Source organism: Orcinus orca, chromosome 11 (genome assembly GCF_937001465.1).
Source record: "Orcinus orca chromosome 11, mOrcOrc1.1, whole genome shotgun sequence".
Taxonomy (NCBI): Eukaryota; Metazoa; Chordata; class Mammalia; order Artiodactyla; family Delphinidae; genus Orcinus; species Orcinus orca.
In genome coordinates, this window is record NC_064569.1 from 99,224,916 (window position 1) to 99,347,311 (window position 122,396).

The window sequence follows — 122,396 nt, forward strand, 5'->3', positions numbered from 1 at the left end:
ATGGGCTATTGGATATAATACATTGCAGCAGCTCTGGAATCAGGAGTTGAGTCAGGAAAGATCATCTGGGATTGGAGCATGCCAGGAATCACAAGTGGGGGGTTAGGGGACAATCCCAGAGTTCATCAGAACTTTTACATTGTCTTTTACATTTCCTCTGCCCAGGACAGTTTTCCTCTCTATTCTCCTCACTAAATCCTTCTCCTCATGCTAGACTTGGCTACAGAGTCACCCCCCTAGGGAAGTCTCCCCAGTCATCCTGACCAGGTTAGGACCACTTGTTAAACACATCTATAAGTACATTCTACAACTGCAGTAATTACAAACTTGTTTGTATACTTTCTTCTTTCATGTCTATCTCCCTCACTACACTGGAAGGGAAATGAGAGCAAGGTTGAGCAGTATGTTGTTGCCACATGCCTGGCACACAGAGAAGCTCCATAAATATTTGTTTAATGAATGAACGTTGCCCACTTTGCCTCCAGGATATTTTCCTAATTTGCTGTCTCACCAGCAGCACGTAAGATTGTTCATTCCCTGAACTCTCACTGGTACTTACAATCTTTTATAAGTACGTTCATCTTTTTATAAGCTTTTTCAATCTAATAGCTGAAAATTTTATCTTAGATTAATTTGCAGCCTTTGAAATTAAATCTTTTTCACAGATGTATTGGAAATTTGAACTTTCTCTTCTGTAAGTTTTCTTTCCATATCTTTGCAGATAATTTGTCTTGTTGATTTGCAAGGGGATTTTTTTATATTGAGTTAGAACTATTTTGCCTGGTACATATTTTTTCTGTTGGTTTTTGTCTTTCAACTCTGTTTATACTTTTTTCCTCACATGGGAATTTTTATTTTTATTTATTTATTTATTTAGGCTGTGTAGCATGTGGGATCTTAGTCCCCTGACCAGAGATTGAACCCATGCCTCCTGCAGTGGAAGCACAGAGTCTTAACCACTGGACCACCACCAGGGAAGTCCTGGGAATTTTTATTTTTATATAGCAAAAATCTCCATTATTTCCTTTTTGGCACCTGGTGTGGGTGGCATTGTTTAGGAAGATTTTTATCCACCTCAAAATTATATAAATAAATATATTTCCTCCCGGTATATTTATGGTTTCACTGTTTTACCTTAAGATTCTTACTCCAGCTTAAGTTTATTTTGGTGCAAACAGAGAGACATGGGTCTACTGTCAGGTCATTTTTTTCCAGAATGCTGCCAATTGCTCCATTCCATTTTTTGGGGGGGGTATACTTAGAGAAACTTGTATCCCCTACCTTCATCTCCTTCTAGATTTTCTGTTCTTTTTATTGATCCACCCAGCCCAGTGACAGTCCTATACGTTTTTGAAAATGTTTGCTTTATAATACATTTTACAGATATAAAATTCCACTTGAGGGCTTCCCTGGTGGCGCAGTGGTTGAGTCCACCTGCCGATGCAGGGGACACGGGTTTGTGCCCCGGTCCGGGAAGATCCCATATGCCACAGAGCGGCGGGCCCATGAGCCATGGCCGCTGAGCCTGCGCGTCTGGAGCCTGTTGCTCCACAACAGGAGAGGCCACAGCAGTGAGAGGCTGGCGTACCGCAAAAAAAAAAAAAAAAAAAAAAATTCCACTTGATTTTTTTTTTGTGTGTGCTTTATTTATTCTGCTAATATTTGTTGAATTCCTATTTTGAGTCCGACATTGTTCTAGGTAGTGGAAATACAGCAACGACCAACACAGAGAAGAATTCTGTTTTCATGGAACTTTCATTCTGTTCAGACACCCTTTGCTCATCCCTTCAAAATCTGGTGAACAGTAAGTGGCAGGTACTTTCAATGCCAGAAGGTGGGAGATAAACTTAGACATATGGTGCTGTGTCCCCAGTATTGAGAACACTTTGGTCCAGGAACCAAGGGGAATACACTGGCCCAAGAAGCAGAACTGGCTCCTTTGCCACCCCCACAGCCTTAGGCTTTGTCAGGTGTGAGGTTCTGGTTCCCACAGGGGGATTCTTCCACCAGGGGACAAACTAAAGATTCCACAGATCTTGAGGCCTCAACTATCTATTGGTCATTTTGGCTTCTCATGTCAGCATATATCCTAACAGGCAAAATATTATTCACCTAGCAGGAGGAGGTAGGCTTGGGGGGTGGGCAGGAGTATTTCTCAGAACCAGAGAATTCACTGGAAGCAATGCCTCTTGTTGCTTCCAAGATGGTGACAACAATGAGTTGTCAATGGCAGCCACGACAGGCCAGCAAGGGTGATGCCACGAAGGGCTTGAGTCCCTCAGTGATGAAGGTCTAGGGCCCCTTCAGCAGCCAGGCAACTAGACCAGTTGAGCTGCTCATCTGGAATTTGTGATGCAAGATGGAGATGATGGGGAACAATCATGGCCTCAGACCAGCTGCAGTGGTGGAGACTGCATCTTGCCCCACGAATAATCTTGGTTTTAAAAGTTATAGAGCAGTGGCTGGTCATCGACTTGAAGGGAACTCTGTGTATCACTTCTAGGCCTTCTGGCTAAGATCAAATGAAGGGAACTCTGTGACAGGATAGACTTTATCAAAGGCCCAAGCAGATATGAGTGATGCAAGGGGTGGACCGTATTGATCTGTGGTGTTCCACTTCAGGGTCCTCTCAACCTCACCTCTTACTCTGGCCATGACCCCTGCGGTCCATTTCAGGGTGGCTTTGGCCAGCTTTGGACGGGTCCAACCAGACAGTACCTTCTTACCTTGGGCCCATGCTGGACATCTTGCTTCCTGCTCTAGTGCTTGTCTGAGAATGTGACTTAGGACACCTGGGAGAACCCACTCTGCACTCACACTCACACAACCCAGAGAGCTGGGAAGTCAACGTTCACGGAGCCATCCTGGACCAACAGTGAGCAGGAGCTGGTGGATAAATGCTTCTGCCTTTTATCCCCTGGGTAGACGGATCTGAGGGGTATCTCATGAGTACCCCAGAAGTTCCTGTAGGATCAAGTACCAGCCCCCGGTAGCAGCGATGAGGCTGATAAGCGTCCTTTCTTGGTTACCCCTAGGATCTCATTCTCAACTGAGCTGTCGGCAGGCAAGCCTTTACCTCAGGCTCTGCTTTCAAGGAAACCAGGTTAAGGCACATGCCATCGCAGAGAGACAGATCACGAACAAGTAAACTCACACATTTGAATAAATATAGGTAGTATGAAGAAATGACAGCCTGGTGAGATGGAGTTGTGACTAGATCCGTGCTGTCTGATACAGTAGCCTCTAGCCACGGGTGACTATTTACATTTGAATTAATTTAAATGAAATAAAATTGAAAATTCAACTCCTCGGTAGCACTAGCCACAGTACAAGAACTCAACAGTCACCTGTGGCGAGAGACTACTGTGTTGGGCAGTTCAGATATAGAACATTTCGACCATCACAGGAAGTTCTATTGGACACCGTTTCTCTGGATTATTTGCGCGATACCTGCTGCTTTGCTCCAGACTGTAGGTGTGGAAATGACAGAGTCAATATCTGCCCAGTTTTGCCCTCTATTTCCAGCAACTAGCACAGGGACGGGCACGGAAATAGAAATACAGCTGAGAGAGGGAGGGAGGGAGGGAGGGGGGTGGATGACCGGCTTAGCAGTGGACACAAAGGGTGATTCCCCGCCAGCCGTTTGGGACCAAAGCCTTCCTTTGCCACCTCCCTCGTGGCCATCATGCCACTCAATGAAGCTGCCAGCTTCAGTGTCCCCTAAGGCCCGAACCCCTTCTCCCGACAGGCTGGAGCAGAAGAACCCTGCCCAGAAGGCTCTGCCTGGACACCAACGATAGGTGTGGGACACTCAGACCCCTTCCTTCCAGCTCCCAGTTTATTCCACATGGAGCAGATTGGGACCTCATACCTGGGGACCAGAAGGTGGGGGAGAAAGGACAAAACTGACAGGGTACCGCGTCTGGGTGTAGGGTTGGGGGGGGGGGCGATGAGGGGGTGAGGCCGAGCATCAGATAAATGCCGGCATTTATTGAGTTCTCACCATGTGCCAGGCACCAAGCTAGGTTTGCTATCCAATTTCACAGAGGAGGAAACTGAGGCCCGGGGAGGCGAAGCAGCCTGGCTGGGGGCACAGGACCAGTGAGTAGCAAGCCAGGCTCAAGTCTATGCAGGCCAGCCCCAGTGCTATCTTCCGTGCCTCTAGGCCCACCCAGGACAAGAGCAGGCCGGCGCTGGGGGACCCGAGCCGAGTGTCCATGTTTCCTTCCTCTTCTCCAGGTTCCAAGAAGCTATGAGACCTTGCCATCACCCTCGGGTCAGCCAGCCACCAGCCCTGAGCCCCTCTGCCAGTGACCCAGCCCCAGGGTGGTGGCAGCCCTGGCGGAGCGGGTACTGCCCCAGCCGGAGGCCTGGGGGGCTGATTTCACACAGGACCACCGCCCGTGATGTCAGTACTGCTAAGGCTTCCTTGTTAACTGCCCCGGGGTACATAAGCCAGCTCCTCTCTCTGCAAGGGATCTGGGGGGGGACCCACCACGTCCCAGGTGCTCGCTAGGAGCCAGGATGGAAAATATGACTCTCCTCTTCCCCCAGCGTGGGATCGCTTTTCCACTGCTAATTTCCGAGGAATCCGGTGAAGTAGTGGAAAGACCTAGAAGGCGGGAGACTGGTTCTCTCCCCGGCCCTGTCTGGGCTTCAGACAAGCACCGCCCAGGGCCTCAGTCTCCCCTTCGGTGGGTCAGGAACCAGGGGCCGTGATACTCAGGGCCCTGCCCCGTTTGGACTCGTCAAGATGCCCTGGTGTCGGTGAGGCCCAAGAATTTCAAGGGCAGCAGCCGGTGGACTGCTAGCCGGGGCTAGCAGCCTTTCTGGGTTTTGTTTGTTTTCAAATGTGTCTTTGGGAGTGAAGAACAGTCAACCGTGACTTACCAGTCTTACGTGGCTCTCCCACCGCCCCCCCACCGGCCCCGCCGCCCCACCGCCACTGCCCTCTGGACGTCTCAGTTTTATCCCTGGAGCAGCCAGATTTTCAGCCAACTGAGGACACAGAGGATGTGCCTATTGCCCCCGGGGCTTACCGAACGCCAGGCTCATTTTCATCCTTGCCCACCTGGGAGGTTTGTACCATTATTATCTCCATTTTGCAGCCATGCTAACCTCCCTGCCAGAATCAGACCAACCGTTTGCCATCACTTCCTCCAGGAAGCCTTCCCTGACTTCCAAGGCCTGCCCAGGCACCCTGCCGGGCACCCCCCAGCCAAGTGGACCGTGCCACCCAGTGTGTGTCCCACCATGTTGAGACTTGCTCTCCCCTCCCAGCTGTGCTTGTGCTAAGAGCAGCAGCCCTGGCCCCTGGCACCATGCCCTGTGATGTTGCTGCCCTGCTTGGCAGAGGAATAAGGTGAGGACTTGGTGCGTGCTTTCAGGGCCAGAGTCCAACTGCCGGGCTCCTGTGCACGCAGCCGCCCCCTAGCACCCCAAATCTTTTGCTCTGAGGGCAAGGGTGGCACCACCTGCGACTCCTTGGGAGCGTGAGGTTTTCACCCGCCTCACCCCTCCCCCATCCCATTCTCCTGCCCTGACACCTCCATTTGCCAGACCCACTCCTAGATTTTATTTATTTATTTATTTTTGAATGTCATTTGTTTATTTATTTTTGGCTGCGTTGGGTCTTCGTTGCTGCACGTGGGCTTTATCTAGTTGCGGCGAGTGGGGGCTACTCTTCGTTGCGGTGCACGGGCTCTAGGCGCGCGGGCTTCAGTAGTTGTGGCACGCAGGCTCAGTAGTTGTGGCACGCGAGCTTAGTTGCTCTGCGGCACGTGGGATCTTCCCGGACCAGGGCTCGAACCCGTGTCCCCTGCGTTGGCAGGTGGATTCTTAACCACTGCACCGCCAGGGAAGTCCTAGATTTTATTTTAATTTTGGTGTTTCTAGTCCCGCTGGCCACCCATGAGGCAGAGTGTATAAATGCAAAGAAGTAGAAAATTTTGCCTGAGGAAGGGATTTTCCTAGAGTGCATTCATCATGTCCTTTGCCTTTTAGAATGCTACCTCCTCCTGGAATGTTCCTTGTGCCAGAAGTGCTCCCTCTGTGCCCTATGAGCTCCGCCTCCCAAAGCGCTCCCCACTCTCTTCTACTGATGAGAAGCGACTCATCCTCCTTAAGACTTAGCTCAGACAGCCCCCTCCCAAGAGCCTTCCTAGACACCCCCCCACCCATTGACTCCTGCGTTCTCCCACTCCAGCATGCCCACCAACCACCAAGCGTCCTCCTTCACCACCCTCACCGTCTGCTTCCTTATCCACCCCTTCCCACCCCTCCTACCCCTAGCCAGGCTTTGAGCCCCTCAAGGACAGGGGCAGGGTTTCAGGCCTTTTGGGGGTCTGCTTAGCATCCAGCCCAAAGAGGCCTCAGTGTACAAGTCAGCTGCTAGGAACCAATAATGCCCACATGTTCCAGAGCCCTGTCTGTGAAGCATGCGGCCCTGTGCTCTATTCCCACCCTTTAAAAAGCGATCCTATTCCCGTATCTCACAAAGCAGGAACGATCCTTAGAGATTCTCTCTACAACCCCCTTATTTATCACTTGGGGAAGCTGAGGCCAAGAGAGAAAATGTCTTGACAAGGTCACCTCGTCTGAGCCTCTCACTCCTGCCGTGGACCCTCTCCGCCGCAGAACTGGGCTCCCTGGCGCCTCGGTGGGTGGAAACGGACCCGTGCACGCTGCCTGCACACACACGGGCCTCCCTCACACCTCCCTCCTGCAACCCACAGGCTCGGCCCTCACACCCACTGCCTCTGTGAGATGGGCAAGCAGCCCGAGTCCCAGGAGAGCAAGGTACCAGTCAATAGTCAGCTCCAGGGCTGCAACATCTGACTCTGGGCTGGGCCTCTGTCTCCTACTGAGAATGTGTCCAGTTCAAAGTGCTAGAATCACCTGGTCATGCACCTGTGCCTAAAAGCCAGCTTAAGCTTCCCACGTGGTATGTGTGCTTTCTAAGGTACCCACTTAGTCACATAATAAGGACAATATCCAGGCCAGTGAGGAGAGATGCTGTAGGACCCACACTCTGGCCCGGTACAACCCTTCTGGGTTCAATTTAGCAACTTGTAATTTAGTGACTCATGGAGAGTTCCCCCGAGTCTGTCCTCTCTGAAGGGCTCCTTACGCAGTGGTACGACCCTGTTGACACCCACCCAGGGGACAGGGACTGCAGCTCAGCCACGGAGAACAATACTGTTCACCCTTTAAAAGGGACATCGGTGAAGGGTGTGGACGACAAAGGGAAATGCCCAGTGACAAAGGCAAGAGGCTGAATTGTAAGAGTTCACCCTCCACGGGAAGAAGGAATATGCCCCGAGGAGAGGGAATGGGCCAGGAACCCACCCCGGGGAGGACCAGGTCCTTCTGGGCGAGGCGATTATTGGGGCCACCTTTACTTTGTTACCGATCATTTAGAGGATTTAAAAAATAAAACCAGTCAGAGAAAGACAGGAAGGGCGGGAGGGAGGGAGGGAGAGACAGCCACCTAAAAGAACCTAAGATCTCTGGGATGTAGCCACCGAGGTCAGGGGGCGCGGAGGGCGCGGGGCCGGGCCTCCTTCCGGGCCGGGGTCGCCTCCCCCGCCCGCCCGCCCTCGGGCCCGCGCCTCCCCGCCGCGCCGGTGGATCCGCATTGGCATTCCGCGCCGAGCCGCCGGGTGCGTGCCCGCGCCGTTCCCAGCCCGCGGCTCCGCGCGGGGACAGTGGCGCATTGTTCGCCGGTTCACCCCGGGCGGCGCAGCGCCCTCGGGGCTTGGCGCGGCCCCGCCGCGATTTGCATGCGCTCCAGTCACAAAGGTTCAAGGTCAGGAGCGCAGGGCGGCCGAGCCCCGCCCGGCCCAGGCGCTATTCTTCGCCCAGGCGGCGGGAATTCCTCGCCGCCCGCACCCGGGCCGCCCCTACGCGTGAATGGCCGAGGGCCGCCGCCGTCTGAGGCGCTTTGTGTCTCGGCCCGGCCAGCTGGGCCCGCGAGGGACGTGCCAGCTTGGCCGGCGGAGCCCCCGCGCCAGCGCCCCTCGCCCATGCTAATCAGCCTGGCAGCGCGACCGGGCGGGCGGCCCGGTGGGAGCCCCCCACGTTCCCTGCCGGGAGCCCCCAGTCTCCCCCTGCTGCCCGGAGGCCCTCAAGTCCCACGCCAGGGGTCCCCCGCTCCTCACTCCTCTGCCGGGGGCCCTTCATCCCACTCCACCTCCACCCCTCCTACCAGGAGACCCTCCCCTCCAGCCGCCAGGAGGACCCCCGCCCCTATGGGAAACGCAGGGCCACATCTGGGGGAGTGGCTGGCCAGGGAGCAGAGCGAGGCCTAGGACGCTGCCCCTGTTCTGCCAGGACTCTGGTGCTGCCCGGAGCATCTTCTCTGGGCCTCAGTTTCACCGGAACAGTTGGGCAGGTTGCCCTGGATGGTCTCCAGGGGCCCATCTGGACCCGGCCATGTCTTCCAGCAGGCTGCTGGGGATGGGGTGGTGAGACAACGCTCCCGCAGGGTCTGGCCTCTTCTGCAGCCCTCCAGCCTGGCAGCCTGGTGGCCCACGACAGTCGCTCCTCCTCAAAGTCTGAGACGTTTTGAGGACTGACAGTGTGGCTGTGTGGGAGATGCCCTCGTGAGCGTCATTGTCACAGTTTGGCATCATGACCATCACTCCCCATCAAGGCCCTGGTCACCCGGTGTTCTAACTGTCTCCCCTAGTTTCTTGTGGGCAGAAACTGCTCCATCCCCAGCGCCCAGGCTGTATTTATTGACTTCATAACCGGATGGATGAATGCCAGCCAGCATGGGTTACACTGTGCAGTGGTCGAGGGGGCGAGCCATGGCGTTTAGCGTTTTTAGAACTTGGAAAGGGGCACAGAGACTTTCTTGCGAGGTGGGAGCAGGCCTCTCTTAGGGGAGCCCCACCATCCCCCAGGAGTGTCCCCACCTCTGAGCCTCCAGGGAGGCTTGGGAGTTGTCTCTCTGCAGGAGGCTGCGAGCTGGCACACACTGCCCCACCGGGGTGCCTGTCAGGAGGTCTAGAGGCCGCTGCTGCAGAGCAAGGGGCCCTCAGCTTTCTGCAGCGTCTGTCCTCATGGCACTAGCGGAGGCCTGCAGGTCGGGAGACATCATGTTCTGTATGCATTTCCATGGCATCAGCAGCCCGGGGGGAGCTGAGCCTCGTAGCCAGTCCGCCCCAGCCAGGCCCAGGCCCAGGCCCAGGAAGGAGGGACTGGGTGGGGTGCTGGCATGGGGCACCAGAGAGGGGACTCCCGGCCCCAGTCAGGCCCTCAGGTGGTGGAGAGTCTGGCCTTTCGAGTCGGATAGATCTAGGTTCAAGTCCCTTCCCCAGCATTCACTCACTGCGCGCGCCGGGTGGGCCCCTCCTTCTCTCTATGCCTATGAAATGGGCGTGGTTATATTTTCCTCACTGCTCTGAGCATTCCTCGGGACCCTGTTGTTGGACTCTCCAGCTTCCCTAACCCCGTCTCTGCTCAGCCGATCCCACTTGTGGCTATTTTCAACCAGGATGTGATACTTCCCAGAGGCATGGAAGTTCCTCTCTAGCCTCCTGCCCGCCCCCCCCTTCTCCATCTACCCCTTGCCAACTGGCTCAGCCAGTAAGGTTTGGTTCAGTTACCACTTCCTCCAGAAAGCTGCCCCTGACCTTTGCTTTCCTCCTTCCCTCTTCCCGTCTCCCGCCATCCTAGACTTTCCATGCCACATTAAGGAATCTGGCTCCCAACCTGAAGGAATAGGGAGCCACTGAGGGCTTTAAACACAGAGCGGCAACCCTCCCCGGTGGCCTCAACAGGGAGCATGCAGAAAGGGGTTCTCAGACATCTGGAACTCACAGACCAGTCAGATTTCAAAGGAAATATTGCAGCTCTACTGCAGATTGCCAAATTTCTATTTTTCCATGTTGAGACCTTTAGAAAAATAACTAATTATAATTCCCTTTTCTGAAAGGATATGTTTGAACAACAACAAAAAAAATAGGAAGTCAGGGCTTCCCTGGTGGCGCAGTGGTTGAGAGTCCGCCTGCTGATGCAGGGGACACGGGTTCGTGCCCCAGTCCAGGAGGATCCCACATGCCGCGGAGCGGCTGGGCCCGTGAGCCATGGCCGCTGGGCCTGTGCGTCCGGGGCCTGTGCTCCGCAACGGGAGAGGCCACAACAGTGAGAGGCCTGCGTACCACCAAAAAAAAAAAAAAAATAGGAAGTCAATCTCAAGATATAAAGTCCATCTCTTCATGCTGATCAAACGTGTTATTATGAATAACTTGTCACGTCATCCTCATACTTGACATTTCACCGGAACACTACCTGCAGCCCTGGTCATGGCTGGGCCCTCACCGAGGTGGGTCCTCCTTGTGGCATTTTCTCTTCTCCGGACCACTGCTTTCCTGGCCCCGTTGGACCGGGTGGGTCTCCTGATGGTCCCCTGACTCTGCTGGGTTCCTCTAACCTGGCAGCCCTCAGAAATCCACCCAGTGTACTGGGTCAGTCAGGGCGGAGAGCTGAACCATGAAGAGGGTCCCCAGGGGTGGCCTGCAGAAGGCCTGCTACAGGCCAGGGGAGCTCCACTTGAGGGGGAGGGGAGGGCAGGGCCACTTCAAGCGAAGTAGAGGCACTGAATCTTGTGGAACGTTCTAGAAGGGGAGTCATCCTCACTTCCAGGGGCAGGCTGCACAGTGGATCTTTTGCTGATTGTAGGGTGGTCACCAACAGTAATTACCATTGAAATCCTGCCCCCGGGCTTCCCTGGTGGCACAGTGGTTAAGAATACACCTGCCAATGCAGGGGACACAGGTTCGAGCCCGGGTCCAGGAAGATCCCACATGCCGTGGAGCAACTAAGCCCATGTGCCACAACTACTGAGCCTGCCCTCTAGAGCCCGTGTGCCACAACTACTGAAGCCTGTGCGCCTAGAGCCCATGCTCCGCAACAAGAGAAGCCACCGCAATGAGAAGCCCGCGCACAGCAAAGAAGAGTAGCCCCCGCTCACCGCAACTAGAGAGAGCCCGCGTGCAGCAATGAGGACCCAACACAGCCAAAAATAAATAAATAAGTTTATTTTAAAAAATAAAGAAAGTAAGAAAGAAATCCTGCACCCAGTCTCAGAGCTGGGAGGCCTGGGGTGGTCACTGAGGGCTGAGGCCCAGAGAGGGACAACACTTGCCCCAAGGTCGCACAGCAGGGTTACACTGGAAAAACCATTGCTCTCTTAGGTGATGTGAACTTGTAATCTTCTTTCCAGTTTTCCTTTTCCCTTTTACCCCTCTGTCGAGAACAAATATCAAGCTTTCGTTTTTCCAGAGGGTGTGTGTTTGAAACTAGATGGTCTGAATTCATTTCTGACCAGCGGTGCTCAGCGTATGAGCGCTCGGCTGCTTGCTTTTACCTGCTGTGGTGTCCTGGACTCGCTGCCCGAAACAGGATGTAACTTGATAGCTGGGACAGGCCCTGGGCTGGGCGCTGAGGGCAGGGAAGACTCACGTCCTTGTTCTCTGAATACTCACAGCCTCGTGGGTCTCCAAGGCAGGGATGCAGAGCTTGTTACCAAAGGCCAGAAGACCCACGCACTGCTGGAGTGGCGTGTCCTAGCCCGGGATCCACCCCAGAAGGCTTCCTGGAGGGGGTGGTAACTGGGTTGAGCCTCGTCCGCAGTGCGTGCTCAAGAACCAATAACGTTAGCTGCTACTGTTATTCATGGTAGGAGGAGGGGAGGAGGGGCTGGGAAGGCAACGTGGGTGGGAAGAACATCCCTTTCAGAGGGAGCAGCTTGAGAGAAGAGGCAGGCAGTTCTCTCTGGCGGGAGAAGGGGGGAGGCGGTGTTGGGGAAAGGGTGGGAGGTGAGGTGGGAGAGAGAAGCAGGGGACCACCTGCTTAAGAAGGGGGGACAGGAGCTGTGTGTTTGAGGAGCCACTCTGGCAGCTGCACTGCCAGGCAGTGGCAGTGAAGCGGTGACTGTCCAGATGAGGGAAGGTTGTGGCCCTGGCAGGTGGCCCTGGGGAGGGGAGGATGGGCCGATGACAGGGCCTCGGAGGAAGGATGGCCAGGACCTGTATCTCTGGTGTCCCTGGTGGCCTTGCTCGTAACTGGGAGGGACAGATGTGGAGGGCATGCCCCAGGCCAGCCCTGGGTCTTGGGCTGAGCCCCGGCACGACTGGGCTGACAGCAGTGACCACCCAAGGGCTGTACGAGATACCCTGTGCTGCCGTGATGGGGGGCCTGATGGAGGGAGGCTGCAGGGCTGGGGGTCCGGTTTCCTGGTGGTGAGCACTTAGTACAGGAGTCCTGCTTCATACCAGGGATGTGTGTCCAGGACTGCCGGCCCTGCAGTGGAGGATGCCACCTTCCAAGCCACAGTGAAGAGCCAGGTGAGCCTGGTGGGGAGTTGGAGCCCCTTCCACACCTCACACCTGGGTCCAGGTGGTCCCGACAGTGTCAGCAAACCAGCAGTGAAAAGTACTTAGTGGCCTCGAGGGGCCAGTAGGAGTCTAACCTTGCAGGTGCCATGGGTTCAGGGCCGCTGCCCCAGCAGAGCTCAGAGCCCAGTTCCCCAGAGCCTGACTCCTGGGGATTGTTCAGCAAAAGCAAGAGACAGGGGTTCACAGTGATTCCCCACTCCTGGAGCTGTGATATTCCTGCTGTGACAGACCCCCGGCCAGGTAGAACTAAGATATCTCTACGTAAAAAACACGCCCACAAACACTCATGTGCTCCTGGTGCTAGAATAACCTGTTCATCCTTCCTGGAGGGCCAACTGGCAATATATTCAAGAGGCTTTAAAAAGCAAATCCTCTGTGAAGTGACAATTCTTCTCCTAGGAGTACCTAAATTATTAGAATTTAGAACTTTGTGGATAAACAACAAGGTCCTACTGTATAACACAGAGAACTATGTTAAATATCCTATGATAAATCATAATGGAAAAGAATATTAAAAAGGAATGTAGATAGATAGCTGAATCACCTTGCTCTACGGCAGTAATTAACACAACATTAAATCAACTATACTTCAATTTTTAAAAAAATAAAGTAAAAAAAAGAAAACACAGCTTAGGCTCAAAAAAAAAAAAAGGAATTTAGAACTTGGGAATTATTAAAGATGTGCAGGGAAGACGTTCATCACAGCACATTTGTAAATTACCTAGACAGCCAAACAGTGAACTGGGTACAGAAGTTATATACAGGGAACGTCTGCACAACGGAATATTCTGCAAACATTAAGAAGTGGGCTATAGAAACATATTTAAAGACAAAGTGAATTGTTCATTGTGTATTAGCGGAAGAGCAGATTATAAAACATGATCTATCGCCACCGTGATTTTAGGTATGTATTATGAATAGAGAAGAAAGACTGGTTAAATATACGCTCGAATGTCAACTGTGGTTCCTCGGAGGTGGGAGTCTATGTATTTGTTATTTCTCATGGGTGCTTTTCTGTGTTTGTTGATGACAATAAATGTTTATTATATTTACAATCAAGACAAAGAGACTTGTGTGTATGTGTGTGTACGTGTGTGTGTGTGTGTGTGTGTTTCAATGGTCCAGAAAGAAAACACCCAGTTCAGATAAAGATCCACAGTGACTCACTACTTTCCCAAAGCAGGTTTCTCTCTCCCAGCTTGGAAATTATTTCAGAAAATGCTGGATGTGTAAGGCTGGGCTTGGCCCCTGCTCCCCTAGGACAGAGCTCCCCAGAAGGGCTGCCCTGACCACCTGGGCAGGGTCACCCACCAGGAGCTTGTGTCATGTGCAGGTCTTGTCCCACCCAGACATCTTAGAACCAGAATCTGGGAGAGATCGTCTTCCCCCCAAGAAGTGTCTTTTGTGTGTGTGTGTAGTAAAATATACATAAAATATTTACCATTTCAGTGTCTTTAAGTATTCACATCTGTTGTGCAACCATCACTACTGTCCATCTCCAGAACTCGTCATCACAAACAGAAACTCTCTACCTATTAAATAATAACTCCCCATTCTTCTCTCCCCCGCAGCCCCTGGTAACCACAGTTCTACTTTCTGTCTCTAGGAATTTGACTGCTCTAGGTGCCTCGTATAGTGGGATCATACAGTATTTATACTTTTGTGTCTGGCTTATTTAACTTAGGCTATGTTCTCAAGCTTCATCCATGTTGCAGCATGTGTCAGAAGTTCATTCCTTTTTAAGGCTGAATAATATTCCATTGTATGTACAGACAACATTTTGTTTATCCATTCATTCGTTGGTGGACATTTGGGCTGTTTCCACCTTTTGTCTATTGTGAATAATGCTACTATGAACATGGATGTGTACTATCTGCTAGAGTCCCTGCTTTCACTTCTTTGGGATATATACCTAGGAGTGGAATTGTTGGGTCATATGGCAATTCTATGTTTAATTTTTTGAGGAACTGCCATACGGTTTTCCACAGCAGCTGCACCATTTCACATTCCCACTAGCAATGCACAAGGGTCCCATTTTCTTTACATCCTCGCCAATGCCTGTTATTATTATAATAATAGCTATCTTAATATGTGTGAGGTGGTATTTCATTGTGGTTTTGATTTGCATTTCCCTAATGATTAGTGATGTTGAGCATCTTTTCATGTGTTTATTGACCATTTGTGTATCACCTTTGCAGAAATGTCTATTTAACTCCTTTGCCTGCTTTTTAATCAGGTTTGTTATTGTTGAGTTGTAGGAGCTCTTTATATATTTTAGATATGGGTGATCATTTTTTGCATATACAGTATTCTTGGGTCATATTACTTGTTAAAACATTAGTTTATTATTTTTTTAATTTGGAAAACACGTAAAGAAAAAAGAGGGATACAAGAAGCGGTAGTGATTATATTCTTTGACTCAGCAATTCCACATCTAGGGATTTCTCATCAGGAATTTTTGTGAACATGCACAAAGATTTAGCTACAAGGATGTTCATCATAAAAGAAGGAGGAGGCAAGGATTAATGTCTAATCATGGTATATAGGTTAAATAAAACATGGGTCAGCCTACACAGTGCTCTGAGATTACAAGTAACATTGGAGATGAACACTCCATGATGTGGGGACATTTATAATTAGCTATGCATGAAAGGAGAAAGTTGCAAAACAATATTTACAGTGAGATCCCAATTTTGTTTCAAGCATATGTGTAATTCTGTAAAGAGGCAGGAAAAATGCCAGTATGTTAATAGTGGTGATCTCGTGCGGTGGAATCTCAAGTTATTTTTATTTTCTTCTTTGTATTTTTTCAATTTTCCAAATTTCTGCAATAAACGTGTGGCTTTACAGTTAAAAAAAAAAAGTCAGTTATTTTTAAGGCATCCGCAAGTGCATGTACAGTGTTACCCCGATTATGTGAAAATCTATATATTTACAAGAAAAAAAAAAGGACTCGAGACCAGAGTCCCACGCGGAACCCTCAGCCGCCCTGGTAGGCGCTGTGAGATTCTGAGATTTCTCATTTTTATTTGTATTTTTATTTGTATTCTCCTAGCTTTTCCAAATTCCCTACTGTCTGGTTGTTCTGTTAGCTGCTTAGGGAAGGGGGAAAAAAGGGAAAATTGTTAATCTTTTAAAAATGAAATTCTAAAGTAGATGAAAATCTGAATTAGATGAAACTTAGCTCAAATATCTCGGACACGCGACCAAAAGCCGAGCCAGAGACAGTAAGCGGGACGCGTAAACTGAGCCACAAGCGCCGCAGCAGAAAGGAGGCCCCGCCCGGGCCCCGCCCCCGGCCGCACGACGCCCCGCCCACGCCTCGGCCGCCTGACTGCGACGTTAAGTCCGCACCGCCGGCAGCCCCCGGTGTTCGGCGACCCCCGCGCAGAAGCCACGCCCCCAGCAGCGTGAAGACCACGCCCCCAGATCCCGCCCCGCCCCCTCGGCCGCGCCGCAGTGTTGGTTCATAACGCCAGCGGGCTGCGCCCTAGCCCGGGCTTCCGGAGTCCGCGCAGAGACCCCGCCCCCGGGGACGTAAGGCCACGCCCCTCCCGCCACGCTGCGTCCGCGCCGCCCGTTGCGCATGTTCTGGCTTCCGGAGCGGGACGGAAGGGCGGGTGGCCGGCAAGGCCAAGGCCGCCAGGCCCCGCCGTGGAAGGGCGCGGTTCCGCGAGGAGACCCCGCGCGCACTTCCTTCTGTCCACCTCTTTCCTGCCCCCGCCTGTCCCCAGGTGCGCGGGTCGCGGAGGCCGCAGTGGATGCCGCACAGCCGGGGGCAGAGATCAAAGCCGGGGGTGGGGGGGTGGGGGGCCGACGGGGCCCCTGGGACGCGCGCAGCGGGTGGATCAAAGCGCGCCGGCCCCGACTGGCCCTTCCGAGCGGCTGCCCGGGACGCAGCGCGATTAGGCACGACACAGACTACGGTGTCTGCAGTGAGCAGGCCAGGCCCAGCAAGGCTACTCACTCCTGCCCCCTCAGGGCTCTGCTCCGCGTCAGGGGTCGTAGCGCCCTGCCTCATGCTGGCCGTGACTCGGGCCTAAGCCGTGTCAGCCGAGGCTGAGTTTGCAGTGCCACTGCAAAGGTGGAAGGCCCAGCGGACATCATAGCAGCTGCCAGTTACTGAAAACCAGTGCCAGGCAGGCCTGGGCCCTGTGCCTTTGTAGCATCTCATTACTCCTCAGAGCAGTTCCATTAAGTGCTAGTAAGCAGTCACCTTTCACAGATGAGGGGCTGAGATCAGAGAGGAGGCTTGTCTAAGGCCTCTCAGCAGAGGGGGCACAGCCTGCATTGGGGCCCAGATCCCCATTTGTGGAACTCAGATTTCCAAGCTTTGTGCTAACCTGACTCCGGTGATAGTTTCCTCACAGTGGGCACAGCTGGCCGCCAGCTCGTTAGCTCACTGCTGCCTCATCCCCAACAGGAAGACCCTCCACCCAGAGCTAAGCCCCTCTACCCACGCTGAAGGTGCCTGGCACCCATGAGCTTCGCCCCAGGAGCCCGGAGATTGCGTCCAAGTTAACACCCACCTGTTACACGGGGTCTCTCTGCCTCAGGTATCGGGAAGGACACGCTCTGTCCAGCAGCTGAGAAGAGGGTGTGAAAAATCAGGTGGTTCCAGGATGGTCGGTTTGTTGGACCAGGTCAGCCATGCCAGTGGCGCAAGTTCAGGAAGCGTGAGTGAGGGCACCCCAGGATATTCACACACACGTACAGACTCGGTGTTGAAGAAACCAAACCCCCAGCTACACCAAGGCTGCCTGCTTCTCCCATCTCCACCCACCGGGTTCCTGGGAGACACCGAGGGGCATTTTGTTTTCCACGTGGCCTCCTGGGTTGGTATACGAAGGCCACGTGATGCTGGACATTGGCAGCAGATAGGACATGAGGCCCCAGCCCGGGCCAGCTCAAAGCCCAGCACAGCGCGCCTGCAGCAATCCAGATTTTCCAGCCTCCAAATGTACCTCAGAGAGGAAGCTGCACATTTGATTTTTTTTTTTTTTTGGCTCCATATTAAAGAACAAAGCATGGGAACTGGACAGGCCCCTCTGTAAACAGAAAACACATGTTTTCTGAGAGAATGGTCTCTTCCTTTCCTGGTTTCTTCTCCCGTGGACAAAGGCCTTCTTAGGCCTCCTTGCTTCAAGAGCAGGGAGGCCTCAGACCCAGGGCTGACAGGAGGTGATTATTTTTTGCCCCAACTCAGGGCACAACACCCACATTCTTAAAAGGGGTGTTAATGGATCCACTCAGCAATGGGGTCGGCCTAGGGCGTGGTCCCAGGAAGGAAGCCCCTCAGGAACCTGAACAGGATTTGGGTGGGAGGAGGAGGAGACTGGACCGTTTGTATCTTCCAAGCACTTGAGAATCATCTTGGGTTCTGCTCGGGTTCTTCAGATGAACATGCGTTTCTTGGGGCCTACTAGCCACACACAGGGGCAGAGACCTCTCTAACTCAGAAGAGAGGCTGGGGCCTGATGTCTGCAAAGAGTAGGCACACTGAGACTGAGTACGGACTGCTCTGTGACCTCAAAGAAGTTTCTTAACCTCTCTGAGCCTTAGTTTTCTCATCTGTAAAATAGGGATAATATTTGGTTGTTGAGGATTCAGTAAGATAATGAGTATAGCCCTGTCAGACACAAAACCAATTAATAAGTGAAAGAAGTCAAACTATGTCTCAGTTTTGGTGGTGAGCTCTTTCCACAACCCCCAGAGTGGCCTGAGAACCCTCTGCAAATACCCAGGATTCCCGTACTTCACAGAGCACCTCCACGTCCTCCGGGCACTGGATGAGCACCGGGGCTCAGCTACCCCCAGACTAGCTGCGACCCCTCTTTGGAAGCCGTCATCTCAGGAGCGGATCATTCTTTCGAGCCACCCCAGCAGCCTGATCTTTGTCCTCAGGGGAGATTTGATTTGGGGAAATAACCAGATGTCCTTTGGGCCAAGTTGGCTGAGAAGATGTACGGAAGCCAAGCCAGGGCCCCCTGTCCAGTGCCAGAATGTGCCACGACTGCAAAGTCAGGAGACCTGTGGCTCCCGGCTCCGAAGGCAGTTTGGAAGGAGAATCTGGACCCATCGTCTGGACTGGCCGCCGCTGGTGTTGGTGGGTGTGAGAGTGCCAACGTGCGGTTGTATGAAAATGGAGATAGTCACACACAGCCAGGCTCGGTGGACAAACCAAACCAAAGCCCGACTAATTAACACGAGGCTGCCTTTCATCTCTCAGCTCACAATTTGATTTTCATGGAAATCTTTGTGGGAAAATTCCAAGCGTTTCTGACACAGGCAAATGCGTGAGAGTGAGGCAGGAAGTGGTCCTGGAAGAGTACAGGGCTCAGAGATTGGGGTTTCCTCCCAGCTCTGTACTTAAGCAGCTCCATGGCCTCTGGCTGATCATTTCATCTCTCCAGTCCTCAGTTTTCCGATCTGAACAATGGGGATAGTGATGCCTATCCTTAATATGAGAAGTAAAGGGGGGGGAAATGGATATGAATGTGCCTAAAAGTCCTGACCTTGTGTAGCAAGGGCCTTAAAAACATGGACACCATTTGACCTAACACTCCTGCTTCTGGGAATTTATCTTCAGGAAAGCAGCATAGCCACACATGTAACAGTCACTATAAAGATGTTCCAGTGGCACTTTTTTTTTTTTTTTTTTTTTTTTCTGCACTGCTCGGCTTGAGGGATCTTAGTTCCCCGACCAGGGATCTAACCCATGCCCCCTGCAGTGGAAGCTCGGAGTCCTAATCACTGGACCACCAGGGAATTCCCCCAGCAGCATTATTTATAGTAGCAAAAGCTTTAAAGAAACTACATGTCCAATAATAGTGGCAAAAATTATAGGATGGACTACTGCACAGCTCTCGGGAGTGCTCCAGGCAAGAAATACACAGGCCACGCCCACATGATGGGTACTTAACCTGTGCCAGTGACATTGTTAAAAAAAAAAAATTAGCATTCACAAGGTCTATTCACAATAGCCAAAACATCAGAAACAACTCCATTGTCCACCCACAGCCAAACAGGTAAACAAGCTGTGATAGGCGTACAACGGGATAATATAAAACAATAAACAGGAGTGAGCTGTTGATGGACATACTGATAGACATAGATGAATGTCACTTATGCTGCGCGAGTCCACACTCTGTGATCCCGTTTATGTTAAATAAAGGTAAAACATCTATAGTGGTAGGATTCAGCAGATTGCCTGCCAGGGGACATTTTGTGGTGATGGTATTTTCTTTCTTGATTGTACTGGTGGTCCCAGGGCTGAATACATTTGTCAAAACTCATTGAACAGTAAAGTGAAAGGGATCTCATTGCATGGAAATTATACCTCAATAAAGTTGATTTTTAAAATTAATGGTATTTAGATTTTATTTTTCAAATCCTAGAAAGAATGAAATTTAATGACATAAAATGCTCAAAACATATTAAACAAAAAGATTCAGAAATAACCTATAGTGTGATCACACACACAGAGTACATATACATATATGGTTTGGAAATATACCAGAATGACTTTCAACAAAATGTACCTGGTAATTATCTTATGGGTAATTTTTGTTTTCTTTTTTGTGCTTTTTCTATATTTCCAAATTTTCTATAACAAACACTTTCCTTTTTATAAACAAATTGAATCAAAACGAACAGATTTCCTTTCCTCTCTTCCAGCTGAAGCAGGCCAGGGACGCGGGACTGGGCTCTGGGACAGAACGACGATGCCCGGGTCCAGCGAAAGGGAACTGCCTAGAAGGCGGTAGCGGATGATGGGCGTGTGAGGGTGGGGCTCCCTGCCCCGGTCCTTTGGCCCAGTTTCTGTGCTGGGTTATTGTTGAGGGCTGCCATGCCCACTGGGCACCACGGATGCAGGGAGAAGTGTGGTCCCTGGGCTTACTTGGGTGGCTGGGAAGCCAGAGTCTCCTGTTTGGAGTGACAGGATCCTGTAGCTCCAAGGTCCCCTCCTGGACATGCCAGTCTCCCCCGCTGGCGAGGGTGGGCGGGCGTTCTGGTCTCTGCCCCCGTGCCACTTTCCCTGCTGCACAAGGCCCTCCTCGGTGAGACCTGCAGGGACTGATAGGGGCAAGGGGGTGGCACGCCCGGTGCCAGTGACTGAGCTGCAGCACGTCTCCTGTCCCTGCGGCCCTGGAAAGTTGGGGCTGTTGTTTATCACTACCTCTCCCTCCAAACTGGGGGAAACTGAGTGGAGAAATGACTTGCCCAGAGTCACCTGGCCGGCAGCCCCGGGCAGCTCAGACTTGACCTCACGCCTGGATTCTCACTGCCTTCAAACTTCAGTTCCCAGGAGCTTCTGGGCCCCAAATAGCTCATTAATGCAGCATGGGTTTGGGGGTCAGGGGCTGTGTTTTTCCTGTGCCTGTCGTCTGCTCCGGGTTATTGTACAATTTATAATCTACCGCTCACTCGGTGGACCCGTCAGCTGGGCTTAGCGGTTAAACATGAGTTTCTCTGAGAACAGGGCTCTGCCTGTGTTTAGAGCTGCCGGGACCCCCCCTCCCATCAGGCCCCTTCCCTCCAACCAGCTGGCCTCACGAAGGTGCCGAGGAGGAGACCTGATTGATTGGGTTTCTTTCCCCTCCCTGACTGAGCAGATTCTACAACAGACTGGAAATTAAAAATAAGAACCCGAAACTGTTAAAAAAATATTTTTTTAACTAAGTCACAAATGGGAAGGATGAGGCAGCAGCAGGTTAAGGACATTTTGTGATGTAGAGTTGTTATCAGCCGGCGCTTTTGTAACTGTAAATGTCACAATTTATGGTCCTTGGGAGCAGGTGGCGGCGGAGACTGGGTTTATACCTGCGTGTGAAGCTGCCCTGAGCTGTGGTCAGCCTGGATTTAGTTCACAATGTAGGGCCATTAGTTCTGCTCGGATTCTCCTGCGGGGCCTCACCAGGGTCCCCATTTAAAAATGTCCATGGGGTAAAAGAAAAAGTTTTTTAAATGAAATGTATTTGTATGTCTCTTTATATAAAGAAATAAACGGTAATGTGAGTGGCCAAAGGTGGCTTTGGATTAAGAGGGGCATGCTTACTTTCTCTTTCTCTCTCTCTAAGTCTCTCTCTCTCTCTCTCTCTCTCTCTCTCTCTCTCTATATATATATATATATATATATATATCTCCAAACTTTCTATAACATTGTGTAGTCTGTATTGCTTTTATAACGAGAAGGGACAAAATACACTCTTATTAAAAGTAGTCAAAATTCACCTAAGCCTTCATGTCAAATAATATAACATGACAATCCACAGTATTTTTATTAAGTATCTGATATTCTGCCTAATTCTCCCACAATCCTGGCTCCTTAGACCACCCCACAGGTGGGAGTGTCACCCCGTGCACACTCGAGCTGAGACCCTGAGTTGGTACACAGGGCCCACGTGGCAGAGCTGGGGGCTGAACGTGGATAATTCCAACTCTCAGAGCTGTACTATTACTATAACAACTTCCTGCCCCTTCAAGGTGAACATGTTTCCTAAATACATTGATCTTTTATTCAAATATTTTATCTTGTTTAGATAGACTCTGAAATTATTTCTGTAAACAGACTTTAGTAAAAGAAATATAAAAATCGTGTTTTGTTTTGTTTCGTTTTTAAATTTATGACCCTGTTAACAACAGCCAAAGTGGGCAATGGCCCAGGACCCAGGGCAAAATAAAAAGGCAGGGCCCCTTGTTCAAAATGGATTAAGAATTAAAAAAAAAACAAGATCCTACTGTATAGCACAGAGAACTATATTCAATATTCTATGATAAACCATAATGGAAAAGAATATTTTTTTACTTTGGAAAAGAATATTTTAAAAAAGAATGTATGTATGTATAACTGAATCACTTCACTGTACAGCAGAAATTAACATAACACTGTAAATTGTTGAAAATAAAAAAATATATTGATAAATAAAAATATTGATTTAAAAAAAAAGAACTTTAAGACAGAGACAGCAGAGCATAGAGCATGGGATGACTGCACAGGCTACGTGCCCATGAAGCCAGGCCGAACAGGGTCTTGGCGGTTTTTCATGGAGCTAGGGTGACATCCCCTTTGGGGACAAACTGAGCACCAGTGACCACACATCAGAAAGCAAATGGGTGGGTTCAAGCTCCAGGAAGACATGCGGTTCTGGAGGCATTTTTCAGTCCTGGAAATACAAAGTGATTGCAGCTCACGAATGGAGTCCCCCAGTGAGGAAGCCGTGGGAGAGAACAGGCAGCTTCCCTCCTGCGGAAAGGGCCCGGCCTCTGAGCGAGGGGCTTTCGTGTCAACGAGGGGTACCTACTCCAGGAGGCGCCCTGGCGCTGAGCCCCGATGGATCTTCGGTGCTCTGCTGGAGCGTGCACGGCTGACCAGCCGAGGTCTTGGAGATAAACGCTTGTTCCTGTGAAAATACCCCTTCTGGGAAACGATCTTGGACTTCATTGGCAGGTGGATTTTTCCCCAGATGAGGCAAACTGTGGGCCCTGGGGATGAACTGGCAGCCTAGGTACATAAGCTGACAAAGATCTGTGGCTCTGAACACCCGCTCCACACGCTGCCCCAGCCAGCCCCAGGATGACCTGCCCACCTCTGCCCCTTCTATGGTCTCAGCCCCATGGTAAGTTCTGAAGTTTCCAGGTGGATGGGCTGCATCCATCAGGTGCCCCCAGGCGCAGCCTCTTCTGTGAACTACACGTGGGCATCCAGGACCAACTCTAGAAAGAATCACATCTGAGAAATCATTGGAAGGGCAAATGTGCACTGAGCGGAGAAGCTCTCTGGCACCTGGAGGGACGAGAGCCAACATATCCCGCCCCCTACTCCAACCCCCAACCTGTCTCCACGGTCCCCTTGCTCATTTTTCTTTAAACAAAAAACCAAACAACCTCATTCTCCCAGCCTTTCACAGAGCTCTGGCATAGCAGGCCTGGGACTGTTTTCTCCATAAATATGTCTTTGCAGGGAAGGACGGACAGACAAACTGATGAACAGGGCAGGGCAGGAGTATCCCAAGGCCGAGTGACAGCTGATGCTTTGTGCCCCTCAGCTCCTGTTCCAGTGCTCAGACGGCCCTTGAAGGGACTGGGCTAGGCCACTGCGAAGGTTCCGAGGCCTGGGGACACTCAGCTTCCCCCTCCAGCCCAGACACATTCCCGGGACCCTGGTACCAGCAGCCAGGGAACTCCCGAGAAGAGGAGGCCTGAGCTTCCAGGTTACTGGGAGTCCTCCCACCTCACACATAGAACAGCTGCGTAGAGGGCAAGGACTGGGTCCTCTGTTTACGGCACCTGTGGGCTGGGGGCAGGTGGGCCCAGGGCCCTCGACCCTTTACGGAGCCCAGGTCCTCTCCTGGACACGGTGGGGGGGGGTGGTGGTCCCAGCTGTCCCTCTTCTCCCAGGACAGAAACACAGGGGAGCTGCTTGGAGCAGCTGACCCAAGCTGGTTTGCTGGGAGGACAAGAGGGAGCCCCTCCGAGCCCAGGCCTGCTGCAGCTGCACTGAGATCAACCACCTTTCAGGAAGCATCTTGTGCCCACCTCACTCCCCCCCACCCCCAAAATTTGCCCAAGACGCTTTGGAGTGGGTTATAAAACAGGCAGGTGCCGAGGAAGGTGCCTCAGCCACGGGACCAGAGGAGGGGCTCCATCCTGAGCTGCGGGGGGTGTTTACCACCTAAGAAAAAACATCCAAAAAAAGCTTCGGGTGGAATTTCAAGTCCCGGAGATTTCTCAGTAGCCGGGCCTCTCCCCATCGTATTTCTTTCTTTCCTCCCCTCTCCCGGCCTGCTTTCCCTCTTTGTTGCCAAGCTCAGACGACACTGCAGAAACCCAGCCCAGCGCCCACGAAGCCCGGAAACTTCCAGCTCCGCGACTGTGTGGAAAGTTGGGGTCGCGGGACCGGGGTGACAGCGGCGCCGCGGGGCCGCGTGCGGCGTGACCCGGGCCGGCGGCCTCTCGCGGCCTCGCTCTGCGCGGCCGCGCCGGGACCTCGGACAGTCCGCCGGCCGGACGTGAACTTGACTCCGGCGGGACCGCGGGGCACTCCGGGATGACCTGGTAAGCGGCGCCCGCTCTCCCGCCCTAGCCCTCGGCGCCCCCCGCGGCCGGCGGGGGCCGGGGCCGGGGGCCGGGCCCGGGCTCGGGCCGGGAGGGGGCGCCCCGGGGGGCGAGCGCGGGGGGCGCCGCCGCCGCCGCCGCCGCCGCCGCCGTGACCGTGGCCGCCATGGAGCGCACGGCTCAGCCCGCGGCCCTCCGCCCAGCGAAGCCGCCCGCCCCGGCCTCCTCCCGAACAAAGACTCGGGAAGTTCGGAAGGGAATCTTTCGCGACATTTTCGTCCCCGGGCCGCTGGGTCTGGGCGGCGGCCATCAGGGCTCTTAAAGGGGAAAGAAGCTCGCTCTGGTTTTCTCTCCCCTTCGGCCTTGCGCGGCCCCCACCCGCTTTGGCTGGAGGGAAGAAGGAGGGGGCACCGGTGCCACTCCGGCTTTCAGGTGTTAAAGCCCCAGGCCCAGGCCTGCCAGGGGCTGCATGCGGATCAGGGCCTGTGGGGTGAGCGACCCCCATAGCTCAGGGGAGGCAGCCCTGGCCCACCTGCGCAGTAGCCCCCCGGCCGCTGCAGTGCGAGCGGGTCCCGGGGGGCTCCAGGCGGCTACTGCGCCTGGTCCTGCCCCCCTGCCTGAACGGCTTCCCTGTGGCCATCCTGGGGGACCTTCCCCAGGGGGACCTTCCCCAGGGGCACCCCTAGCCACCACCTCCTCTCTGCTCTGCCCAGGGCAACTGTGCCAAGGCAGCCTCGGTGCCACGCTGCTATGGCAGCTTCAGGGACACAGCATGGCAGCTGTGGTCAGGACCTGGGGAGGAGGGGGCGCCTGGGCCCTGTGGGGCCTTGTCCCTGGGGAGCAGAGCTGCGGACACTGGCGCCTCCACTTGCCTCTGCCCACAGGCCCAGGACCCCCTCCGGCCGGTTTCTCTGCACCCTCCTCCTCCCTTTGCCTGAGACAAGGCCGCCTGTGAGTGGCCTGATCCCTGGGGGGCGCCTACGGGGTGGGCGGTGGCAGGGCCTCGGCGGCCCCCTTGAGTTTGACTGCCCCCCTACCCCGTCCCAGCCCCGGTCCCCCAACCACAGCAGGGAATGCCTGGCTGGGCCTGCTCTCAGTCACGGACAGGTGCCCAGTCTTCCAGAGGTCGTTGTTAACCTCACCTCCATCCCCAGGGCACCTGGACCCCAAAGTCCCCTTCGGTGAAAGGCTACAGGGGTCCATGGATGGAGAAGGCCTAGGCCAGCCGGGGGCTGGACAGGTCACTGCCCTCTGTATCCTGGATGCTCCAGCAGAGGCCTTGAACAGACAGCCTACAGGGGTCAGGTGGGGTGCAGGGGAGAGTTTTGGGGACTGGGGGAACAGAGAGCCCAGGCCTGCGCTAAGGGGAGGGAGGCCTCATGCCGGCTCCCTCCAGTTGCTGCCACGAGGGGAAAGGCCTAGGGTTCCAGAGCTTCTGGCTCTCCAGGAGAAGGAAATCCAGATTTGTGCATAGAATGCCCAGAATTTGAAAACCCCGAATGCAGGACAGAGGAAACACATCCTTGGGTGAACCCAGCCTGTTGCCCCCCGGGTTACAACCCCTGGGTCCGTGTGAGCCGTTTCTTATTTATTTATTTATTTTTTAATTTTGCGTGGCATGCAGGATCTTGGTTCCCCGACCAGGGATCAAACCTGCACCCCCGCAGTGGAAGCGCGGAGTCTTAACCATTGGACCACGAGGGAAGTCCAACATGAGCTGTGTAATGTTAAAAGAGAGGCAGGTTTCCTAGTGACCCCCGCCCCAGCCCAAGCTCTGACAAGGAAGCCCTATAGACCTGGGGCGCAGAAAGGGAGGGGAGTTTGCACCTCGTTTACCCCTCATCATGACGGAATCACGGGGAGGTGTTGGCCTCCACATACCGAGTCCTTCCGGCAGCTGAAGCTGGCTTGCCTCTGTAAGCCCTGATCTGCTTAACCGAGCTGATTTGAAGTTAAAATCTCCCTAAAACAAGGTACCCGACTTACCCTGGCCCCAGATCCTCTGGGGAACCTCTCTGTCCACTCAGGCTGTGCCTGAGATGCTCTGTGACTAATGAAGGAGGAGCAGGATACAGAAAGTGAACTTGAACTTTCTTCACATCCCAGGCAGTAGAGCCGCCGCTAGTTTGGAAAGCTTGGGCTTATGGTTGCACTGAAGGACTGGCTTTTCTGTGAGCCAGGTCTGCACTCAAAACCCTTGCCTTGTGCTAGCTGGGTGGCCCTGGGCCAGTAACCTCAACTCTCTGAGCCTCAACTTCCTCACTCATAAAACGGGCTTAATAAGAGTTCTGATTCAGTGGAGTCTTGGGGGAGAATTGTGATACCTGTGTGGACGCTCAGCGTGGCACTCGCACGCAGAGGCGCTCAGGAAATCTAGTCGCTGCTATTTGACTGTAGTCGAGGGGGACCGTGGCTTCTCTAACACGGCACCTGCTTCTGGGGCAGCTCTTGAGTTTCTCAAATCTCATGTCAACTCTCAACTGCTTGCCTCTCCCCACTTTTTGTGTTTCTTTCCTTATCCCAGAAGAAACCATCACTAAGCCCCTCCCCTGCATTTATAGGCCTGTGCTGAGCACAGGGGGTCGAGACGTGAGTCTGACGTTGGCCCTGCCTTGAGAAGCTGCCGGATGCCCTGTGCAATTATAACACCAGGATGAGGCTCTCTGAGCTAACTTTCCATCCAGAGAAGGTGTTTCCTGCAGTGCTCCTGCTGCCGGCCGCATAGTCTCTGTTGAATGCCCCCAGGGACGAGCAGCTTACCACGTCTCTAGCGGTGTTTCTGCAGAAGCTGTAGGAGGAAGCCTCCTAGGTATCCCTGAGCCTTCACTGGTAGGACCAGATGTGGGACGGGACTGCAACAGTGGTTCTGGGTCTGAGGCATCTGGTTTTCCCGGGGAAAATACACAGCTGGTAAGAAGGTCCTAAAAACTTGGTGAGGTGCTGATTTCAGTCTCCAGGGAAAGCACTGCAAGTGATGGATGCATGTGTTTACAAAACAGAGCCCCAGTTCCCATTTCTGCCGACAGTCGACAGTCGGTGTAGCAGGGAGAAGCAGGAGAGAAGGGGTCACGGAGTGGGAAATAAGACAAACTGACTGCAAAAAGCTGGCTGCTGCACTCAGGAAACTGGAAAGTAAGGTCCAGGATCCAGAGGCCCAGGGCTCCTTGCTGGGAATGGCTACGTCAGTGCAGAGCCCAGTGCAAAATTAAAATGGGGGGCGGGGGCTTCTTCAAAAAGTATTAAGAGTTTCAGGATGGCGACAGCAGAGCATTAAAGCAAGTGTGAATGCAGGGCTTGAATGCAGGACTTTGCTGAGTGTGGAGCCCTGTGTGGCAGAGAGGCCACAGACCGCCCCCCACTCCAGCCCCGCCCCAGCTGGCCCGGCTCGCTGCACGTGTTCCTGCCGCATGCCGAGGGCTGGGGAGGACCCGCGGGCAGCTCCGTGGAAGGAGCATGACTCCTCTCCTGCATTGATTTTTTTTTTTTTCCATCACTGATGTTACATGCTAATTTTAGAACATTTTGAATCCTCATAAAAGAAGAAAGAAAGTTTTCAATCACCTGTGAAACCACCCTCAGAAATAACTAGTGGGAACACTTTACCTGGCTTCTGTAAAAACATAATTTCAAGCAAAATTAGCATCTTAGCATCTGATTATATGTATCATTTTATCTTCTTCTTGTTTCACGAAATATTTTATCACAACTCGTTCCCTAAACCAGAAGATACTCTTCTGCAAGTTGGTTTTTAATGACTGTTTAATATTCCATTGATGAAGCTCTTTAACTAACCCCTTATTATTGGACGCTTAGGTTATTCCCAATTATTTCCGGTTTTCCCTGTTGTGAACAACATTTTGGGGAATGTCTGTGTGCACATTTCTGCTTATTTCCTAAGGGATTGAAGGCTGTTAGGAGAGACCTTTAGGTTCCAGAAGCCTTTGGAGGTTGTCTGAAATTCCACCTCGGCCAGGGGCACAGCCCCCGGCCCCCTGCACAGTGATGGTACTGAGGCGATAACCTGCCTGGCATCTTTTGACTTTTAGAGAAAAACCCAACCCTTTCCAGAGCTGACTTGACTGGGCAGTTTTGAGCACGCACAGCACCGGCTGCCACGTCCACAGCCACCCTGTGAGGGGCTGTAATCAGCCCCCTTTACAGATGAGGACCCTGGGCCCAAAGAGCAGAGACAGTGGCCCAAAGACCTTCCGCCTGTCCTACTGTGAGAAGGACACATTAATGGTTATGAAACAGGAAGTGGGCCCTCGTCCTACTAAACTGCTGATAGGATCTAGGGGTCCAGGCTGCCTCGACCACTGAGCCTGTCAGGCTGGGGGTGGAATGAGATAAGTTTTATCATGATGCCTGCTCATGGGCGATGCTCTGTAAGTGGTGGCGAGGGGTAGGAGGAGGAGGTGGGATGGGGTGGGTGGGTCAAGAGGTGAGGTTAGAGCCCCTTGGGCGAGGAGGGCTCTGTAGGGCATCTGGCTGCCTGACCAAAGGCTCCTGAGGGCAGGGATGAGGTCTGCTGACCCCAGCCCAGCACTGCCCACCACAGAGGAGCACCAGGTGTGGAGTGAATATGTCGGTGGCGGGCTGCCTTCCCAGGGTCTCCTTCAGAGGCACCTGGGCGAGCTGGGGGTGGGGTGGGGTGGGTTGTCAGTTTCCTATTGCTGCCATAACAAAGTTCACTGATCTGATGGCTCAAACAATCAGGATTATGGAGGCTGGAAATCTGAAATGTCTCACAGGGCTAAAATCTAGGTGTGGGCAGGGCTGCTTTCTTCTGGAGGCTCCCGGGGAGAATCCGTTCCTGGTCTCTTCCAGCTTCTAGAGGCGCCCACATTCCTTGGCCCGTGGTCCCTTCCTTCATCTTCAGAGAGAGTGGCGTGTCTCTTTCTCTGATCATAGCTGGGAAGGAGTCACGTGACTAGATTGGCCCCACCTGGATAATCCAGCTGCTCTCCCAGCTCCAAGCCCTAAACGTCATCCACTTGCGCAGTGGATTCAAACTGTTGTGGATTTGTTCCTGGGCTGAGGAACTTCCTGCCAGAGGCCCCACTGGCTCCAGCCTTTGCCCACCTCAAGGGCAGAGGTTCTGGAAACTCAGGCAGGTTCTATGCTCAACCGGGAGCTGCTCTTCCTCCGCTCAACTCCGTGGGGCAGGTGCAGTGGGCACTGCTATCATCCCCATTTTACAGGTGGGCAAACTGAGGCCCAGAGACGCCAGATAACTCTCCCAGGGCCATACAGCTGGCAAGGGGCAGGGCTGAAGCTTGGTGACGGCTGGACCCTAAATCCAGGGCTCCGTGGGGCTCACCACCTGCTGCCAGGAATGTGGTCTTTCGCAGCTCTCACTTAGCCACAGCTCTTGATTCTTTCCAGAAGGGTGGCGAGCCTTCCTGCCCCGTTCCCAGAACAGGCCGCTGCTCTAGGGGACGGAAGGGCCGTGGCGCAGCCCTTGGCAGGGGGCTTGTGTGAGTGCGGAGGGATCTGGGAGCCTCGCCTGGGGCAGGGCCTCAGTGCAGCTTGCGTGTCGTGGGGTAAAGGTGTCAGTGGCCAAGGACGAGTCATCCCAGCCAGAATGGCAGCAGCTCTTCCCGGGCCAGCACCCCACCAGGGGCTTTGGGGTGTCTTTCCCCAGCACCTGGCACAAAGCCCAGCCACTGAATGAGAAAGTGAGGTAGAGGACGTTCCTGGGGCAGCCTTTGAAGCTGGGGTGGCACTCGAGGCACGAAGGGGCCGAGGGTGTGCCCCCCAGGGCTGGGGACTCTACAGAAGGCGCAGGCCGCGTCCCCTCCCAGCCGCCTCTGCTCCCGGGCCTGGGCCTGGCAGGGCAGGAGTTAAGCCGCCACGGGCACCCTGGCACCTTGTGCTGCCCAGAACGTCCGGCTCCCCACCCCCACCATTTTTCTTCCTTTTTTGCCTTTTTCCTTCTTAATTAATCATAGACTGCTGCCCAATTTAAATATGGAAATGCCCAGGCCAGGCAATGCAATTATTCCCGAGGCCCGGCGGGCCGTGCAGGCCCTCGGCTTCGGGGAGCACGGTGGCATCGCCCCCTTTCTGGTGTGTGTGAAATTATGTGCACAAAAGGCGTCTCCGTATCCGAGTGTGTGAACTAAATAAATAAATAAGGGCTTTTGTTTGTTTGCCGGCTCCTGCACATGACTGTTTTGACTAAACCGCCCGTGTTGTCTGTGCCTTTATGGGACTCAGGAGACAGGAGGCGGGGGAGGCCCCGCAGGCCGGCCGGGGGCTGGGGGGCGGCCGCCGGGCATCTGGGCCTCACCCTCCCCTGGCATCACCGCACCCCGCACCCCTCCCCACACACACCCTCGCAGGAAAGTTCCCCAGCCCGGGCCGGGCTCCCAGGCAGCTTGGCACCGTGCCAGGCTCGCCGCCGAGCGCGGGCAGCCGGGTGGGGCGAGCGGCGGCGGCGCCGAGGACGTGGCCGGGCACCCCGGGCGCCAGCAGGACCCGAGGCCCGGAGGCCGGGGCCCAGAAGGTGAGGGTACCCCAGGTGGGGCGCAGGGTGGCCGATCGGTGGGCAGCGGGCGGTGCGGCCTGCCCGGAGCAGGCCTGGGGCGGGCGGAAGGGCGGCGGGCGGAGGACGCGGCCACAAAGCAGCGCAGTGCCAGGCATCGCTGCCGCCTGCCCGGCCGGCCTTCCTCCCGCCCTCCCGGCCCAGCTCCGCGGGGAGGCCGCGCGTGCACGGGGCCGGCCGGTTGCTGCAGACCGAGCTGTGGCCGCTCTGGCCGGAGGAAGGCCCAGCGAGGCGGGGCCCAGGGCTGTCAAGGAGAAAAACATCCCAAGGCCTGCAAATTGCTGCTCTCAGCTTTTTTTTTTTTTTTTTTCCTCCTCCTGCTTGAGAGAAAAAAAAAAAAAGCAGCGCTTCCTCTGGAGGCGGATGCAAAAAGGATGCAGAATTTTAACCATCTCCTGCACCGTCCTTCCCCAGCAGGGTGGCCCAGGCCCTGCACGGTGGCGCCACGGGAGGGGGAATGGCGAGAGCTTCAGATGCTTCTTTCTGGGAGGTGCTGGAAATCCAGCCAGGCCTCCTCGCCCCCGGTCCAGAAGCTGGGCCCGACACAGGGGTGTGAGGACTGGAGGGCATGGGTGCCCAGGGCCAGCACAGAGCTGGCACGTGGTGGGCGCTGGGCACCCTAACAGTTTCCTCTTGTGTCACCATCAAACATGCGTGGTGGGCTCATCTCTTGGTGGTGAACATGGCAGCTGGGGCACCCGGTTGGGGACCCCAGCACTGAGCTGGGTGGGAGGTGGGGGGCAGGAATGGTTCTCACAGACTTGGGGCCTTCCGTCATGCTGCGATCCTGGGCGTTTCTCATGATCGATTTTTTTAAAAAACAATAATGTGGAAAGTTTTCTGGTGTCTGGTGGGGATGTCACAAGCCATTCATCCAGGGCAGGACTTCAGGAATGAATTCTAGAGTGACGAGGGTGATCTGGTCACTGGAGGAATGGCAGGCAAGTCCCAGATGCAGAAGGGGAGGCCCGTGCACCTGTCTGGGTGGGGATGCTATTCAGGGAGTGGTCGTGGGAGCTCGGAGGGATGGTCCAGGGAAGTACAGTGCCCAGGGCCCAGGAATATGTTTTAATTTTAACATCTTTTAAAATCAGAAGAAAAAAACATGGCTATAATCATAATGAATGTATAATGAAGAATTCAGCATGGACTATATTCATCTTTATACCAATGCAGTCATAAAATATGATTTTTAATATTTATGGAGGAAGGAGCCATGAATACAAAAGTGCTTGGGTCCAGGAAAGTCACGACGGGGCCCTGGGCGGGTCCGGTCTGTCCCAGGGCAAAGGGTCAAATGTCCGGCTCCAGGGGGCCCTTTGGGGGCCGTCTGGGCGCCCTGTGAATCTGGCTTCTCCAAACGCCAGCCAGGACGGGTTGGCATGGCTTTCAGTGAAGAGTCAGGGCCCTGGAGCACGCGTGTGCGTGTTCCTGTGCACACTTAACGTGTTTTACAAACGATTCCCAGACACCTGAGTGTGCAAGACCCAGTCCTCGAGGCAAATGAACACAGGGCTGGTCAGGCATGGCAGTGAGGGCCTGGTATTCCTGGCCGTTGGGTGAGGGGTTGTCACTGGGTGGGGAGATACAGTGGCATCTTCCATTGTCTGCCTGGGAGAAAGCAGGCTGCGTGCAAGGCCTGTTCCCAGGCCCCGGTACCCACAGCCTAGCACAGCTGTGTCCGGTAGAAACATCGCGTCAGCCGCAAACGCGGCCACATCTGTAATTTAACATGTTCCAGCAGCCACATTTTTTGAAAAGTAAAACTAGGTGAAATTCACTTTAATAATCCCATTTCTTTTATCTTTTTCTTTCTTTTATGCATCCAAAATAGTATATGTCCATGTGTCATTAATATGAAATTATTGAGATAGTTTACCTATGTTTTGCCTCTTGTACTAAGTCTTTGAGATCCAGAGTGTATTTTACACGTACATCTCAGTCCGGAGGGACTCTCTGAACTTCAGAGGCTCAGTGGCCGCATGTAGGGAAGGACCACTGCATTGGGCAGGGCAGGTTTAGTGGTCCCTAGGGCTCCCCTCCCCCAGGGTTAGGGAACCTGGTTTTTCTGCTTCTTTTTTGCTGATGGCCCTTCTTGGCCAGGGGAAAGGATGCTTCCACCGGCTAGTCAAGCCCCCAGCAGCCCTGAGTGGTGAAAGAATGGGTGTTGAGACTGCAAGTTTCCAGGACGAGGAGGGTTCCTCGGCCGCGCTCCCAGACGCCAGGGGACGGTACAAAGGGCTGGCTTCAGGGTACAATAGTGGGGCGGTTAGTCACAGTGCCGGGCAGCGGGCAGGCAGACAGAGCTCCCTGTGTCTGCGTCTGTTCGGGCTGGGCCCTGCAGCCCCATTTCCCCTGCCCCTGGCCTTTTGTTTGCACCCCTCCCCACTCCCTGCTTAACCCCCTGCTGCCCGCCGCCTACCTGGCCACCTGGCTGGGGCATCCTTACCAGGCTCTGGTTTCCATCAGCCACCTGGCCAGAGGCAAGCTTCCTTCAGAAGCCGGGCTCAGGCCTGCCTGATTTCACTGGCATCTCTGGGGACAGGGACGTCAGAACAGCTCCGACGCCGTCCCCGTGGCCAGGCAGCATTTGTGCAGCTCTAGGACTAGTTCCGTGTGGCTTAAAGATCCCATCAGCATTTGAGAGTATTCGCCATTCAAGGGCTATGCATTTCTGGAAACAATGAAAAGCCAAAACTGTGAAAAATTAAGGAGTGGCCCTGAAGCTGGTGCCGGCTCTGCATGTTTTAAAGTGAACAGACTGATATAAATATTTTAATCCTGCGCATAGATAGATGGATAAGATAAAATAAATTAGTCATGTCCCAGCCCTGTCTGGGGATTGAAAGCAGACTTCTGTCAGCATTTGCTATTTAGCAGCTACAATTAAAATCTCCCCTTGTAGGTTGCAATCCTAGCATCTCAGAGATGGAATTAGTTGTTTGTTGTGATTTGACAGTTAAATTATTAACACGTGGAGAAGGTAACTGCCCCCCAAAAGGTATAAAACACAGTGAACAGTCTCCCCCTCTCTCTTTAATTTAAAAATTATCTGTGCAGAGATTCTGCATTTTGGCTTTTCTTTGCTAAATTAAAGTGGCATGTGTTTTTATTTTAGAAGGCAGAGATGGTTTGCTGTGCCCTGGGTGAGGAGGGGAAGTAAAAGAAAGGGTCTTGTGAAAATCTGTCCATCTACTTACAGCTTCAAAAGCCAAGAGCCAGACATTTTTTTCTTGGAGGAGATAAATGTCTCTAATTTATTCACCTTACCTGTTGATTACATTTTATAATTGTTTATTTTATAATTTAATCCTTATCTAAAATCGCGGATGTCTTTGGAATATAAAAAGCCTGGGTCTGTTTGGTCCCTGAGATGTTTGTTCCTCTCAGTTGAAAATCACTGAACGCTGCATCTGGGCCCAGTCGGCTCTCGGGACGGAGCACAGTCTGTGTGCATCCCGCTTCTGCCTTCAGAAAATAAGTGATGAAAGACTTATGGTCAGCTCGTATCATTTCGTTCTGATTTATTTTAAACCAGTTAAGATGATTTTAGCACAAAGAGTAGTGTATCTTACTTACATTCTGAGAGCCACTGGGTTTTCAAGCTGGAGTACAATTTTTTTTTTTTTCAAAATCCAAATTTAGAAATTGCCTTTTAGAGTAGAAAACAGCATGCTGGTTCGCCTTTTAACTCACTTTAAAAGAAAGACACTGAAGATCAAATGTATTTGATTTGTAGATTTGTTCCCATCCGTTGTTATCCAGGGGCTGGAAATGGCTCACTTTTACAAAGTAAGGTAGGAAAAGGCGTGTTTGTTCCCAAACAAGCATAAAGAGTCCTTCTGGGTTAGACTCTAGCCCCAGAGGGGCCACAGACATGTTTTCCCTTCCCAGGAGGAGGGTGGCATTCAGCTGTAGTGTCATCGTGTGAAAAAAAGGCAGCCCCTGCCTGTCTGAGGCACCGTCACGCCTCAGCCAGGCCACTTTGCTGTAGCGCACCTCTTAACAGATAAACGGATCCTGTGCAAATACCACTGTTCTCAAGCACACCCAGCGCCATCTTCACTAATTGCAATTCCGCCCTGGCCATCGGCACTACCTCCAGTAATGGGGAAAAAAATTGGAAAAACGGGAAACACACTAGATCCCTGGGGAAAATGTCTCCCCTGCAGAAAGGTTCTGGGACGGACAGAAGTCTGGAAGCTGCCACAGGGACAGGGCAGACTCAAAGCCTCCGTTCAGATCTTGTGACTCTTAACGTGGCTCCTCCACTCCTGAGTTTCCCAGATTTAAGAGGAGAAAAAAACTGTCCTTCCCAGCTCACTGTCAAGGGTTATTGCAGGAATATCACCACAGTCGCCAATATTTGCATAGCAAAGCTGCCCGGTTTCATTTTCTATTTGAAAGTGTTTCTCCAAAGGGTAAAGTGCTAGAGACACGTGAGCTACCGAACTTTCCTGGCCATAATATATGGTTATTATTGTTTAGGTTTAACTCATAAGTAGTAGTAATCGTTTATCTTATGCTTAAAATGAATTCTCTTTGACTTATAATAAATATGGTTGTATCATGAATATGGTCCCTTTCTGATTATGCAAGCAATATATGCTCATTGTAGAAAATTTGGACGATGCAGAAAAATGCATGTAAGGGAAAAATTGCTCGGCCTCATTCCCACTCAAGGGAATGTTTGCCGGTCACACGTCCACAAATTTCCTTCGAGGCTTTCTTCTCTGCCTCGTAGCATCTACTTTCGGATGACTCCGCGGCACTTTTTGGCACTTTTTCGCTGGGGCCACCTGTCCTCTTTGTGCTTCTTTTCTGCAGTGGCAGCGCCTCCCCTCTGGCCCCCAGGCTGCCTCCTTCGAGCAGGCCCAGCACAGGCCCTGGCGTTTGGGGAGAACGTCTTGGGCTCCATGGTCCCTGGCCTCCTTCCCCTGCCCTTCTGGGAGCCATGTCAGGGGAAGGCCAGACAAACCGTCAGCGCGGCCCCAGGGCAGAGCCCAGGCTGACTCAGGGCATCTGGGACGAGGGACAAGTGGCAGGAAACACGGCTTCTCACGGTGCCCAAGCCATGGAGATGGCGAAGAGCACGGCTAGGCCTTCTCCGTGCAGGACGGGGCCGGGAGGGGGGAGGACAGCAGGGACCCTGCGGCAGGAGAGAGGTGGTGAAAAGCAGGCCTAAGGTTTGAATTCTCGGCACAGAAAGCCCCTTGGGCCAAAGCACTCCTTAGACGAGCAAAGTTTCGTCAGACCTGTCGAGATGTTTCCAAGGTGTTCAGCTCTCTGGTCTTGACTTAAACCCACCAAGCCCTTGAGGGTTAGTGCCAAGTGACTTGGTAGGCAGAAAGAGGCCAGCACTTTCGTGAAAGGGCACAATTCCCAAATGCTGTGTGTTGCAATCAGGCATGTGCCTCGGCTGGTCCCACAAATCCATCAGGCAAAAGTTCCACATTTACCAGGCCTCTGGAGGGAGAAGCAAACTGATTTCCTTATTAGTTTCTGGAGTAACCGTGATCTGAAGTGAATTCTAGACTTTCTAAGTTCGTTCCTGCCACCATAAATGGAGTCTACAGGCTCTGCCTTAACCCCCTTAGATAACGCAGTGGCTTCAACACCAGATTAACGATCGATCATTAGAGATTTATTAACAACCCACATTGCAGACAGACTTCACAGGCAAGGTCATTGGTCATAGTGTTAGTTACAGTACAGAAATATTAGCAAGAGCTGAAATTTGTAATAATAACAGGGAATGCTGGGGTGAATTATCACGCGACAATATAATGGAATATTATGTCACTGTTAAAATGCTGTTGACAGAGTTTGTAACAGCATGGGGACGTATGGGATACGATATTTCACAAACAGTAAATATGTATGTAAATTACATAATTGTATGCATATGGTCACTGTGGGGAAGGAGATGCAATCGAATATTTTTTTCTGGGTGATGGCATATAGGTGAATTTTCCTTTTTCTGTGTGTTTTAGACTTGAATTATTTATACTTGATACTTACTACTTAAATTATCTCGCTTTTAAATATCTATCTTCTTATTTTAATTTTAAATTACTTGTGCTTTAGATTATGGTGCTTCTCTAAACATATGGTATTTTATAAGCAGGAAAAAATCATTTTTAAAGTCTTGTGAGTAGAAATATAGACAAATGGCATATTTCCCTTTAATAGTTGTGGATAGATGGCATGTAGCAGAAATATTCGTTAGACCAACAAATATGTATAGTCAGTAAATACTATTCGTTCTCTTATAAAAGATTCGTACATTGATAGCTTATTAATCAAACACTACATGGGTACCCTAGCCAAACATATATACTTGCACAACTAGGGCATAAAAATGTCAGCTAGGATTTTGTTTGAACTTAAGGAGAAGTATTTTTGTTCCCTAAACAATAGCATCGAGAAGGGGAGAAACAGGCATTCTTGTTCTTCTTGGCTATTTGGTCCAATGACCCCCCACAACTCCCCCCACCATGGTTAGACTCTGCTTGAGTTTGAGTTTGTGCTTTCTGCTTCTACTGCTTGGTTTTTAAGGGCAATTTAAAAGATCCTGCAAGTTCGTATCTGGAGAACATAGATCTTGCATTCAGCCTGCCAGATGATACGCTGTGGTCTTGGGGTGGAAATCTTAGTGGCTTATTTATACTCTCATGTGCCTTCTTTTAAAAGAAAGAAAGAAAACATAATTTTTTTTCCAGCTTATACTTCCCAGGATTTCTATATCTCAAAGATTATTTTAGAAATATATATTATTCTGCATTCTTAAGTCACCTGCTGACTCACAGCCGGGAGGTGCATCTCTTGGGACAAGACAAGAGGCGGGAATTTTCTTTTTTAACCGTAATGCTACAGGATTTTGTGACCTGGAAAATCCTGTCCATGTTTCCATCTCAAATATCAGCCTTCAAGCAAGTGTCATTTGCGTTCCTGTAAAATGAATCCCCAGGACCGGCAGTGCTGGAAAGGGTAGAATCTTTAAAATGCGGGGATTGGGGAAATGACTCACTCTCCGGGGTTGGTTTAAAAGGCCCCGTGGGGGGTCTCCCAGAGTGACCCCCGCTCGGGACGCCACGTGGCGCAGGTGAGCCGGGACGCGGGGACCCCCTCCGCCCGCCGCCCGCGCGCGCGCGCGGCTGACCCACAGCCTCAGTTTCCCCCGCTGTCTCCGCGGGCGGGGGCGGCCGGGCCGGCGGGGACCCGGGGGAAGGGTCCGCACGCGGCAGGCCGGGCCGGCGGGGAGGCGCCCGGCTGGGAGGTCCCGCGGCCTCCGGGGCGCGACCCTCTAATCCGCTTTAGTCACTATATTGTGCGCTTTGCTTGGGCAGAGTAAACAGGGCGGGCCCACCAAGCGGCGGCCGCCTGCCCGCGACTCCCTGACCCCGGGGTCGCGCCCTTTGTTCGCCCTCAATGGGGCCGCCCCGCCGCCCGCCCGCGGCTAATTGGGGCGCGTGCCGCCGCCGCCGCCGCCGCGGACCCCGGCCCAGCCTCGGACCCGGAGTCTGACAGGGACTCCCACCGCGGACCCTACGACCCCAGCGCGGATCCGGACCCCGGCTCGGACTCGGACCCCGGACCGGGACCCCTGCTTGGACCCCGATCCTTGCCTGGCTGCAGACTCGGCCCCGGCCTCCGAATCAGGCTCAGACTCCAGGACCCCCGGCCACGTGGACCCAGCCACAGGCTCCGCTCCCCACCCGTTGTGGACCCCAGGCTCCAGACCTGATGCCACCCGGCCCGGCCGGGCCCTGGCCCTGCCTCGGCCTCACCCCCGCTGGGAGCCGGAGGGGCTGCCTGGAGGAGGCGCGCGAGGCCTCCCGGCCTCCAGAGCCGGTGCGGACCCAAGTCGAGTCCCCGGACCCGCCTGGACCAGACTAGCCTCGGCCCCGCCGCCCGGCCCGGTCGCGGATGCGCTGGTCCGAGGACGGACCCCAGGCGGCCACCGCGGCTGCGTGGGCGCCTGTCACCCGGGGGAAGGGGGGACCGCGACGACACTGCTGCCCGCATCCCAGGCCGGGAGCCCGGCTGGAGGCGCCTCTCTGCAGGGCCCTTAGGGACCGCGAGCCGCCGGCGGAGGTGCAGAGGAGAGGTCCGCTGTGCCTTGATTTCCTTTCTGTGCTCTGTGGGAATCCTGCAGATCGGAAAGCAAAGGTGCTGCAGGACAGCAGAGTCCCCTGAGAGGGAAGCAGGAACCTTCAAACCCTTCTGCACTGGGATTTTGCCTCCGACCCCTCCCAGCCCTTCTTTTTCCCCCAAATCACTACCTTTCCAGAGTCTGGGGGCAGTTCCGGGTGAGACCCGTCAGGCCCGACGTGATGAAGGCCGTTGACACTAAACTCAGCCTTGATCATCGTCCTCTGCGTTCTTTGTTTTTTCCTCAAATGTTGGACAAGGTTATAATTTTTATCCCAAGCAGCTTTTGAGACTTAGCTCCTCGTAACTTCTTTTTTTTTTTTTTTAGGTTTTTTGTCTGGTTGTTTGTTTGTTTGTTTGTTTGTTTAAAGCACCGTGTTCTTATAATTAGGTGCAAAAAGGAAGCAAGAGAAAGGAGTCTTGAAAGACTTTGCCTTTGAAAATGAACAGGGTGGCTTCAAGTTCTTGGCCAAGCCAGGCAGGCCCTCTGGCCCGTGCCTCATTTATTTCATGGTTTTTGTTCACCTGGCTTTGCCAGGGAGACTTTTTAAAACGTTAGGTTTGTTTCGGAGCTTGTTGTTTGTGGGGCGGTGGAATATTCTGATGTGGAATTTGGCTCTAACAGAAGGCGGTGTTCTGGAGTTTAGGGTCGTGCCTTGCTGCCCTGAGGATGAGCCGGGGTGTGTACCGTGAGCCGGGGGGAGGCAGGTGCTTTGGGAATTTCTCGGGGTGGTGCAGATCTCTGCTGGAAAGGGAAACCCTGGGGAGACGGGCCCTGCTAGCATCACCTTCGCTAAGACCATTTCCTAGATAACCGGTTTCCCTCTTTCCTTATCCCTTTCTCATTGTCACGTCCCCTCCCCCCACTGCTGCAGCATCACCTGCCCTTTCTCGTTTCTGAGGATCAATAGCTATCTGATCAGACTGCATTTGCCCCTGCGGAATGCTGATTTCCAGGTCCAGGACCTTGGCCGCCCCTCCAGGAGAGAACTGCTACCGTGAGCCTCTCCCCAGGGAGCCGGTCATTAGGGATCCTTGCTGACTCGAGACTCTGAGGTTATCCCAGGTCTTCCTTGTCACCTGTTTGGCCTTTTATATTGAGACCATGGGCAGGGGCCTGGCAGGTTCGCAGAGGGCTGAAAGTCGGGGAAGACTCAGGTGGGACCTCGGAGCTTCTGTGGCTGCTTGGCTGGCGAGCCCCTTGTTGCAGGGTGTTGGGACCCCAACAGAAAGGGCGGTGGACAGAGGGCATCGTGACCCCTCAGCTCTGGCGAGGCGGCTTTGTTGCGAGACTCTGGCAGGCCCAGCGCGGGGAGCTCAAGTCTGTGATTTCACACCGGAGGTTGATTCGTCCAGCACAGCTTTGAGGGGGTGACCAGGATGCACCTGGCAGGGAAGGGTGGACGCCTCAGATAGCCAGAGCTGGCTGCGGGAGTAGGGGATCGCCAAAGCTGGCCGGCTCAAGGCGGTTCTGGGACCCAGATTTCAATGGAGGGCTGTTTTTCTTGGGAACTGTTCTTACCTTTAAATAAGGCTATGTGTGCATGAGTGCAAAGGGGTGGGTGGTGATGTTTTCCGTAAAAAAAAGCAAAAATAATAAAGTGGTGTGTGCGTGTGCAGGGGTTCGGGGATCCCAGGCCTCTGCAATATTGTGCCCAAGTCACTGTTGCAGCCACCTGGGCCTCAGTTTCTCTGGTCTTGAAGGAGATCTGACAGTTCTGGTTCTGTCTTCCACTCGGGTTGCGAGGATCACATGAGATGGGGCTCAGAACACGCCGCATAGATGACAAAACGCTTGTTCTCCACCCACATGAGATGCCATCCTTGTTCCCTTAGGGAAAACCTTCACGGAGTCGTTGCCTTCTGAAAATGTTCAGTGGCACCTGGCACTGACTAAATTCTTGGTATCGAAACCTCCTGCAAAGGTACAAGCAGGGTGCGGGCTGAGCATGGTGAGAATTTGGACAAGAGACAGCATTCTCGTGCCCTCAAGCCCTTGATCGTGATAACAAGATGGCTACCAATTTGGGGGACCTGGATTTGATGCTTTGGAGACCCTCCTCCTCCTGGCATGTACGCCCAGAGCCTGGAATGTGTATCCCAGGGTCCAAGGCTCTGTCTGCCACCTTGCCCAGCCTGGCTTGGGTAGGGGATCTGCGGGGCCCAAACCCCAGCCCGGTCCACAAAATTTGACCTCCTCTCCTGAGGGATCAGGCTCACCCAGCTTCCAGAGCTGCAGGGTCGAAAGCAACCCCCTCCCCAGCCCCTGGGCCCTAGCCTCACTCCCCAAAGCTGGCCTTGCCACTTCGGTCCTAACGACGCCGAATGAGGTCAGCTTGCTTTGCCATTCACAAAACACAATTTTTTTTTAATTTTTTTATTGCAGGGAAAGCTTTTCTATGTCTGAGGTAGGTCCTTGTTATCTACAGCAGGTTATGTTTTCACTGACTTTTGGTGTTTGCACATGTGTCATGAAAAAGGGAGTGACCCCAAAAGAATACAGGTCGGGCCTGCCCTTCTTCTGGGCTCGGGGCTCACCCCCAGGACCTCAAGTCGGCCCCAAACCATAAGGGCAGTAAAACTTGTGTTTCTATACACACACATACATGCAGACACACAAACATACATGGGAGTGCATGCACACACACGCAGGCACACACACACACACACAAATCCTAGGATATTATCTTCATGTTGCCAGCATTTTAATGTTCTGATATTCAAGTTTGAGGCACCAACAGGCTGTCTTGAAAGGCTCATTCAGCCTGTCTGCCTTGGAGCTATTTTATTTATAAGTCTTCTTGTCACGTCAAAGAACTCTGTGTTTCTTGTAGGCTGCGTTCGGGTGGTTGAGTGTTTTGGTTTTTGGCTACAGCTGGTTAATTTTTCCGAATCTGTAGATCCAGGTGTGAGTTGAGAAGTTTTTTCCCAAGCACAAGAAGTTTCCCAGTGAGCCTCGGGGTCCTCCTCGAAGTTTCCGGCGTTCTGTGTGTGAGAGCCTGCCAATATCAGAGAAGCTGTGAGTGAGGGAAGAAGGAGCTGGTGGCGCCCGCATCCCCTGTCTTCTCTCAGACACTGAGACTGGGAAGGACTTTGGAAGCAGGATCTTGTAGCCTGTTTAGAATATAGAGCTGAAAAACTGGTCAATGGCTAAGATATTAGCAAAAGCACAAATCCTTGAGGAGAGTTAAAAATCCTTGTTTCTGAGCATCGTTGAAAGCCAAGCACAGGAGTGAAAATGCCTGTCCACGTCTCTCATTATTTTCGAATACATCTAAAAAATGTGCGTTCATCATGTAAAAATTATATAGACTCTTACTTTCAAGATTAATGTCGCCTATTGTCTGATTGTTTACATGACCACTTTCTTTTGGTTAAAAAAAAAATGAACTTCAAGTTCCTTTAAAATTAGGAATTACACCAAAAGTTGCTCTATAAATAGCAAGAAACAAAACAGAACAAAAGCACTGGCTTTCTTTATTAGCATTTTTTTTTTTGCAGCCATTAAAAATTATCTTGTCTTGCAGTGATAAATTTAGGTGAGACGTTTTTTCATTTTCTGTAGAAAGGGCATATATGAAAAAGCCAGCTTTAACCTTGTCTTTCTGTTAACTGGCTCTAAAAGCTATGATATTTACACGCAGTCGGGAAAATGAAAGTGTCATTATGCATAAAGCAAAGTACTTACTTGTGTTGTGTGAAATCATGTTAGATTTTAAAAAAATAAAATGGGAGTATTTCAATAAATAAGACCACTGTGGTCAAATTTCAAACAATTTGTAATTGATGCTCCCACCCCCCCCCAAAAGTCCCTCATTCTATATGGGTTCATTTGGCAGGCAGTTTAGGTTTTGTTGCAATCATTTTAAAGAAGTCATCTGTGAAATCTTGGTTTTTTAAAAAAGTTCCTGCTGTCCCTTACAATTTAGCACTGAACCATATGAGTTCTAAATCAGGGTTTATTCCCTTTCTGTTTTTTCTTTATTCTAGAGGGCTTATAATTTACCTAGCTGACTGAAGGGCTGAGAAATGATACTAAAATTCCCATTTCATCTGTGGAGAAGAACAAATTTCAACTGACTTACATTAGCATTTCGGCGTTATTTAAATTTCTAAAAAATAAACATGTAACAGTTTTTAAAGTTTAAAATTGCTTTAAATTCTTAATAGCTAAATTCTGCTTAGATATAATTCAAAAAGAATAATGACTATTTCAGGCCCCTATAAAGGATTGATAAGATACAAAAAAATTCTTCACAAAAAAATCAGAGGCTTTTCAACTATGAAAGGAAGGCATTCCTTGAAAATTGAGGGAGTGAAACTCTTCAGATTTTCTGATGTCTTTTAATTCTTGTGGAAACTGGTACCTCCTTCTACCAGAAGCTGTTAAAGTCCAAATTCTAATATATCTTTAACTGCTAAAAAAAAAATTGCTATGAGCCATACAATAGATTCTTCAGAAAAGTGTTAATTTCCCAATTTATGACGATTCCATTTTAGAAATTGCAGAACTGAACAACCTGAATAAATAAATTCAGCACCCACATCTTTTTGAAAGGTAGTATTGATTTTTTTAAAAATTTAGTTTGTCCTGTGCTTTTTCTCATTCCTTATATGAAGCCAAGAATGTAGCTTTGGCATTTGATATATGCATATATAACCAGGGATATTGGCCGTTCATCTTTAATTCATATTTTCTGATTTGTGTTGTTACTAGTTTGGAATGAAAAATATTCATTGTCATTCCTCATCTGTAAGGGAAAATTTTTCATACTAACATGTATGTATGATATACAGTATAGTCACATATTTATATACATGATCAAACATTAATTTAGACTTCTGGTTGTTTAAAGCTCCCCTATTAATTGAAAAATATTAATTAACTCCTTAAAGAATGCTCTCAGGGCTGATAGACTTTTTTTTTGATACATGTGCACAGGTAACATCATGGAAAGTGAACGTGTGGACTTCCAAAATGTGTTAAATATGATAAAACAGTTGCTCACAGAAGGTTTCTAACCAGACAGGTGATTGCATGGGTGTGGAGCTCCACCCGGCATGCAACGGATCGCTGTCAGCTGCGGGCACAAGTCTGTTCTTTGTGTGTATATATATATTATATATATATACACAATATATATATTTACATATTTTTTTAAAAGAAAGAAGATATAGAAATGCTCTCCCAGCATGCTTTTTTCTTTTTTTTGCAGGGGGAGGCTTGGCTAGTAATGCAGTATCCTGCCCTGTGCTCTGTTCCTCACATATGCTTGTCCCATGGCCAGAGTTTCATTTCTGTTGCTAGTTAACTCAAAAACTGAGTAAACTAAAGCAAAAGATTTTGAAAAGCGCTTCATTATGTGTGGAAGGAAAGAATCCTTTCTGCGGGTGCTTGCTCGCTTTTCCTTAACCAGCCTGAGACCCTATAAACTGTTTAGCTGCTCTGAAGGCTTCTGTCCGCTCTCCTCAACTCTCTCCATAAGAAAAAGAAAATGCTTACCCAAGGTAAACTGATACTAATTGATAGGTTTTTGGGTAAACAATTGAGAGTAAAAATGAAGCCTTCATAAAGTAGGAGTACAAGTTATTACGAAACAGAGGTACCAAAATGGAATCCCAAACCTACAAACTACTTGGAGACAAAGGCAAAAAGAAACAAAAAAATCATAAGCCTGTTCTGCCTTTCCACACGGTACCCAGAGCTCCTTAGAGGCTGCTCCAAAGGACACATTGTCTGGGATGACTGAAGAAGTGGTATCCTACCCACGAGCCGCCACAAACTGGCCATCTCCGGTTTACCGGGCTAGTTTCAAAAGCATGAGAGTCTTGGGTGGGCAAGTCGAATGTCCAAAACCCCAGTGAAAGTGTAAGTTTTCACTCGCACTCATCCTGCTTGCTTTAATTAGATTAAATGCATCTGTTTACTAAGTCCTTGTAATATCTTGGATACCGAAGAAAATTTTAAACTATTAAAACGTCGCTAGGTTAAGAAAAGGGAAACTACACTCTCAAGTGCCCCATCCTTGTGAGGCTGGGCTTCGGCCGAAGGCTGAGCCGGGGCATAGCAGGAAGTGGCCGGCCGCATTCCCATTAGGCAAATCTTGGGAGAAATCAGGAAAAAATAACTGTATAAGGCTGATACTATAAACATCCTGGTATAGCGAGAGCCTCCCTAGGACTTATTTTTCAAATATCTGACCACGGGCATGGTGCGGCCCACAGGCAGAGACCAAGTTCTTCCTCTAGGAAAACTGTCCATCAGCGTCTTCCTCAACAAAGTCAATTCCCAGGCTTCCGTTTTGCTAATGTGAGCACGCTTTTTAATATTATTTACTTTGAATAATATAATGTGATAGCGAGTTGGAAAGAGACTTTCAAAACCTGAAACCTGAAAAATACCCAATAGAATTACCTGAGCGCTATTATTTTCTTTGCATAAAGCAGGGTTTGATTTTTGAGTCTGCAACCAAATTATATGTAAATCCTTGCCAAGTAGAGAGAGGATAAAAAAGAGTGTGCGTTCTCGAATATTATTCTGACTCACCCAATTTCTTGTTTTACCAAATAAAAACTGGGAGGAGGAAAGAGGCATTAAATTAACTTATTACTGTGTGTGAAAGCCAGAAAAAAAAAAATCAGCGAATAAAAAGGTTAGCAAGCTGCTATGATTATACAATGATTTCAGGTGAAAATTACAAAGCTAATATCCTGGTATTTAGTCACTGCCTTCAGTAATGATACAGTTGCCAAGTTTGTATTTGTGCCAATGGAACAAAAGTTGTAAGTGGCATAATGGAAGATAATCTCTTTTTCTTTGTGGCTTTTTTAATTCAGTGTTTTAATCCACCCATTTAATCACACAACATATATCACATTAGTTATAATATTTATAGTGTTTAGGAAAGTTATTATAAATAGATTACAGTGTGGTTGTGGGGTGTATTGGTTGTAGTATTTGTGTGTGTGTGAACATATCTCAGAGGTATGAAGCAGTTCTAGAGTTTGCACTTGGGAGTGGTTTTACATGAGAATAGTAACCAGATATTTATTTTCAAAATCCCCGTTTGGTTGTTACCAGGCTTGCTCATTATTTTGGAAAAACAAGATTTGGTATCAAAGGGGCCTGATACTTACAGCGTTTAGATCTCTGCCTTCAACCCAGTCTGCGAAGCATTTCTGTTGTTTTAGAGTCCCCAGCGTTGCTAAACCACAAAATGTCTTTAATATGTTTTTTATAAAGTAGTTGAACCATACAGTAAAGATGGGGAAAGGGGGAATTTATAATGGCAGTTAGCGGTTGGGTTCTTCCTTGGCGTGGCCGGAGCGGAGGGGGGGGGGTGTGATAGCAGGATCTGTGTGGCTTTGGGGGACTGCCCTGCACATAGTCATCTCGTGGGAATGTGTCCTCTTACTCCACACGTCCTAGTCAGGGCTGGGAACTGTAATAGTGAAGGAAATTATAAAGGACAAGAGAGATTGTTTTTCTCTGCCGTATTGCTAGAACGTGGGTCCGGCATTCCTGAGTCTCAGGCTGTCCTTTTCGGAGTCCTTTTCGGAGGAAGGAGGAGTACAGAATTCCTGGACTTCCCAAGCTGGACCCCATAGTCCTGGAAGCTGGGAGGGCCACCCTGGACCTTCCTCAGGGAAAGAGTGAAACCCACCCCCTTGAGAAATCACCCCTGCTTGGGCTCTCTCGGCTTGGTGTCAGCAGCCGTGGAAAGTGAAAGTTGGTCAGGATTTCGGTGAAAAGATTAACCAGAAAACATTTCTACTCCACTTTCTAAAACTGAATTTTCTCATGGGGGCGGGTGGGGGGGAGCTATCCCTAGCAAGAAGAGGCCACAGCAAGATTCTAACACGTAGGGAAGTAATTTTGGAAGATTTCTTAATGGCTCCTGTTTTTACCCCCCCTCCCCAAATCGTATGTCATACGGTGGTGGCAGTGATGTGTGTGTGTGTGTGTCTAGCACAATTCAAGGCCAAGGTCATGGGGGTCTAGGGAGCCTCCAGGGTGGGTCAGTGGGCAACAGAGGCCCTGGCCGAGCTGCTCCAGCTGCCCCAGCCCAGCCTCGCCCCATGGCCAGTGCCCCTGCCTGGGCCATCCAATCCAAGGTGGAATGAAGTTTCCTGGGAAGCAGGGCACACGAGGAACTTTTGAATTTACCAATGGCATAAAAAGTATATATATTTTTATGACAACGGGCAAGTTTCAATTGGTTGACAGAAATGGCGAGATGTGACGTCAAGGGACACTGGTTAGAATGCCAAGGCCGGCTGGGGGGGGGGCGGGGAGACAGGCACAGAGAGACACTGGGATGGGGCCCAGGAGGCCTTCTTTCTCTCGGGCCCCTGTCGCGGGCATCCGGGGACAACCAGGTCCATCTGGCTCCGAGAGAGGGCATGCCCAGGCAGGGGGATGGGGTCCGAGCACAGCGACCCCGTGTCGGCGTCCCCAAGCGCCAGAAACCACTCAGGCGCTCCTGCGGAGCAGGCAGAAAAAGCAGCTGCGGCCTTCTTGTCACTCTAACCAGTGTCCGGGCCCTGGAGCCCGGCTGGTCGCGACCGCGGGAGAGGGCGCGGGAAGGAACCGCGCGGCCCGTGTGCAGCAGTGTCGTCGTCCGGCTCCAAGATAGCAAAGCTGCGGCCTAGAACTTCTCCCCGCAGCTCCTGCGCCCTGGGCCGGGGGAGCAGGAAGTTGTTTCTGCGGGGAAGGAAGAGAGCGAGGTTGGAGCCGGGCAGCGGCTCCGGGCACGGTGCCCCCGCCCATCCCATGCCTCCCCGGGCACCGTGAGGGCCCCCCTCCACCAGACACCTTGCGCCCCCCCATCTCTGGGCACAGTGCGCTGCTCCCCTCCACTTCACAGGATCCTCTGAACCCCGCCTCCCACACCACTGGGCACCGCGGCCCTCCCGCAGCCGGGCGGGCGGTGTTGGGACGAGCCGCCGCGGGGTCCTCCTGGTGCGCGCCCTGCCCCGGGGGAAGCCCGCTGCCACCGTCGACCCCAACCCCTGACCCGGAGCCTCGTCTAGAACTCCACGGCGAACACTAGCCTCGCTGGGATGAGCCCGGAGACCTGGCCGCACTCCGCGGCTCGCACGGGGCTGCGTTCAGGCCAGGGACCGTGGGTTCGCCCCGGGTCCCCAAGCCGGGCCCGAGCGTGCGCGCGCGCGCCCCGCTGCCCGCAATCATGGCAGCCGGCGCCTCGGAGCGCAGCCGCCGAGCGCGCTCCGGCAGCCGCCTCGGTGCCAGGGCGGCGGGGGCGGGCCGCGGCCGGGGCGTGCGGGCCGCCGGGCGCGAAGCAGAAGGCTGATGAGTCCCCGCGGCACGGTGCCCCCTACCCCGCGGCGGCAGGCGGCCGGGACCGCGCGGGCGGGGAGCCCCCGGGGCGGCGTGCCCGCGGGGGCGCGCACGCGGGGCTGCGGGCCCAGGCGCGGGGCCCGGGCGGCGAATCCGCTGCTCGCGCCGCCCGCCCCGCCCGCGCGCGCCGGCCCCGGGAGGAGGGTGCGCGGCGGAGGGTGGGTTGGGGGGGGGGCGGCGGGGAGGGGCCGCGCCCGGTCCTCACCCGCAGCGGGCACGGCCGGGGGCCCCGGGCGGCCTTGTTGGTATTCCGGGCACAGCCGAAGCCCTGACCTCCCCGCGGAACAGGGGCGCCCGGGAGCGCGTCACGGCCGCTGCCCCCGGGCGGTCTCCTCGGGCTGCGGGGCCGTAGGCGCCTTGCTTCCCCGTCCCCTCCTCTCCAGGTCCCCCGTACCCCCTCCCCCGCCCTGATCCGGCGGCGAAGGGGTGGGCAGGGAAACGCGCTCTCTGGGACAGGTGCCAACTCCGAGACAAAAGACATAAAATAGGCGGCAACGGGGGAAGCGCGGCCGGCGCGCTCGGGCGGGGACGGAGGCGCCGCGGGGGCCGCATCCTCGGTGCCGACCCGGGAAAGTTTGGGAAGTAGCCGCGGCGGCTTCGCAGCGGCGGGGGACACACGGGCCGGGCCGCCCTCCGCGCCGCGCTCGCCCTCTCCGCGCCGCTGCTGAATAATTCATGGCGCGGCCGCCGGCCATTAGCATGCACCGGGCGCGCGGCGCGTCTGTGCCCAGCCGCCGCCGCCGCATTCGGCGCCCCGGCCGCACTAGACGAGCGGCCGCGCGGAGGCCGGGCCCGCGTTGTCCCCGCGCTCGCCCGCCGGTCCGCCGGCCCGGCGGCTTTCATTGTGCCCCGGGCCCGCGCTGCCCGGCCGTCCGGTGACCGTCCGCACCCCGCAGCGCGCCCGACGGCCCGGCGCTGGAAGTTCGGGCCCGCGGAGCCCGGCCGCCAGCCCCGGGATGCACGTGAACTTGGAGAAAGTCGCGGGGCGCGCCGGCGCGGACCTCCGCTGCAGGGCGTGGGCGTCCCCGGCCCCGCGCGCTTTCGTTTTCGTCCGGGACAAAGGTCCCTCGCGGCGCAGGTCGCGGACGTGGAGATCGTGTCCTGCGGGCCACTCTGCGGGGAGGTCCGGTCGTTCAACACAGGGAAGCCGGAGCCAGGAGAAGTGGAGCGGCGCGGTCCGAGGCGCGGCGCGGGACCAGGGGAGTGGGGCCTGGCCGTGCGCTTCGCCCGCGCCGTCCCGGAGCTGTCGCGCCCCTGCCACGAGTTGTGGGACATGGCACCGCTTTGCTCTCTGCCCTTTCGCCGCGTGAAGGAGAGAATCACTTGGAACCCACGACCCAGACCGATGGCCGAGGGCCTGTGCAGCCGTGGGCACGATAGCGCAGCGCCGGCTGCGTCCGGGCGCGTCCCTCCGGCAAGGGCAGAGCGCCCCTGTCTCGATTGGGTTCACTCTCGATTCTTGAGGCCGGTAAGTGCATTTCTCACTTTCGCTACTTAGTGAATATTTAAATATTAATGAAGGGATTTCTAAGAAGAGCCCTTCTGTAGGGCAGGCCTTCCACAGACCAGGGGACCCGGGAAGGAGGTCGTTCTTGAACCTGAAGCCGCACCAGCTTGCAAGAACTCCATGGCCGTCATTAAAATTCTGGAACTTGGAATTTGTGAAATACAGCTTCCGATCTCAGGTGTGTGCCGGCCATTTGCCAGAGAGAATTTTGTTGAACACATAAAATACCGTTAGCAGGCATCTTACGTAGAATAGAAGGAAACGAGAACACATCTGTTTTTAGATTAGATGTGTTCGGAAAGGTTAATTGGAAGCTACAGTCCAGCAGTGCTTCTTATTTTTTTCTGCTGGTCAGGCATTTATGAAGAGCTGGTTTAGGGCGGCCCTCGGTCAAGCACTGGCCGATCGGGCCGGTGGAGTGAAAGCCCTGTGCGTGGAAGCTGCTGTTTATGGTGGCATAAAACGAAAAACAACTCATAACTTTTCATAATAAATCCCCCTTTATAGGTGGGTCACATACGGGCCCAGCCGGCAGCCCTGGGGAATTTGTGCGGAGCAAGAAAGGGGGTGGAGGAATGCACATTGGCCGTAATTACAGGGCTTTAAGGTAACACTGAAATTAATTTCTTCAGAGTTGGGCTTCAGAGGCCAAGGCAGTCTCTGCAGGCCAGCACTATGTTCATTTTATTTTAGTTTGTCGGTTCTAGCTATTTGGGATTTTCAAATGCTTGTTTGTACTTGCGTGTACCTATCCTGTTAAAATGAAACCTGTAACTGGGGGGGATTAACCCGGTTTTTGCTATGATCATATCGCAGGTGTGATTTCCCCTCTGCTCTCCCCCATCTTATTGATGTGGTTTGGACAACCTTGCTGGGTGCCTTGACCACAAAATAATGGGGAGGGGGGCCTGTTTCCATAACACCCCGGAGTGTGAGCTGGCACTCGGAGGCTGTGTTTCCGGGAACGTGGACAGAGGCCTGAGTAGCCCAGGCCTGCCTCATGCCTCCCTCTCCCCGGGCTGCCTGGTTTCCAGATCTGAGGGGAGAACCCAGAGGGACAAGGTGACCACTTCAGTAAGGTCTTGCCCACCTGGCGCCGAGGCTGAAAGTTTGCTTCGTACTGTAGAGCTATCCTCGCCATCTTTTTTGGCTAGGCCATCCTCTGCTCCCTCGGTCCCCTGTTTTACATTTGTATTTATGACTTTATCAGAGGCAGTTAGCAGACATGAAACCCGGGGGTGGGACATTGGGGAGTGATCTCAGAAACCGGGGCGCAGCTGCGGAAGGCATGCCAGTTCGGCCGCGAGCTGCTGCTTGCCGTGGCATTGGCGGTGACGGGTTAGTAATTACGGAAAGCCCAGCTTCTGTCGGGGCCTTGCCTGTAAAATGCGGGAGACGTTTTCCCAGGTCCACAGATGACCCGTAACGTAGCACACGATGGGCAGGGATGGTGTGGCGTTCTGCTCAGACTGTCGGGAATCCCCCAGGATTAAAACAGACCCCGAAACAAGGGGCATGCGTTGCTCCCTCTTCGCGGGCCTACGGGCCATACGCTGGGAGCTGGGCAAGGCCTGAGCATCCGAGGGCCACTCAGTGGGGGGTTGCTGTTCGTCACAGCTCCAGAGGCCCATCGCCTGCCCCGTGTGTGCCCCGGGCAAAGGGAATGTGATTGGGGCTGAGAGTCCACTGCCAACATCGGGGCCTGCCCCGCAGACGGAGGCCCTGCCTCGGCACCAAGCCATCCTGTGCTGCCGTCGTCCTGTCCTTAGGGCCAGCCCAGTTCCACTGGAGACTCCCAGTGGAGACCCGGGTCCCGCCAGGGGCTTTTTACTACGTAGGGATGTCTCACCCGGATAAAAATGTATTTTTGAGGACGAGGACACAAGACGAGGTTCGGAAAATGAAACTGGCGCCTGTCTGGTTTTTATCACTCTGGATTTAAGGGAAAGAATGTGCTAAGCAGGGGACAGGGTCTTGTGGACCGGGGCGGGCTGGCGGGAGGACGGCCTTCGTGTTCTTGCTTTTGTTTTCAACCAGGGCCGGGCCCGGCGTGGCCCCTGGCCTGCACCGGGGCCTTGCCGTGCCCCGCCTCTGGCCACTTGAGGCCCCCGATTCTGGCCTGGGCGTCTCCAGGGTGTGGGTGAAGCTGGCTGTCCAGGTCTCACACGCCGCCTGAACAGGTGCAGACAACGTCTTGCTTGGCTCCACGGAAACAGCAGGGAGCTTTGCGGCGGGGCTGCTTTCGGGTCCCTGTGGCCACCGTGGATGACGCCATGCACGGGTCTCACTTGCTGCCATTCTCACCCCGGCGCGGACGAGGCCTGACCGGAAGGCAGAAGGTGGGGCCCAGGGAGGGGCCAGAGGGCTTTGCCCACCCTGACGGTCACCCTGCCCGGGTGGGTGCTCCTTGGTGTCCAGGGAAACCGACATATGCCTCAAGCGAGGGATGGTGCTCGGGAAGGGAAGGAGGCCCCAGAGGCCGGGCAGGAAAACATCTTAAAAGCATCACACCTGGCTGTTGTCGGGCTGGGAGGGTGTATCTGCATGTCTGGGGAGAACAGAGAATGCCCTTGCGGAAATCCCGTGAAGGGGGGCTGTCCTAGCTCACGTCCAGGCAGCTCCCATCCGGCCCCCACCCCGGGCTCACCATGAGACCCTGGACAAGTGGCATCACCTCCCGGGACTGCACCCCAAGCTCTAGAGCAAAAATAAGAATCCCAACCTCAGAGGGTGATTCGGAAGGTTCAGACAACATTATTTCCACAGACCACGGTTCCTGGCACGCGGCAGGGACGCCGTAAATGGCTGTTGTAATTGTTTTCATTGTAAATAGTGATCGCCACTTTTATTGCTGGTTATTATTATATTTTTGAGTTTCTAAGAAGCAGGGAACCTAGTTTTGGTTTCATTAGAAAGGACACCTGAGAGTTTACCATCCCCACCCCCCCACCCCCCAGGTGGTAGCGAAAGTGAACCTTGATCTTTTCAACATAGAGTGTCAGGAACTTGCAAAGCCAGGGCTTCCCTTACCCCAGGGACTTGGCTTAGGGACGTGCTTACGGAGGAGGTGCCCCTTCCTCGGCACCTAGGAAGTCGAGACCTCCCCAGTGATGGCACCTGAGGAGCCCACCTGGGCGCTGGCCCCAGGGGGCCGACCAGGGCGAGACAAGGGCAAGACACCGTGACTCAGGGGTCCAGAGTGGCCCACCCCAGTCGCCAGCCTCCTTGCGGGCAATGCAGGTAGCAGTTGGATGGGAGGGTTTCACCACTCTGACGAGCTAATTGTTCTTTGGCCCCACACAAGCGAACGTTTACCAAAACGCTTGCTTTGGGAGAATTTTCTCTCTCAGCTGATCATCCAGGAAGACCCAGCAAGATTGCCCTTTCTCGAAACATCTTGTTGGAACAAGAAAGAACCCCAGATGGTACCAGCCATGCTTTCTGATGTTACGGAGCCGAGGAGGGAGAAAAAGCAACAATTGTCTCTGGGCAAAGACAATGGACCTTTTATATGAAATATTTATTTTCAGGGCTGACCAGTGTCCCATTGGCTGGGCCAGTGGAGCGCCAGTGTCTGAGCATCACAGGTCCTGAGAACTGAGTCAGGGATGAGATTTACAGAAAAGGAAAAAAAGGAAGTCCCCTGACCTGTGGTTCTTGGGAAATTTCAGTGGGAATGTCTGGCTTTTTTTTTTTTTTTTTTTTTTTTTTAATCGAGTGGAGTTTAAACTTTCACAAGTTTATTTTTTCTTCCTCTGTGATTTCTTCTGCAAGGCCACAGGGGCATGTTGGCAAGCATTGGAAAGGTAGCCAGGTCGGCCTTTGTCTGCTGGGAGATGGCAGAATGGAAGTGAGACAAACTCACTTTGTCGGAGTTTAAGAAGAGGAAGGGTCTGTCCCCAGGGGGTGGGGGGAAAGCCACCAAGAGCAATTGGGGACAATATTTGTGATTCTCTGGTGTCCTTCACTCCTCCCCTAATCCTGTTCTCCGATGAACTTGGGATCTGGCCTGACTTGGCGAAGCCACACATGGTCTCTCGAACACCCTTCCAGCTGGACAAGCCTGGCGGCCCAGAGTTGAGCCGGATGGACATTTTCTGAAGAAACAGAAGGAACGGGATTTTACTCTGAGGCCTTCTTAGGAGCCACCTCCATCTTCCCCGCTCTGGGGCTGCCGGTGGCGCTAGAGCTGCCGACCCTGGCTTCTGCCGACCCAAGGTCCAGCTTCAGTGCAGCCAGGAAGGCGCCCTGGGAAGCAAGGCCTGGATCCCAGGCTCACGTTAGGGACTCCGGGAGGAACTGATCAGGCTGGGGCTCGTGATGGAAATATCGGAGAATCAGTCTTCCTGGCGTTGGGAAGGCCGTGGCGGACAATCGGCCGAGACCCCCCACCAGCTTAGGGGGTCCTCAGACTGGTAGGCGGAGGACAGAAGAGGGAGTGGCCCCGATCAGGGTGGACGAAGACGGGCCCCTCCCTGTCAGGCTTCCCCTTTACCCCAAAGACTTGGTTGGCAAATTATAATATCTGGCTTCAAAAATGAGGTTTTGTTTTTTAAATCGCTGTCGCATCTTTAAAAACACAAAAATCCTGGAACCTCTTAGCTGTGGTCCTGTTTCACCTTCTGCATTAACCCCCCCCCCCAAAAAAAATGCTATGAAGAGAGTTCTCTTTGGGGGGTAACCGTAACAGTCTCTGAGGCCCCGAGTAGAGTTGGTAAGATTGAAATGGAAAAGACTGAAATCTCCTGACATGAGGCAGAACAACCGTAAAACACAAGCTTTTATTTACTGAGTTTTTTTGTTTGTTTGTTTGTTTTAACGGAGAGGGGTTTGAAAGTAAAATGCTGCAAAGTCTCACTGTGAAATTTTGGACGGGAAACTTGTTTCGGTCCGTATGCAGGAGTCTTGCCTTTAGGGATGGCTCAGAATCCCTGTGGATGGATAAATCGGGCACCTCTGCAAACGGCCGGCCAGGCCCACTGTTGAATCAGCGGCTAAGAGGTTTTCTGAGTAGATATATGACCCCAGAGGTGATGGTTATTACTGCTGAATGAGCCTGGTAGTTGTGGTGAGAAAATGTGTGCATGGGACGTACAAAGTAAAGGCCAAATTTTCTTTTTCTGTTTTTGGAGTAATAGAATTTCCCCTTAAGATGGAAAACAAGAATGTTGTCCCTGTTGCCCCGGTTTCTAAAGGCAGGGCTGGGTTTTTCTGCGAATCGCCCTTCCTTTAATTCTAGGATGTCAGATGGTTAGGAAGAGCATTTAGCTGAAATATTTACCTGCTGATTTGGGGCTCTTAAATCTCGATTCGTCTTTCATGTGTTTAAGAGGGATATTTACATTCAAATCAGCCTTTTATAATTACATTTTAAATTATAATGAAATGATGGAGCCGGGGCTTCAGTCTTCCATATGTTTTAACAGTAAGAGACGCACTGGTGGGTTGCATATCACATCACCAGCCCTGGGCTCCGAGCAGGAGTGAACAGGCACCAGACACGCAGGTGCCGGCCTGCAGGGCCACATGTGTGTCCTGAGGATGTCAGGGTCCATGCGTGTCACCTGTGGAGCCCTCCCCGCCCTGCCAGGAGGAGAAGGGCTTGTGGATGGGGATTCTGGCCCCGGCACTGTGGCGTGGCTGCCAAACCTCACAGCATGCAGTGCATCCGAGAAGGGCCTGGTCTGGGCCTGGCTGCCCCTCCGCCCTGGCTGATGTCTTGTGTCCCGGACCCCACGCTGGCCCGCAGGCCTTGGGGCGGAGGCCTTTATCTCCTGGGCAGCCAGCTGGGCACAGCAGCGGCCACTTCTGGTCGTGGTGATAGTGTGTGTGGTGTGTGAGTGTGTGTGTGTGTGTGTGTGTGTGTGTGTGTGTGTGTCGGGGAGGCCGGGTGAGGGAGGGTGCCCACCTCCTCCTTTCAGGGCGGCCCCCAAACGGCCCCGCAGTTTTCAGTGGCTTTCCCCATGGATCATGGGGGACGCTCTCCTCCCGGGGCCAGGCTGTTTGTTGGCAGCCGTGCCAAGCCGTTCCTGGAATGGAATTCCCAGCGTTCCTGGTCGGGCGCGTGGCATCGGAATCCTACCTGCTTTGTCTCTGGCATCAGCTGGTGAGCTAGTCACGTGGCCGCGTGCGTGAGACCAGAGCCCGAAGATCAGAGGGCGCCTCCTGGCCTCTTCCTTCTCGCTCCCCCCCCACCCCCCGGCCTTGTGCTTCGGGTATGGCCATCTCTGCACAGGCATAAAGCAGTATTAAAATAAAACGTCCTCCAGGCAGCCGGGGCGCGGGGGGAGCTCCCAGCCACAGAAAGGCCCGTAAGCTGGGGAGCAACCCAGGGCCCACGAGCGAACTCTGGCCTCGGCGGCCCAGCCTCGGTCGCTCCACGCGGTCCCTTCCACCCCCAGAGCTGGCCCTGCCTGCCCGGGGACCCTGCCCACCCTGGCAGCCTTGTGGCTCACCCTGCACAGGGACAGCCAGGCGGTCATCGCCTCAGCTCCTGGCCACAGAAAGGGCCGATGGAGAGACCTGGGCAGGCTGGCCAAGCGGCCGCGGCCCGTGCCTGCAGGAGAGGGCCGCCGGGTCCGAAAAATCTCCAAGTGAGAGTGCCTGGGTTAGAACCTCAAGCCCAGTGACCCAGGCCAGGCACGGGTCACCTTTCCTCACTGTGGTGGAAGATTTGCCTCGGTGAAACTGGTGGATTTGTGACGGTCTGAATGGGGTGTGGTGATGGGCCTGGAGCCCGACCCTGGGCCCCTCGCCGCGGCCTGGCTGTGTGCATTTTTCATTGTGTCGTCACAGCAGCCCTGAGTGGCTGGAGCTGAGACCCCCGTCCCGTGTACTCATGGGGAAACTGAGGCCGGGAGAGGTGGCGTGGCTTGCCCGGGGTTAGGTGGCCACTTGGACCCAAGGCTGCGTTCAAGCCAGTGGTCCGGCTCTCGAGCCTGACGGCATAACCTCCCAGGGCACCGGCTAGAGTGGGCTCGCTCCAGGGGATCCCGGGGAGCACAGCCGGGGTGCTGGCTGCCGCCTGCCCCTCGGCCGGGCCCAGCGTGGGAACAATGTGGCCTCTATCCCCGGAGCAGCCCAGCCAGGCAGGCGGCTCGCAACATGGCGCCCAGGGCCGCGCCGCCTGTCCACGGGGAGGGCTGGCGCCCGGGCACGGCCCGGCTCCCGGCGTCTTCCTCAGGCCGGCCGCTGAGTGGCCAGACGCTCCTGCTGCCCCCTCCCTCTCCCGCTTGGCCAGCCGCCCCCCACCCCCGGTGGTGGGTTTCAGGGTCCGGCCCACCCGCCTCTGCCACGTCTGCCATCCTCCCGGCACCCATGAGCATCTTTCAAAAATTCCCGGTGGGCGGGGCTGAGCCGTAGCGGCCGCCTCTGGCCCCCCCTCCCTGGGCAGCCAGTGCCAGATGAGAGCAGGAGACAAAAGTAGCATTTTCCTCGTCCTCCTGGGCTGGCAGCGGGGCCTCCCCAGCGCCACTTGGCTCTGGCAGCCCTGCCTCTGGGTGCCGGGGTGGCCGAGGCCCAGGCCGCGCCGGCCAGGACTGAGGAACCGATGGACGATGGTGGCCAGAGACCAGGCGCCTGAGGGCCTGTTGGACGGGGGCTGGCACCTGGGCACGGCCTGCTGGCCAGCGGCCCCTGCCCTCCTCTGCTTGCCACGGGGACCAGCCGGCCGGGTGAGGGACACCGTTTTCACTTCCCTGCTTTTGAGAACCTCCTCATCCTGCACCTCGGGTAAGTCTCCTTCTTCCCTTCTCTCGCGCTGGAGATAAGCCGAGGGCTCTGCCATCTTGTGCTCGGTGCCTGTTACGTTTCCTTCCCTCTAATTGGTTATCCGAAATTCAAAATTCTATTTCAGACCGCCCCCAGCCCCCCACATCTTCAGTGAAGTGAGCCCTTCCAAAAACTGCAGGGAAGATGCAGCAGCCGGACCCATTTATTTTTAAGACCCAAAGCTGTAGGCTTCAGAAATCACAATAAAAATGAATGTTTGTTATTTCACAGTAGCTGCATGTTCAATTATAATTTGAACAAATGTTTCAGGAGGCATTAATAGGCACGGCCTACTCTCTCGTGCTCAGTTATGTCGGTTTATTGGGGGGAGGTCTTATCATCATCCTCATTATTATGATTTTAATTTTTGGCGACGCCAGGAGTGGCAGAGGGAAAAACACCAGAAACATCCATGCTCCTCCCAGCAAACTCCTCGGCAGGCAGGGCCAGGCTGGCACACGGGAGGGTGGATTCTGCTTTGAGAAACAGAGGCCCTTTCATTTTGTCCGGCATCTTTAATGCTGCCATGTCCACAGTTGAGCGATCCAGTTTCTTTCTCCCTTTTATTTTATTTTATTTTTTGGGAGGGAGGGGGGATAAAAGGAAGCTCTTTTCGGCTCTCAGCTTAGTGTGGGGAAAATCTTTTAGGTTGTTTTGGGCTTTGTATTTTAAGCACTTATTTAAGCCCGGGGGTTCCAGCTAACATTGCTGTGCCGGTTCCTAACCACCCTGCCCACAGACGGCTTCTGGGGTGCATGTGGGCACGTCCACCAGACCAACCCTCGGGGGCCCTGAGTGGTCCCAGGGCCTGCCTGTGCCCTGATCTCATCCAAGTTTCGCATTTGCAGAGCTGTGGCCCAAGGCATCCTGACCATCCAGGGCCTGAACCGTGGCCAGCGGGGCAGGGAGTAGAGTCCCTTGAAGACCTTTGGGTCCCTGGGCCACGCCACCACTGCCATCTGGGAGCTGGGTTCCGTGGCTGCCTGAGTTTCTCTGTTGGTCCCAGAACCTTTGCATTTAAAAGGTGGGCTTTGCAGGGTTCGGCTCGAGTTCACCTCCACCCTCTGGCAGGCTGACAAAAGCACCGCAGACACGGCCCGGTTTCCCCACGTTTGAGGGTAGCAGCCAGGGTCTTGATTTATGGAAAATGGAAAATCAGGCCCCGAAAGTTCTGAATTGCAACGAAGAGGAAAATTCCCACGTGAATACGTTTTTGTTTTCCTGATTCGGAGGCATTGGGGTCCTGTTTGTGCAGGCCTGAGCAGCTGGCTGGAGCAGACACCACCAAATATTGAGACTGAGCTCGGCGCGCACGAGGAGTATCTGCGCCTGCTTTTGTTCTTAGATTCGACAGCAGTCGATCCTGGAGGATTTGGGGCTGCAGATACAGGCGTATAGAGCAGAGATAATTAAAACATTTTCATGATTATGACAGCCACATTCTGCTGCTGCGAGCTGGAAGATCACTCCACCCAGATATTTAGCAAGCACCAAATAAAACACTGGTGACAAAATAAAAGTAATAGAAAAAAAACTGTGATAAATTCTAAAGGCAAAAGAGGCAACAGGATAGAGAGAGGTTGGTGGGGGGGGGAGGGAAGGTTCATCATTTTTAAAGAATTTATACTTTTAATAGCTGCCCACTCCTCATTTTTAAAATTTGTATTATAATAAAATTATAGTTTTATTATAATGAATGTAGGTGAATAGGCCTTTAATCCTAAATCCTGAAATGACAGGCAGATTTCCTGAGCATTAACTCGTCTTATTTTTGGACAAGGTAGAGGCAAGCGGCGTAAAGTCAATTAATTTCCATAAATGAGCATTTTCATCCTAAATCAGTATTTTCCACCGAGATTATGTTCAATCTAATGGTTTTAATATATATGGATAACACATTCTCCAGCATACACCTTATATAGTTGAGATAGTTACATGGGATCAATTATCACCTTCGTTTTTTAACTCTGGTAATAATACTTTACCTCCCCCAAATCAGTAAAATTCCACAGAATCTTTTTTTTTTTTTTTTAAATCAGGCAAAAGTATCAGCATTCTCCATGGCACCCAGTACTTCTCAGCAGTATTTTTTTTTTTTTTTAAGAAAGTACCACACATAGCAGTTTTCACATCATCGCTTCTATATAAATTCCACTATAGACTGAAATTATACATTCTCACAGCACAGATGGGCTGGTCTGTCATTATGACTGCCGGGTCCTTGTTGGAACACACAGCATATTTCAATTGTGGAGTCGACAATTTCGAAGAACTGAGGTCAAAATAAACAAGTTGCATTTGTGTTTAAAAGCAGTCTTATTAAATGATCTTCTGATCCCCTGAAAAATTTGGTAGCAGAACAACCATCACCTTTATTAAAGTTTAATTGAAAATTTGGTCTTCATCTGCATCTTTTTAAGACTCCAAATGCCCTATGGCAAAGGACCTTAAATGTTCAAATTAATTACCAATTTTTATCTTTTTTTGCATCCTGAACAGCCTAACACTAGATTTATATTAAAAATTACGGCGTTTGGGACTTCTGATTTTAATATCTTCATAATCTCTGTAGGAAAGACATTAAACCTTTTGTTGTTCTATGTACTTTCATGCAATTATTTTGAGAAGCTTCTGAAAAATCAGATGATAAGTATCTTGCATGGTCTCAAGGTCCATTTAAGTCCAAACTGAAAAAAAAAATTCAACAGGTAAACTACAAACACTAGCTATAAACTTAAAAAAATTATCTCACAAGATAACAATGCAGAATTTATTGGTCCATATCAACACACGTGAGGGCAGAGCAGTTTTACAGCCACTATAATTTGCAAATGATGATAACTTTATTTTGTGAATTTGCTCACGTTGGGAGGTAATCGGTTCTGAGGGTTCTTTTTCCGCCCCCGCCCTGTCTTGAAATGGTCACTTCTGCGTGTCTTAATTCTGGATTCAGGCTCTGCAGCTCTCAGCCTCCGAGGCCCTTCCTGGCCAGGAGCAGCTTCCCCAAGTGTCTGCCGTGCTGAATGAGAGAAGGGTGCTTCCCTCTGCCGTGTCCTGAATGCGCCCAACACCCTTCCAATTGTGGAACTTCCAAAGTAGAAGTGCTTTGTTGCGGCTTGTTTATTTTAAGGAATGTACCTGTTGGCGGAGATGTTGGGGAGTAATAGGAAAAGTGAAATGTTGATGAAATTTGCCAGAGCCGTTTGGGAGCTGCTCTCTGTAGCGGCTGTGCTATCGGATTTTTTTAACCACTTCATCCTTTCTGATGTTGGTCTTTGACTCTTGTCTCTGCATCAGAAATGTGTTTATTATCAGCCCCGTGAATGTGGCACTGGTCTGGGGCTCTCAGAGATGAGGCACAGCGAAGCATCCCAGCCTTCCCGGGTCAGAGCTTCAGAGCGATGGCGTCATAGTAACGACAGTGGCGGTGGCAGTGGTAGTCATGACAATACTCCACCGTGTGCTTCGCACCATGCCAGGCTTCTTCGTGTTTGGAAAAGAAGGGTGGGTGGAGGAGAGCATGAGCTCCAGAACTCATGGCTGGGGTTCAAGCTGAGTCATTTTTAGTTGCTGGCTGTGCTGATCAAGGGTGAGCCATTTCACCCCTCTGTGCCTCAGTTTCCTCATCTGTAAAACGGGGACAGCAGGTGCCCCCACGCACAGTCACACACATAAAGCGCTGGACGCGACACTTAGTTCATAGCAGCCCATGAATCCTGTTCATCCTCGATTTATTGCTGAGTTTCAGAAACGCCCGCAAGGTGGGGGTCATCATCGCCGTTCCTCAGGGGAGGCCCTGAGCCTTAGAGGGTCAACCGTCTGATGATGGTTGGGATGGATTCGAGCCCGGGCCTGCCGCCCTCCAAAGCCTGTGTGCCTTGTGCATTAAGTGATAGTGTGGACACGCGTGTCTACGCAGCAGCCCGATGTGGATGGCGTGCCTTTGCCAGTGTGTGTGCACACTGACGGTACTGTAACACGTGTGCATACGCACGGCTGTCCTGTGCTCCCTGGTCCCTGGGCCACCCCGAAGATGCCTGGCCGGGCGTTCCACTGCCCACTGGATGGGCGGGTCTCCCAGCGCTGGGTGGAAAGGCACCCAGGTGCGTGAAGCTGGGCCGGCTGCACTCTGGGCCTTGGCCAGTCACCCTCGTTCTCCTCAGAGAGGCAGGCCATTCCGGACGCCGGCCATTTGCAGACCCGGAGGACTGGCATCGGGCCTCCAGCCCAGGAGAGGAAATGGCGGCGGGGCAGGCCCAGGACGGGATCGGGGAAGGCGGCCGAGGGCGGGAGCGGCCGGAAGGCCTGGGGTGGGCGCGTCATCATGCCGGCACCCTCCTCCGGCGGCAGAGCCAGCCTTCCGTGCAGGTCTGCATGTGTGTGCACGTGTGTGCACACGTGTGTGCGTGCGCCTGCGTGCCAGGCTCGGGCCCCTGAGCTGCACACCCAGGAGCCTGAGCAGGCCGTTCCCCCCACCCCAGGAACACGGCGGGGACTGGGCGGGGGGTTTGATGAGACGGCGTGAACCCCCAGCCCACCTTTGGGCAAACAAGGCCTCGATGAGGATGGTTCTTACTGCCAGGCCTTGATGTCATCTTTCAAGTGGGGCGACAGCGTCGGCCTCAGGGCGCGGTCAGACGCGGCAAGTGGGAGCCTGTCTGGAGGCCGGGCGGCTGGCCTGTTTCGTCCTTCGCTGTGGCCTCGAGGGAAGAGCCCGGAGGCCTGGGCGCCCAGGTGAGCTGCCTGCCCCTCTCGGCCTCGGTTTCCCCGCCCGTGAGGCAGAGGGTAAGTCCTACCCACAGGTTTCTCATGGAGGAAAACGACGTCACCTGCCATTGACGGGAGCAGGTTTGGGGGGCCCGCAAAGAGGGTCCTGCCTTGGGTCCCTGTGACTCTCAGGGGACTCGGGACGCAGGAGCCGGGCCCCCAACCCCAGAAGGGAGCCGGGGGTGGCTCCGGGGGTCCTGGCCGCTGCAGCGTGTGCGCCAGAACCTCTGGCCCAGTTTCCTGGGCGCCGGCCCCGCCCCGGGATTCCTGCGGTGGGTGTGCCCGCGCTTCCGGGCCGCCGTGGGCGGAGGGATCCTGGGGGCAGGCGGCCAGTTCCCGCCGTCCCGCCCGCCAGAGCCTCCCTGTTGTGCTGCTTCCTTCAACTCGATGGGACGAGGGGTCCCACCTGAGCCCCCCGCGCCGGGTCCAGGCCAGCGGCCCCCCACCGTGGCGGCCGAGGCCTCCAGCGGCTGCGTGGGGGGCTCGGGGTGTGGAGAGGGTGCCCTGCGGCCGGCGCCTTTGTCACTGCGAACGCGCAGTAGTAAGTCGCCAGCACTTCCGAGGCTCTCGGCACCGGGTGGGTGGGTGGGTGTGCCTCGAGGGTCTCAGCTTCGGGCCGGGTGCCCCTGCCCGGCCTGTGACCAATGCCAGCGGCCCGTGACCAATGCCAGCGGGAGGCCCAGGGAAACAACTTCCAGGTGGTGACTCCTGGGCCCGGCAGCGTGGCCGGCCACCACGGTCCCCAGCCTCAGCGGTGCCACGGGGGACAGGCGTGTCCTGCAGTGTCCAGTTGCCAGGGGAGGGGTGAGAGAGACCAGCTGGGGCAGGACCAGCGGGGGGACCCGAGTGGTAGAAATCCCCTGCCTTGGCCCGCTGGAGAGAGGCGGGGGCCGCACTCGTCTCCCCCATGGGAGGCCAGCCGATGTCCGATATTGCAAACAGGACTCGGCTCCCAGGGGTTGGGGGGAGCTGACCTTCGTTGACCTACTAAGTGCTAGGCCCAGGGCTGAGTACTTCTTTTTGTTTTAATTTTTTCTTTATTTTTTGGCTATACCACGTGGCATGCAGTATCTTAGTTCCCCGACCAGGGATCGAATCTGCGCCCCCTGGAGTGGAAGCGCGGAGTCCCAACCACTGGACCGCCAGGGAAGTCCTCAGGGCCGAGTACTGTAATCACCTCTTTTTAAACATCTATTTTTAAATTTAATCTGCCCAATTCCGTTTTGTTTCAACATCCAATCAGAGCCAGCACGTGCCAGCGCTGTTCTGGTGGCGGAATAGGGCACAGACAAGGCACCCGTGTGGAAGGCGGGTGTGAACGGTTCTCTCTCTGAGAAAACCAAGGCTCAGAGAGGCCAAGGAATGTCGCCAGAGTCACACAGCTAGCAGGCGACAGAGCCTGCACCCAAACCCGGGTCCGTGACTGCGAGACCCACACCCTTCCCCCCCCACCCCGGCCGGGGAGCAGCGCGCCCGGGATCCGTCTCGCAAATGCTGACCTCGGCGCGTTCTCCCCACAAAGCCGTCGCCAGGCGGACCTGCCCTTCGGCGTGGAGTTCTGCCCCAAGGGAGAGCCAGGATTTGCCTCCGTCCCTCCCCTCCTGAGGAGCCATAGACTGTGGTGGTTCTGGGGGCCCCCAGGACCCGTCCCTGCCTGGGTTGCTGTTTCTCTAGGATCTCGGGCCTGCCGGTTGGGCTGACGAAGCCCCTGGCGCCCTCCAGGCCTCTGTGCTCAGCGTGCTGGCCGGGCGTGGACAGCACGCAGCGTGGCTGCAGGCGATGGGAAGGAGGGAGCCGCGGGTGGTCCTTCCTCCCAGTGTTCCTGCGGCCCAGGGTGGGGAAGCGTACGAGGTTGTAGGCCCAGGTGACGTCAGCAGCTCTACAGAGGGTTTAACACTCAGACACCAGGAGTCAAACCTTCGGGAGGTGCTGTAGAAACCCGAAACAGGCAAGACCATTTTGCAGGCTTGAGCGTTCTCAAAACGGTCCTTTCTGCTCTGTGCCAAATCCAGACCCTTCCGTTGTACGGGGAGCCTGCTGTGTAGACCAGGAGCCCAGGGGTTTTCTCAAGGTTTTCTCCTGGGGGCTTGTTGCAGGCACGATTCAGCGTCTGAAGGACCCTGACCTCTCTTCCGTGGAGACGCACTCAACTTATCTTGGGGTCCGTGGACTGGCCGGGAGTTGGGTGTCATCGGCACCTGCTGAGGTCTGCTCCATGGCCGCGTCCCAGGGTGAGGGGGCTCCCACAGGTAAGGGTAGAACAGGGGTGTCGGGGTGCCGTGTGCAGGGCAGGTTAAGCTCTTGTGAAAGCAGTTTTCTGCCGGCGAACAGGAGCCCCGTCATGTGTTAGAGACCCCGCCGTCGGTCCCCGTCTGCCCGGCCCCTTGTGTGGTACTCTGTCCCTGATCCTGCAGCTTCCTTGCATCACCGGGTGGGTGGCCCAGCGCCCACGTGATTCTCCAGGGCACCTCTCAGAGAGGTTAGGGAGCCAGCTCTGGGCAGCCCCGGCTTGGGGTGCGGGAGGGGACTGGCGGCACTGTCCAGGGACCAGAGGGGACAGACGTCGTGGGGCGCCGGGTCCCCAGCTGGAGGGCTAGAGCCGTGAGGGCTAGAGTCTGTCCCCAGCTCCCAGGCAGGGAGGCCGTCACTCAGCAAACATGGGCGCCCTCCAGGAGGCCCAGGCCCAGGCTGAGATGGTGCGGGTGGGGAACAGAAAGTTAGTCTGGAGCAGCCAGTGCGAGTGCCCGAGGAATCCGGGAGGCCCCCTGGAGGTGGCAGACCCACGGCCCCAGGCTTGTTAGCGAATCCAGCCGCGGGCCTGCCACGTCCCAGGGCCGTGCTGCCAGGCGCCGCCCCTCCCACCGCCCCACGCCAGCCCTGCACAGGCCACATCTGCTGCCGCAGCCCTGCCAGGGCTCCGCCTCCATCCCCATGGAAACCACGGGGACTGGGGGTCCTGCTGCATTTGGCCCGCTGACTGGTTTCCATTAGAGGCAGCCTGCTTTCCTTGAGACTTGCCCCTGAAGTTCAGGGCTCCTCCCAGGGGTTTCTTCCTGCGTTTACTGAGCGCCGGCCTCTCCTGTGCCAGGGCACCCAGTGGTCTAGGCCTGCCCGTCCTGGCTGGCATCCCTCCGTGGGGTGAGTGCCCAGAGTCCCACCCAGGGCCGAGGCTGCTCTTCATCTTAACGGGCTGCAGGCTCAGACCTCGTCTCTTCTCACCCAGGACCACTAGCTGCTGAGGCGCGGACGCTGGACCTGAGTCAGGGGCCCCGGTCTCCCGTCCCAGCTGTGCCATAGATCACTAGGGGACCTTGAATGGCCCCTCCCCTCTCCGGGCCTCAGTTTACCCCTCTGTAAAATGAGAGGGTTGAAGTGTTCCTCCAGTTCCTTGCAACGCCACAAAAGGAGAAAGAAAGTGAAGCTGCAGCAACGCCAGCTCTCCTAGAGTCTCAGTTCTGGGATTTTTGTTTTCAAAGAGGGATTTTTTTTTTTCCTTAAAGGAAGGAGCCATGGAATTTGACCGGAGATCAAATTTGAGAGGCCGACAGCCAGCCAGATCCCGCGGACCCACGGTGGGGAAGGCCGGGCTCGGCTGTGGGCGGCCGTGCCCGCCAGGCTCCGCTTGACGTGTCGGGTGCCCAGTGACCTGGCTGTGAACGCAGCGAGCAGAGGCATGCGCCGTGCCCCCGACGGAATCCAGAGGGCTCTGGAAAACTACCCGAGAGGTTTCCGGAGGTCAGAAATGTGGGCAGAAAATGAGATCCAGCTTTAAAAAAAAAAAAAAAAAACCCCAGCTGGCTCATCCTCCAGGGAGATCGGGGGCCTGTGAGAGACCTGGGGGAGCGCCGATGCTCGGTTATCTTTGAAGAGCTCGCCCAGGGCTGATCCGTGGCAGCTGCTGCAGACCCAGCCTGACGGGCGCCCTGGTGGAGGTGCCGTCTTCCCGCACTCCTCCTCTCACGGGAGATGCCGGGTGACGCTAGGGGACATTTTTGCCCAACCTGCCCAGTGGGTGCTTCGGCTCCTCCCATGAGAACCCTCAGCTCCCACTTGCTTATCGTGAAATGTCACAGATATCGTGGGGGCTGGCTTCTGCTCGGTCCCTGCAACTGCTGTACTGGGGACACTTTGCAGCTTGTGACAAGGAGCAGAAGCTCAGGGGCGACAGGCCTTCATAGCAGCAGGGAGTGGTTTGCTGGGTGGTTTGGGCAGATTGCTTTCCTCCCTGGGCCTCCGTTTCCTCAGCTGTAAAACGGGGGTTGTGACACTGACCTGCCGGGTTAGTGTGGAAATTAGGTGAGCCTTGGGGTCGAGGCTGGAGACGTGGTAGGTGATGGCGTCAGACTGCGCCCACCCCACATCCCCATCGTGAGTGAAGCAGGCAGCGCATCCCAGGGTGCCGCAGACCCACGGCGGGGCTGACCCTCACCCGGCCCGTCTCCAGGGAAGTTGGGGACAGACTGCATTTCTCAAGGTCACCTGGAACCCACTGCTGGAAGGCCCTGGGTAGCCAGCACGATGGATGGTGCTTCCTCTTCCTCACCTGAGCCCAGGGAGCACAAACCTCCCTGCCGGAGGCCGCCTGGGTTTGCTGGCAGGTCGTGGTGGCAGGAGAAGCGGCCGACGGGCCCTGGGGACGTCGTCATTGCAGCTCAAAGGGTAGGCTGGTAGCATCTTCCGTTTTCTGTCCTGGGCAGGAGTGGAACTTTGGTCTGAATGACGGCGCCCCGGGAGCCCCTGCCTCAGTGCACCCCAGCCCGGCCTCCCCAGTGAAGTAGGCCGAGGGTGTGAGCTCAGAGCAGCGGCCTGCCGCGCTGGCTGACGTTAATTTAGACACGGGGAGACTGGGATAATGTAGGAAATGATGGAAATTTCCCCAGGGAAAGAAGAAGGGAAGCTTAAGTGCCCAGATAATTATACAGCCTGGCGTGGTGATTTATGGCGGGCAGGCGGGCTCCCCTGGCCGGCAGCACTGCCCCCTCCCGTCTCAGCCCCTTGTGCCCGGAGACCGGCGGGCGCCGCCCAGCACCCGAGTTAGGCCGTGTGTCACAGGGATGGAGCCCCTCGGTGTGCTGGGCCCCGACGTCGGTCATCGGGGCGACGTCGTGGAACTCTGACGTGCCCCCCGCCTGGAAAGCTGAGGTCTGGGAGGCTGAGCCCCTCACGCAGCTCTAAATGGTGGCGCCCAAGCCAGGCTAGCCAGTGTCCGAAAGCCCAGAACCTTCCTTCTGCCCACAACTGCATTTGGGGCCTCGGGCGGGCAGGGCCTGGGAGGCGGCCCATTAGAAAGGTGACAGGTCAAAGCAGGGTGGCAGCTATCACTGCTGGTGCCACAGGAGGGGGACAGCCAAGACCGCAGAGTTGGGCAGAAGTAAGAAGGTGCGTTTTCTGGCTTGGATCTGGGGCTGCCCTGTAACTAGACGAGAGACTCCAGGCAGGCTGCCTGGACAGTGCACCATTTGGGGCCTGACCTTGGGTGGCTTCCGCTGGGGACTTTCCTCTGCTGTGACCACACCCATCCCCCCCTCCCTCCTAAAATTCCCGGGGGATGTCCCCAACAGCTTCTGACCTGCCCAGTCATCCTCGACTCCCCTCCCTGCCACACCCAGACCGTCCCGAGTCCTTCCAGTTCTGCTGTCTTTCAGTATCTCGCCGACGCCCTCCTCCACCCGCCGGTGCCCGTTGTCTTGCCCACCCTGGAATGTGCCCCGTCTCCCATCCTGCAGGCTCCCCTCCAGCTCCTGGCTGCAGTCCAGCCTCCCCTTCATGGGACTCGAGAGGCCCCCAGCAACCTGCCCTCCCCCTTCCACGGCACCATCCCCCACCTCTCCAGACTGTGACGCAGCATCACCTCCTCCTGGAAGCCCTCCCTGCTCTCCACATGCCCACTGCCCTACAGACCCGTTGCCCTGGGAGACTGGGCGCCTTGAGAAGGACAGGCCAAAAGCACCAGCCCGGCACAGGGCAGGCTCTTGGGGAACATTTCATGAATGAACAAAACAGAATCCAGAGATTGAAACAGAAGAAGAGAAGGCTGTGCACCAACTCCCTGAGTTCCGGGCCGCACGTAAGCCATCAAGTGCGCCACTGCGGCCAGGGGGTCAAGGCGCTTGGAGAAACAAGGAGACAGAGTTTACTTTTCCGCCTTCACCAGATACATTCCCTTTCAGGTCAAGTCCGGGGCTTGTGAAACCTTGTCACAAATGGGTGTGATGGCGCCGGACGGACAGGCCCAAGCTCTGCACCCTTGTGGCCGGGAGGGTGGACTGCGGGGGTAACGCGGGGCCAAGGGGACCCACGCTTCTTCCTGGGGGTTCCAGCTGGGAAGACCAGCTGGTAGCGGTGCCCATGGGGCTTGTGGGCCTCTTCCCCGAAGATCACTGGGTGTGAAAGGCAGGGGTCCGTCGGCCCATCAGATGTCATCGGTGCGTCTCGGCACATTCTGTTCAGTTAGAGTAGATATTTTCAACTCACAGATATCCTGCCTGGTCCTGCCCCTACGTTGTCACAGCTCACAGGGGTCCCCTTCCTCCAGGGGGTGATGACAAAGTGTGGGGCCCTCTCACCTCCCCGCCCCCGGCAGTGGCCGGTTTCTTCCAGGTCAGCCCTGGGCCTGCAGCCCCCGGGTGGGACCCACCGCAGCCCTCGTCTTCCCGTCGGTCACCTCCACGGGTTGGTGGTAAACAAGCGTGTTGGTGCCCAGCACCCTCCCAGGGGCCTTTGTCCCGCTATGGAGGGTCGGGAGCAACTTCCGGTCAGCCCTTTTAAAAGTGTACCTTGGGGAGGTCACTGCTGACCAGCGTGCAGGGGCCTCCGTAGCACCCGCAGCTCTGTCGTCGGCCTGCTGCAAGATCTTGGGCCAGTCTCTCCCCCGCTGTGAGCCGGTTTCCCCACCTGCCGCGCCATCTCTTTGACCTCCACCTGTACCGTCGGGTGGGTCTCTGGAAGGTTCGGAGGGGCCAGGCATGGGGTAGCTGCTTTGGGCGTGTGAGAGTGTTCCTGGGCTTTGAGCTGGGATCCTCTGCCTTGTGAGGAGGTCACGTGGTGGCAGGTTCTGTGGCCGTTCAGGACACCCCAGGGTGGAAGTGCTTCCAGAAGGGCAGAGTCCCCTCCAGGAGGGAGCTTTACTATGTGTTGGGTTCCCAGAGAATGCAAACAAAGGTTTGCTGCCTTTCTCCTTTTTCCAGTTTTCCAGAATCATGTTAATGAGCGTCTATTCCTTTTGCAACAGAAAAACAAAATTTAAATTACAAAACTAACCACCTGGCCAGAGTGAAACTGACCCGCCCAGTTTCTCACTGCATGTTTTCCCCAAAGGAGAGATGTTAACACGAGGCACAGGCGGTCACAGTGAGGGCAGCACCGTCGTCCTGGTGCATTTTGGCCATTTAAAAGGAGTAGAGGCCACTTAGGGGGAGGTGGTGCTCTGATGCGGGGTGCCCCCCTGCCCCCACCAAGAGGCGGGAGGCAGAGCCTGTCCTTACGTCTGGACATCTGGACGCACGTTAGGGATGTTCCGAGGCTGATGCCTGGAAACGAATCTGTAGGGAAAGCGGGCCTCTGTTTTGTCGTCACGCTAGAGCCAGGCCGTTATTTCGCCGTTCCAGACACCGCCCTCGTCCGTGACAGACCCCACGTAGCGGATGTGCGTCTGGCAATGGCTGGCTTTTCCGGAACCGACTTGGCGATCACCCCGGTGGTGACGGTTGCCTTTTGTGAGGACCTACTGTGTGTGCCGGCCAAGCTCTTGGGAATTCCGTGTTCGTTCATTTGCTCTGATGTCAGCTTCAGGCGGTAGGTGTAAACGGCCCCTTTTTAAGATACAAAACTGAGGCTCAGAGAGGCCAGTTTCCTGAAGACCACACAGCCCGGAAGGTTCTCTGTGGCCTGTTCGTGGGATCCTCCCCAGGGCTAGCAGGTCTGCCACTAGAGGCTGTGTCGACTTGAGCTCACCTGCACCCTGGCCGCACTGCCTGCCCTGGTAGCCATCGGCTCCCCAAGTCCCTACTGGAGCTATTGTGGCCCAAGTGAAGTGGCAGAGCTGGGGACCTACCCCTGGTGTGTGCGTCTGGCAACTCAGGGAGGCTGGAAGACGTGGACCGGAGGCTCGCTGGCCGACCTCTGGCTCCTCCTGACCCATCTCGGGCCCCTCTGAGGGCTTGGGGGCCCGGCACAGCATCGCCCAGGGCCAGGCCCCAGCGCTTCCCACGGCATCTCTGCACATACGTTGAGGGGTGGTGTCTGCACGATTTGTTAGCAGCTGGCGTTTGCAGGGAGGGTGTTTCTCCTACGTGTGACCTCTGAGAGAGGCCAAGTTGAATGCTGAAGACCAGTGTTGACAAGGCAGGGCTGAGCCCTCTGGGGGTGCGGCTGGGCCGTGGGCCTGGGCCCTGAAGCTCGGCTGATATCAGAGCTCCTGCTGGCGGCTCAGAGCCTCCTGCCCGAGGCCCGCGCTCAGCTGTGTCCACGCAGGCCCCAGCCCTGGCAAGTTGGCCAGCTGTCAGACAAGAGGCTGGGAGAAATGTCTCCAGGCAGCAGAGTGCAATGACTTGTCTCACGTCCTCAAAGTGCCCCGGGGGTGGTCGGCAGTGGACGCGACCATCTGCTGAGCCCCACTGTGCGTGGGCACAGCACGTGCGTTGTCTAATCACGCGTGTGAATCTGAGGAGGTGGCATCGCTGTTCCTTTATTACAGATGAGGAGACTGAGGCTCAGAGACGTGAAGGGGCTCGTCCAAGGTCACAGGACAGAGCTGAGATGGGAACCCAGCGGCCTCCAGCCACGCTGTAGATGGACGCAGGAATGTTCCGCAGGGCAGGGGCGAGGAGGGGCCGGGGTGAGGTGGGGGTCAGCCTCCGGGGCATCCTGCTGGGCCTGGTGCCGGTGCCAGCAGACTCTGCCAGCCTCCCTGGGCCAGAAGCTTCCAGAGGACAGAACCGCCTCTGGTCAAAGAGCCGCCAGATGGCCTGGGCCAGCGCTGCCATCCAGGTGGCCACGTCGTGGGGCACGGGCTGTGAGCAGTGCCGGCGCCCGGGTGGTTCTGGGGCAGGGAGAAGGGAGCATTGTTACGAGCCAGCCTTGGGCTTGGGACTTGTACTCTTGTCACCTGTAATGTCACAGCCCTACGAGGTGGACAGGCTGTCCCACATCACAGGGTAGGAAACTGGACCAGAGAGGGCAGTCTTGTGCCTGGAGCCACACAGCAAACAGGGGCAGCAGGTGTGGCTGACTCCCCCTCACTCCCACTGCCCCACAACCTGCCTCATAGATCCTGGAATATGGGGGGCTGCCGTTCGGGGTTCACTAGTGACCCTGAGACAGGCTGAGGCCCCTGGCCACCCTTCCAGCACACGATGTGGGCCGGCCCATCGAGAGAGGGCAGGCGTGGAGGCTCAACCCGCCCCTCGGGGGCGCGATGCACTCCCAGGAGAGCTTCAGAGGCTCCGAGGGCAGGGGACGCGCCGTGTCCGACCGGAGCATGCAGGCATGGGGAGCAGGCCGAGGGCGCTGGTGTTGCCAGGCGCCTCTTTGTGCCAGGTGCCGGACCAGGGAGCCCAGAGGTCGCTCAGCCTGGTGGTTCCGTGGTTGCTGTTGGGCACGTGGGTGAAAGGATCCGGGGGCACTGAGTGTCCCGGAGAGAGGGCATCCTGTAAACGCTGCCGTGGGGTCAGACGTGGGGGCTGCTCCCTGGCCCCAGCACGGTCCCGTGGCCGGCTGTCCCAGTGAGTTTTCTAGCCATGGCCACGTGTGGTTCCTGTGACTTTCAGGTATCCAGCCAGGGCCCCAGAGCCGCCCCTGCCCCTGCAGCCGGAGCTCCACTCACCCATCAGGACAGAAACCCTGTCCCCGCCGGGTGCGCACAGCGGGCGTGGGGTAGCCTGCGGAGCAGCCGGCATCCACCTCCCCTTGCTCTCCTCTGCTGAGCGTGGCCTTCTGCTGTTTCCCCTCCCGCAGCTCCTGTGCCCTGGAAGCCTGATTTCTGACGCCAGCGTCAGCTAGAGGAATATCGACCTAGGCTATCTGCAAAAGGGGGGCCTCAGTGGCTGGGCCTGTGGGGTTCAGCGTGCCGCCCACAGTAGTGCCCCTCTTGAGCGCCAGCCGGGCTGTGCTCGCCGTCCAGAGGGAAGAGAGTGGGTGGGAGTGCCGTCGGCTTCCCCGTGCTGTTGGAGGGTCCCTGGTCTGTGGTCTCTCCTGGGTGGGCCCCAGAGCTGTTGCCCCATCGCCCAGGTGAGGTCACTGGAGCTACCCCAGCCCAGGTGCCGCCCGGGAGGGGTCGTCAGAGGGATCCTCACCGGGCAGTGGGGGTTTGTTCAGCCCATCGCACTGTCAGGAGAGACAGGGAGGGAGTCCAGCCGTCCAGGCAGGGCTGTGCGGCCTCAAGGCCATCCTTTCTTAATGGAGTGGCGGTGGGGGCGGTAGGTGCTCCCCTCGACATAACAGGATGGTGACGTGCTCACCAGAAGCCCGTGCAGGCTCTGTGCGGTGGTGGCAGCCAGGCCTGGGCTGACCTCCTGGCCCCCAGCTTCTCTCGGAACCTGCACAACGCTCTGGGCCGCAGACCTGGTGGTCCCCGTACTACAGTCGGGGAACCTGAGACCGCGAGAGGCGCTGGGCAGCGTGTGTGGGGGAGGCACCCAGACCTGCGTGACGCGGGGTCCTGAGGCCACGCCGCGTGTAGACAGGGTGCAGAGGGCTTCCAGGTTCCCGTCTCTGAGCACCTTATGAGTCCCACGCGTGTCCCAGAGGCCCTGCTGCCGAGGAGGGCGCTGAGCTGCCTGGCGGTACCTGGAGAGACTCAGCCCGACGGCTCCCTGCCTGGCGCCCGCACAGCTCTCACCCGTCCGCAGGGAGCTCGGCCCCGGTCCGCCGGTGGCAGGGACACGCTCCTGAGAGGACCGGCGTCTGTGGGAGCCACACACCTGCGCCTGGGCGCAGGCAGGAGAGCGTGGGGTCACCAGCACGCTCCCGGGGCCTTGGAGCCCGGACCCACCTTCCTCCTGGCCACCCCGTCACACGGGGCCTGGGGCAGAGGCCTGAGAAAGGAGCGGGGCCTGGGTAGCTGCCCCGACCTGTGAGTCCAGCCGAGGCCCAGCAGAATTCCCAGTCATGGAGGCTCAGACCTCCGTCTGGATTTGCTGTTTTGTTGTCACCGAGGACGAGCCATCCCTGCTTTGGGAGAGCCTGTGCGCCTGTGGCGGCCGGAGCCCGGGGCAGGGCTTCTGGGCCTGTGCTTAGCCTTCGGGGCCTTGGTGTGCACGGTTGCTCGGTCCTAGGGTATGCCCTCACTGGCACATTCGGGAAAGACCCAGAGTCACGTCTGCACTTTCTGTTCCTAGGTATTGGGCATTGTTCGACGAGCGAATGGGGACGTTTCCATGCCTCCTGGGTGCCGGGCACCGTGCTAGCCCTGAGGGTCACACCGCTGCCTAAGAGGTGGTCCCTGCCGCAGAGCTACCTGCCTGTGGGGAGACAGGGAGTGCGAGTGTCCGTGAGCTGATTTCAAGGGACCCCCAGCCTACCGCTAGAGCTGACCTATGGCTCCCGGTCCAGGAGGCCCCCCTGGGGGAGGTGACCTAAAGGATGGGTAGGAATTAGGCCTTTGATGGCAGGCCAACATTCTGGCCCCAGGGAACGGTGGGTGCCAAAGCAGGGCTGGAGTGAAGGGGGCAGGGGTGCCGTGAAGCGGCGACCTCGCTCTGCCAGGAGCAGGCGCCTCGAGTCTCGCCAGCCCCCTTCCTCTGCAGACGCTGGAGGATGTGCGTGGCTGGGCTGCAGGGGAGCCAGCGGTCGGGGTTTGAGTGTAAGTCCAGCACCAGGGGTGGCAGTGGGGCAGCCAGACGGTCAGACAAGGTTTTCTTTGCGGTCCTTCGCCTCTAAGGCCCTTAACGTCTGGGCGCCGAGGCAGCTTGTCGGCAGCACACAGCAGGCTAGGCCCATCTGCAGGTGCGGCATGAGGGGGTGAATGAGCGGTATGGGGAGAGGCCGCACTGAGCCCCCGCTCGTGCTCGGGCCGTGAGCCACCAGACCTGCGGAGCTGACTCCTCGGCCACTTCATTTCTTGCAGAACATGGCTGGTCCCAGAGCACCCCCGAGAAAGTGCACACCTGTCGTGGCCTTCAAAAGACGCTCCAGGACCACACGGCCAGGTGGACGGTGTTTGCCCTGCGTCTGGGTGGTGAGGCAGCCCAGGAGGTGAGCAGCCTGGCCGGGAGGGGAACATGGACCCGGTCTTGGGAGACCCCAGCACCAGCCCCTTCCTCGCAGGCCCCAACCCGCAGCCAGCCGGGCCCACCCTGCCCAGAGTTCCCGAGGGCCGGGCTCGGCCTGGCCCCCGGCAGGTGGAAGAGATCCCGCTCCGCCACCAGGAGCGAGGGAGTAGAGCAAAGGATTCCCTGTGCACTCTGGTCCCGCCAAGCCCCGCACCTGCCCTGTGGCCCGATCACGGCGCTGGCCGGCTGGCCTCCTGGAAGCAGATGGAAGCAGGGAGGCCCCACCCAGTTCGTTGGCACAGAGACTCCCCTGAACCAGCTCTGTGCTGTCAGCGCCCACGGCCCCCAGCCCACCTCTGACGAGCTGTCCAGCTGGGTGGGCTTCTTTGGTGCCCTGAGCTTCGGTTTACCCGTCTGTAAGACTTAGGCAGGAATACCTCCTAGCAGAGTTTGGGGTGCACAGCCTAGAACACCCGTGGCTTCGGTGAGGGCCTGGGGGTGGGACACAGCCTTTGCCCCCGAGAAGCAGCAGGGGTTGATAACCCACCGAAAGACAAAAAACTCCCCAACGTGGCGCTCTCCTGGCCTCCTCTCCCTTCGCCGGAGCTCAGCAGCGCCCGGCCTCATCTATTCGTTACTTTGGGTTTATTGTGCTGGGGGCTGGGTGAGAGGAAGGGGTGGGTCGAGGCGAAGCCAGCTCCTGCCCCGTGCAGCGTGGGGACTTGTGGCAGCCTCTGCTCCAAGTGGCCAGGGGACTTTGTTAGCAGCATCTCTGAGGCAGCCAGGAGGGTTTCAGTGGCCCAGGAACCCAGGCCTGCTGTGGCCACGTGGCTTCGGGTCAATTTCACAGGCTTGGGGAGGGCATGGAGGTGGCCCTGTTAGCAAGGACGCTGCCAGAGGTGGCTGAGTAGGGAGAGGCGACCGCTCTGGGGCCTCAGGATCTTAGCAGCTCTACGGGTGGTCGTGGGTCTGTTTGCCCATCACTGGGACAGGGTGCCCACCTGCCGGGGGGTATTCCAGACCCCCGAGGTTCTCTGTCAGTGTTACAAAGCGTCTCCTGGGACAGCATCTGAGGGCTCATGGGAATGACCACACTGTAGCAGAAGACTGAGCCACAGCCTAGGGTCAGACTGCCGGGCCCCAGCCTCACCCCACCTTCCCTGCCGTGTGATCATAGGGAAGCCATGGCCCCTGCCTGGGGTTCTGTTTTCTCATTTGCAAAAAGGGCGTCCCTACTTCTCCCTGCCTCCTTACCAGACACCAAAGAGCAGAAGGGGATGCCAAACCTGGCTGAGAAGCGGGGGTCTGGCTCGGGACCAATCACAGCCCACCACTTGCAGAGATGAAGCCTGCTACGCACACGGCCCTCACCAGTCGTATAGGCAGGAAGGGAACTAAGGTGTTATTTGTTTTCTTTTTTGTTTATGTCGTGCTACATTAGAAATATATGTGTGAAGCGGCTTAGAGCAATATTGATAATGCAGAAGAGTAAAAATAAACAGCTGAGGAAATTGGGGCAAAGGGAAAATCGCAGGTAGGCCTAGAGAGTCCATGTCATGTAGGCATTTCCCAGTTCTGTCAGTTCAGCTCTGAGCTTCCTAGCAGCCAAAGCAAAGAGGGAAAGACTATCCCTTGCAGGAAGTGCTGTTTAGGGAGTCCTGTCTCAGCACAGTGATGCTGAGAGAGAGCTGCCTGGTGCAAACACTCAGGGTTACCCCAGAGGCCCCAGTGAGGCCGGGCAGAAAGAGAGGGAGGGAACTCCCTCATGCTCAGCACAGCTGCACCCCTCCATCATCCTGAGCATCTCACACCTTGTTTCATTTAGTTCTCCCAAACCCTAGAAACCTAGGTTGAGAGAGCGGCAGTGAGGACCCCCAGCCCTCTCTGAGCCTGACTTTGACCTTGTGTCTCTCCGTCCCCCAGATCTACATTCTTGCAGCCACACCTGCTGCCCCTTGGAGAAGGTGACCCCAGAAAACCAGGGTGTTTCAGCCCCAGTGTTTTGGGCACGAAGTCACATTGATGCAATGGTCTCCTGGCCGGTAACGTCCCCCTGCGAGGCTCTGAGTGACCCCTGAGCTGTGCTGGGCCTCGCAGAGTCTTAGGGCAGGGTGGGCCAGAGCCGGCAGGGTACAGATGCAGGGCGTGCACCCCGCACACACCCGGGGCTCCTTCCCAAGACTTACCCAGCACCTCTCTCTGCTCCCAGGTATCACCCCTTAGTCCCGGCACCCTGGTCCCTGGCTGACATCTGGAACGTGGACGACCGTGCCACCCTCAGGTCAGCGCAGCGTTTCGAGCTCCCCACCCCCTCCCTCCAGACGCCACCCTGGGCTGGGCATGCCTGAAAGGACACACACGCACATGTGTCGCACACGCATGTGCACACACGCCCACACGGCCTCTGGAGGATCGCTGGGCGGGTACTTCTCGCACATTTGCTCGGGCTCAGCTGCGGGCGCTCCCCCCGCGGCTCTGCCCTCCCACCAGCCTCTTTCTGCGGCCGAGGGACCAGGGTCAGTAAGGAGGCAGGGGCTCGCCCAGGTCTCACCCCAGGAAGCTGGACCCATGACGTTTTCCCGGCCCCCCTGCACATAAGCTGAATGAAGCCGCCTTTGCAAGGAGGCAGCCACCGCAGGGCTCCGTGGTGGGGGGGCTGGGGCCGAGCGCTGGGGACCAGTGACCGCCGGGCAGAGCTCAGGGGCTCGGCAGGTGAGGAGGTCCCAGCCTGCCCCTCCGCCTCGTGCCCTGATGGGGCTGCGGTGCTCAGAGTCTACTGGGCCCCCCGCCCCCGCCCCGCCCCCAAGCGCCAGCCCGCCGTGCAGACTGTCAGGCCCACTTGGCTGCTTGCAGCCTCCTGGGGAGCCTGTGGGGCCGTGAGGGTCGGGGCCAGACTGGCGGCGTCTCCCTCCCCTCTGTTGCCATGGCCAGGGGTAGGCCTGCCTCCCAGGGCTGTGTGGAGAGGACCCGGGACCCCTCTGCCATCTGGGTCTCATGTGTTTACAGGTCCAGCTTGCCCGCCAGACTCCGCAGACACCGCCCCGGGGCTTTTGTGTCTGCACGCAGGGCATGCGCCAGCCGGTGCCCGAGGGTGGGGTGGGACGCGGGTAGGGAGGGGGGAGGTCCCCCCTGGGGACATCAGGGACAGAGGGGAAAGGGGGACATGAGGGGGTATAGCATGGGAAAGGAAGAACAGAGCAGAGGCAGAGAGCAGGGCTGGGCACAGGGAGAAAGGAGACCCAGCAGAGACTGACCTCGCGGCTGTGTCTGGGAAGACGGTGCCTTCCGGGCTTTGCTCAAGGCCGTCCAGCGCAGGTGCTTTTCTCGGCGCCCGCCGGGAGATCCCCTCAACGTCCCACGGGCAGCAGTGGCAGCCTCCTGGGTCCAGATGAAACGTAGGCACTGAGAGGTGCATCCCTCACACAGGCTCGGGCACCTGAGTGTGAACCGGGGACCGAGCCCCAGGCCCTGACGGACAGTTGCAGGAGGCCACAAGGGCACGTGCCCAGGAGTGGGGAGGGGCTCCCGGGCCAGGGCGCTGGTGGCTGTGTGAAGCGGCCGAGGCCCAGGACACACTGTGCGACGGATGGGAGATGGGGCCAGTGCGCACAGTTGGGGCTCACTCAGTGCTCGTCCAGCGCCTGAGGGACCACCAGGACGACCACACAGCCCGGTCACCGCGAGGACGAGTGCGTGCCCGGGGCTGGCGGGGAGGGCTGCCCCCTCCGTGTGTGCACACCCTCCTCGTTCCACCCGGGACCATCCTGTGCACCCAGAAATGGGAGCTTGGGGGCTGGGAGCAGCCCAGCTCCGGCCTCGTCTGGGGTTCTGGAGGTTCTTTGGGGGCCAGGCGAGCCCTTTGGGCTGCTGGCTTGGGCTGGGAGAGCAGTGAAGGGTTAGGGGGACAGTGACTCACTTGGTGAGGTTTGTTTTTGCAGCGACTCGTAATTGTTCTCCTGTGAGTCTGCCCGGACTCGGCCCAGGACGGGAGAGGTCTGGGCCTGGGCGGCGCCCCGGCCTCTTTCCCTGCCCCCGTGCCCTGGTGCCTCACCCACGTTGGGCAGCAGACAGGAGCCACGTGGGCCCAGTCAGCACCCCGTGCTGGCCAGTTTTCTGAAGGGAATTGTCCCTGTCCTCCCTGGCACCCTGGGTTCCTGGGATAGAGGCTACCCCATTCGTTCTTTAGGAGTTGGCGTGAATGTGTGTTCACGGGAAATCAAGGCTTGGGCGGTGGGCCCCCATCGCCCCATGGCAGAGCCACGTTCAGAAGCTGTATCTGCGGGGCCTAATACGGCCCCGTGTGTAGGGCCAGAGCCTGGAGAAGGGGCCCCACGGCGATGCCAAGACGTGACCCCCATCTGCTGTGCAGATGCACATGTGGTACCTAATCTTTTCACCCGTGGACAAAGGGGGCCTCCAAGCCTAAGGGGCAGGAGTTTGTTCTAACATCAAACATCCAAGTGTACTTTATTTAACCAGACAGGAAAATTAAGGCCCTAAATACCTGGCACTTGGTCTTTTTCGGTCCGTGTGAAGACACTGACAAAACGCAAAAGGCCGGCTTCCGCTCAGGGCTTAGCTGTTGGCGCTGAGCAGTGCTCTCTGGCTGGGTGCAGTGGACCCCGGACGGGAGGAGGACGGGGGCAGGGATGCCCACCCTGAAAGCCACGCCTGGACCAGGTGACTTGGATTGGTTGGCTCTCGCGAAGCACTTTCTGTCCTGTGGGCCGGGCCCCGAGCCCACGCTCTTCCCGCGCAGGTCAGTCTTCACGGCAGCCCTGCCAACGGGCATCTTTCCGTGCCACTTTCCTATGGGGGGTGAGGCTCAGGGAGGTCAAGGGCCAGCCCCGGGCCCCTGAGCCAGGAGCGAGCCGCCCAGCAGGGGAGGTGGCAACACCTCCGGGCTCTGGGAATGCGTCGGGGCTGCCACACATCCCGAGAGGCCGTCTCCCTGGGGGGCAGGCTGAGCGGGGGCTGGGGGAGGGCTGGGGTGGCCCCCGGCGTGGACTAGAGGGTTTATAAGGGGTCCCCCTGCTGGAGTGAAGCCAAGAGGCCCTCAGACCCAGTGACGCCGGGGCTGCTGCCCGTGCAGCCCGGGTTTCCTGCCCCGGCCTGAGCTCAGCTGGGTACTTGCCTTCAGACGTTTCCCCTGTCAGAGGCCTTGTTCCCCAGAAGCTCAGCTGTGTCCCGCCCTGACTGGGGAAAGAGCAGGCTCCCGCTCTGTCCCCCGGGCCCGGCTCTGAGCTGCCCTCCTCCAAGAACACGGCGCCCGCTCAGCCTGGCTGGCCTGGGGGAACTGGGGAGCCAGAAGGCCCGTGGCCGTTCACCCCGAGGAAGGGAAATTGAGTGTCTCAGGTGGGGGCTCCCTGGGGTTACCCAGGACAGGGGGCTCTGCTCTCTCGTAGTAGCCGCGAGACCTCAGGCAGGTAGGTGGAGACGTCTCCGGGTCTTCGTTCCCTCATTCCTGTAACGCCAGGGAGGCCGATGACGCCTATGCTGGCGGTGTGACTGTGGGGAAATAACTTAGCCTCTCTGTGTTCATTCCCTCACCCCCAGATCGGGTTGTGATGAGGACTGACGGAGCTCCCCAGTGCGATGGGCTTGGGTCAGTGCGTGGAGCGTTCCAGGGGACAGGGTGTTTGCCCTTCCCCAGTTTCCGACGGGGAGTGCGTGCCCCAGGAAGTGCTACTACGTGTATTTGCAGCAACATCGGGCCAACAGGGATTCGAACCCCGAGCCCTGTGGCCGGGATGCTCGCTCTTCCCCACTGAGCTCCCCACCCCCGTGGGGCAGCCCGCAAGGAGCAGCCACTCCCGGGAGAGGCCTTCGGGGAGGACGGTTGTTTGGTTCGTGCCTGGGGAGTTGTCAGTACAGCTGTGGTCACACAAGTGAGGGGGACAGTGGCTCCAGCGCTCCGTGCCATGCTGAGTCACCCTTTAGAAAAGGCACTGGCTCCCCCTAATTCCACTGTCTTGTTCCTTGACCCAGGCCCCTCACCGGCTCCTGACCTGCCCGTCTCCGTCAGAGCGCAAGGCCAGCTGTGCCCCCTGGTGCGTGAGTAGCACCTCCGCTGACGGTTGCTTTTCGAGGGCCCCACTGCTGCCCGCGGCCTGGGTCAGTGCACGGCGACCCCCTGGGCCTGTCTACCCGTCTTTCAAGTGGAATTGGTCTCGATCCTGGGTTTTCGCCCTACACAGGCTGGGAGGGATGGCCGTGGCTGGACCCAGAGCGTTGCCTCTGGTCTCCGCCTTACATCTGGGGTTCTGAGTGAGATGCTGTCTGCTGGGGCCGTGCGGAGGGGGCTCCCCAGAGGGGGTGTGAGGCGTGCAAGCAGGACAGGGGTCTTGAGGCTTGGGAAGTGGCCGGTGCTGCAGGGGGTCGGGAGGGCCCTGGCCCTGCATCCCTGGGGTGGGTCTTCCCCGTGTCCCTCGGCAGCCACCCCTGTGCCCCCTGCACTGGACAGGAAGGAGCTGCCGGCCTGGACCATGGGGTGGGCTGTGCTGGGACGGCCCCAGAACACAGGACGGCGCCTCGGGCCACCTGGTCGAGGCTGCCCGCCCTTAGGCCAGTGAGGACACATACCCCGTCAGTCAGGAGGGCATCAGGGCCGGTGTCTCGGACATAAGCCTTCCCGGGGACCGCCCGGAGCCCCCCGAAGGGCTGACAGGGCTTCTGGCAGCGGGGTGACTGGCAGCTCGGGCGCGAGGACGGTTCTGAAGAGGGTGCTGCCTGCGCCTCTCCCTGGCCCGGCCCTCCAGGCGGGGCTGCTTCCCAGGTGGACTTCCTCATCCTGCCAGGCCGCCCTGCCCGCCTCGCCGCCTTTGTCTTCCCGGCGCTGTCCGCCCTCTTGTGTGCGAGGCTGAGGCCCGGCGCAGGGAGGGGACCGCTGCCCTCTGGCCCCGCGCGGCCTTGGCCGTAGCCACCCCGGGCTTGGCACCCACCGACGTCTCGGTGAGGCGTCTGGGAGCCCCGACCCTGCCGCCCCAGACCTCCCCGCTGCAGACAACCCCCAGGAGAGCCGTTGTGAAAGCCACACCCCCGGAGGGAGTCCCTGGCGGCCGGTGTGGACAGTTCTAGAAATGACGGGGTTGGGGGAGTGGACCCCCGGACACGCCGCGCACGGAGGCAGCCCTGGGCCTCTGCTGGCTTTCTCACCCCCTTTCCTGCCTGAGGGCCTCGGGGCTCCAGGCCGGGCTCCGGGGCTCCCGGTGTTCAGTCGGGCTTCCAGTGCCCCCTGTCTTTAGGAAGCAGGGGTGGGGGCTTCCTGGGGGAGGCCAGCTCCCTGCGGAGCGAGGTGAGGCAGCGGCGCTCTGCAGCTGCGCTTCCCCTGGGGCCTGGGCCGCAGAGCGGGGTGAGCCTCAACGCCCCCACAGACCAGACCCTGCGACCTCAGGCTCCCAGAGCGCTGGCCAGGCCGGGAGCAGCGGCGCCTCCGTCAGCGCGGAGCTCTCTGCCTCCTGCCGCGCCCGCTGCTCTCGAGCACCCGGCGATCGCAGGGGAAGAGGCTGCGGAGCAGCCCCGGGGCGTCCAAGGAGTCCTGGCTGCAGGGCCTGGAGGGCGGTCGAGAGGAGACGCCACTGCCCCAGGAGCCAGCCCAGGGCAGGGCCCCGGCGGCCGTGGCAGGTGGACGGGGAGCCGCCGGCGCCAGCGCTCGCCGGCAGGGCCCCGCGACAAGGTCCTCCGAGGGCCGCCTGTGTGCTCTCTGAAGGAGGTTCACGGAAACGTCCGCGTAAAGAAGCAGGGGTTTGGAGGAAAGTGCGTGGTTTCACAGGGACTGTGCCGGTTTCTCTGGCAGCATGGGGCGTGCCAGGTGGACTGAGGGCAAGTTCTGCCCTGTGTTCTCTGGGTGACCAAGGTCAGGTCCTCGCTGGACAGCACACGTGTAGAAGAGCGCACAGTGGGGCCTCAGGAGCGGCGGGGCGGCTTCCCCAGACACCTATGGCCCAGCCAAGCCTTCCAGGCTGGGACAGTCACGGGACGAGGCCCAGGTTTTTCCCGGACAGCCTCGCCTCTCGCAGTTCCCGGAGAGAACATTCCGTCACCATGAAGTGGGGTTTGCTCAGCTCCCCTGTCCCGGCCCGGGGAAACCCAGCCAAGGACGGGATGGTGTAATGCCCAGACCAGAGCCACGGGTCCACATGCCAGGCCAGGCCCAGAGCCCCCCGGGGGGCCCGGGAGCCCCGCAGCAGAAGGGCCCTCCTGAGGGGCTGCCGCCAGGTGGGGCTGCCCCAGAACACGGTTTCACACTGGGCGTTTTTAATGACGTGGTTGCATTTGGTTCCCCCTCTCTCCCTCCCTCCTCACCTTGTGACCCAGAATGCGGCTTGAGCTGAGAATATTTTCAGATAAATACACGCCTTTGAGGTTAACACTGTTGCCTAATGGTTAGGCACCAGATGGAGACGCCCACAGGCTCAGAAAGGGCTCTGCCTGCCGGCTCTTCCCTCTGGACTCTGAGCAAACCCTGCCGCGGTGAAGAGCAGCTTCCCCTGGTGACCCCCCCTCCCCCCACCTGGCGCAGAGGCACCTGGACCTTCCTCCCGACAGCCCTGGCATCCTTGCCCTACTTTACAGAGGAAACGGCGGAGGCCAGAGGTGCTGATTAACGTTGCCCGAGGCCCATCGCTGGCTGGGGCCAAAGCAGGGGTCAGAACTACAGCCTGGCAGCCCCCAGAACCATCTATCCCCACCCCCACCCCATGCCCATGGCCCCCATGGGTGCAGGTATGTCTGTAGAGCAGGGCTGGATCCCGTTGCCTGGTCCATCCGGGCCTCCCCGGCCAGCAGCAGGCCCCCAGCTTCCTGGATGCTAGGACTCTTGTGGGCTTTCAGACTCACACGTCTGGGGGCAGTGACACTCGGCCCCCGGTACGTGTCTGGCCCCTTCCCTGGGGAGTGGACATTTCCCATGCCTGGCCACCTTCCACCTATGAGCTTGGAGCTCTCTGGGGACAGGAGAGCAGGGAGCCAGGGGCGGGGCACAGACTCCCGGGATGGGAGACCCCGACCCAGAGCACACGGGCGTCTGTCTCGGGGAGGCTGGGCAGGAAGGGAACCAACAAGGGAGCACCTTGGGCCCCTGGGAAGGAAGGCAGGCCTGGGGTGGACCCCAGGGGGCTGGCGCAGGGGCTCCTGTCTGGAGGAACCGCTTCCCCACCTGCGTGGCCTGTGCCGCCTAGAGGTGTGCAGGGCCGTGGGAAGAGCCTGGGGTCAGAAATCCGGCTTCCAGTTCTAGTTTTGCCCCTCTGTCCCCGAGGGGCGCTCTTGGGGGCAATGAAGCCACTGGGCCCCCTGCTCAGCTGAGCTGTTGGAACCTGAGGCAAAAGGAGGAGTTAGTAACCATCCGTTGTGCCCTTATTTAAGTTTGACGTCCTTATATCATGGGCCTCTTTGCATTTTTAAAACATTTTGTGTTGAAACGTTTGTCTTGATTCCTCAGTTTGGTGCCCCGTTCAGTGTGTGCCCGGCCCTGCCCAGCGCACGATGGGCGCACAGCCCCCGCCCGGCCCGAGCTGGCCTCTGCCCGGTGCGCACGTCTCGCTAACTTCATGGGCCGTGTTCGCGCGCAGACCCGGCCCCCGGACGCCACCCCCGCGCCTTTTTCCCAGACTCCATTGTTGGCATGGCTTGCCGAGCAGACACACTGGCCGCTTTATGGGGAGAAACCTAATCGGGGCAGCAGTGGGGGGGCGGCCATGGGGGGGTCCCGGCTCCCGGTGGCCCCAAGCCAAGCCCGAGGTGACTGCAGGGTGACACCGTCTGTCTGCCTCGCTCGCTCCAGACATCCGCCTGGCCCTGAAAAGGCCACCTGCCCACTGAGGCCTCCCACACACCTGTCCCCGGCTGGCCTGGCTCCTCCCAGCCCGGGCCTGCCCGGCGCCCTGCCCACAGGCAGACACTGGGGACTGGGGCTGAGCCGGCGGTGGCAGATGGCAGGGCGGCTGCCGACTGCCCGCTCCCCGCAGCCCTGCTCAGGGAGCCTCTTCAGGCCGCGTTGCCTGCTCCTGCCACCGCCCCGTCCAGGCTGACTGGGAAGGGTCCCTTTGGAGCTCTCAGACCCCTGCCATTCCGCCGGAAGAAGGGAGGTGTCTGCTGTCCCTCCCTGGGCCAAGACCCGTGGTCGCTTCTAGGACCGTGGGGCAGGAGGGCCAGCAAATCACGTCCCCTGGCACGTGGGATTGGGGCCACTTCCCAGCTCAGAAATGTCTCCACGATCAGGTCACAGACCCAGAAATGTCAGGGCTCCTTCGTCCCCCCAAACCTGGGTTGCTGGCTAAAGGAAGAGCCAGCTTGGTGTGGGAGCTGTGCCTTGGTGGATAAAGCCAGGGTTCAGGGGACCCTGCCGGGGGTACGGCATCTGCCGCCTGGTCACTGGATAGGCTGTGAATGTGTAGGAGCCCGCCTGGCCCTCATGGAGGGAGAAAGTCCCCACCGTCCGTGGGCACCTTCACGGGCACCGCTCACGTCAGCTACATGGCTGCCGTGGGTCTGGGTGTCCAGGCGTGAGGCCTGGAGCCTAGGAGCGCAAGGCCCAGTCCCAGAACCAGGGCAGAGCTAGGATTCGTCTGGGCACCACTGCCCTCCCGATGGGCAGTAAGAGACGGGCACGTGTGTGGGGAGCACGCGGTCTTCATGGCAAGGAGAGGAACAATGGGACGGTCCCTCCTGGCACAGGACAGGCCAGGGCAAGGGCCGAGAGGTGCGGGGAGTGGGGGGCTGGCAGACGGGTGGGGTGGGTGGGGGAGGGCTGCCCAGGGCATTTTCCTGCTCTGGGAGGCTGGAGGGGGACGTGAGGGGAGCCAGGCTGGGCGGGGCGCAGAGGCGCGGCAGCACAGAGACGTGAGCCCTGGTGATGGACGGTCTGGCCTCTGGAGCGCTGAGGGAGAGGGGCCAGGACAGGACCACCGCAGCCAGATGGGCTAATCTTCCCACCCCTGTTAGTGGCCGGGAACACTGAGGCTCAGTGGTTGGCCCGTGGCAGGGATGGACAGACCCAAGTAGGTCTGGCTCCAAGTCCAGCGTCTCGGGCTCAGCCTCAGAGGCTCTGCAGCTGGCCAGCAGGCCGGCTGTGTGCTCGTGTTACACCTGTGTCCCTTCCCTTGTGCTGGTCCCGGGAGGGCACCTGGCCGGAATGGGCCGGAGCCAGGTGGGGTTGCAATTCACTGAGTGAGCCCTGGCTGAGGCCTCAGAGACTGGGTCCTGGGCGCCCCTTCCCCGGGGCTTCTGCTCTTGGGACGATCCCAGGCCTCGCCTGCCCCGGGGCAGGAGCATCAGCCTGTCGGGAGCCTCCGCTGTGAAGTGGGGGGTCTGGCTCCTCCTCCCGGGTCCTACTAAGTGCCAGGCGCACAGGAGGTGGGCACACGTCCCTTCTCCCCTGGGCGCCCCACCCTCCAGGCCCCAGAGCGTCGGTGTGAGCCTGCTGGGGCGCTGGTCACCCAGCACGGGAACGCGGCGGCCCTGGCCGTTCAAGGACGAGGCCTGGGTCTTGTTCACCTCTGACCCAGCATCGTCCAGCACAGGCAGCCACAGAGGCCGTTCTCTCCGGGCCTCTGCACAGGGTGTGTCCCCAGGCGAGAGGCCGTGGTGAGACGGGCTGGGCTGAAATGCGGGACCTGGAGCAGGCGGCCGGGCGAGTCCAGGAAGGAGGCACGGAGCGGCTGCTGGAGGGGCATAGCTGCGGCTCTTCCAAACCTGACGCCTGTGACTTTCTTCTAAACCCCAAACAGGTCAAGAAGTGGCACTGAGATGGAAGCTTCTATCCGAGGCCAGCCTTACTCAACGGTGAGCCGAGCGTTAGGGCGGGACCGTCGCCGCCCACGGGGACACCTCACGGCTGTCCCACTCTTCCCAGCCCAGCCAGAGCCCACAGGAGGCCTCGCCCTGGGCCCTCGTGCAGGAGACAGGCCCACCCCTGGCCTCGGTGTGGGTGCACGGCCACTCCTGCTGAATGCCCAAAGGACTGTCACAGGACACAGGACAGCACAGGTGACATGTGCGCTGCACGCCCTTCCCACCATCCTTTCTCTGGGAAGTAGGGAGTCATGGGGGAGTGTGTAGTGGGGAGGGATGTGGTCAGAGCTGTGTCCCACGATGCACTTGTGACCTCAGGCTGGACGTGGCCTGACGGAGCCGTGGTCTGCCGCAGGGTGTCTGCATGGAAGAGGAACGCAGGCCCCGCCTCCCTGTGCACCGTGAGGGCCCGTCACCCCCTTTTCTCCAGCCCTCCGCTGCGATCCTAATACACAGGGCTCTGATATCGACCTGAGACGCACACGGGTGAGTCTGGCCTGGAACAGAAAGGCTGAATGAGGGGAACCAGGCACATCTGCTTCTCCCAGCTGGGCTGGGGGTCGGGGTGCTTGTGGTGACAGCCAGGGAGGACCGGGTGTGTGTGTGTGTGTGTCAGTCTCCCCGCTCTCTTTCCCTGCCTCTCCCTACCCCGTGGAGCCCAGCCCGGGGCTGGGCTGGGGCCCTCATGGGGTCAGCACTGCAGGCTCTGGAGCTGAAGCCCCGGCCCAGGGCAGGGCAGGCGGGTCTGAGTAGTGGCACACGCGTGGGTTCCAGCCCAGTGTTAACTACGGGCGGCCTGGCAGCCACTCGGACCCCCTGGGAGCAGCTGCTGCAGGGACCCCGCCTCTCAGTGAGGAGGTCCAGGCCCACAAGGGCAGAAGAGGCATCAGAGAAGCACGGCGGGGAGGCCGGCCCGGCTTCGCAGCCAGCTCCACTTGCTGGGCTGTCCTGCCCCGTGCCACCCTCAGCCTGCTAGGGCCAGCGGTCGGAGCCAGGGGGCCCCTGCAGCCTGAGGCCGTTGGAGGTCTCCGGGGCTAAGTTGGGAGCCAAAGCCCGCGCTCAGGGGCCTCCTCAGGGTCACTCTGAGACATTCGGCAGCACCCTGGGCTGGGCGCCGTGTCCTCGGCCTCCCCAGCGATGAGGCTCACGGCAGCCGCTCACCCCACGGGGCGGCTGCACCAGGCTGCCCGTCCACAAACACAGCCAGAAGCTGCCTGCCTGGACCACGCATCGTTGCCAGGATGGGGGTGCGTCGAAGGAAGGCCCTTGGTCACCCTCTCCTCGCCCCCCGTCCTAGAGGCTGGCTGGCTCTGCCTGGAGAGTCCTTAGGGACACCCTGGTCCTGTCCACCAGCCAAGAAGTCCAAGTGGAGGCCAGGAGACGGGACCTCGAGGCCCTCTCGTGAAGATTTCTTTCTGGGGCCTCAAGGAAAGACAGGGTTGCCAGTGAGCACAGGCCAGCCAGGTCTTGGGGGGCAGGCTGCGTTGGGGTGTTGCTGGCCCAACTCCCAGGTGACTGCACCTCAGTGTCCCGCGCTAGGTGTGGGCCCTGGTGTCCTCATCACTAGCGGAGGGTTCTGGGACCATTTCGTGCCCCTCGGGGTTCAGGGAGCAGCAGCTGCCCTGTTTATTGGGACTGGGCACGAGGCCCCCTCTGCAGTAGTGGGCGAGGCCACGCCGGGGAGAGCCCAAGGGCAAGCCCTGCCCCCTGCCTGGGACCCATCCGAGCCTCAGCTTCCTCGCTACAAAATGGCATCGGTGATCCTAGCTTCACCAGGCCTGTGAAGACCAAATGGCACAGACCAGCCTTTCCTGGGAGCCAGGTTCCCTTTTGGAAAGTAAGAATATTCTATAGCCTCTCCTGAGATGGGAAAAGCCCAGGTCACCCTGGATGGTGGGACCAGACCAAGCAGAGCCCACGGGGAGGGAGTCCACACCTGTCCAGTGGGTGGAGGTGTGTCCTGGGGCAGCAGGGAGCCAGGGGTGGGCGGTGCCGTCAGAGGTGGGGGCCCGGTGGGCATGCGTAGCCCCTTTTGGACATGGGTTGGCCTCTAGCAGATGACAGCCTTCCTCCCAGTGTCACCGGTGCAGAAGTCCCTTGGGGACACCATGGTCACGCATCCACTCCTGTCCAGATGGGAGTGATCCCATCACCTGTAGCGCTTTTCCGAAAGCCACATCGCACGTTTCCCTCCCTCCCTCTCTTCCCTCTTTCCTTCTCCCTCCCTGGTTGGTGGTTGTCTCCTGTGGGGCTGCTCCCAGGGTATGCGGGCCCTCTCCTGACGTGCCTGCCAGTCCCCGTGCCCTCAGCGCCCCAGCACAACCCTGATCCCCGTCCCCCTGCTGCTCTCCTCCTTCCCCCTCCAGGAGATGCCTCTGGGAGCCATGATGTCCCTCCAGGCGCCGAGACTGACGGCCCTTTGGGGTGAGGTAGTAGGTTGTATAGTTTGGGGCTCTGCCCTGCTATGGGATAACTATACAATCTACTGTCTTTCCTGAAGTGGCTGTAATATCGACAGTGGACAGCATCCAGGACCCTGGCTGCTGGAGGGGGGTGCGGTGGGCAGGGTGGGGGGTGGGGACGCAGCCTCAGCAGGGTGGGCGCAGTGGCTGCCGGGTGGTAAGTCTGACAGGCCTAGGTTCCACTTGCTGTGTGACCTGGGGCGGGTCCCTTGACCTCTCTGGGCTTCAGTTTCCTTATCTGTGAAAGGGGGCAGATGAGGGTTGAGGGCAGTACCGTGTGAAGTGTCCAAGGAGGGCAGGGCTCAGAGTCGACCTCTCCCTCTCCCCACGCTGCGCTGAGAGCTGATGGACCCGACGGGCAGTTTGGGCAGCCCACCCCTCCGCCGTCCACATCCCCGTGCCCCACATCAGGCTCTTGGGCGGCCCCCAGCCTGGACTTTGCCCTCAGATGCATCCCTGTGGCCGGCACTGGGCACCGGGAGGAGTAGCCTCGGGCCCGAGGAGGACCGGGCCAGCTGAGGCTTGGCTGGCGTCGCAGCACAGCACCCCAGGGCAGCCCACGGGGTCGGCCTCGATCAGCACGTCCCCCGAGTCCACAGCCTGCCCAGCTCAGTGTCAGGCCTCTGGTCAGCAGAGGGACGGAGGCCAGGGCTCCCCTCTCCCAGGCAGGGAGTGAGAGGAATGTCCTCGAGCCCACGGCAGCCCTCGTGGGCACGAGCCCGTTCCACCCCCAGCAAGCGCAGGTGGACTGGCCAGCGTGGGGACCAAGGCGCCGTCTGCACGTCCCTCCTCCCCTGCGCCTGCCCAGCCCTCCAGCTCGGCTCTGGTGGCTGCAGACCACCAGGAGGGGCCGGGGCTGGGCCGGGGGCAGCGGCAGGACGGCGGACCCTCCCAAACCCGGGCACCGGCGGGGTGAGGTAGTAGGTTGTGTGGTTTCAGGGCAGTGATGTTGCCCCCTCGGAAGATAACTATACAACCTACTGCCTTCCCTGAGGGGCCCAGCGTCGTCCCACGGGAGGGCCGCCCCCGCGCTCCGCAGGGGACTCGGCAGATGACTTGGGGGCCTGAGCCCAGGCCAGGCGGGTGGGAGGCCGCCCTGTGCACACTCAGATCTCAATAAAAGCTGCTGTGATGGGAATCTGGAGTCTGCCCCTGTTTGTTCTGGGAGCCCAGGGGCGGGCCGTCTGCCGTGGGCGGTGTGGGCGTGGCCTGACGGGGGAGATGCCTCTGGGCCACCGGGGGTCACCGGACCCTAGTCCGCCGCCCTCACAGCCTTCGAGTCTTCCTGATGGATTCAGTCCTGGACCCCGGACCCCCGCGCAGCCTGCGCCCCACTCACACCCGCTTTGAGCACAGCTGTGGGACCCAGGCCCCAGAGGCGTCACTCGGCCCGCACAGGCCCCCTTGCAGGTGGTGCGGACCCCAGTCAGCAGCTCAGAGCACAGTCCAGGGCCCGGTCCCTGAGGCCACCCCAGACCCAGTGCTTGACTGGGGCCCGGAAGTTCCCGTCTGCCACACCCAGCCCCCTTAGGCCAGTGTCCGGGGTAGCCCTTATTTCGGGTGTCCATCCTGGGCTGACTGCCATCCCAAGTGTTCACTCACGTTTCTGTCGGGGGTCTTAGGCTCTCGTGCTGGTGGCTGCTGAAGCCTGTCCCCACAGTCACAGCCTGGGTGTCAGAAGAGACCCGTCTGTGTCTGACCCAGCGCCCAGAGCACCCTTGGGGGGAGGTGCTGCCACGGCTGCGTCCGATCCCCGTCCCTGTGCCCACAGAGCGCAATGAGCTGCCATCTGCCCCAGCTGGAGCAGCCCCCCGTCACCCCACAAGCCCCTGCAGAAGAGAACTCCAGGCTGGCTCTTGCCAACGGCCCAGGGTACACAGAACGGGACACCACTGCAGCCTCCCAGTGCCCAGCGCCTGAGGGGACAGACAGGGCTCGGACAGGTCCAGGTCCCAGGCAGTGGTCTGGGACGGGGACCCTGTGACAGAGGCCAGAGGAGGCTCCTGCTCCAGCCAGGGTCCCGGAGGGAGGAGAGGTGGGCTGAGCTGGGCACCTCTCAGCCCTGAGTGCAGCAGCCTGAAGCATTGGAGGGACCGTCCTCCCCTCCCACCATGATGACTGTCCCCAAGCCGCTATCTCTGCCCAAGCCCCCACCCATCCCAAGCCTCCTGTCTGGCCCACCCAGCCCGGCATGGCCACGCCTGTGCAGTCCAGCACCCCCTCTCCAACCCGACACCCATCCGTGGCCCACCTGGCCTTGAGGAGCTGCTGCTGCACTATGGGTCAGGGGCCACGGGAACCCAGAGCAGGGGTCCCAAGGGGCAGAGAGAGCTTTCTAGAGCAGGGGCCATCTGAGCTGGGTCTTGATGGCTGTGTAGGAGTTTGCAGCTTGCAGTTTGCTGGCTGTGTAAGTCATAAAGAAGAGGCCTTCACAGTGGAGTGCCCCATCTTCTCCTCCCCCATTGTCCTCTGGGACCAAGGCAGGTGACAAACTCGGGCACTGTCCACCTCCTCTTCTTTGCCATGTGGTCAGTCAGTGGCAGAATCTGGCCACTTGTGTCCCCTGGACATCATTTCTGTGCCTCAGGTCTCTCCATCCCCACTCGCACTGCCAAACCTCAGAGCCTCTTGGAGCAGCCCCTCTGCCATTCTTCTGGGCACAAGGGGGCACTGGGCCCCCTTGTGAGCGGACCTGCCCTCACACCTGTGTACACCCTCACCTGGACCCCTCCCTGCCCCTCCTGCTGATCATGGCTCTGCACGCACAGCTCCTCTCCTCTGAATGCCCACAGCTCAGCACTGCCTTGGGCCACGGTAGCCCATGTCTATCTGAGCTGACCGTGACCGTTTATACCCCAAGTTCAGCCTTTCCTCTGGCACTCCAACAGTGCTCGGCCCTGTAATCAGGGCTCGTGTCCTGGTGGGGAGCAGTCCGGACACACAGCAGCCACTGCCATGGTCAGTGCCATGATGGGGGCCACCCAGGGTCTAGAAGAGCCCCGAGGAGTCCTGGACCCAGCTCTGCAGTCAGGGAGTGGCTTCCTGGAGGAGGTGACACCTGGTTCACCCTGTGACCCTCTCCACCTTCCAGCCAACCAACTTCCAGCCTCTCCTCTGCCACCAACTGGCCGACCCTAGAGACCAACAGGACCGCAGATGTGGGCCCGAGGGGCATGGGGGCAGGGTGCTACCCATCATCTGGTCACCAGTGACGTGCGGAAGCAGTTTCATCCCAGAACAAACTGGATGAAGTCAGTATGGTCAAAGCAGCTAATTTGTTTGCGGGGCCCTGCGAGGCGGCAGAAAAGGCCCAGCTTTAGGGGCAGAGGCCTGGGGCAGTCGCTCTACTCACCAAGCCTCTATTTCCCCATCCTACATCATAGGGGGCTGTTGGATGTCAGGAGATAGCGGTTGCGAGAACTCAGTTGGGGGGCGGAGGGGTGTGTGGGAGGCACTGAGAGGGAAGGCGAGAATGGCAGGGGAGCCCTGGCCCGAGGCTGGGCGCCTGGTGCCACCTGCTGCCTAGCCAGGGAGTGGCTCCTGGCCCGGCTTGGGCCCTGGGTCTGGTCAGCAGGTGAGCAGGGTGGAGAGCGGGCTGGGGGGCCCTGAGGGCTCGGCACCCCCAGACTGTGTGCTCCCCAGGCAGGCCAGGACCATGGTCAGAGATGTGGATGAGTCAACTTGAGAGCGGCTCAGCTCAAGGCCATGGGGCGAGCGAGGGACCAAGACCCTGGAGGTGGTCCCTGTCCCCAGGCATGCAGAAGCCGGGCCCCCTCGGCCCCCTCCCAGCTGAGACAGGCCACCGAGGTGCCGCGGGTGTTCTGCAGGAGAGAGGTCTGCATGTCCCTGCTCCTCCTGGGAGGTGACTCATCAGAGAGTCTCGAGGGACTTCTGGGGTGTTCAAGGCGGGGCCTTTGATAGGCCGTGGGCCCTTAAGGTCCACAAGGGCCACCTCTGATCTTGGACCCCCGGGGAGGGATGGCAGAGCCACTCCAGCATCTAGACCCTACAGACCGGGGCTGAGACAGGGTCTGGCCTTGTGGGCACGGAGTGACCAGGCCGCCACCCAGGGCCAGGACTAGGGTGAGGTTGCAAAGGCCCAGCATCTCAGGGGCCCTCAGTCTCAGGGTGACACGGCACCCGCAGCCTGCCCATCAGCACGGTGGGCACCGAGCCAAGACCCACATACTATTAGGGGCCCATGAAGCAGTTTTGCTTCAGTTCCTTTCAAAGTTTGAAGGAAAAATGAAAGCAACAATACTGACTGTATATTATATGTAATATACAACATATGTAGCGAATGTATATAATAATTTGTCCTATATAGCATATAGCATCCATAATAATGAAACCAGCTTGGATTATATTCGTTTTTGCACCACCTGGTCATAAAGCGTGTTTTGTAATCTCTTTTATGGAAGAAGCACCCGGGAAGGCAGAGTGCCCCCAACTCCCACCCCACGAGTCAGCCTGGGCTCCGCCTACGAACGTGGCCACTGTCCTGCCGCCCTGAGAGGCTGAGCGCCTCCTTCAGTTTCGTGTCCTGGGAGCCTCACTGGCCCTGGGCCCAGCCCTGCTCTCATCCCCCTTAGTCCCCCCTTTCCTGGCCAGCCAGCGGGAGGCCTGGGCCACGGCCAGCTGGGCGGCCCCTGCCATCGGACTCTGCGTTTCCCGACAGCGACACCGTGTGGCGGCAGCGGGAAGAGGCGGCCGTGAGCTCGGAGCCGCCACCCCTGCCGGCAGCCAGGGCGGTGGAAGGGGATGACCCCTCCCGGGCCGGAAGCCTCGGGTTCAAGGTCAGCCCAGGGGAGAGGGCCCCAGGAGCGCTCCCTGCGCCTCTGGTGTGCGGGGACTGAACTGCAGACTAATAACCGAGCGGCACTTACCCCGCACCCCCTGCCGGCTCCTCCACGCTCCGGCTGTACCCCTGCCATGGCCCCAGGTGGCACAGCGGGCAACCTCCTGTTCACTGTCAGCATCGCTGCCCCCCATCAGCGCCCCCTCCTCGTGGCCACACCCACAGCAAACCTATGAGGACCAGGGCCCCCTGCCAGGGATTCAGACCCACATCTGTCTCCCCAGGCACCGCCTGCTGGCCCGAGGCCAGGCTTTCTGCAGGAAGGGAGATGGTCCCCAAGCTGGGAGGATGGGGCACTGGGTGGTCTGGAAACCCCGAGATGGGGGTGGCCCAGGCAGAGGAGCCTGAAGGGGAAGCTGGGGCCGCAGTGAAGGCCTCAGACACCAGGCGAAGAAGGCCAGGTCTTGCTCTTGCTGCGGCCCGTGGCCGCCTGGCAGACTTCATGCCCATCAGTGTCATTTCGCAGAGATGGGTCTCCCTGATGCTGTCCCTCCTGGATCAGGCAGGGCCTGAGGGGCCAGGGTGGGCTGGGGGGCCTGGGGGCCCGGGGCAGTCCCCGTGTCAGCAGGGTAGAGGTGCTGAGCTCAGCCTATTTCTCTCTAGAAGGGGAGGGGGCGGCACCAGGTTACACGTGTCAGACCTGGACAGCTGGAGGACTGAGATGGGCCAGGAGGGGAGGGCCTTCAGGCCTGGCCTGCTCAAGGGGCTCCAATCCCACCATAGCGCCAGCTGTTCCAGAGCCTGAGGCTGTCTCCTTCCCTCAGGCTTCCTGCTTGGGGGCCCAACTTCACCGTCCACGCTGACAGCAAGTGCGCCCGACCCCAAGGCTCCCGTAGCCTCCTGGGCTGCCTGTTGCAGAGGTGGCCCCAGCTGCGGTGTCTACATGGCCACCAGGACTCTGTGGAAGGGGTGACTTTTGCAAGGAGGGGAGCAGAGGGCTCTAGCCATTGGTGTAAATAGTCTTGAGTCAGCCCTCGCTGGGGCGCCACGTGCCAGGGCGATGTCTCTGGTCCTCAAGGAGGGGCTGCTGTCCTGAGCCCATTCCATAAAGGTGGACATTGAGGCTTGGAGAGACACAGTGGCTCTCCCAAGGCGACACAGCAGGCCAGAGCAGAGCTGGAATGGCGACCAGTTTGTCTACTCCGGGGCCTATAGCTGTCCTGCCACCCCCATGGTGTCTTCCTGCCTGTGGTGGGGGAGGGGGAATGGAGGTGCAGAGAAGAGACGAGTTCTGGAATCCCTTCCCTGTAGCCAAGGAAGCAGGCCAGGCCCAGGTCTGTCCCAGGTGCCTCGGCCGCTGGCCTCGCATGTGAGCGTCCACCCTAACAAGAGCAAAGTGGCTGCCTGTGCACCAGACATCTGGTCCCTCAGAAGGAAGCAACTCTCTGTCCCCGCCCACGTGACCTGGACTCAAAGATGGTGGGGCCAGTTCCTGGCAGGCCTGGACCCCAACCCTCCACCTCCTTCCCAAATTCTGGGTGTCTGGTCCTGCCTCTGGCCAAGCCCCAGGCGGGCAGCGCAGCCCAGCGTGGTGAGCAATGCGTGCTTCCCGCCGTGCTCTCCAGGGATGCAACAGGAAAGGGCAGCTTGTCCTGAAGAAGCCCTCAGCCCCTCCCTGCCCCCCTCCTTCCCCTCCTCCCCTCGTCGCGCCCTCCACATCATGAGGCCCCCTCCTCTACATCTCTCCCGGGTCAGCCAAGAGGTCCCTGTGGCTCCACGTGGGTGTTCTATCCCCGCACGCGCGGCGGGGAGGCCCAAGCAGGTGGCCTGTGCTCTGAGGGCATCATGGTCCAGGCGGCAGCTGGTGGAAAGGAGGTGAAGGCCTGGAGGGGGGAGGAAAGGGGGAGAGAGGACAGGCACCTCGGCAGGGAGGGTTTTGGGGGCAGGGTGGGGGGTTTCCTGGGAGCCCCTGATGGCCTGGCTGAGGAGGGAGGGCAGGAACCACCTTGGGGGAAGGCACGGGGGAGGAAGGGCCCTGGGGCCAGCCTGGGTGGGCAGGGGCCCTCGCGGGAGGAGGAAGCGCCCGCAGGAGGGTGCCCAGCAGCACAGCAGAAGGGGGACTGGGTAGGAGCGAGCAGATCCGCCCTTCTCAGTGGCTGGGCTGTGCTCAGAGAGGGCGGGGGCAGGGCAAGTGGGGCGTGACAGTTCCAGGAGCGAGGAAGCCCCTGTCTGCTGGGGTCTCCAGGGACCCCAGCACCCGAGGACCCAGCCAGATGGCCCACCGCGCAGAGGCGGTGCAGCCAGCAGGGGCCCCCATGGGGCTGGGGATGGGGGGAGGTACCCGGCAGGTGGTCTGTGGTCACCCCCAGATGGAAGCACCCCCCAGGGGGGAAGCTGAGGGTGGCACTGGGGAGGCCCCTGCCACCATGGAGGGGGCCCAGTGTGTGGCAGAAGGAACACAGGATCAGGAGACCACCCGGCAGAAGGGTCCCGTCTCAGCCACACCCCAGCTGTGTGAGCAGGGGCAAGCCCTGGCCCTCTCTGAGCCCGTCTCCTCACCCAGGCTGAGAACTAGAGGACTGGCCCTGGCAGGAACTGCTGGGCCCCGGCAAGGCGGGCAGAGCAGGCAGGTTCCGTGGGACGAGAAGATGCTCGATGGGATGGAACCCCCCACGCCTGGCCTCCCCCAGATGTCGGAGGGGCTCCCCAAACCCTCAGGCCAACAGTGCCCACACTTGTTCCCTGTGTCTCTCTGTTCTCTCTCCTCCAACCCACTTTGCTTTTCTCCACTGAGCTGTCATAACCCTCCAGCCACTGGTCTCTGCAACCAGGGAGAGCCAGGGGGTGTCTCAACCATAGGTGCGCTGGACGTTGGGCGGGCCTGACACCACCTTGCTCCAGATCGGATGCTCTCAGAAAGGGGCGTCGTAATAAACTTTGCGGGCAGAGGGGAGCCTGGAGCTGGCGGGGGCTGTGATTCACCAGGGAAGCAGTGGTCACTCCTGAAGCCGGGAAGGGGGAGGTCTGAACATTTTTGTGGCCTGGAAGAGGTCCACACTGCCGTCTGTGTTTGCTGATTCCCCGGGGTGGGGGGTGTTGGTGTTTTGCAAAGCTGTTCATGTCCACAGGAGGACGGCCAGGCCCAGCTGATGTCCCAGGCTGCTCCCAGATACCAGGGCCCCTTTCCTTCTAAGCTCTACCCACCCCCACTCCCATGTTCCTTATCTATCCGGGCGTGGTCCATCCCCCGCCCCAGGAGGCTCTGAGCTCCAGGGACCTGCGTATCTTGTTCCTGCAGTATCCCCAGCACCTAGCCCAGTGCCTGGTGCAGTGGGTGTTTAATAAATGCCCACTGAAATAACAAATGAATTAGAGTGAACACAGAGTCTGGGGGGGTGGAGCCAGCGCCACGAGGGAAACTGGCAGGAGAGGTAGTACCTGGGCACCCTAAGGACTCAGGCTGAGGAGGGGACTGGCTGTCCCCTGAAAAGGTCTCGAGATGCTCTTGGACTCTGGATGAATACGTCCAGAGCTGCTGCCCACAGTGTCCTCTTTTGGAGTCACACTGTGGCGAGCCCATTAAAGGCTCTGACAAGGCCTGCAGACAGGAGACAGACCTCTTGGATTTGGTTTAACTCACACTTTCCCAGACAGGCCCGACTACAGCATCCCAGCTGGTCAAGTCACACCAGTGGCCGCCCCACAGAACAGGACATAGCCTGGCAGCTCTGCATTTGCCAGAGGTCCCTCTGGCTGCCATGAGGGGAGAGAGCCCTGAGAGGTGCGGGGGCGGGGAGTGCCCAGGAACCCAGGCCCACTGGGCCCCAGGACAGTGTTTAGAGCTGGGCAGTGAGCCGCGATGTTCTGAGAAGCCTCGAGGCAGGACAGGAACTGATGCCCCTGGTGCTTCTGTTCTCAGGGAGGGCAAGGCCGGCAGGTGGCCAAGCCAGCTGGGCCTCAGGACTGGGCAATACCAGTCCCATTCACCTGTGGTCGCAAGCTAAGGGGTGTTTCCGCCTCCATCTCAGCCAACAGTGGGCTCTGAGAAGGGTGTTGGGGACAGCAGGGTGGGGTCCTGGCTTGGCCAGGGCAGACAGACCGGACCCACTGGCAGGGGCTGCAAAGCCCAGCTGTGACTTGAGCCCCTGCGGGCTGGGCCTGGGTCCCCATGTGCCCTAAGCCACTTTAGCCTGGCCACCCTGCCAGGGGCCCTCAGCACAACCAGAGAGAAATTGGGCACTGGACCGGTGTCAGGAGCCCTGCCTCCCCGAGGGGCCCAGAGCTCCTGGCCCCCCGTGAGCCTCAGTTTCCCCATGGGCCTGAACTCGAAGGTCCGGACCGCTTTCAGCTGTGTGCTCAGGATGGGTCGGCTCTGGTCCAGCCTCTGAGGTGAGGCCCGGCGTGACCACCAGGTGGCGCCCTGCACCCGACGAAAAGCGCAGCTGTGGCTGGAGAAGGGCGGCCTGTGGAACCCCAGACCCCCCATCACCCGCCTCGCTGTCACCAGCGGCGGGAGTCCATGAGGCCTGGATGGGGCCCCCGCAGTCCCGAGGCCCAGTAGCGTCTGAGGTCAAGAACAAGGGGGGCGGGCGGCGGATGGGCTCAGCATCAGTCCGCCAACACGGCAGGAGGCCCGGCCTCTTCTCCCCTCGCAACATCCCCCGGGGGGATACAGCCCTCTAGTGGCTATGGGGGTGTGGAGGACAGTCCCCCCCTTTCGGCCACCAGGAGGACTGCTGCCCCTTGCCCCGTCCAGGCACTGGACAGGGGTCCGATTATTGGGCTGGGGTCTGACCCCACGTCTGTCTGCACTCACCCACGCTGTGGCACTGGACCACATACTTCTTCCTCTCTGAGCCTCAGTTTCCCCATCCGTAAAACAGAGAAGAACCACCTCTCGCCCTCCCCCCCGCCCCATGTGCCAGCCCCTGCAGATGGGGGTATCCCCAGCAGGACCGCCCTGTGAAGTGGAGGGTGCCGCCTGTCCCAGGCTGCAGAAAGCTGTGTGGCCAAGGCCACGCCCCTCAGGGGCTGGACTGCAGGAGAAGGCCCAGGATGAAAGCCCCGGATGTCCACCACTTGCCGGGCGGCAGGAGGCCCGGGGGCAGGCGTGGGGAGCGGTGGTTTCATCTGATCCCACACAGGAGCTGAGTCCGATTTCCCATCCCTGAGCCCTGGACCCAGAGAGGCCAGCACCATGTCCAGAGTCACACAGTGGTGTCCTTTGGGGACAGGGGCCTCCCTCACTCGCCTCTGTGTCATGTGAGCCCAGCCACGGGAGTAGTGGGCCGTAAACACTGGTGTTACCAGCACGGTCACTGCTGAGTGGCCCTGGGCAGTCAGGGCCTAGACCCTCAGGGAGCCCCACCCCCAAGGGAGTCCTGGGGGTATCACTCAACCGTAAGGAGGCCCCCCAAGGCTCTGGGCTCACAAGGACAGACTAGTGGCTGGGTAGGCAGGGAGCATAGGAAGGGCACGGACAAGTGGGCAGGTACTACCCCTGGGCAGCCGAGCAGGCGCCGTCCCTGGCAGCGGATGGGAGCCGGGCGCACGGAGCACAGGAGCCGCGGGCTCTTTAGCTTGGCTGACCCATGACCCAGTGAGGGGGCAGGCGGCCCAGCGGGTGAGATTGCCCCGTTGGTAGAGGGTGGGGACGGCTGCTGGCCTGGCCTCAAGAGAGCCTGGTGGGAGCCGGGCCGGGCCCGGGTTGGTGGCCAGGGCAGCGCTCAGCTAGGCAGGCTTGTCTGGGAGGCCGTGGGCCATGCAGCCTTGCTGGGCCTGAGCGAGGTGGTCCTGAGCAGACCAAGCCTGGGCCGCTGTCCCACCTGGCACAGGGCTGGGCCCTAGATAGGGCCTGCCGCCCAGAGAGAGCAAACTCCTGGGGCCAGACATCCCCCAGTCCTGGCCCCCCGTGAGCCTCCACCACCTGGGTCACAGTCTTGACTTGATCTCCCCCTGCTCTGGGGGGCTCACTCCCAGCAGCAGCCCTCTCCCACCAGCTTCCTTCCGGCCACCGGAGGCCACTGCCACCTGGAGCACGGGGCGCCCAGCCTCTTCTCACACTAGGCCTCTGCCTGGGACGCCCTACCTGCTGTCCCTTCATCCCAGTCACCTCTACTGGGCCTTCCGTTACGGCCACCACCCCAGCTTCTGTTAACCGCCAACTACGTGCCTGGCACTGTCTTGTCATCTGATCCTCCTGTGGGTGTTATTTTTTTCCCCTCCATCTCAACGATGAGAAACTGCCCAAGCCCCCAGAGCCTGGGAGGCACGCATTCAGGAGCGCCCGGGGCCCCAGGCAGACTTGCACAAACCCCAGCACACCGAGCCTTGCCTCCACCAGCCCTCTCTGGAGGCAGGAGTGCAGCCCGTCTCACCTCTGGGGAACCTTCCTGGCAGCTGTCTTTCCTCTCCGCTCCCACACTTGTACCCAGGCATCCCCAAGTACTGGCACCTCGGGCGCTTGTGGCTAGCTGGCGGTGGAGAGGGAGTGGTTCAGGGTCCAGGACAGCTTCAACTGCAGACCGGCCAGAATGGAACGCTCGTCACCTTGAGGGAGCCACTTGGTGGTGCAGCCCTCAGAACGATCCTTCGTTCAATACATTCCAGCTGGGAGACAGACTGGGAATGGGAGGATTAGGTGAGTGATGCCCAAGGCCTTGGAGGCACAGACCAAGAGGGAGGACCGCACAGCAGAGGTGGTGTGTGGGAGAGTTCACGGAGAGTTTCCTGGGACAGGTAAGTCCTGAGTTGGGTCTTGTAGCATGAATAGGAGTTTGCCAGCTACAGACTACGGAAAGGAATGAGAAGCCCCCACATTCACACTCTGACTGTATGTGTGTGTTGTTGAGTCCTGTGCGAGTTGTGTCACACGGTATACTGATGGGGTGGGAGGGCCAGGGACTCTGTGGGAGCCGGGGACCCACATGCCCAAAAGGGTAGGTCATTTCTAGAGTCAGTTCCAGAATTAATCAGGAAGCTTTAGTTGCAGGTAACAGAAACCCAAGCCAAACTAGCTTAGGCCCAGAGGGGACTTATCGCCTTATGTAAGAAAAAATCCAGGAATCGGACCAGCGTCAGGCATGGCTGGTTCAAAGGGCGTACTCAGGACTCTGCCCCCGCTCCACTTCTGCCAACTGCTTTTCCGTGTTTCCCAGCCCCAGCAGGCTCCCCCTGGAAAGGTAGAGAAGGCCAGGCCTTGATCCCCTTCCCCACACCTGCCTCCCCACCCCATGGAAAGCTCTCTCCCCTCTCCAGCAGTGAGTCACGCATGCTCAGTCCTGAGCCACTGGCTGTGCTGCTCCCGGCCAGGTGGTGCCCGGGGTGGAGCCAGCTGCTGCCCCATGGAGATCAGTGCCGGGTAGAAATGGGCTTCATGTGGGCTCTTGCAGTGACCTTGACCTGTGGAGGATGGAGGCGGCCCCAGGGCTGAGTCAGCTGGAACTTCCCATCTGTCCCCCTGAGCCTGTCTGAGCCCTCAGCTCTGCACAGCGACCAGGGGCCAGGGAGCAGCGTCCTTGGAGGCCAGGCCAGTGTGGCCCTGGCAGCGACCTCTGGGAGGGCAGCAAGAGGGCATGGGTGCTGGCTGTGTCCTGCTTCACTCCAGCCACCTGGGGCTCCGTGGGACCTCCAGCAACGTCTCTGGCAGCCACCAGGAAGGCAGGCATTGCTCGCATCTGCTCCATTCTTCAGGCCGGGAGCCGAGTTCTGTGGCCCAAAGGGGCCTGGAGGCCTGTCCTGCCCACAACTTGAGCTGCCCTGTATGACCTGGGCCCTGGCCCTGCTTTCATTCCTAACCCGACCCCACTGCCCAGCCCCCTCCGGGACGGGGTGAGCCATTCACTGCAGATGGGAACCTTCCCCAGTGCCCATCCCAGGGACCCAGGGGCAGCATGGTTGAGTGCGCTGTCTGGGCAGGGGGGCTTGGGCGGGCAACAGAATTCAACCTTGATGCTGAAACCAGGCCCGGGCAGAGGCCCGGGGCATCAGCCCGCACACCTCACCACCGAGGCACCCACTGCTGCCCCGGCCTCCCTCCTCCTATGGGGCCACACTCCCTGCGGGCGCGCTCAGGCTGTGACGTCGCCCACACTCTCTGCTCTGAGCCCGCACCTAGCGGGGACCCGAGTCAAATGTGGGACCCTCACCCAGCCCCGCGGACAAGAGGAAGCCCGTGTCTCACAGGTTCAGAGAGAAAGGTCATGGGGTGCCCAGAGCCCGGCGCAGAACATGCCCCCGCACCGCCCTGTGGATCCCTCACCCTCAACTTCAACTTCGACACCTCAGTGCCACCAAGTCCGGTCACTGCTCCCCTATGACAGGGCCCCTGCCTGTTTTACCAGCCACCTCGCCTCTTGCTGCGCCTCCTGCTGTTTCCCCCTGGATGGGAGCCCAAGCTCCTCTGGGGGCTTCTTCCTCCGGTGCCCAAGGCTGGGCGGGCAGCCCCTGTGCTGCGCAACCTCCCGGGCACTTAGATCTGCGGCACCGCCGTTTCCGGGCAGCTCCCTGAGAGCAGGCCTGGGTCAGGCCCAAAACAGGCGTCGGGAGGCTGGGCACCCCAAGCTGCAGGAGGCCCACCTACGGCCACCGTGGCCGCCTGTGACATCCCTGCCCCCCTGACCACGGGCCTGGAAGGCTGTGAGCCGAGGGCAGCTCGCCTCCCAGCCCCCTACGGTTTCCCTGGCCGCAGCACCAGGGTGGGTGGGAGCTGCCCTTCCATCTCGAGGGTGAGGGAGAGACAGGGGCTCCTGGCCAGGCCCCACCCACCATGTGCACTCGGGGAGGCCTGACAGGGAGTGGCCGGAGCGTGCGGGACGCCTTGGCCCAGGCTGGAGCCACAGGACACAAGAGGTGCTGAGACTGCATCTTCCTGTCCTGTTCACTGTTCACCCCCAACAGCTTCCCGCTGTGCTGGGACCACCAGGCCCAGCCCTGTGGAGTCCAGACCGTTCCACCTACCCCCTCACCTCGAATGACCCTCCCCCGAGGCTGTGAGGTCAAGGGCCCACCCCAGCCAGGCTGTGTGTCCTCAGGCAAGTTGCCCACCCTCTCTGGGCCTCAGCTGTAGTGACTAGTCGCACGGCCCAGAGCAATGCTGGGGCTCAAGAAAGCAGCGATGCCCCAGCACATGGGGACAAGCCCCAAGTGCCCCCTCCCCTGGGAAGTCACTTGGGTTCCCTGGCCCCAGACCACATATATGGTTCCCTCCTCTTCTCCTCGTGCCCCCAGCACCATGTCACTCCACCCCCCTCCTCCCCGGCAGGGATTGGCCTGTCCTGGAATCAGCTGGACCAGAGGGAGCAACTTAGGGCCAAGGCCAGGGCCTGGCATGGTGCTGGGGCCCAGGTGGGCTTTGAGGGCCAGTTAACTCCCTCAGTGGTGAGGGGAAGGGGATGGGAAACCGAGGCACAGGGAGCGAGTACCCAGTCCAGGCCGTCGCTGCCCCCAGGCACAGTGACCCCTGATGGTTACTTTTTTACCCCAAGCTGGCGTCAGCCCCGAGATTCCTGACCAGAGCCTGTCACAGCTGGAAGGCTCTTGGCCAGAGCAGGGGCTGGTGCCCAGCGGCCTGAGGTGACCCGCAGCTGAAGAGGCGCACCCTCAGCCCCTCCATCACTGCAGGCAGAGGAGAAGGAGGTGCCCCCTCCGCTTTACACGACTCAATCCCAGTGCTAAATGCAGAAACACGGCTTGGCCGAGTGCCGAGTTCAGCCCGGGCCGCTCGCAGGGCAGCAGGGCGGCCCAGCCGTGACCCAGGGCCTGGGAACGCCGGCAGGACCCGGCCGAGCCGTGGGGCCTCCGAGGGGCCGTCCTCTCAGGAGGCTGGCGACGTTCCCAAGGGTGGACAGCCAGGCAAGGACCGTGTCTCCTGACCCCTCGTCCCCTCCCTTCCTGGAAGCCCTCCTTGGGCCAATCTCCTGAACGACCACCCGGCTGGAGCTCCCTGGGTGCACAGGACCCCAGGCCCTCTGAAGGCCTGGCTCTAATCTCAGGCTCTTCTGTGGTCCGCAGTTCACAGGCAGGAGACAGAGGCTGGACAAGGTCAACCCAAGGTCACACAGTGGTGACTGACAGAGCTGGGGCTGGACGCGTCTGCTGGCCTCAGCCTACGCCCACTCCCACCACACCCCCTGCCCCGTGCTAGGGGGATGGTGGCCTGTTTCACAAATGAGGAAACTGAGGCCCGGGGAGGATCAGCCCCTGAGTTCACACCCTGATAGGGAAGGTCACGCTGTCTGTGGCCTCAGAGCCGGCGCTCCCCACCTGCACCCCGTCCCACCCTGGCTGCAGGGGTGAGTCTCCAGTTCCCCCCAACCCCTGCAGGGAGAGGGTTCCTCTATCTGGGGTGAATCAAGAGCGAGGGTTGTGGGAGGTGTGTCCTCACCAGCTGGGGGATCGGAAAGGCTTCCTGGAGGAGGTGACGTGACCACTCGCCCAAGTCCTCAGGGTCAAGGAGCCGAGACTAGGCAAAGGGTGGGGGTGGGGAGGGCAGCATGTGGTGTCCACGGGTGAGGGAGCACCTGCCGGGAGCAGCGCCTGAGGCAAGAGGTGGCTGGGTGGGGGGGTGGGGGGGCCGCAAAGGGCCCGGGGCACCCTTGGGTCCTCGGAGGCCACAGGGAGCCGTGGGTGGTTTTAGCCGGTGAGTAGCAAGGCCAGGTGAGTGCTGCGAAGGTTCACCTGGCTGCTGTGTGGATTCTGCATTAGAGTGCCCACTCCTGCTCCTCTGCTGGGCCCACCCTCCGGGTCACCAGTGCTCGGGGGGCGAGGAGGTGGGCTTGGCCCTGGAGGAGGCCACCCTCCCTGCCCACACCCCCGACCGCCCCGCGCAGGAGCAGCCAGCCGCACCCCGTGTCTCCCTGGGGGGTACAGGGCAGGGGGCTGCGGGGCCAAGCAAAGGCCCCGGGGCAGGGCCGCCAGGCGGAGGGAGGCAGGTGGGCCCAAGCAGGGGAGCCACTGGGGGCCTGGGGGTTCCCAGACGGAGCTTTGTGCTCAGTGTGGACCCCGGGGGGAGGGGAGGAGCCCCAGGCAGGGAGCGGGGAGGAGGGAGGCCCAGGTCAGGCTCAAGGCCTCATGAGCGCTTGTGAGGGACAGGATGGAGACCCCTGCAGGCCATGGAGGTCACAGGGGCACATGGGGAAGAGTAACCCGGAGCCACGCCTGTCATGGGTTGGGGGGCTTCCCCCGAGCCCACCCTGGGTCCCCAGGCCTATTTTAGGGACTTCGGTGTGGAGCACCACAGGAAGTCCCCCAGCTCATGGAAGAGCACGTGAGGGCAAGTGGGGGGACGTGGCTTGAAGACCCGGAGGCTTCTAGAAGGAGGAGTGTGGCTTTGGGGGCAAGGTCCCAGCTCGAGGAGGCATGGCCTGTGGCAGGTGTTGAAGGTGTGAAGTGGCCCTTGGTGGCCAGGGTGGCCCAGGATGGGGGCCCGTGTCAGGGGCAGCCACATCTGGCTTCTGGGCTCACAACAGGCTGGGTTCATGCCGGCGCCCAGCCCCAGATGAGTCGGGGTGCCGAGTCAGAAGGCCCCCGTCAGCACCTGGGCCGTGTGTGTCCGGCACCCGAGGCCTCAGATGCAGCCGTAAGATCCAGACACCCCGGCAGCCAGGAGGTCCACAACCACCGCCACTGGACAGGGACATTTGCACGTCCTCAGGGCTGGCGTCCCAGCCCCAGGTCATCTGTGAAGCTGCATGTAAAGCCCCCGGGCTCCCCCCGCCTCAGAGGGGTCTCAGCCCCTTGGTCTGTGGACCTCCCAACAGACCCCACCTGGAATTTCATCTTGTAGTTGACGTTTCCTGCGTCTGGTCTGTGCTGGGGCTGTGGGCAGTGGCCGTCTATCGGAGAGCAGCTGGCAGAGGGTCCTGGGGACACTCAGGATCAGGGGGGCACTGGGGTGGGGATGATGTGGGCAGACTGTGGTGGGTACCACCGTCCCCTGGAGCCACCAGGCCAGAGGGCCTCACTCGGTGTCTGTGTGACACGTCCCTGAGTCTGAAGTCCAGGCCAAAGTCCCAGCATGGTCAGGACCAGCCGGGGCCAGAAGCTGGGTCTCCACTCCTGCACTGCCCTCTCCCAGCAGTAGGCCACGGTGCCCGGACAGGGCCAGCGTGAGGCTGTGGTTTTCTGCCGTTCTGGGGAAGCCAGCACAGGCCCAGGCTGTCAGCCGCTGGACTGGGCACCCAGGTGCGGCCAGAATGTTCCAGGCCCCTCCACCCACATCCAGCGGAGGGGAGCCAGGGGCTGCGGCTCCCGCGGGGCAGCTGCCGGGCAGGCTGGGGTGTCTGAGCACACGGCCCCCAGGGAGAAGGCCTCCTGCCCCACAGACGGCAGCCCCTCCTCAGCCTGGCATGTGCATCGTAGGTCTCTCTGGGCTCTGAGGGCTGGTGGGTGCCAGCCCATCCCTGGGGCCACACTGCTCCAAGGAGGGCTATAAGCGAGCTCCCAGAGGGAGGCCCCGAGGACCGGCTCAGCCCCTGCCCCCCGCCTCCCACTCAGGGGCCCAAACACTGCTGGTGTCTTCAGCCCGGACCTGCCCCTCCATCCTCCTTCCAGGGCCAAGGCCCCGCCGTCTACCCCAGGGCTCTCGCCAGAGCCCGGCCCATCCTGGGCTTCTCCCCCCATCCCCTCCTCCTGTCCTGTGTCCCCAAGCCCCCTACCCCCTCTCTCAGAGCCACCCATGCCTCAGCCCGGGAGGCTGGTCCCTGGCACCCCTGCCCCCAGCTGCCCCCTCTCCTTCAGGGGCAGGACTGCACCGGGCTTGGGAGCCCAGACTCTGGAGCTGCTTGAAATCCCAGTACCACCAGTCATAGCTCTGTGGCTTCTCTCTGCCTCAGTTTCCTCACCTGCAGAAGGGGGATCACCGGTAGCCTCCTGTAGGACCAGGTGGGGGTTAAATGCCCTCCATGGAGCCTACCCTGCCCACCCCAACCTGGGCCTTTGCTGGCCGCACTCTGCCTAGAAGGTGCCCTCGACCCGCCAGCCCCTGCAGTCCTCACCTCAGCTCCACAGGCCCACACCTGCCCCTGCCGGGCCAGGCCCCGCTCCCTCATGGCTGCCCGCCTTCCCCAGGCCCCCAGGCCTCTGCTCCTGCAGCCCCACCGTGCCTTCCCCTCCCCCACCCCTTCTCCCCATTTCGGGACCCCTGGCTTTGGACTGCCCAGCTGACCTTGAGTGCACTCAGCCCCAGACCTGGCGCTCCTGGGGTCAGCGTCACCTCCCTTCCGCTCCCTCCACCACCACCCCCAGACTCGAGCCCCTGAGACCCCCCTGCAGGGTCAGAGGCACATGGGGTCCGAGACTTTCTCCTGCACAGACATGGAAGCTGGGGCACGTTTCAGGCAGGGGAGTGAAAGGATCAGAGGTGCTTTTAGAGGAGGGGGTGCGAGGGGCAGGGGGCTGCAGTTGGGCCTGTGTGGGGAGTGGGGGGAGGGCGAGGAGGGGACGGGGGTGGGGAGCTGTGGCTGGAGCTGGTGATGGGTTTGGCGGGGCGGCGGGCGCGGGGTGTGCAGCCCCGTCCCGACGCCTGGCTTGGACGGAATGGCCGGCGGGTGGCGCTGTTGGCCAAGACGGGGACCCTGGAGGGGTGTCATGCTTCGGGGCAACCTGGGGGTTCCTGAGAGGCACCCCGGCGGGCAGCTCAGGAGGGAGGGCCGGGCTGGGGGCAGACCGGGCAGCACCGAGCCCTGTGGGGTCCACGGAGCCAGAGCAGGGTCGGGGGCAGCCCAGTGGAGAGGAGGAGAAGGGCTCCGCGGAGCAGAGCCGGGAGGGAGAGGGCGCAGCCTAAGGGGCCAAGGAGGGCAGCGAGGCGGGCGGACGAGGGGCGCTGGAGCGGCCGGGCGTCAGCCGAGGGCAAGGAGAGGTCGGCTGCGCCTCGCGACTCGCAGGTGGGCCGTGGGTGGGACTCCAGGAGTGGAACAGGCGCCCCTCGAGGCACTGTGGGGACAGCAGGCACCCTGACCCGCTGGTCACCCACACCGCCTGCCCAGCCTTCTCCCAGAAGCCGCTTCCGAACTCCCAGGCAGCCCATCCGAGCCCAGGGCTCGGATCAGGGAAGGAAAAAAATATATCCTTTGTGCCGCAAAACGGCTACCCTTTCCCACAAGCCGTCACAATTCTGCCTTTGTTCCCTCTGAAGCAACCGATAGAGAAACCAACACTGTTCGCACGACGGCGGGGCCTTAAAAAGAAGTCCCCCAGAGCCTGGGGAAGGGGGCCCCCAGAGGCTGGCCCGGAGCGGGTGGGCGTGAGCAAAGGGAACACGGAACTCCCCCAGGAGGGGCAGCAGGTGGACCTCGGATCGGGCTTGGACCCAGAACACACAGCAAGATGCCCTCGAGTGGGAGAAGTTGAAAAATAAGCAACGGAGCCGGCCAAAGTTGCTGGCAGCTTGGTCCCGGGAGCACCCCGCCCGCGACCTTGGCTTTGCTGAGCCCACAGTGCGTGGGTGTCAGGCGGGGCCAGGCCCAGGCCAGCAGCTCTCCCTGGGCCTGTCTTTGCATCCACCTCCGCCGCTACGTCGGATCTCCACGACCCTGTGGATTGCGCGCGAGAGAAAATGAAAAGCTCACATGTGCACGCACAGAGACACGAACACACACAGACAGGCTCACACATGTGGAAGTGAATGCACACTCACACACAGAAGTGAGCACACACAGAGGTGTGCACATGCATGTACACACGTGCACAGGCACACGTGCACACGGAGACCCGTGCACACAGATGCACACATGTACATGCACGAGCATATACTCACGTGCATGTCTGTTAGTCCACGGGTGTGCACATACACGTGCATTCATGCACATACTCAGGGGGCACGCAAATGCACACAGTCACACATATGCACACGCGCACACACACAGACAGAAATGCATACCTGCTCACACACACCCATACACAAGCATATACACACGTGCGCGGTCCTGCTCATGCGTGCGTGCTCAAGATGGCAGGCGGGGCTTCCGTTCCACCAGTGACTCAGCTGTGCAGAGTCCAGGGGCTCTCTGACCCTCGTCTTTCTCCTCTACTGGATGAGGAAGTAGAGCCCTGGTCTTGGAGAGCTCCCCACTCTCCCCTGCAGGCAGCACACACTCTGCTGAAGGTCAGATTCACTCCCTTGGTGCAGCTCCCGACTTCCAAGGGCAGCTCCTGGGAGGGGCACAGGGTTGTGCAGCTGTGGTCGTGGCTGCCCCCTGCCCGGCTCGGCGGGCTGGCTGTGCACATACTGGGTAGAGGGGAGGGATTCACTCAAGGTCAAACAGGCTGCTAAGGCCAGGATCCTTCTATTGTCCTGAAATAAGTACCCCTTACATTATATATATATATTTTAGCATCTTTATTGGAGTATAATTGCTTTACAGTGTTGTGTTAGTTTCTGCTGTACAACAAAGTGAATCAGCCATATGTATACACATGTCCCCATATCCCCTCCCTCTTGAGCCTCCCTCCCACCCTCCCTATCCCACCCCTCTAGGTGGTCACAAAGCACTGGGCTGATCTCCCTGTGCTATGCGGCTGCTTCCCACTAGCTAGCTATTTTACATTTGGTAGTGTATATATGTCAATGCTACTCTCTCACTTTGTCCCAGCTTACCCTTCCCCCTCCCCGTGTCCTCAAGTCCATTCTCTACATCTGCGTCTTTATTCCTGTCCTGTCCCTAGGTTCATCAGAACCTTTTTTTTTTAGATTCCATATATATGTGTTAGCATATGGTATTTGTTTTTCTCTTTCTGACTTTCTTCACTCTGGATGACAGACTCTAGGTCCATCCACCTCACTACAAAGAACTCAATTTCATTTCTTTTTAGAGCTGAGTAATATTCCATTGTATATATGTGCCACATCTTCTTTATCCATTCATCTGTCGATGGACACAGGTTGCTTCCATGTCCTGGCTGTTGTAAATAGTGCTGCAGTGAACACTGTGGTAGGTGTTTCTTTTTGAATTATTGTTTTCTCAGGGTATATGCCCAGTAGTGGGCTTGCTGGGTCATATGGTAGTTCTATTTTTAGTTTTTTAAGGAACCTCCATAGTGTTCTCCACAGTGGCTGTATCAATTTATATTCCCACCAGCAGTGCAAGAGGGTTCCCTTTTCTCCACACCTTCTCCAGCATTTATTGTTTGTAGATTTTTTGATGATGGCCATTCTGACGGGTGTGGCAGGCACAAAAACAGAAATATAGATCAATGGAACAGGATAGAAAGCCCAGAGATAAACCCACGCACATATGGTCACCTTCTCTTTGATAAAGGAGGCAAGAATATACAATGGAGAAAAGACAGCCTCTTCAATAAGTGCTGCTGGGAAAACTGGACAGCTACATGTAAAACAATGAAATTAGAACACTTCCTGGGACTTCCCTGGTGGTACAGTGCTTAGGAATCCACCTGCCAGTGCAGGGGACACAGGTTCGGGCCCTGGTCCGGGAAGATCCCACATGCCATGGAGCAACTAAGACCGTGAGCCACAACTACTGAGCCTGCGCTCTAGAGCCCACGAGCCACAGCTACTGAGCCTGCGAGCCACAACTACTGAAGCCTGTGTGCCTAGAGCCCGTGCTCCGCAACAAGAGAAGCCACCGCAATGAGAAGCCCACGTACCGCAATGAATAGCCCCCACTCGCCGCAACTAGAGAAAGCCCACACGCAGCAAAGAAGACCCAACACAGCCAAAAATAAATAAATAAATAAAATTTTAAAAGAAGGAACACTTCCTAACACCATACGCAAAAATAAACTCAAAATGGATTAAAGACCTAAATGTAAGGCCAGACACTATAAAACTCTTAGAGGAAAACAAAGGCAGAACGCTCTATGACATAAATCACAGAAAGATCCTTTTTGACCCACCTCCTAGAGAAATGGAAATAAAAACAAAAATAAACAAACGGGACCTAAAGAAACTTAAAAGCTTTTGCACAGCAAAGGAAACCATAAACAAGATGAAAAGACAACCCTCAGAATGGGAGAAAATATTTGCAAACGAAGCAACTGACAAAGGATTAATCTCCAAAATATATAAGAAGCTCATGCAGCTCAATATCAAGAAAACAACCCAATCCAAAAACGGGCAGAAGACCTAAACAGACATTTCTCCAAAGAAGACCTACAGATCAGAACAGACACATGAAAGGATGCTCAACATCACAACGCATTAGAGAAATGCAGATACATTATATATTAACAGAGAAAAATGGAGGCTTTGAGCGGGGTGGGGTGGGACGGAGAAATTCGGATTCTGTCTCTTCTCCACCACTCGGCCAATGGATGACTTGCTCCAAGTGTACACTCAGCGCCCGTGACTTCCCAGTGATACAGGAAGACATGACACTGAAGGGAACGCAAGTCCTTTCATGTAAACATGTTAAATCCAAGAAAAAGCTGTGTGTGGCCCTGGCTCCCCCAGCCACTCCCTGCCCTCCTGCACCCTCCCAGGGCACGCCTGAGGGTCTTCGAGTGTGGTGTGACCAGCACTGCCCTTAGGAGGGGACGACGGACAGATGGATGGGTGATCTCAGGGGGCAGTCCCTCCCCAGCTACCTGGGCCGTGGCCAGGGGAGGTTCCAGAAACATGGCCACTACCCACATCCCTCAACATTTGCCACAAGGGGCTGTGGAAACAGCAGGGGGCCGGGAGTCAGGAGACCAGTAGCACCTGGGCCACCTTAGCTGGCTCATCCTTCTCTCGTCTCCCCACCTGCACAATAGGGGGTTGGACCGGGACAACTCCCTGTGGCCTGCTGCCTGGGTGCCGCCCCCAGGCTCCTCCCCAGCTCCTCGGGAAGCTCCCCCGGGTGGAGGTGGGAGAAGGTGGCTGGACCTGGGGGCTCTGGGACACAGATGAGCCTCCCCTCCAGGGCTGCACATTTATCACTCAGAGCTGACCAGAGCAGCCCAGACAGGGCGCTGGAGGGCCACCTGAGCCCTATCAGGACCAGGTTCCTGGGCTGCAGAGGGCATCTGGCCCCTGCCCCAGGCCCACGGCCAGTAAAGTCCACCCCCCCTGTAGCTCTGATGGTCCCACAAGTGCAAACCTCCACCCAGCCCTTGTCGAGTGCCCGGCCTGCCCTGAGGAACGTATGGCTATGACCTCACTGACCCTTCCAGCAGCCTGATGGGGTAGGACTGTCATTATCTTCTCTCTACAGATGGGGAAACTGAGGCGTGGAGAGGTGAAATGACTTGTCCAAGGCCCCACAGGCAGCAAATGGCAGAGCCAGTCTGCTCCAGTGGCCACACTCTCGACCACTGTGGTGTCACGATCACACCCCCCAAGATGTCCACATCCTGATCCCCATAATCTGTGAATACGCTGCCTTCTATGACAAAAGGGACTTTGCAGATGGGATTAGTTAAGAATCTTGAGATGGGGAGATGTTCCTGGATTTTCTCTGTATGTCCAAGGTCATCAAAAGTGTCACGAGAGAAAGTAGGAGGTCAGAGTCAGAGAGAGATTGGAAGATGCTACCCTGCTGGCTTGGAAATAGAAGGAAGGGGTCACGAGCCAAGGAACGTGGGCACCTCTAGAAGTTGAAAAAGGGCAGGAAACGGATTCTCCCCTGGAGCTTCCGGAGGGAACTCAGCCCTGCCCACACCTTGACATTGGCCCCGTGAGACCCACATCAGACTCTGACCTCGGGACCTGCAAGAGAATAAACCTGGGTTGTTTTCAGCCATTGTGTTTGTGGTCATTTGTTACAGCAGCCACAGGCCACTCACACAACGGCTGTGCTCTTGACCTCCACATGCTTCTCTCATTTTATTTTCTAATACTTAACGACAGTTCACGAATTCTTCCCGCGTTTCTCAGAGGCTTCGTATTGATATATCCCCCTCCCAGCGGATGCAAAATCAGCCCTACCGTGTCGGGCGTGGGGGATGCTCTCTCTTCCATGGTTATGGTCAACCCTGCTGAAGCTCATCCTCCCATGTGGCCTTAGGAGGGGAGAAGGACTCGGTGTCAGCCTGTCCGGGGGCTTGAGGATTCTCCTAACTGGACTCCTGTCTTCCTGGCAACTCCCCTTCCGTGCTGTCTTCCTATCAGGTTTGGGGGCAGGAGTCCTGATTTTCCCCCCGGGCTGAGCACACTCCTTCGAACACCCTCCAGGCCACAGGAAGAGTAGACAGTGGTGAGGGCTGGGCCTCTGTGAGGTCCTAAAAACCATGGGAATCGTGCCCTTTAAGAGCATGAATTTTATGGCATGTGAATTATACTGCAATAAAGTGTTATATCAAAAAAGAAAAGAAACGCCCACTTGCTGAATTTAGGGGCAGTGTCAAAGAATACCCACAATTACCTGAACTCACTATTAAATTACACCCCTTCTTCCACCTGCTAGATTTTCTTCACAGAGGTCAACAAAAATGACGATTGCAAGAGATTGATTGCAGAAGCAGACGTGAGGATAAATAACAAGGTCCTACTGTAGAGCACAGGGAACTATATTCAATATTCTGTGAGAAACCATAATGGAAAACAATATGAAAAAGAATATGTATATATATAACTGAATCACTTTGTTGAACATTGTAAATCAACTATACTTCGATAACCTAAATTAAAAAAAAATAGGAGTCATCCAAAAAGAAAAAAAGAGGAAGAAGCAGACGGAAAATCCAGCTACCTTCTATTAAACCAGACATTACGGGGATTTGAAAAAATGTTTTTTAAAATCTGGGGGGGCTTTGAAAATCATAATCATTTTCATAAAATGTTACATATGTTAAGATATGAAGGGCTTATTAGTGTTATTTTTATACGAATTAATAAATACTTAAAGTTTTTTTCAGTTTTATTTTCTAATACCAGAAATATAGACAAGTATAGCCCACAGAAACAAAACGTCTTGGGGTTCTCGATAGCTTTTAAGAGGATAAAGTAGTCATAAAACCAAAATGTTTAAGAATCACTATCTTATACAACCACCATAGAATGATTAAAATTAGGAGGTTGACACCGATGTGACACTATCTAGAGAACAAACCTCATTCTGATTTCACCAAATGTTCCAAAAATCTCTTTTAGAGCAGCTAAAAATCCTGAATGAGAAATGGGGAGCTACAGTTGAATGGGTCCAGAGTTTTAGTCTGGAAAGATGAAAAAAGTTCTGGATGGTGGTGAAGGTAGCAAACAATATGAATGTACTTAACGCCATTGAACCATATACTTTAAAATGGTAAATTTTATGTTATGTATCTTTTATCACAACTAAAAATTACTATGTGAAAAATAGTTTATTTAACTATAGTGAATACAATATGCATCGTATTAAAAACAAGCAAAATTATAGAATGCATTTGTGATATATTTCACCATAAAATGACACTGCAGTATGTATAAAAGCAATCACTAGCGAAAGTCTTCTGCACAAAGTAGCTGGGCATTGTTAGATCTGAACATGCAGGATGTAAGATTTTTTTTAAAAATGATTTTTTAAAAGTTCATCATTTCTGTTGCTGTTATTGTTGTTAATAATCTCAGATAAGATCCTAATCCCCAAGAAACTTCCAATTTAGTGAGGGAGATGGATTAGTAAACAGACTAGTATAACACACAGAGATCAGCACTGGGGCTGAGAGAGCGCAGAAAAGGAACACGGCCCAGAGAGGGGAGATCTGGGAGGTCTTCCTGGAAGAGGTGGTGCATGAAAGGAAAAACAGAAGTGGGAGGAGGAGATGCCCTGCAGAAGTAAAAGCACATTGGACATGGTAGATTGCAAGCAGAGAGGCTGGAGAGAGAGGTGGGGATGTGACCTTGGCTGATCCCAGGTGTCAGGCCCAGGGGCTCTGCCCCGGCCTGTCAGGCTGCCAGCAATGCAGGGATATGGGGGGGTGGGGGTGGGGCACTGTGCAGGCGGAACAGAGCCTGGGGCTGGAGGATAAGGGAAGTGAGAAATGAGGGCCCAGCAGAAAGGGCAGGACCAGCAGAGTTGGGGGTGGAGTCAGGGGCCTGCAGCCATGCTGACCTTCATTGCCTCTGACCCTGACAGTGACCCTCCAAGGGCAGCCTTAATTCTCCCCACAAAGAAACTGAGGAGCTGAGAGGCGAGGCAACTGGCCAAGTTCACCCAGCAGAGGCGGGATTAGAGCTCAGACTCTTAGCTCGGCCTTGCTCCCTGACCAAAATGGCTGAGGGCGACAGGGAGCCTCTCTCAGGGATGGGCCCAGTGTCACCCCCGTGGCTGCCTGAGCCTTCCTTTCAGGGCCTGGGCCTGGACCCAGGGGCACAGCAAGGATTCCATGGGGTCCTGCCCTGAAGGAACCCCCCAGTCCAGAAAGTTCCAGTTGGACCTCAGGTCCTGCCAAGAAGCCCTTCCCCAACCGACTTCTCTGGCTGCCTTCCAAAAGGGGCAGGAGCTACTGGGTGAGGGGGCCCGGGTCCGACTGGGAGGCAGCCTTCTGTTTCCCTAATATCCTGGTGCATGAGAGGGGAATGCATGGGGCAGCCAGCTGGGGTTCCCGTTGTTCTGTTAATTGGCCAAAGCACGCCCCATCGGGTAACTTCTTCCTCTTACCCACAGGATCTCTCACCTCTACTGTTTCCAGCAAGAAGCCAGAGCATATTTTTAGACCAAAGCTGCAGGCAGACCTGGAGGAGTCCCCAGAAGAGGAAGTGAAGGGTAGGAAGGCCCGGCGAGTGTGTCCTCCCTGGTACAGGGTTGGGGTGAGACATGGCACAGTCTGTCTGCTGTGTGTTTGTAGAAGCAGAGGTGGGTGACTTTCAGCTGACCAGCCTTGGCCTGTGAGGTTCCAGGCTAAAAAGGAAGCTGATGTCCCCCCAGGCCACAAACTTGGAGGCAGACCCCAAGCCTGGAGGCTGGTCCCAAAAGCATTTCCAAAGCACAGAGCATAAGATCAGTCGCTGGTGGTAATTCACACAAGAGCTCAGCCGGAAGAGTCATGTGTCTGCTTTTCCCCAGCAAGGCAGGAAAAAATGCCTCCCTCTGGGGCCTGGCAGCTGGCCTCTGGGGCCTGGCACGGTCACACCCCTGAGCACAGCGCAGAGTCCTGAGCTAGCAGGGGACTTTGAGATCATCCAGCCCTGCCTCTCAGTTTACGGTCGGTCGGGAACAGATGCAGGACGGTCATGGCTATCCAAGGTCACAGCGCCCGGGAGGGGAGTAGTAGGCACAGTGGAAAAAGTGAGGACACGTGAGCCAGGCCAACAGGCACCAGGCCCAGGCCTGCAGCTCCCAGGTATGAGGCTCAGGGCAATGGGTCAGCCTCTCAGCCTCAGTTTTCACAGTTGGGAGCAGGGAGGAGGGCAGCTGCCTTCAGGGCTGCTTGGGGCTGAGCAGTGCTGAGCACAGAGTGCCCTGTATCCAGTGGGCACATCATCAACACGCTCTCCAGGCAGCCGAGCCAGGAGGGGGCTCCGGGCACCTGATCCTGTGCCCAGGAAGAGGGGCAGTTACCCACCTGCTTTCCTCCGGATCAACAGCACCCTTAAGGGACGTGCTCAAAAATCCCTGACTAGTTACTATCTCTTCTGTGCCAGGAGAGCTGGGTACACGCAGAGCATGAGGTGGGGACACGCAGACCCAGTCTTCGAGCCGTTTAACACCTGAATGGGAAGATAAATAAATATCACCAACGATTGAAACAATGGTTTAAGCTTCTAGGTCCAGTAATCGCAGGCCAGATTATTTGGACCGACTCTCTGTCTCTAGAAACAAGTAAAATTTTTGAATAAAAAGTCATTTAACTAATTATGTTATGTCATACTGTGTGAATAAGTCAGACAGAGAAGGACAAATATCGTATGGTATCTTTTATATGTGGAATCTAAAAATTGGTACAAACGAACTTATTTACGAAACAGAAACAGAGTCACAGATGTAGAAAACAATCTTATGGTTACCAGGGGGAAAACGGGGAGAGGCATAAACTGGGAGGTTGAGATTGACATATACACAGTACTACATATAAGACGATAACTAATAAGGACCTGCTGTACAACACAGGGAACTCTACTCAGTACTCTGAAATGACCTATATGGGAAAAGAATCTAAAAAAGAGTGGATATATGTATATGTATAACTGATTCACTTTGCTGTACAGCAGAAAGAAACACAACATTGTAAAGAGACTATACTCCAATAAAAAAAATTTTTAAATACATGCTATTCACCATACAAAAAGAAAAAACCTTGCATACGATTTAAAAAAAAAGATAAAATAAAATTAAACTGGAAATCATGATTTGCAATATATATGGTAAATTAAATGTTTATAATTTAATATGTAAACAAGTCTAACAAATCAATATTGTAACGATCTTATACAAGATAAAAAATGATCAAAAGGACATTTCCTAATTGTATTTATCTTGATAAAAAAATCAAAATTAAAAATTATGCTAAAAGCCTCTAAGAGTGGCCAAGATAGTGGAGAACCTCCAGGCCAAGTCTGGCGGGGTGCAGGAATGGTGTGACGATTTTGCCCCGAGGGCTTTTGCCAGTCTGGAAAGGCTGGGCCTTGACCTTGACAGGAAACGGACATGTAAGGACAGAAGTCAAGGTAGGAGGCAACTAATCAGGGACTCTCCCTCATATTAAGCTGGAGGCCAGGGAGTCGGGGACAAAGTGGGTACAGCCCACCTTGCTCTCCTGGCAGAAATCAGGGCTGGGGGCGCTGGATGGTGAAACGGGTGTCACGCTTGGAAAGCACCAGCTCAGTCCTTGGTATCTACTTAGCAATCACTAGATCCCTTTGAGGGGAGGGGTTGTTTTCAAATTAAACTCAGCAGTAATGTTTGCCCAGAAAGTTGATTTCATCTAATATTTCAACTTAGAGAAATGAACTGATAGGTCTACAGTCCCCAGTCTCTCTTTTCCACCAGCCATTAAGGACCCTGCCTACCAGGGTGCTGGTCCTGTGTCCTCTGCCCCATGCCACTGGCACCTTCTAGAGTGTTCCCGCATGTAGATTTCAGCTTCCCTCCGGCCTCCAATGAAAGCCCTCCCCTGCACACCTCAGGCTCCCAGGCAGAGGAAACGCTCATCCCCAGGCCTGGCCCCCGCCCCAAGGGTACCCGATGGCATGTGAGCTGGGGCTCTGGGTGGATTTGACACCTGGAGTCTCCCGAGGCAGCTGCCCACACCCTGCTCCCTCACTTGTCAAAGATCAAAATCAGGCCCTCCCGTAGGATTTTATATTCCCAGCTGCAAGTCTCAACACAAGCCAAGGTGTTGATGTGAAAATAAATATTGTAAGTAAATCTGGAAGAGAGAGCTGGGCAAGAAGACTGGAAAAACGTCAGGAGGCCTTTGCAACTTGCTTTGTGTTTATCGGTAAACAGAGCTCACCTGGGCGGGTTCAGCCCGGACTTTGGGCTCACAAACCAACATTTTACACAGCTTTGGGGACAGACATGGGGCTGTCAAGTCCAGAGACACTTTTAGTATGAAAAGGCATTTTCAACAACAGCTAAAAGTGTCAAGGACACACCCAGGGAGAAAGAGCCTATTTCTTTAAGGCGACTAGCTTTACAGAAAGCTCTCCACAAAGTCCCTGGCTCTTCTGCCCCTTTTGCCACAGACAGGGAACATTTCGTCAAATGTGGCCTGTCCCTTCGGGGGACTGAGGACCATGGCCCACTTCCTCATTTTAGTGAAAACTGAGGCCTGGATATGCTGACAGACATGCTGGCCGCTCCCTCACACATTATGGGGCCTGGCGGGCGTGGGTTCCAGGCCCTGTGCTGCACCCAGGGCTGAAGGCCCGGGGGAGGGAGCTGGCAGCCAGGAAGAAACAGGCACCTCACCTGATGCCGGAGAGGTTCAAGGACTCAATCGTGTCGGCCATTCTGAGTGGCAAGGCAGGCAGGGAGATAGGCACTGTGAAGACAGTGCTGAACCAGACAAAAGCCATGTGGGAGGTGGTGGCAACACAGGGAAGAGGGCAGCTTTGCGGCTGGGATGGATGCCAAGCAGGCTTCCTGGAGGAAGTGACAGAGCCTTGGCAGTGCCCTCAAGCAGGTGATCACCAAGTCTCAGGACCTATCAGGTCCTGTCCCTGAGCTTCCTGCACGCTCCTTCCTAATTCTCACACCAGGGCCTGGGGGGCTCAGCATCGCTGCCCCATTTTATTGAGGAGGAAGTTCAGACAGGAGATCAAGGCGTTTGCCTAAGGTTACAGTGCAAGTAAAAGGCAGAGCAAGGATTTGAATCCAGGTCTGTTTGACTTCAAATCCCAGGTTCTGTCTACTAATTTCCTGAAGGAATTGGGGGGTGCCCCAGGCAGAGGCGGTGATGCCCACAGATACCTGCATTTATTATGCATTTGTGGGATACACACCTGTCTTATCTCTGCACATAACCGCCCCCCGACCTCACCCACCCACCACAGTGCAATTCACAGTCGGGGACCCTCATCCGGGTCAGATCATTGCAAACTCCGTCTCCAGCAGAGCAGGGCGCACTTTATGGACCAAATTCATCTATATATCAGCTTTATGGTGAGACTCTCACCTTCCAGGTCACCCAGCTTCTGAAGCTCCAAACCCAAGCTCTGAACCAAGGTATCAATGACCCAGCCAGTCCCGAGGAGCTTAAGCCACCTGGGCTGGAATAGCCAGTGCTGACAAGGAGGGAACCTGACTCTTGGGAGGGATGGTGGCAGGTGGGGGAGCGTTGCTGCCGGTGAGCTGCCTTGGGCATCTCAAGAACGACAGAGACAGATATCAGAGACAGAGACCCATGCCCAGGTGAGGGCTGTAGCAAAGCCAGTCCGTAAACTTTGGCTGGGGACAGGTTAGTTATCAAAGGGGCCCGGTGTCTATGACAGCACTCGTTGCTGGGCCTGCAGAAGGTTCCAGACCCTGTGGACCTCAAGTGAGTGCATAGCTTTACCCACCACCACCTGCTCTGCTTCAGTGACAACACTTGGTTAACATGTATCATTTGTTATTTGTTATTTGTTACTGATCTGATGGAGTCAAGACAAACAAGCCACCAGGCTACAGGTCACTGCCCACCTCCTCCTGGCTTGTACCATTTCCACTCTTCCCTTGCATGTGACCTATTTCTCCTGCCACAGGCCTGTGCACGTGGGGCTGCTGCCCGCCCCCCGCCCCCCGGCGATCTGGGGCCCAGACTGATCCTTCACAGTATGCTCCCGGGTCTACCAGAGGCAGCCGGGTTATCAGGCCAGGAGAGCGCAGACTTCAGGACGAGACGGCCATGCCCTGGGGTTACCCGAGGCTGGTGCAGGTGGTAGAGTGGGTTTGGAGTCTGAGAGCCAGGTTTTGCTCCCTCTTGGAGACCTTGGCCGAAGGATGTAGTTGCCTTGGTTTCTACCTCTGCAAAATGAGGATGAACCCAGCTGCTTTGGGGACAATTATGAATTCTGTGCCTTCACTTGTGTGGCAAGACTCTGTTGCCTGGACCCCTGAGGTTTTGCCATCAATACTAGAATGGCAGCCATGCACACGCCCATGGTTGGTCCCTGCTGAGGTCCAGCCGTGGGCCACAGAGCGGCTCTGGACTTGCCAACAGTGAACTCTCCCTTTCTTAGTCTGTGTCCCCTGTCCCCGCTGACTTCCACCACCTGACCAGAGGGCACGCTTCCAGGAGATCAGAGGCCACTGCCCCAGCCAATGACACCCCAGAAGCACAAACTCCGTCTCATCGGGAGGCTTTGCACATCAGCAAAGGGCAAACAAGTGACCCACAGAGTCTTTGGACAGTTCCTGGAAAAGGGCTTACCTAAACTGCAGGGCAAACAGGCAGACTTCTGTCTGGTGCGTGGACCCAAGACCTGTAGGAGACACTTCGCCCCTGCAGGGGTCAAGGCCAGCTTCTGAACACAGATGGCTGACGTCACCTGCTTGCACATTCAGGGTCTAACCTGCTGCCTGGTATCTAGTGGCAGGAGCCTCCTCCTGCTATGCCCTTCTCCTCTTCTGAATGTCCCACTTCCTGATTTCCCCCCTGGAGGCCAAGGGAGAGCCTCGGCTGCTCTAGTGGAATTGGGTACATCCGGGAGTGGCTCAGCAGGGCAGGTGTGGGCGGCACAGACCCGCTTCCATTCCTGGGCTCTGCAACTGGCCAGTGTGACCTGGTGCAGGGGGCGGGGGGCCTCTGTGCCTCAGTCTCCCTATTGTAATGTGGGCACAAGAATAATTATTTCTCCAAACATCTTCAAGATTAGAAAATGTGAAACAGGACCCGAAACAGCATCAGCACCAAATAAATGGAAGCTATGAACTAAGACGCACGGGCCCCCAAGTGCCCCTAGTACTTACCAAGGAACCTGAGGACCTCAGGTGATGCTCAGATGCATATTCAAGAGCACTGATTTGCCCCTGAAGTTACAAGTTTCTGCTCAGTCCCTGCACAGGAGGCTGTCTAGGTTGTTGTACTGCCTACACTTCATCAGTGCTGAAAGCAGTTGTAGGTGGGGGGGACTTCCAGGAGCTGGGGGCAGGGAGGGGGATGTCCTTTGTGACAGTTCCTCCTGGGTGTGACATGTTTTTCACAGCTAACAGAAGTCTGCTCAAGGTAAAAAGGGGCAGCATGTATGGAGCCCTTTCCTGAATATTCCCAAGAGATGTTCTGCGCATCCTTCTTCTTTCTTCCTGGGGAAGGGGAGGCAAGGGACTGGCTGAGAACATTTGTTCAAAGGTGATAGATTTCGTCACATGCGTGAAAAACAAGTTTTCTCTCCCTAAAACCTTGGGAGCCCCAAGAACCCAAGAACATTATTTCTTTATGTCTGCTGGGTGTACACAGTACTCTGTTGACCCCTATGCAGCTTCCTTTGCCCTTGTTCAAAACAATTTTTACCAGGTCTTTCCAAGTGCCGGATTTAACCGGCTTTATGGCAGACCATCGTGGGGCATCTGGGAAAAGAAGTCGACACCCCTTGTTTGCACTCTTGGTTCTTGACAGCATGGGATCTGGGGTATGTCAGGTGACATCTCTGAGACCGGATGCCCTCATGAGGACATGAGCTCGGTAGGGGCCCCTAGCTGCATAAATAAATAATACTGTTGCCTGCCCAGCCTATGAGATATCCAGGATATAATGGACACGGATCACTTCGTAAACTCTGAAACGGAATACAAAAATTGTCCATTGCTATATAGCGTCTGCAGTAAGAGTTGGGCTTGTCAATGTGTTAGTGGGAAGGTTATGTGAGTGTCTGCTGGGTGGGGCAAAGTTCATCACAGGTATGGGGCCAATCAGCAAGGGTGAGCTTAAGACCTATGTGAAAGGGTCCGGTACGGCCGGGTCTCCAGCGTCTCGGTGAACTGCGGGGATTTGTTTGGAGCTGTTTCGGGCCCGGAGTAGGTCCTCCAGGGCGCTCGCCGCTACAAAGAGAACAGTGGCCGGAGCAGCGGGAGGGCAGGGAGCAGGGCTGCATAGCACACATTTCGTTCCCGCAGGAGCGGCGTCCTGATGCGCAGGCACCGGGGGCTTTGTGCATTCCGCGCGAGGAGCTCGGGCGTCGCCGCGCAAACAAAGCCGCTTTGCAGCTCTCGCTCTTGCTCTCCGCCATTGGCTGCCGGGCCGCGACCTCCCCCCTGCGCTGGCAGAAGCCCAGGGCCTCGGCTGGGCACAA

At 57.0% G+C, this 122,396-nt stretch overlaps 2 protein-coding genes and 2 long non-coding RNA genes across 5 annotated transcripts; 1 reads left to right on the forward strand and 3 right to left on the reverse strand.

The window, feature by feature from the left end:
• Positions 1–22,306: 22,306 nt before the first annotated feature.
• Positions 22,307–26,738, reverse strand: LOC117196488 (uncharacterized). Of its 2 annotated transcripts, XR_004476708.2 has the most exons (3): positions 26,448–26,738; positions 22,709–23,120; positions 22,307–22,570 (listed from the first exon to the last, which is right to left on the reverse strand). It is a non-coding gene; the product is annotated as an uncharacterized LOC117196488 (long non-coding RNA). The 2 variants fall into 2 exon arrangements; XR_004476707.2 differs by lacking the exon at positions 26,448–26,738 and having other exon boundaries at positions 22,709–25,843.
• Positions 26,739–45,781: 19,043 nt separating this feature from the next.
• Positions 45,782–49,075, reverse strand: LOC125960556 (translation initiation factor IF-2-like). The gene is made up of 3 exons (XM_049694943.1): positions 48,805–49,075; positions 48,217–48,723; positions 45,782–47,866 (listed from the first exon to the last, which is right to left on the reverse strand). Exons 1-3 carry the CDS (start codon positions 49,073–49,075, stop codon positions 47,811–47,813), a joined length of 834 nt encoding a protein of 277 aa, XP_049550900.1. The 3' UTR covers positions 45,782–47,810.
• Positions 49,076–49,110: 35 nt separating this feature from the next.
• LOC117196450 (uncharacterized) lies at positions 49,111–90,166 on the forward strand. Its single transcript, XM_033404958.2, has 5 exons — positions 49,111–49,991; positions 74,632–74,759; positions 76,986–77,057; positions 86,503–86,761; positions 86,922–90,166. Exons 1-5 carry the CDS (start codon positions 49,797–49,799, stop codon positions 87,039–87,041), a joined length of 774 nt encoding a protein of 257 aa, XP_033260849.2. The 5' UTR covers positions 49,111–49,796; the 3' UTR covers positions 87,042–90,166.
• Positions 54,810–56,236, reverse strand: LOC125960503 (uncharacterized). The gene is made up of 2 exons (XR_007470228.1): positions 56,113–56,236; positions 54,810–54,961 (listed from the first exon to the last, which is right to left on the reverse strand). It is a non-coding gene; the product is annotated as an uncharacterized LOC125960503 (long non-coding RNA).
• Positions 90,167–122,396: the final 32,230 nt, after the last annotated feature.

Coding starts and splice junctions, on each gene's coding strand:
- LOC125960556 (XM_049694943.1), bottom strand. CDS start 49,075: ATGCGGCCCCCGCGGCGCCTCCGTCCCCGCCCGAGCGCGCCGGCCGCG. Junction 48,724..48,804: donor CTCCCGGGCGCCCCTGTTCC/GCGGGGAGGTCA, acceptor GCTGCGGGTGAG/GACCGGGCGCGGCCCCTCCC. Junction 47,867..48,216: donor TCCGGGCTCATCCCAGCGAG/GCTAGTGTTCGC, acceptor CCTTCCCCGCAG/AAACAACTTCCTGCTCCCCC.
- LOC117196450 (XM_033404958.2), top strand. CDS start 49,797: ATGGCACCGCTTTGCTCTCTGCCCTTTCGCCGCGTGAAGGAGAGAATC. Junction 74,760..76,985: donor GTGGTGAGGCAGCCCAGGAG/GTGAGCAGCCTG, acceptor CTCTGCTCCCAG/GTATCACCCCTTAGTCCCGG. Junction 77,058..86,502: donor GACGACCGTGCCACCCTCAG/GTCAGCGCAGCG, acceptor AACCCCAAACAG/GTCAAGAAGTGGCACTGAGA.